Source organism: Oenanthe melanoleuca, chromosome 3 (assembly GCF_029582105.1).
Source record: "Oenanthe melanoleuca isolate GR-GAL-2019-014 chromosome 3, OMel1.0, whole genome shotgun sequence".
In the NCBI taxonomy this organism is placed as follows: Eukaryota; Metazoa; Chordata; class Aves; order Passeriformes; family Muscicapidae; genus Oenanthe; species Oenanthe melanoleuca.
Window position 1 is genome coordinate 17,615,712 of NC_079336.1, and position 144,179 is coordinate 17,759,890.

At 37.3% G+C, this 144,179-nt stretch overlaps 1 protein-coding gene across 2 annotated transcripts; it reads left to right on the forward strand.

The window, feature by feature from the left end:
• Positions 1-10,750: 10,750 nt before the first annotated feature.
• On the forward strand, positions 10,751-92,387 carry PXDN (peroxidasin). Of its 2 annotated transcripts, XM_056487907.1 has the most exons (23): positions 10,751-11,059; positions 35,755-35,826; positions 37,465-37,536; positions 43,856-43,927; positions 51,109-51,180; positions 51,765-51,836; positions 52,349-52,518; positions 53,872-53,989; positions 56,009-56,178; positions 57,104-57,376; positions 58,645-58,761; positions 59,940-60,098; positions 63,005-63,117; positions 64,053-64,209; positions 67,660-67,768; positions 68,194-68,351; positions 72,699-74,202; positions 75,044-75,178; positions 77,517-77,725; positions 85,101-85,221; positions 87,705-87,837; positions 88,732-88,845; positions 89,481-92,387. In XM_056487907.1, exons 1-23 carry the CDS (start codon positions 10,839-10,841, stop codon positions 89,601-89,603), a joined length of 4,464 nt encoding a protein of 1,487 aa, XP_056343882.1. In that variant the 5' UTR covers positions 10,751-10,838; the 3' UTR covers positions 89,604-92,387. The 2 variants fall into 2 exon arrangements, with proteins under 2 accessions (XP_056343882.1, XP_056343883.1); XM_056487908.1 differs by lacking the exons at positions 77,517-77,725; positions 85,101-85,221; positions 87,705-87,837; positions 88,732-88,845; positions 89,481-92,387 and having other exon boundaries at positions 10,792-11,059; positions 72,699-73,970; positions 75,044-75,154.
• The last annotated feature ends 51,792 nt before the right edge of the window (positions 92,388-144,179 follow it).

Below are 144,179 nucleotides of genomic sequence, written 5' to 3' on the forward strand. Positions count from 1 at the left end.
AGCTTTAGATGTGGCTTGCTTTTGATATCTGAAAATAAGAAACTCTTAAGACTGAAAAGTCAAACTGCTTCACTGAAAAAACCTGATATTGTCTCCTAGTGCGCTCTAAACATTAGGGGTGCACACACTGACATTGAGTATATGCCCAAGAAGCAACCAGCTGTACTGTGGGGGTGACTGGTGAAATTTCTTTCTTCACCCCTGAAACCCTCTGTATGTTGGATGACCTGGATTTGTGAGTGCCTGTTACTTTGCTCAAGCACCCATTTTGCATTTGACACTTGAAAGAAAGTATCCCCCTGAAGGATAGATCCTCAGGCCAGGTTATCTTCTTTGTCAGATCTTGTAGCCTCACTGGAGGATTTGCCTTGTTTCTGGCTCTGGTGATGCTTGTCCTGCTATTCCCCTGCCAGTAGCTCTGGGGCTGCTGGCACCAAGTGGTCCCAGAGGCAGCAATACCTGCAGCAGCTCTGGGGAGAGCAGCAGCTGCAGCAGAGACTTCACTGGGGTGACAGCAGCACTAACTTCTTCAGACTTTGCTTTAGAGAACACTTCTAGTTTAGATCCTTTCCTCTGGTTATTTGTTATGAAAGTGAGGCAGAAATTTATATCCAGTCATTACTTATAATTGGAACAATTCAAGCAGCAGTATGGTTTTTCCATTTTTGTGGTGATTATGAGATGGTCGTGGTTAGTTTTAAATTGGTTTGTTACTTCAATTAATATCAGTAAATATGTTAAATTCATTGAGCAGTATGCATCTAGGAAATAATGTGGCTTATAAAGAATGAGCTGACCCTTATAACATATGGAATTGCTTTCATTCAGTTCTTCACTGACCATGGCTTTTATAATGAGAGAACGGAAGTGTGCAAGTCATTACTGGATGTACACATTAAAGAGATGTTAACAAAATGAAAACAGATTTTCAGACAAAGATCATTTTCTTGAAACGTTTTTTCCTAAGGAGATTATTCTCTACATGCATGAAACTGAAGATTTTATTTTTTTCTTGTAACATTAACATGGAAGACTAGTGTGTGCACATGTGCATATATTCCTAAATTGTGAAATGTGCCACTTCACAAAATCTGCAATCATGCCTTGGAGCCCTGAGACTATGCCTAGATGGATGCCCAAGATGTCTGAGCCACATTCATATTTAAGCAGATCATTGTTAACACCCCCATCAACATGTTCAGGCCTAGACAGAAGTAAGGTCTTGTACAGATATGAGTAATATCTTACCTTTATTGCTAAAATGGATATTTCAGCTCTTCTGACTACACATGACACCATACCTATTTACCTCTCGTGCCTATGTTCCCAGATACATATGTAGAGTTGATCTCTGATTAATAATGCTGATACCCTAAAACTTTATGTTACCTAAGAAAAGATGGAGAGCCTTTCTACACTATACCTCTTTGACCAAGAAAGAATTTTATCTTTATTTCACTTACACTTTCAGTAAGCTACAAAAAGAAAAGTTCACAGTAAAATCTAGTTTTGCTGCTCCTCCCAGGAGAATGGCATGGCAACAATAATAGCAGCAAATTTAACCAATTCAAGCCTATTCAGGAGAAACTTCTTTCTATCAGGTGCCAATTTCTCTGATTCTCACTTGCTTAGTTATAAGGTCCTTTACAAAAAAAATTATCTTCTGAAATTCCCTTCCAGTTATTTCACTTTTTGTCATTTGCACCATCTATGATTATCAGAATACATGTGAGGACAATTTCTGAAAATTACTTAAGCTGAATTTCTGTCCCAGGAGGAAGGTCTGGAAGAATAATTCATTCCAGGAGAGAGAAAGGAATTTCTTTTTAAGAAATTGCATTTACTGTAGGACAGCTGACACAAAATACTTAAAACCAGGAGCAAAACGTGGTATGTCTAAAAACAGATATGGCAGTATCAGCGGAACTGCTAAGTTTTTGTAGTCATAACTTCCAAGACTGTGTAATTATAAGCCATTTTGAATTGACTGGCATGAAAAAGGAATCTTTCAGGGTAGGTGGGTAAATAAGCAACAAGCTATAGCAATATTCATGGCAAAGGTTGCACCTCTCCTTGGATGTGCTGACTCAGGTGAGGCTGCTAGCACTGCACAGGAGGTGATCTCACCTGTAGATAGGGACCATGGAACCCATTCATGGTGCATCTTGTCCACACATGATCAGCAGCTGTCTGAACAGAGGTGATCAACACCTTGGGAAGTCATTGTTCTCACATGCTTCCCTTTGAGAATCCTGGATAAACTTTGATTTTTCAAACTGCAATTTGTGTTCTCCCACTATTTCCTAAGGAATCTGGTACACAGTTAAGCACTCATGACAAACAAACCCATAGATAGAAGGTAAAACAAAAATGGTAAATTTAGATGAAACATAGATAAAAGGTAAAACAAAAAAGGTAAAATAAGAAGGTAAAGTATATGTGCCACCTATAATACTATATACTAACATATAGCAGCATATATATTCATAATAATACTCATCTGTTAAATTTTCTGTTTTAAATGTTCCAAGTGTTCTTCCTCCAAATCTCACTGCAATCAACAGAAAGTACGACTTTAATGAGCAGGACTGAAAAATATGGCAAGATCCTGAGCTGGCTTTGAAAATAATCTGCCTAGGAATTATTTTCCAAAAGAAGACCAAAACTATTTTAAACACAGAAGAAGACAGGGTTTTAGCAAAAGATGGAATTTTGTTTTTTAAACAACTAGAAGAGAAATAAAAAGATTTTTCAGGTGTGCTCACGAGTTCCTTGCAAGCATGTCTTTACATCCAAGCTAACCAACAACTTTCTGAGTCATTGGCTAAGCCCTGGTTTATGCCCCCTGGTCCTAGGAGGCTCCTCAAACCCTCTCAGAGGTAACTCCAGCTGCCTGCTCCAAGTCTCACAAACACTGACTGCTCTGGGTCCCTGCATTCGCACCAAGGAACAGCCCTTGTGCTTCTGTGCCACAGGGTTCACCGTCCTTGGTATTTTTCAATAACACAAATTTATAAGAATCGAATAAAATGAAAACCATGACTCCAAAATAGAAGTGGAATTAGGAATCACTCAAACACCTTCTAATGTTTTGATTTTTAATCTAAGACCTAAAAAACTTTTGCATTGAAGAGAAGGGGCAAGGAAAGCATGAAGGCGATGAAAGAAGAAAGTCTGAAATGGAAAAATAATGAGGGTGTCCTTTTAATTCTGATTCCTCTGCAAAAAAGTTACTAATAAATATTTGAAGTATGTTGTTCATGTTGGTCATACAAATCATACAGAGGTCTTTTTATTTTTTCCATTTAAAGGCTAGTATTTCGTACTATAATGCCTGCCAGCTGCTAGCTTCTTCACAGATACCTGTTAAAGAGGACAAGGTCTCTTGTGGTCTGTTTCTCCACAGAATAGGACTTCTTAATTGCACTGGGATTTTCAAATATTTTACTTTTTTGATAAAACAAAACAAAAAAATTAAATTAAAAATCAAACAAACAACCCTGTCTCTTTCACAGTCATTACTACCTAAGAGCTGTTTTGCTGTTGTTCTGCTAGAAAAATGAGAGTGAGAATAGGATGAGAATTAGCAATGAATGAAAAACAAAGAAAACCAGGAAAATCAGCAGGAAGAAATATAAAATCTGCTAATGTTCTACAATTCTTCCCCCAGCTTTTAAGTGATAAGGATAAATAATAGAGCCTTAACTCATATTTTAAAGATATTGCCACTTTCAGCCAGAACTGGATGAGAATATATTTTGCTTTCCACAAGCTATGCAAAAAGAGAGAAAGGAACCAAACCAGCCAAATGTCCATTTTGTGGATGAGATGGGACAAACAGAGTGCAGGCCAGTGGAGCATGTACAGCAAGGATCGTGGAGAATAAGATTATTGTGCAATTGAATAGAATTGTACATTACATTGATTTGCATGCAGAAGGTGCCCATATCCCTACAGGTTTTAGCAGTGGATTTTTTTCTCCATTTGTTTCTTTAGCATACTCTGTTTTCCTTACTCTTATCTAAGTCTTGCATCTGGAATGGCTGTTGTGCTCTCTTGGCAGGTTATTATAAATTCAAGAGCCAACAGGAAAAGAGCATGACTGCAAATATGATATTTTGGACATGATACCTGAGTTACAAATCAAGGCCCCGATTTCACTGCCGTTGTAACTTGGAGTTGGCCTCCTGGAGCAAAGAACATTGTTTTGTTCTGTTCTGTTCTGTTCTGTTCTGTTCTGTTCTGTTCTGTTGTTAGTAGTTATTTGTCTGCATTCCCTCCACTGTCTGGACTGTCTTTCTCTCTAAAATTACTTAATTCTAACCAGAGACTCTGTAACAAACAACAGAACATCAAAGGTGACTAAAGGAGGAAGATCAAATAGCAATTAGTGAATCCGGGGAGCAATTAGAGGACGCTGAAAGTGCCCTTAGGGAGAGAACAGGACTGAGCTGGACCACCCTAGCTGAACACTCTTATTGGCTTTGATCAGCCTGGAAAGTGTGGATGAATTAAGGAAGGTCTGTTGATAGCCTCAACCTCAGACAACCTAGTTGAATACACCTTCTTGCCTCTTGGTGTACCTTGGTATTTCACCCAAAAAATTGAGAAACTACATCTTTCTGTTATATTATTTTTAAACACAAACATCTATATGGAAAAATACAGATTCTTGCATTACTTCTGATTTTCCAGAGACCTTTGTTAAACTATTACTCCAGTCAAACTATGGTAAATTGATTTTGCTCCAGAAAGATTCCTGGAAGCTAAGGTCATGATGAATAAAGACCATTCCTGTCCCAGATTGTGTTGTGTTGGTGAAGTTGCTCATGACTCACCCTTTAAGCTTGAGAGGCATCTTGCCCAAGCTCACCCAGGCTCAGCTATTGTTAACAGTGAGGTGTCATTGCCAAAGGGCAAGTCAGGTGTTGAAAAAACCAGATGATGCCTGGAGGGGATGTCTGAAGACCTCTTGGCCAGTCTCCTGCTGAGGTAAGGGCTATTGTCAGCAATCTCTCATAACAGTCATGGCTTTGTCTAATCAAATCTTGAGAATCTCTGAGAAAGATGATTCCCAGCATTTCCATGTTTTCTGTGCCAGTGCCACACTGCCATCCTAGTAAAAAATACTTTTATACAGTATCTAACCTGAATTTCTCAAACCACAATTTACAACCATTGCACCTATATCACTGCTATTATATCACTGCAAAAAATGCATCTTTATTATATCAATGTTTATATTTTCTCTTCTAAGTGTCAGAGGTTGCTGTTGGATCACAACCTTAACCCAACTTCACCAGATGAAATAAGCCCAGATCCCTCAGTCTAGGCTCACAGGTCATGCACTCAAGCCCATTGGGCATCTTGGTGTTCCTCTTTGTGGCTTTCTGTTATCCCCTCTGATCTGGTGAGGCAGAACAGGATGAGTCCTTCCAGGTAGGACCTCCTGTGCACCAGTTGTGGTGGAAAGTGTCTTCCCTCGATCTGCTGCCTATGTTTCTCCTGATGATGCTCATTTGTTTAAAATTGAGAACAGAAAATATCTACACTGCTCTGGAGAGCTGAACAGCATTTGTTCACCACTGCCTCCAGGACCCTTCCTAGGATTTGGTCCCTCCTGCCAGCCAGGAACAGGGCAGCTAGCCCAGGGCATCAAGCACCTCCTGGGTCAGGAGGACTGGGTCAGGATTCTGACCTGTGGGCTGGGGCTGGGATCAGGGCCATGGGAGGAACCAGTGTTTGGCACAGCCTGGGATGTGTGGGCAGGGCTGTGGGGATGGGGATGGGCTGAAGCCAGGCTGGAAGTGGCAGTGTGTTTAAAACCAGATCAGCTTGCCCTCACAGGGGCTCTGGCCTTCCTCACATCAGCTCTGCTCTTCCCAGACTGTCCCAGCACCCCAAGAGCCAGGCCCTGGGCTCAAGGAGTCCAGGATAACCCAGTACCCAGCCTGGAAGTGGGCACAGTCCCACCGTCTACAGAGAGGGCATTTGGTTTTATTTATGATTGTAAAACATGTGGCTGGTGGCTCTGATTCTCTGAGGCCTCCAGGCACAGCTGCAGAACAAATCATAGCCTGGAGTCTCTTCTGGGTGAGGTATTTCCTCAGTGGAGTCAAGGGATTAAACTAATAACACCCAATTTCCCGCTATGCTGATATTAAGGAAAATTACTCTGTGGGAAACCAGGAGCTCATTGGATCAAGTACATTTTCCTTTGGGAAAGTCTCTTCAGGGGAGATTTCTTATTTTTCTTTATCATCACAGGAAAAACTCTTCCATTTTATGTTGCTCACCATGTTTCTCTGGATTTTAAGTGGATTGCCAAAGCAGGGCTTAATACGATCTTTTTTTCTTTTCTTTTCTTTTCTTTTCTTTTTTTTTTTTTTTTTTTTTTTTTTTTTTTTTTAATTCAGTATTTTTCTTACCATATAGTTTTAAAAACCAGAAGGATAAAACCAGGTTATGCCTCTGTGCTATCTACTTTTTAAGCCTGGCTTCACTAGCCAGTGCAGGTTCATAAGTGTTTTACCACTGCTGTGAGAGTTGTGTGGAATCAAACCAAAGGAATTAGTTCTAATAGATCCTTATTGCACAGTTAGTAAAAAACTAAGTTTATGGTTTATATTCCTAAATATCAGATAAGGGGTAAGCAAGGTCCATTTCCTGCATGTAACAAACTGTTCCTTTGAAAGGGAAGACACATTAAAATGCACTTGCTGAAAGAACAGGAATATGTGGCAAATGTAAATTATGCTGGCTGATTTAAGACACAGAAAGCATCTTTCCTTGAACACATTCACTAGCACCAGGTAGTCTGGTTGAAGAGAAGATTCAAAGATAAGTTGGAAGAAAGCTTTTCCTTTTTTTGTCAGTCATGGGAATTTATTATTGTAAAGAAACTAACAGCACTTGTTCAGGTGTCTGCAAGTCGCCAGGCAAATAAAGTTGCCCATCACATTCCACTGCCAGGCACACTCTTGTTCAAACTTGGAGGGAACATCTGTTATGATGGAACCAGTGAAGGAATAATTTCCTTCTGAAATACATATTATATTCAGCAAAGCAGAATGACAGCTTTTAAAGATATCAGCATTACTATCCCAGCTGAGGGGAAGATGGATTTGTGAGTATGTGGAGACAATGTCCTCAGTCTTTGCTGTGCTAGCAGATATCATAAACCTTCAAATGCCATGATCAGAGAAGTTACATTGCCTCTGACAGATCTGGCTGTGAAGATGCATGAGGTATTTCAAGAACAATTTATCTGAGTATAGCCTAAGCTTTCCTAGATAGTTGAGAAATGTTTATGAACATTATGAAGCATTTATGAATTTAATAATTGCATTTAGCACAGTTGCTGACATGCTACTCCAGCAACTCCATGACATTCACTTTGCATATATAATAGAAATAAAAGGTAAGATTACATGCTTTCAAAACCAGTTTGAGTTTTATTTCCACCTTTAAAAAATTAATCATCACATGTGTTTAATCTTTAGATCCCTTTGCTGGTATATTATCATGAAAACAATTTAAATATAAGTTTTTATGGTGCTTCATTAGAGATTTTGTCAATCTGGTCCTCTTAAGTGTTACTGTTATTATTGACCAAAAAGTTCTAATTAATAAACTAGATCATGATTCAGTGTCTGCTAAAGACAATGCAAAGCATTTTCACTGTCAGGTGTCTAAAGATATGTTGAAATGTCTAGAAGGCCTGATTTTATATCCAAAGATAGAATGTTAATATGAAGATATAAACTAAACTGAAAAGGATTCGAGTATATATTTCTTATACCTGATTTTTTATAAAAACAAAAGATAAAATATTAACTATTTAATCTTTCAGGAAGTTTTTTTAAGTACCTCAGCAGAGCAAAATCTATAAAGCTAAATTACTGGTATGGAACAAAACCAGCAAGTGGCAGTATTTGACAAAAATTGTGAGAGGGATAGGAAACTTTTAAAAGCAAATGGAGATTTACACTATATCTAACAATAAGGTTAATCACTTCTGCAAGAAAGGTAATCACTTCACAAAGAAACATATCTCACTTCCACCATAATTTTTTTTCTTCTTTTTGTTCGGTCGACTCTTGAACTAGAGAAATTGAAAACAGAAGACAAATTTCCCATGGATATTTATATGCAGGGTCAACAAAAATGACCCTGCACATTTTATAAAAATTCTTCTATAAAAACCGGCTAAGAATAGAAACATATATCAAAACCATTTGGAAGTTTTATTTATCAGAAACCTTCCCTGACACCAATTTAGAATACATGCAATGAATATTAAAATCACACAATTATAGAACTGTTTGGGAAAATACCTTTAAGATCACTGAGTCCAACCATAAACGTAACACCTCATTGTTTTGGATTCCACAGGGACTTTTTTTGAAAAAAAGTCAAACTTAAACGACTTATGAGTCATCAATAACATATTAGCCAAGAGCCTGGAAGTCACATGTAACAAAGTAAATGTCAAGAATACTATAGCACATGTTACATCTAAATTGCCGAGGGGCAGTGAGAGTATCTCTGCACTTTTATTCTCTCTATCAGAATGACATGTGTAATAGCACAGATACTTCTGAGGCATAGCACAATAGTCTATCAAGATCCCAAATGCTAAAAATTTTCAGAACAATTTTAATTTCCTAAAGAAAACATAATTTTAACTCTGTACTCTTTTCTGAAAAATAAATCATTATAAAGTACCAAAATAAACAAAGTAAACTGTCATCATATTTTCCTAAATGGTACAAATATCCCAACTTGGTGCTATCTCCATATTACTGTGTTTTATTATTTAATCTCAGATGTTCTGCTGCTTTCAGTACAGGTGCTGCAGGATGACAGATTTACAGCTGGCAAGATGCTCTAATGTGAGTGGCATTTCTGCAACAAAAACTTACTTGTGCCAACATTTGCACTTTGTAGGTCAAAAGTGCCTGAGGGTTTCCTGGGCCAGGAACCAAATTTAATTTTCAGATTAAGACATGCTTATATCCCAACACTGATTACAAATGTGGAGGAGGTGATACACATAGCAGCTGCTGGGTATATTGACATTGAGGTGATGCACTTTTTAACCTACTTATTCTATAAATTCTCTTTTACTTCAGACTGGTATCTGCTGTAAAGCTGATGTGGGCATATATGAGTCTCTGAGCAACTTAGTATGTTGAAATAGAAGACTAAGCTCAGCACTGCAACAGTGTTTAGGAATGCATCCAATTTAGAAGTCTACCTAACTGGTGAGAGTTTTAGGAGTCTCTGACCACCCTAGAAACACAGTAATCATACTGATGGCATGTCAGTAAACCTCCCTTATCTCCAGACACAGACTGAGCCCACAGGCTCCCAGTTAACCACTGGGGTGGTGAAGGATGTTATAAAGGATTCAGAACTACTTTTTAAAGATATAAGCAGTTGTGTTGCTTTAGAGAAGGAGACATAGTGACTCATGAAAAACATAGTCAAAGATAATGAATCATCTCAGTGTATTTTAATTCTGGGCTCATTAGTGATTTCCCACATCACAGCAGGCTTCCAGACTCTGATTTTCTTGATGAGGTATTTGACTTGATGTTAAAAAAGAAAAAAAAAATGTATCCAAAAGTCATTCCCAGACTCATGGACTAAACACAGGTTGTCACAATGAGATTCAGAATAACAAAATCACAGAATGGATAGGGCTGGAAGGCACCACAATGAGTAATCTGTCCAATCTCCCAGCTCAGACAGGGTCGTTCTAGAGCACTCAAAACAGTATTGCATCCAGACATTTATCTACAGTGTGGGACATTCCACAACTTCTCTGAGCAATCTGTTCCATGATTTACTGTAGTTAAGTTTCAGGCAAGAATGACCTCCACATTGTTTCTTGAAGAAAAAGAGATTCAGGCAATGCTGCAGAAGTGCCATGGTTTATTTCTAGGATGGAACTGGGGATGCTGACATCCATCATTTGTAAGAGAATGTGTTGTTAGACATAACATAGTTGTGATCATAATAATTGTCATCATAGAAACGATGCTACAGTGTTCACCTGAGATAGGCAAAGGGTTGGAGATAAGGTATTGATCTGCTTTAGGACTGACTGATATCACATAAGAATAAGAATTTAAGGAAATGTTAGAAATCTCAAAGGCAATCTAGTTTTTTGTTTTCAGGCAAGATTTGTTTTGAGAAAGTGTTAAGATCGTGGGAACTGCGGCTGCAACCATTACTCTTCTACGTGATATTCTAGTGGGTCCTCTTATACCTTCTTGCCTGCGCACCCACCTACCCAAAACCACCCCCAGAAAGTCATTGAGGGCAAATCCAACAGATTGTCCTGGCTCAGAAGGCAAAGTTTCAGGACACACAGGGGGCAGTCCAAGGGTTGTGTGTGTGGGTTTTCAAAGCAGGGCAGAAATGGAAATTGACTTGTTGTTTCCTCCCACAAGGGTTTCTCTTTCCCTGATCTGTTTGTGCTCATTTTTTCTCTATGCTTTCTGTTCTCCTTTCCTCTCCTTACCCCTTCTTTCCCCCGTGCACTCCCCCCATTTTGCCCTCTCTCTCTCCTCTCCGAGGTACAGGCTGCCGTCCCGCTCCGGGGGTGCCCTCGGGCTCTGGGTTCCGACCCGCTGCGTGCGGAGGGCGGCGCGGAGCCCCGCGGGCCGAGCGCCCATCCCCGGGCCGGGCGGGGCGGGCCCGCCGCCGTCCCCTCCTCCGGGATCGCCCCGCCGCCGACCCGAGCGGCAGCCGCGGCCGGCAGCGCAGCGGGCGCGACGCGGATCCGCAGGAGCCGCTCTCCTCTTGCTCCTCTTCCTCGCCCCGCGGCCATGGCCCGGCGCGAAGCGGCGGCCGCCCCCGGGCTCTGCCTGCTGCTGCTGCTGCTGCTGCTCCGCGGCGGGCGGCTCTTCCCCCCCGCGGCCGCGCAGCCGCCGCCGCAGCGCGGGAGCGTCTGGTGCCCCAGCCGCTGCCTCTGCTTCCGCACCACCGTGCGCTGCATGCATCTGATGCTGGAGAGCGTGCCCGCCGTGTCCCCCCAGACCACCATCCTGTGAGTGCCCGGCTCGCAGGGGCTGCGCGGCGGCCCGGGGCAGCCAGGGGGGCGGAGGGAGGGAAGGCGGAGGAGGGGATGGATACCTGGGCTGGAGGCGCTGGGGTGGGTGGCGGCGGAGCCTCGGCTCTTTGTCTGCGGTCGGGGGAGGGGGCCGGACCCGCGGCGGTGGCTCTGCCCGAGGGGCCCGGGCGCCCCTGCGCTGCCCGGGGCTGCGCTCAGCGCCGGTCCCGCTGCCCGCCCGGCCCCGCGCTCCGGCTCCGGGCCTCCTGCCCGGCTCCGGCTCTCCTGCCCGGGGCTCCGGCTCTCCTGCCCGGGGCTCCGGCTCCAGGGTTCCTGCCTGGCTCCAGCTCCTGCCCGGCTCCGGCTCTCCTGCCCGGGGCTCAGGCTCCAGGGTTCCTGCCTGGCTCCTGCTCCTGCCCGGCTCCGGCTCCCCTGCCCGGCTCCGGCTCTGGGGCTCCGGCTCCCCTGCCCGGCTTCAGCTCCTGCCCGGCTCCGGCTCCCCTGCCCGGCTCCGGCTCCCCTGCCCGGCTCCGGCTCCCCTGCCCGGCTCCAGCTCCTGCCCGGCTCCAGCTCCTGCCCGGGGCTCCGGCGCTGTCGCAGCGGGGCCGGTGTTTGGAGCGGTGCCCCCGGTTCTGCGGTGGATGTTCTGATTAGCTTGCGGGCGTTGTGTCCCAGCTTAGTCGTCCCTAGAAGGATTTCAGTACATCCTTAGTATCCTGTTTAAAAGCCTATTCAGGCGGCAGGGGGATCGACAGGAACATAGGTGGCACTTTCTGCTCGATTCTTAGACATGTTGGGGATGTACGGGCAAACCGGGACCCAAACTCTGGGCTTGCTGAAAACTAACCCGGCTCAGATTCCTACAGAGATTTGCGAGCATTAGTTAAGAACCAGGTTTTTAGTTCAGGGACAAATGTGTCGGCTGAAGTGCCCTGCCGTTCCTCTGGTCAGTGTTTTGGGTGGGATTGCATTGGTATGAATTTCAGTATTGACAAGGATTGACATTTAGTTCACGTTGATTTGACTGTAGCAGTTACCTTTCCAGGCACATTGCCCTGCAGTAAAGGCAAAGCTCCAAACGAACATCACACGCTATTTTGTTTCGTGGCGTACTAAGAGGAACGGATTTGTTCCACTGACCTGCTTATATGTTACTTGGGCTCAGAAAGCTCTTGGCACCAGCCCTGCCCTTTCCTTACACACATGCAGCCGAGGAAGCTGAGCAGAGCTTGGCCCTGGGAATTTTCTGCGGGGCCTCCTGTCATAAATTTGTCAGATATTTTCAAAAGGGGTCTATAAAGCCTTGCTGTGTTTCAGCTTCCAAGTGTTATTTAATGTGAAGAGTACAGTCATTTAGCGTTAACTGAGTCCCTCTTTGGCAAGAAGTGCAGGCTTTTGGCAGAATGGGATTAGTCCTGCAGTACTTGTAAACCTTTTAGGGAACAGCACAGGAAGTGGGTGGTTAATGTTTCTTACATTTGAAACAAAGTACATTTACAGAGCACCTTCTGCCTTGAGATTACAGGAAACCGTGTAAAGCTAGTTTTGTGAATCATCTAAATGGGGGGAAAAAAAAAAAAAAACAAAACCAAAAAACCAAACCCCAACACCCCCAACCCAAAAAAAAACAAAACAAAACAAAAAAACCCCAAACAAACAAACAAAAAACAAGCAAGCAAACAAAAAAGCCTTAGTGTGTGAAGTCAAGTCTTAATGCTTGTTTTCATCTTAGAGGTAGAAGGGTCTGCAACAGCAGAAAATATTAGATTAAACCTCGCCAGGGTGGAGCTCCCCTTACGGTGGGTATTTATAATCTTGCAGTGAGTCAGAGGAGAATGTGTGAACAATGCAAGCATTATGCTCGTCTAACCCCACTAATATATCAGGTTGTCTAGTATCCCAAATCTGAATTATCAGTCTGGTATAATGCGAGCTGCCATGCTACAGAAGTCATGCAAAAGAAGTTAAAAATATGCTTTCAGCTGACAAAGAATGGACATTTTCAAAATATGCCTGCGGATGACCAACATTCTTCAAAACCTAGTGGTGACCTTGTTTGTCATCTAGTATGGGTATTATCCTTTCTGGACAACTGACTATTGAACTATTAGAAATAAAATAGGCAGGATTACATCTCTAGATACTCAGTGACTCCTGCTACAGTTCTGCTGAATGGCTGTGAATGGAAAGGAGCTGGGTCAGAAGATAGGCAGTTTGAGTTCTTATACATATATATATGTATTTTCTTTAGTAGTGGTGTTGATAGTTAGATAATTAAAAATAATAAATTAATTTAAAACAATCACCTTCCCCTTTAAAACAAAAATCTAGGAAATCCTGCAGGATTTCCTGTGTATTGCTGATGGGTTAAGTTCATTTCTACTGGCATTGATAAATTCCCTATTCTCATCTGTTTTATTTCTTACTTACAATATAGATTGACTATATAAAGTAATTTTGTAAAAAAATATTGCCTTAAGTTTTTCCTCATTTATAAGTATTTTGCTGAGTACTGGTTCTGAAATATGCCCCATTTAGAAGCTGAGTTGACTTTGCTCTACTTTACAGTTTGTTACATGGATTAAAACAGCATGGGGCCCAGACCAATGGTGCAGCCAAGTGTTTTCCCCCACATATCAAAAATGTCTACTCCTAATCTCAGACTCTCTTTTGAAAACTGTTCATAACATTACTCGTTGCTGACCTTGCCAGTGCTACTTCTGGCTGTACATTTTCTCACTCTCCCTTGCTTCTCCCACTTTCTGGCACTTCCCCTTCCCTGCTGCAGGCTGGGATCCGTGGTTTAGATTGCTTCTGCAGGGTGGATTCTTCCAGCTTTGAAAGAGCTCATAGAGCCTTGCATAAGCATGAGGTTTCACCCAAAATGAGATTGTTACCTGGGCTCTTTATTGGACTAGGGTCAGCATCCCAGTCCTGTGCTGACTTCCCTTGAAAGTGGAGACTCATGTACAAAATGGTTTGAAAAGCTGCTTAATGCTGTAAATACAATCATGGAAATTTCATCTCTGACTAAATATAGAGTGCTTATATGCACAGAAATTGCTGAAATGTATTTATATTAAACCATTTAAACAGTTGAGGAGCCTAAAATTCTGGATATCCCCTCTTGCTGTCTCCTCCTCCCATAATTGTATCCTGGTTTATACTTTTTAGGGGATTTCTGTGTTCTGGAGCAATTTCTGGTATGTGGTGTTGATAATTCTGACAGGAGACCTTTGAATATTGAATCAATATGTTACTATTTGTATCTAAACACAATCCAAATCCAAACTTGTCTACAGGACTAGCTACACACACTCAGACCAATACTGAAATTTGTTCACAGTTTTTCTTGGCAGCAACTCATTGCTCTCTTATTTCTTACTAGCTGTACAAACAAAATTGTATTCACTGCACTTGAGTCTAACAGACTGAACAAGAAAAGAAGCTGATTTTCTGTTAATAGCAGAAAAGGTAAAAATTTGCAAAAATAGCTGTCATGAAAGAAAGTGGACTTGATTTGCACTGAGAATGACATGAAAATTATTGAGGAGAAGATTTAATTTTTAAATAAGTCATTCTGCATTTGCTCTGTGGTTGTTACTTTGGGTCACCTGCATGTCTGCTATGCATACAACACCTTTTCAACATATGAGTGTAATTTTAAATGATAAACCTTTATAGGACTTCTTAAGTTGCAGCCATTCCCTCTGAACAGCTTTTGAAGGCTCTGAAATGAAATTGAAGGCAACAGTCTGTGTTGCTTGTTACTGCTTTAGTTACATTATTCTAACATATGCACAACATTGGGTAGTTTAGGGTGTGTACTTTTTTGTTTACTCATTTATCAATGTATTTTAATTTCTGGTTTGTACTGTACATGTCAAAGGGAAAGGGGGAAGTGTTAGTTGTTTAATTCTATGGTGACTTTCTAGACAGCTGAGTAAGAAGTACGTGCATTGTTTTAATCTCTCAGTAAGAACTTTTGGTGGAATCTAATGCATGTTCATAATGCCAGTGAAAACCATTATTGAGGCTTCTCAAGAGTGTCTGTCATAATACCAGTAAAAAAAACACAACAGTAAATTACACAAATCACAAATCTATTTGGAGAATATATGAATAACTAAAGAGGTAGGGGTGATGGAAATGTAATGATATTTCTCATTTCATTGTTGATTTGTGCTAACATTATACCTCTTAGCAGAGGCATTTAGGAAAATGAAATGGGTGATGTGTATGGAGACTGTCAGTGCAGGAGTCTCTGAGCTGTCATAGCAGAAATCTTATTGCATGCTGTTTGCAGATCTGATATTTGAAATGATGTATTTTTCAGCCAGCAAACAGCCATCCCATTTTCATCTGAAAAATACTAAGCCCTTGTGTTTGATTAGATCTTTGAAATCTTTTTAGAAAAAAATCCAATAGATTAAAATTAAGGCAATATGAAATAAACACACCTCATCACTGTGAAGGGTGAAAGATTGAAGTCTCAAATGTGGACTGTGAGTAAACTTGATAACTTCAAGGATGAACATCAATTTGCATGTAGGAGTTAGTCAAGAGGTAACACACCAGAAGATTTTATTCAAGATGCAGGGATTTGTACATACTTAATGTTAAAGAATGGAGCACAGATACTGAAGATTTATTTGAAGGATTTGAAATCAACTTGATACTGACACAGCTATTGCCACTCCTGGCTGGGCTGCAAACTGCAGTAGGTGCCAGTGATGGTTTGCTTGAATGACACAGAACAGGGAATAAAGCACAAGATTATTTCAATAAAAATTGTCTTACCTCTTCCTTCATAGAAGTTTTTTGAACAAGTAAAGAATTCAATATGAGATTAAAACACCTACATGTAAGTCTCCATATATATATCTGTATTTGGTTTGTGAATTTCCCTTCTAACAAGTAGCAGCTCAGCCAGTACAGTTCACAGTGCCTGGAGCAGAACTCAGCTCACTCAAAAGGGGACACCTTTATTTGAAATAACAATTTCTAACCTCAGTTAGGCCCCTATTGGGGCTGTGTCGTAGCTGCTTGCACTCAGCCTAGGACATCTAAATCAACAGCAGGCACCACTGGTCAGACACCTGAATTAATTGACTACTTTTAGGCAGTTTATTAATTTATTTGTGCCTTCTCCAGCCTAGGAGTGTTGACTAGACTTCTGTTGACAATAAAAGGAGATTAAATGTCTGTATCTAGATGCTGATATTTATTCGTCTAAACTGAAGTTTAAAGTATTTCAGACAAGAATGTTTTCATAGAATTTTCGAAAGGAAGAAACTACTTGCAAAGAGCAGGCAAGGGAGTCATAAGAGATTAAAAAAAACAACTTTCAAAATACTTAAATTGTTTCTAAAAGGAGAGCATTTTCTCACTATTGAGCCCCATCCTGAGTCCCACCCAGAAAATCAAGTGGATATTGCAGGAGATACCAGTCCTCCCCAGAAAGCAGCTGTGGAGGGTGTGCAGGATGTAAAGCCTGCTGAAGCCATTCCAGGCAGTCTGGTTGTGCTGCTGATGGGATGAGCAGGACCAAGGCATGAGTGTGTTAAGGAGACATTTGCAGAGCTTGCAGAATGTGTTTGGTCATTAGCAGGGGGCAGCAGGGCACAGCACTGATAGTGTTTGACATTTACTGGGAGACGAGAGGCAAAGCTGCTGAGGGCTGCAACAGAAAGCCCAGACCAGTCTTCTCTTTGACTCACTGGATTCACTGGTGGGAAGATATTTTTGTCATCTCAGCAGTATGTTAGCCCTCATCAAATTCTTTGCTGAAGAATGGGAAAACATATGGAACAATATCATATCCATCACTGTCACCAAGCAGCTTACTGTATGCTTAACACACTGTCATCAGAGGAATACATTGTCATATATTACAGTGAATAAATACCCTTTCTTGTTTTCATCTTGTTTTACTAAGATGTATTTTTGAGCAGTAAATACTTAACATTTGACTGCTGAAATGATAAGTATGTGTTTATTTACAGAAAGATAGCTTTAATAAGTAAACTCAAACTATTTTGAGTCAAATATCTGTTTTTAGAGGTTAATGGAAAGCACAGCTCATGAACATGTAGAGTATAGAGCAGCATGTAGTTGCTTATACCTATAATAATTTGCAGATATGGATTTTTGGGGATCCATCAAGATCTACACATTGTATGTAGATCTTGATGGATCTCTACATATTGTTTAACCTCTTTTTTTCAACTACTTTAGCTGTTAAGTTGCATTATAACTTTCAGTGGCAAGGAGTACTACACAAACTACATGGTGGAAATTGCTCTCCTCTGTTTGAAGCCTGGAAGTTGCTAACTTCACTTAGTGTTCCCCATTTCTTCTGTTGGGAGAGGCAGTGAGTACTTGATCCCTCTCTATCATTCCAATGCCAGACATGATTTTGTGATCTTTGATCCTAAGTTCTCCATTTGTTTCTTTTTAAAATTGGAGTCTTCTCAGTGAAAGGTTGGTATTAATCTCTCATCATCTGGACTGTTGCTTCCCCACTCTGCTGTGTTTGAGGTGAGGGAATTGTGACTTTGCCCAGTATTTGTATAGACAAATCTGGTATGAGGTTTCATGGACTAATCAAGGGTAGCTTAAGATCTTGTCTGTAAGTAGTAGTGTTCACTTCTAGGCCTGACATTTCATTTGTGAGGTTTGATTTTCTCTATATACATTATTTTGTATTAATACATGCATTAGGTCTGCATTTTAATAGCCATTCATGGACTGTCAACAGGTCTTTTTGCTGTCCTAGGCAGCCTTTATTAAAATAGATGAGTATCATAAGCAAAATTTTGTTCTTGCTGTGGTTCATCTCTCTTCCATTTAGGAAGAAACTGAACAATGCTGAACTTAGCACAGCTCTCTGTGAAACTCTACTGATGACCCTTCCCAACTACAAAACTTCTCATTTACTGCATACATCTCCTCATATGCTCATCTAGACTGTGGGATATTTGCTTTATAGCTGTTTTAAAAGATTGTCTTCTAATTCCCAAAGCTTTGGGAGTTTGGATTGTTGTCAGCACAAGACTTTTTTGTTTGTTCTACTAAAATGTTTTTAGAAAGCTATAAGGATTATACAGCTCAGTGGATTGCTTTGTATTGTTGTCTACATCCCCAGTTCAAAATCTCAGTCTTAAACATTTTTCCAGCTTTCTGATTCTGTTTAACAGAGAGCTTCAGTGTCTCTATTGTTACTCAATTTTCCCAAACAACATGATTAAAAAATAAGTTAAATGAATTTTCAGCATTACTTTGGGGAATTTAGGGGCGTGAGGGACAGTGAATAAGTGCAGCAGAGACAAACATGGGATTACGTATTGGAAAGAGTAGGAAATGGATGCTTGGTCATGAGTAAATATATTCTGTCTCTCCTATTTCCCAAAGGCAGCTGGTGGAAAAACAGCAGGGAGATGCCTGTCCTTACATCATCAGGAGGGTCTGGATCTGAAACTCAGGGAGATGAGTGTCTCACCTAAAACTGTGGTAAACACATGCCTAAGAGAAAAATATGATTAATAAATATTCTAACCTCCTCCACTTTCTGAGTAGCCCCTACTGATTTCTCTCCCAGGTGAGGTCAGTGCTCATTAAGAGGTGACACATGGGGATGTCATTATCCTGCAGAAAACCTTGTCATTTAGGTGTTAAATAAATGTTAGGCTTGTCACATATGCTTATGGATTGCCTTGTAAGTAAGCTAAGTTTAAATTGAAAGGTTGAAAGTCCAGCAGAAAACTTGGAAATATGGCAAGTAAAGAACAGAGCTTGGCATGAAGAGAGAGGAAAACTGCAGAAAGAAACCAACATAATACAATAGAAGAAATCGATATTGCTATTATGACATGAAAAAATAGCAGACAGTTATTTGGGAAATAAATAAAGAAGAAGAGATGTAGTGCATTATGTTTAAAATTGCATATTATTTTGTTTTTTTAATTACAAAATGGCCTTTACAGGAACATTTTACTCTGTGAATGGGTAAAATGAAAAAGCTAGATTAATGTTTTGAGACTCCAATTGTATTATGAACAACTGAAAACCCAATTTTAATCCATCTTGATTCATGTTTTAATATGGTATTTTTTCAATTATTTCTTTTTGGATTCAAATTTCTGAGACTTTCAAAACTTATTGTAGTTTGTTGACAGTATTTTGTGATTAAATATTTTGTACAGTCCAGATCTCATCTTGCAGAACTTACACATAGTTTTGTATAAATGAGTAATCCCCAGGCTTCTGATTATTCCTGGACAGGGACATTTGCTGAGTCTCTTTCCAGCAAACCAAAGTGTTCACATCCTTATAAGATAAGACTTCACTTACAGAAAAGATCCATTTATAAAGGTGACATTTAAAATCTGTATCACACAATCTAAACATTTATAGTTTTTTGTCTTTTTGGTGACATTTATGTATAAAAAGAAGTTAGTATTTTAAATAAAAAAGAAGTTAGTATTTTAAATACTTGTGTATATGTGTGTGTCTGTATGTTTATATATACACATGCTGTACATAATGCATGTATATATACAGATAGATATATATAGGGAAACAACTGAGCTAAAATGTCTTTATCATTTTTTTCCATTTGGATTCAATTAAAAAAAAACCCAAACCAAAACAAAAATAACTTTAAAGGCTTTCTTATTGCAAATGTGGGCAGGGTTTCAAGAGAATCCATAGAGATGGTGCAATGAGAGCTGAATGAGCTGGAACAGAACTCAAATATTTCCTTTTCCTTCCTTTGCTTATCAGGCTGCCAAATTTGATTTCTTTTTGGTATGGAATTATTTCTGCTGCTAATGAGACTCAAGTGATTCTTTTAAACAGAAAATTGAATGTTTACTACAAATAACAAAGGTCTCAAAATCTTGAGAAAGTCACACGAAGGAGAGATTAATGTGGTCTCTCATCTTCATGACATTTTGTTTAATCTGTATTTACAAAGATATGCAAGGATTAGGACATTGAAGAGTTTGTGCAGTGGCTGGCAGAGTTTCTTGAAACCATGTGATAGTTTGTGGAATAAAAAGTGTGAAGTTTTGTGCAATGTACTGTTCTCTCTTCATTTTTTTCTGACTTGTTTTTAAGTTTTACTAAGAAAAACAATGAGCAAATGTGTTTAACTCTAAATTAGTTTTACTGCCTGTGACACTGCTCCCTTTTTTGTTGTGATCTGTTGTTGTAACTTTCAGATTTTTTATTCTCTTTCCAATTGCCACTCCCTGTATCTTTCGGAAACATTTTCTTTCAACATTCTTTCCCCTTAAATCACTTATTACAACATGCTCATTGCCTGGCTGGTCTGAAAAAGGAAAAATATGACTTGGTACACAGCGTTACCTTCACTGATGACTGCTTTTGGTAAACAGGCTGATGACTGCTAACTGTTAAGTTCTTTGCACTGTGTTAGCCAGACTGGATTTAATGGCATTTTATTACCCCTTTTGCTGCTGGTTTCCTCAGCTGCAGAAAAAATAAAGAATAAATGAGTCCTTGAGTCCTTGACTTATCTCTAAGCAGTGTGAGCATCGTGATTGGGACAGCATGAAATTCAGTGCAGATGAATTACTGCCTTGTGGTGGCTTCTATTTAATGATAGATTATCATGATAATCAGATAAAATCAGTCACCAATATTCAAATCTTTATATTGTTGTCTTGTCATGTTTGAATAGAGAGAAGAGAGAACATTTTTTCCCAATATTTCCGAAATATTTTGAAAAATATGTGGGTGAATGAGTGTTCTGGTACACAGACAACTCTAGTGGGCCATTCAAAACTCAAATACAAATAAATGCCACATTACATTGTCTGCCTAGATCAAGTAAAAAGCTAGGGCAGCAGAATGATGGTGTGACATATCTATATTAAAAACTACATAGTCTATCAAAGCAGGATACCTTTTAAGGAATATTTTGTACTCTTTGGGACAATAGCTAATTTGGGTTCAAGAAAGAAGTTTTGGTTTGATGGCATTTTGATAAACTCTCCAAGAAATTTAAGAGATGGTGGTATTTATTTATTTATTACAGACATACACTGAATGAGAAAATTCAGAGCTTTGACTTTGGTAAGGTTCTCAGTCTCTAACAAAAAAGGCCCAGGTAATTGAATTAAAGTGCCAGTAAAAGGAGAGCCTTGTATCAGGCAAAGAAAACAGCAGAGCTGTAAGAGCAGTGAGAGCAATTTGATTTTGTGAGTTGGTGGCTTGCTCTGGCCAGATTCAAGACATTCACTTCCTGGTTTAATTTTATTGCCCTGGGAAAAGCTTAAGTAAATGCAATAGCATCTATGTAGGGGGTAAAATCAATTAAAATGTTTCCTAGTTGGGCTTTTATGTATAGCTAAAGCATGTTAATTTGTGGATTGGAGACTTAGTTGTCAGGCGTGTAAATAATGGCTACCAGACAATTATTAAAGTCAATAAATGCCTTTCTTAGTATGGTAATATTTATAATTTATTTAAACCAATTTTTAAAACTCAGGATATTAAATTTTTTTCTGAGTCCTCTCTCAATAATCTAAATCATTTGAAATTTCTAAAATGTTGATACAAGTTGAAGCATTTTTCTTGATTCAGTAACCAACAATTTTGAAAACTTAGCCAGCAAATTCTCTAATCCTCCATTGTGATATGAGTATTTTCTTGGATGTTTTATACAATGTCAACTTTGTGTACTTTATGGAGTAGATGTTTTCTTTTTGACATCCTTTATTTACTTAAACATTTTGGATGCATCTCGCATGGGAATAATTGAATATAAGATTTGGAAAGAGAAAAAATATGTTAAAAGAGTCTGGGAATCATTAAAGGGTTTCCAACTGAACAATAATTAATTGGCTGAAAGCAAAGTTTGTTTAACAAAACCCAACAAAATAAACCAGCCTTCAATGTTAACCTTTTTAGTGGTCATATCTGTATAGAAGATATATAGATATATATCTATGTAAGATACATAGAAGATATATTCCATTGATAGGTGTAAGATAGATTTGTCTTTTAGAGAAATTTGTGGGATTGCCAAACACCTCAGGGTACATTTTCAGGGGACATTTTCTGGTTTTGATGAAGTTGCAAGGTGAACAACACTTAGATATGAGAGGTAGGCAAGTGACTTGTGTGCTCAGGTGTATTAGGTAGGCCAGTTTTATAACACCATGGTATGTGTTTGTAATTCCTTATTCATCAGAGAAATAAATAAGAACTAGCTGTGGTTCTGTACTCACCATTTAACAATATCAAGTTGAATTCAAACTAGTTTTGTCTTTTCAATTATTGGTAAAATTTTGAATTCCCACAGTAATATCTGTGCTACCCAGATTCCTTAGATGAGGAATTACCTTCATTACCTTTAATATACTTCTTTTTCCCTCTGAATATCCACAAGGAACTGTTGTTTAATAGTGCTGGAATAGAATAAGTACCTGTCTCTCATGTTTTGACAAAATTTGTATCTTGTTTTGTTGGTTGGTTTGTTAAATTACTTTTATATACTTACTGGCTTTTGCAGGCTGACTTCACTTCAGAAACTATCTGTATTTCTCTGAAAGAATATTTCATTTTTCAGTAATCAATCTTCTGGACTTTTGTGTAAACAAAAATTTGTTTTTAAAAGAAGGTTATGATTCAAGTGGAATTAATTTATCTTATTTTATTAACTCTGAATTTTGGAGATAATTGACATGATGACCCATAAAATAAATTGGTTTTAACATGTGGACCCACATGCAAGAAATTTGTGATAGCATCAGAATTTGTAAATCTTGTTGAGTGCCTTTGGGGATTTAAATTTTGGGGTGTGCTTCGTTTTGTTTTGTTTTTTTTTCTTGACTGGTGTCTCTTTCATTATGTAAATCTGTTGGTTTTATCTGCATAGTGATGGAGCTTCAGTGGGCAGAAAATAAAATGTTCATTCTGTTCAGGTTTATCTTTAGCTGTGTGGTTGGGCATGGGAAGGGCTTGTCCCTCCAGAGAATGTGTTTAATCTCTCAGGAGAGATTTCAGCCACAGCAATACTGGAGTAGCACAAGATCTGATGCCTGAGGAAACTTTACCAGTTGAAATTTTTTACTTAAGTGCTGAGTGCTGGGTTTGTGGCTTGCAGTCTTCAGCCTCTTCAGTTCTTGAAGTGTCTTAAGTATTTGTGGAAATCCCAGCCATAAATTGGTGCTTGTATGCCTTTGGATCAGGATATATTTGTACTTCTGACCACTCTTAGAGCAATGATGAAGTTTAACTGTGGGTTCACAGGATTCTTTTGCACTTGAACTTAAAATTTGGTGATTAATATTTCTTGGGAAGAATTTTTTCATAGGCCTTTAGGCCAAATATATGACATAGCAGTCCTCTTAGTCAAGTGGAATACAACTAATTTATACATTTTCAAGTCATGTAGATATGTGTTTTTCAGTAGTAGAAACATTGTAAGAATATTTTATCCAAAGCTGGAAATTAATTGGTAGATATGTCTGCTTATTGAAACTAAGATTGAAAAAAAATATTTGGCTACAGATAGTAACCTTTTTTAAAAACTTAGATTGCATATTAAAAGAAAATAGTAAGTCTAATGTATTTAAGTAGCTAGTCTATTTTGTATATTAATGCTAATGTATACATCTTTTTTTTCCTCCAATTTTCCTTTTTAATTTACAAAACAGAAATTGTACCCCTTTGCACTAAAACAAAAACAAAAAAAAAAAAAAAAAAACAAACAAACAACAACTCAGAAACAGCCTGTGAGGGGTTCTTGGCTTTCTTTTGGCCAGCAGTAGTTGCTCAGTCCTGCCTGTGGTTGTCATTAGTTCTCAGAGTGAGCTGAAAATAAGCCAGGGGAGAACATTGGTTTAACTCGGAATCATTTCCCTGGTTTTGGGATGTCTGAGAGGAGAAGGAGCAGGAGCTGCATCCTGAGCAAACCTGCTGACCTGCCCCTGGGGCATCACCAGACAGGACCTGCCCTCAGAGAACACCATAAAATAAAATACATAAAATACTGGGTCTGTGGCACAGCTTGAAGGGCAGCTTTGGGCAGACAGGGAGCTCTGAGTGTCCCTTCTTGAGAAGAAGCCCCCTTCCACTTTCCTTTCCTGCCAGGCTTGCCAGGGATGTGAGTGCCACCAGCCCCTGCTCTCTGCTTCCCTGGGCCACTGCCAGAGCAGATGTTCTACCTCAGAAATGTCTAAGAGTTTAACTGGCACAAATTCATTTATAATTAATGTCCCCACTATTGAGTCACTATGCTAGGTATTTATTATGTGGGTATTTTAAACCATCTGATATTTCTTAAAGGCAGGTTTGTACTTAATTTAAAATTTTAGAGATAATTCTGGTTTTTTTCATTCTACTTTGGCAAGAGTAATCAAATGCTTGAACTTTATATTTTTTTTTACATACACACTAGGTTGAAAGTGTTGCTTTTTATGTTTGAGCTGAGGAAAGACCCCTTGAGAATCCCCATTTGCTATTTTGTGCTACTGGGCAGCATGGCTGCTCTCCTTGTGGGTCCAAATGGCATTTATATGGCCTGGGTGTGGCTGGTTTGTGTGGGGTAATAAAAGCAAGAATGTAAGTTGAAACGTGTTCAAAGTAGAAAAATCAGATTTAATTCTAACTTTATAATGGCATTACACTGTGAAGACTGAAGAAGGATAGAATTGCCTTCAATTTTATTCAGAAATTTCCTTTTTTGCATTATGATCAACATGGAAATGTGTAAAAACATTTTTCTGTCTGCAGATGTTTCATATGTTTTTCTGGTATCTTCAGTATTGTGTCAATAGGATGGAATAATTACAGAGAGATTCAGAAGAGTGCTTTCTGATTGATTGTTGACTCAATGGTGCCAGTTTTAGAGCTGCTGTGACAAGGTGCATGGCAATGCAAAATAAATGTGATATCCTGAGGCCACAGGAACTTTAAAATACTGACAAACACACAAGACTAGTAAGATTTACTTGGAAATTTCAGCTACATCCATAATTTTCTGCAATCCAGTTTTCCAAAGTATTTTTTTTTAAGATGGCCAATCAATTTAATTTAGAAGAATGTAGAGAATGTAGAGAAAGAAGAAAAATGACCAAGGGAAGAAGTTGTAGGCTAGTATTGCTTAATTCAGTTCTACTTTTGCAATGTAAGGTAAGAGATGATGGGTATTGGTTGAATCAAGCTATGGAATGTAATTAAAATGTATAAAGCATAATGCTTTTATTATTCTCTTGATTCTGTAAGGTAACCTGTTCCTTAATGAGTAGTAACTCCAAAACTGCTTTTTGTTTATAATTTTGATATCTGCATGAGGATGGATATGACATAAGAAGAAAAGGGGAGCAATAACCTGTTCCCAGACATTTCCTTTTCTGAATATCATTAAATTTGGCTCTTTAAGGTTGACTATCTTCTAGGAGCCACTTGCATTACTCTTCATAGGAAGAAAACAACTTGTCCCAAGGGACAGGAACGCCCAGTTGCCTGCCTTGAGGCTGTCTCCCCTCCTGAGGAATGGGGAGATAAATATCAGAAGAGTCCTGAGACTCCTGTTCCTCTTGAGTTTTCTTTGCCAGGGGCAGGAGAAGCTGGAAACAGAGTCAGAAAGTAGCTGACTTATCTGCTCTTGCAGCCTGTTGTTAACCTCAGGAAGCAGAAAATTCCATTCCAAGAGTTGCAGCTGTTTCATTGAGGTGACCTGGGATTTTCCATGAAGTGGAAGGAAGAGCTGTTGCTTTGTCTGAAACCTCAGTATTCTACAAGAAGAACTACCCATATAAATGATATAATTTATAATATATCCATATACCCATACAAATTCTAACACCTCTAAGTCTATTGGAATCTAATATACCTATCACTATTGGAAACAAGTGGGAAGTACAAAAAAGTTGGAAATATATTCCAACAAAATCTGCCTAGTGTAGGGGGAAGAGTGACACAGATTTACAATGAATAAAAGCTTTTGAGTTAAATTTAGATGTTATTTTTAGATGCAGTAATTCCTTCAATTATCCACATCCTTTGGCTTGATGTTGGTCTTGTATTGTAGAACTTCTTTTTGGATTGAAGGAGACAAAATGTGCATTCTTTAGTAAGGTCAGTGGCATTTAAGATGCTGGATGTTATTTATTGGCATAATAAATGTAATACAAGCTCACATGCACTGCATCAATGAGGCTGCCTGCCCTGAGGAAAGAAGTTCCTAAAACTGCAGTGATGGGGAAACCACACTTGCATACTGGCTCATTATTTTATCTGTCCAGTTTGTGCACTCATCCAGAGCCCTGACTCTCACCCGTTTTCAGATGCAAGGTCTTTGGTGCTCAACCTGCACTGATGCTTGCCCAGCATAAGGGGTGCCCAGCTGGGTGCTGATGTGTCAGAGTTAGAAGGGAGCTTAAGGCACTCTGGTAAAACACAGGTGATTATTCTGTGTTGGTTTTCAGCTATAAATATGCACACTAATTGCATCCATTTTCCTGAAAGTAAAGAGAGAAAGAGCTAATCCGCTACAGAACAAAATCAGAGTTGTGAGTATTTTTTCCTACCCGTCCCTATTTAAAGTTGTATGATTTATTTAATTTTAAATCTTTCAAGAATTGCTGAAAAAAAAAATCCATGAACTTCAGTGTTTGTATTATTTAAAGAAAAATGGTCTATTTCTCACTTAAAGGTGTTTGTTTCTGCTGAGCAGAAACTGAAAACAAATATGAAGTTTGGAAAGAGGATGAGACTATCCCATTTTTAACAGTGAATATAGTTTATACTAGAATGACTAGCAAGTCATTAGGTTTTGCTTGATTAATGGTCTTGAATCACAATTTTATGTATTTCTCAAAGGTATGGCTCAGCTCTGACAGCAATAATTTCCTTAAGACAGGAATTTCTCTTTTGTATTACTTATCTTGTGTAAGAGGTCAGGGATGATAATGTTTCTTTCTGGCTCTCAGTTCTTTGCTCTGAGAATATCAGTAATTCATGGGAATAGAGTTTAGAATTAGGCATTCCTGTGAGACAGAGAAGTGCAGAAACAGTATTTTAGTATTTTACAGAATGGTATATGGGAGGAAAATAAGACTAATTTATGATTTATGACTTATGCTATAGCCTAACAGCAGAACTTCTGTGGGCTTTTCACAGTAGGAATTCACAGGACTGCCAACTTTAAAAGCAAACAAAACTAGTGCATTTGTTTCAATGGTCCATGCTAAACCATTAACTAGTCAGCTTCCTATTTTGGTGTCTTCTTTAGCCTGCTATAGAGGAGAAACTTTTTAATTCAAAAGTTCAGCTGAAACTGCATATTCTTAAATATTAAAAAGGAAAACAAGAAAAGATTACATCTCCAACTGTCACTAGTGCTCTAAAATATTTCAGTGTATCACAGCTCTTTACATAGACTGTGCCAACTATTAGTTTGATCCAAGACCTTTACTATCTCAGATTTGTTAGTACAGCAATGTAGTCACAACTGTTCTGCTCTGTTTTATTGGGCATAGCACAAACACAGGACAAAATTTTTGCCCTTTCTCAAGGTTATTTCTGTGAAAAATAATCAGTAATAAAACATATGGCTGTGCTGTCAACAGCCTTTTCATTGTTTGCTTTTAGCAATAGATCCCCCTGAGAGAAATAAAGACAGATTTTGCCTTTTCTTGTAATTTCTCTGACTGCAGAAACAGCAATTGCATCTCTTTGAATTCTATCCATGCTGTTAAAAGGAGGGGGGTTTGGTTGTGTGGGTTTGATTTTGTTTTGGTGTTTTGTTGTGGTTTTTTTTAAGATAGCGTGAGAATTATAAACCATTATAAAATAGAATTTCTAATTTTGAAATAATTTCTGTAGTGGATGAATTTTGGAGGACTTTGAAAGTGGATGAGACAAAGAGCCACAATCTCACCATGATAAAATTTCCATGTATAATTTTTGACAATTAAGCCTACAGATCTAAAACTTTGGACCAGCAAATCCTACTTGAGTCCTTTTAATGGCACTTTTAATGGCTGGTTAGAAATATTGGCAACAAGGGCAGCAAAGGGATCTAAAGACTTAGTAAGACAATACTGTATTGCATTTCATTGAATTAACAATTAAATGTTTTTCTTTCAACTGTAGTGGCAAAATAATTGTTAGTTAAAACAAATCCTTAGCTCTTGGAGAAGTATATATCATAAGTTCTTCAGTCACCAAAGCTGTAGCTGATAAAAGAGTTTTTAAGACATGTGAACTCAAAGTTCCTGTCAACAAATCTTACATGTTTGTGCAAATCAGATATTATTTTAATTAGATAATTGATATATCATCTAGACTTCATTATTTCTATTTTCTGAAGCATGGGTTTATGATCAAATGTTCTTCATCCTGATCACAGATTTCAATATTTTTGTGGTCCAACCATTTTCTTTTGTTACTGAAATTATAGTATGCTGAGTATTATTCACTATGATACCCCCTCACCATGTAAGAATAATGTTTTAATTTCCCATCTCAAAATGCAGTGGCTTTTTTAATATGCTGCATGCTGATGTACAGATAATAAAAATGTCCCAATATAAATTAGAGAAAATTCCATATTGTATGTAATAATTAGCTGGGGAAGATTAATCCAGAAAACGAATTGCCAAGAAAAAGAGAAGAATTATATAAATTTGTTTGTAAACGAAGCTCTAGGGGTAAATCTGAAAAGAAGGCAAAAAGAAAAATTCTTGGTTCCTGTAGTATTCTAGCAAATGTTGCACTGCTAACAGAGATGATTACTGCAAATAGGGTTGGGTTTCATTTTTTTAAAGTGGTGGCTGTGTCTTTGTTTTCTCAAACAAGTGACACATTTTTTTACAGGGCAGTAGTTAAAGCAGCATTAAAGTGCCATTGACATCATCCAGTTACTCCAGTGACTTGATTATATAACCTCCTTTGTGCACTTTTCATGCTCTGCTCTGTTTGAATGTTTTTACTATGCTGATGGCTGTTTTTCATTTCCTGCTGGGATGACCTTGAATAAAAAAAAAAGTAAGAATAAAGTAGACATGAGCAATGTAGTCTAGCTGGCATTTGCAGATCTTTTGTTCTGTATTGAGAAATATAGAAGTTTGGTGTTCAAGATATAGGTTATTTCTGCTGGGTAGTAATTAATCTGCAATGGTTAGAAAAAAATTGTCTTATTTTGTTCTTTTGGATTTAGCAATGGTAAAATCATCTGGGTATGACAATTCCTACCTTATGAACACATTGGAAAAGTGCTAAACATGATGCACTTTACACTATTGATTTAGCTTACATTATTGATTTAGCTTACATTATTGATTTAACCTAATTCATTAGCTTACATTATTGATTTAACCTAATAAATCTAATAGATCTACAAATTTAAGGTTTGTCTATTAAATTGCTCCTTTTTTTTTAAGGAAAATGAGATTAGCTAGTCTGCACCTTTTTTCCAGATTCAGTATCTATCACACAGCAGAAGGAGTTGTTTTTCCATTTTGTCACTTGTTGCCAATGAGCATTTCATTCATTCAATCAGCACTTTACAGATGAATGAGTCCACTGCATTTCACACAAGCATCTTTTTCAGACTATTTATATCCCTCAATATCAGAAAGTTAGGACAATGATAAATAATTTTAAAGGAGCTGGTATTATTTCTGCCACTATCTCCTTTTAATTTGTCAGATTAAAGTAATGAAGATTATATGACCATAGACTTTACAGTCATTTCTAGAGGAAGAGCTTTAGCTTTAAATAGTTTTCACTGGACCTTTTAAAAGCATCTACCTTTGCAGCAGAGGTTGGACATTTGAAAATCTGTCCATTTTAAAAATACTTAAGACTGTAGTGTTCTTTCAGGTTTTTCCATTTTGCTGCCGTGGTGATTTTGCTTAGCTGAGGAAATAGTTAATTCCTGTCTTAAATCAATGCTGAAATACTGGTTAATTACCTTGAAACAAGGTAATGAGATACTTATCTTCACTGCTAATAAAAATCAGGATTTGGTTTCCTTGGTAAATGCTTTAATATTTTGCTTTTAAGTGAAGACTGATAATAAAAGTTATTAATGCATCAGTATGGCATTTGAAACAGATATGACTAAGTTGGTTTCATGCAAATTGCCTTTGTACAAAGCTGACAGATACACAAGTATTTTCAATTTAAAGTATGAAATCAGAGACTAAAAAAAGTGTAGCCCTTTGAAACTTCAGTTTAAATACATTGTTCTAGTTTGAAGTGGTAAATCTGATGCATTTGCTTTATTCTGTATTTACAGATACTGGTTTTGGAGACACTTCTAGGATATGGGATATTTTAAAAATTATTTTTGTTTTACTTCCTCTCCTTTTCATGTAGTGTTCCTTAACATGAATGTGTGAATGTGATCTTTATGATACCTGGGAGCAATATGCTGGTCAGTAGTCCCAAGAACAAATATAACAACTGTAGGTGCAGTTTGGTGTTCAGTTTGTTCTGTTGTTTGTATTTAGTGTTATTCAGCAAAGATAGAGGATATTTTCATTTTTGTACTAGAAAAGCTTTGCAACAAATGCTCAAGAGATTAACAAATTATTAAAGGGATCTTCTGAAATGGGGAAGTCCAGGTGATATGAAATAGTAGGTCTAACTAAAAAGTATGAAATATCTTCATGTTGCAGAGTTGGTTGGTGTCAGTACAGCTAATGAGTGCTTGGTTAGAGCAGCTGTGTGTCCTCCTAAGCCTTAACAGTGAAAACAATAACAAGTTTGTTCTTTAATGTCAGAAGGAAATAGGATCAAAAGTCTAGTTTTGCGTTTATCTTTTTCAGTATTGGGAGAGGTATAAACAGAAAATGAAATTACATGTTGTGCTTAAAATCTTTCTTTTGCACAACTTGTAGTTGTGATACTAGATTTGAAATCTCTTTGTCTCATTTCTGTGACATGCAGAATGAGTTTTTTGTGAATGCCCTGATGTTATGCTTTATATATATACAATATCTCCCAGGATAAATGTTTTTAATTACATCATCACTTAATACTGTGTTTCTATAGCCATATTACAATTGGCTAATTATGTGTATCTATAGAGAGAAATATGTCTATGAAAGAAGAAGTAGCATAACATGCTAAATTTTGGGTTTAATTTTTTAATTGAAGATCTTAATATGTATCATGACAATTTCTTTTCTGACACAGATTAAAATTGAAGAAAATGAAAGCCATTTTTAATATACCCTCTCTAGCAATGGAGGGATCTTGGGGACATCCTCCAAGCCCTAGTAAGTCACAGGATGCCCAGTCCTGAGGCACAGATGAAAAGTACTTGGCTGGGGTGGATCAAGCAGAGGAGAAGCCCTGGTGTCCTTCCTGCTGCTGCTCCAGCAGTTCTTTATAAGGAATTTTCACCTTTGTCCTGCTTAGGATGATACTTTTTGTAATAGCTGCTGATTATTTGAGATCAATAGGTTATCATTGGTGGAGTGATGACTGGGAGTGACCAGTTCTGGTGTTGAGTATCCACAATCTGATCCTCAGGTGGATGCATTTTGAAGTGTGTGATGAGAGCACAAAATATGTTTTTCACAACCTTACTTTAAATCCATTTGACTTAGAATGGTTAATGATTTTTCTGAATTTGATGAAGCAACAGAATCCTTAAAATTCAAGTATATGCAAAAAGGGATCTGAAATTATATTATCAGAATACATGAATTCTAACCTTTTATAAAATGAATGGAATTAAAATCCATACCTTTCTGCCCTGTATATTGATTTGCAATAACTAGGAAAAAAAAATAAAGAAAACTTCACTTTAGACACTTTATATAAAAAGTTACAATTTTATGTTCAGTGCATGGTTTGAACTAAGTAAAAACAATCTCTTCTCTCAAAGATATCCCTGTATTTCAAACAGAGGGGTATGAAACTCCTTTAATTAATTCTTCGTTGAAGTTGGTTGATGTTTAATGTCAATATTGTGCTGTTTGCTGTGTACCCTGTGTGACTGTCATGTTCCAAATATTTATTAGGGTCTTTAGCTTTTATAAAGTGATATTTTGTAAGCTTGCAATGAATTCATATGCCCCAATCAGGATGTTTTAACAGAAAAATCCTCATTACTGCACACTGTCAGTGCAAGCTTTGAAGAATATCCTGCAGTGCCAGGACGTGCCACAGAAGCATTGGATCTTATGGGACAGTAATGTTTTTTAATTTTCATATACTTAAAAATTTTCACTTCATTAAAAGTTAATTTTCAATGCTAAATTGGAAATAGTTAATAATGGGCAGTGTAGGGAGGAGAGGCAAGTGAATGCAGTTAGTTCAAATAAAGAATTTATTAAAAACAGGATTCATTTTCATCCAGACAAAAAGTGTCTGCAGCACATTTCCCATTTGCTTTGTGACAGAAAATGAAACAGATACAAATATTGCATTTATTTATATGCCATACATCTGGGTGGTACAGATCTTCCCAGGCAGCAGCACAAAGGAAGCCTGCAAAGCAAGTGTGTGTGCCCCTGGCTGTGTGCAGGGCCCTGGGAGCACCATTCCGAGGTGCTGGAATGTGAATCCCAAGGGCATCCATCCAGGGGCTGGATGGAGCTCCTGCTCTTGTTCCTGGCCCACGCCTGGCACTCTGCTGAGCGTTTCTGGTCGTGCTCTGTGGATTAGCACAGAGCAGAGCTCCTGAGCCCAGCCAGGAGAGTCACCTGAGAGCATTCCCTGTACTGCCTATCATGGACAGGTTTGGCTTGTGCTATTCAAAATGATGGGCTCAGCTTCTGTGGAAGCCTGTGCACTCAAGTGGATTTTTCAACTTGAATTATGTTGTCTAGCTACAGTTTTAAGAAGTAAATGTTTTCACTTTGAAACACATAGTAATAAAAGAGACAATCTGAATTTGGTGTATTATATTTTTATTTCAAAAATCAAATGCGTGACATTTAACTTTGGATTGCTACATACCCTGAAATTCAATGCCATTGTCACAGGTGTTTGTGTTTCTTTTACTGGCTGTTTCACTGACTATTTAGAGATTAGGAGGGGGAAAATGAGAGTCAATGACTAAGGGGTTTCCCTCAATCTGCTGTTTTAACCTCCTGGGTCACTCTGGCTGGTCAGTGGGGGTCAGGCTCGCCCTGCCCCAAAGCACAGCATCCAGCCAGGATATGTCAGTCTGGGAGAGTGAAATGGGGAGCAGATAAAAGGTGAAGGAGAATTGAATGGGCAGGGAACAGGCTTTTGTGAGTGAAAGTCATGTGGCACTGTTGGGCTGGAACTAGTCAGAAAAAAAGGGTCAAGAAACATCATCATGCTGATTGACCACACATTATTTCAGCAACACAAAATGCCTTTGAAGATCTGCTCCATAGTGGCCTGCTTGTGCTAGCCATACTCATTTTTTGGTGTAACACAGTCCTCATTCCTGCCATTCACTCTCCAAGGGGATGCTTCCAATTGCTTTTGGGATTTTGCTCTGAGCTCTTCTGTTCTCTGAAATCATTCTGTTGTCATAAGCTGGATATGATGTCTGTGCCATGGGGGAATGACATTTTAAACTTGGGTTTGTTTTTGGTTTTGTTTTTTTTCTATGATGGTATGACTGTAGTGACTAAAGATTTTTTGTTTTGTTTTTTTTCTTCTTCTGAATCTGATTTCTGCCAATTCTGTTTGATGCAATCTTTCACATCAATAACTAGTCTTGCATATCTTTTTCACTAGAAGTTGAATGCTTAGTTTACAGAGATATATGAATAGTATATACCACACCCCTTAAACTAATGCATACAATGGATTAATGTATATTATTTTATATCTAAAAAAGAGAGGTTTTTAGGAGCTAAATATTGCTAGTTGTAATGGTAGTTTGACACTTTTGAAAAAAACTCAATATTCAGTATCCATTCATGAATATTGAATTTTTCGCACTTTTGACTATTTTAATCAAAACTAAAATGCTGCATTGGGACACAATAAACTTTTAGATAATGTAGAAAAAGCAAGAAAAGTAAAGTGGTATTTCATGTCCAATGATTCTTCCAGAGGGATCTGCTGTATCTTCTCTCAGTGCAGGATACGACATTCCAGAGTTGTTTAGAATATCTTGGCACCTGAGGTTCAGAGGCAGCATCTCTTCTCATCAGGGATGTATATGTATGATACATAAAACATCTGAGTGATGAGCAAAACATAATGCTGGTAAAGTAGCACTAAAGAAGGTGGTTTTGTAAAGAACAAGTTAGAGCTGTGAAAATTTGTGCTTCTAAATCTGGAAATCCTCAATTTGCTGAGTGTTTGTAAGGGGGCTGTCCAGCAGTCTACGGGCAGTTTAACTACACATCTAAATCAGAGATAGCAGTTTGCATTCCTCATTTATTCCAGTCACTGATCAAGTACTTTGGTGGAGTGTAATGCAGACAGAACCACATCTCATCCTCTCCTTGCAATGAACAGTAGGCCACATCCTAAACCACTTATGTAGAAAAAGTCCTTCTGAGGCCATTATTCCAGAGCTGAATAAACCCTGATGGGTGGATCCATGAGGAATGATGCTTAAGTATGCTCTTTATAAAAGACTTCAGACAACTATACCTCCCATTAGTACAGCCTCAGCCAGTGGGGTTGTATGGGATTAGGATGTTTTGTCTGCTTTTCTGTATTCCCTTTGACCAAATTGCAGAGAGACTTTGTTAACATATTACCTGTTAAAATGCAGAGCATATTTGTTTTAATTGAGACCTGGTGTGGTGCAAAGATTACAGTTGTGTCATGTTTGTGTTGTGCTCATTGAAAGCAATTGGTAAGTGTGTGTCCTAGGGTATGTAATCACAATCTTTCAAATTTTACTTACTTTCCATTTGCTTCCCTTCTGTTTGCTTAGGAGACACTATAAGGTCCTGGTGTCCTTGGTCTTTTGCTGGGGAAGAGGATTATTACTTATTACCCTGCTTCCTTTCCCCCTGGTCCTGTAGTGCTCCTCTCACCTGAGTGCTCTCCCAGGAAGCCCATCCATTTTGCTTATCAGGCACAAAATTATATCCTGATTATTATGGATTCTTATGCATGGCTTTATTGCTGGTTCTGACTAGTTGGTTTTGAGCTGCTGGAATACAATAGCCAGAGATGGAGTCAGGGAGAGCAGGAGGTGGCAGAGGTGGAAGCCCTGCTGCCTGCTCTCAGCAGAAGAGTGGGGTGAGACTGGCACAGCCAAGGTGTTTCTCCACATCCCTGCTCCTCTGCCACCTTGCTCCCTGTCCCTGCTTTCTCTGCAGAACTTTGCTTGAGAAATAGGTTTCCTTTTTCTTGGAGAAGTTCTCATTAAGCTATAGAGCTAACAGGAAACTTAAGGTGGTAGAAACATATAAGAATTTAAGAAAAATTTAAATAAAGAAATATCTAGTTTCAGTCAGCTGGGTTTTCATGTTTTAAAAGCAAGACAACATAGGGCACTTAAGCCTCCTTACTCAGAACTAAAGAATTCAGTAGCTTAAAAGTCTTAACCTGTCTCTTCTTTTTCCTGATATTTTTTCTGATTATTGCAAATGTTTCTGTACCTATTTATTTATAAATAAGCATTTTTGTCCTACGGTATTATTTACAATCACTAAAGACTTGTGCTTATTTCAGTTTTTCATATGAAAAAATATATAACTTTTAAAATAACTTTTTTTTTTTTTTTTTTTTTTTTTTTAATTCTACAGAGACCTAAGATTTAATAGGATTAAAGAAATCCAGCCTGGAGAGTTTAGACGGCTTAAAAACCTGAACACACTGTAAGTTCTTTTTCAACCCTAAGACCCTTTTCCTTTTGACTTAATATGATCTGTTTGATAATGTGTTGTATTTGCTCATTTTTCATGGGTAAGTAGTCTCATAACTTTGAGCTGTAGTATTTACACAGGTGGGAGAAGTGGGGCTTAGGACCAAAATATTTGAAGGCAAAACCAGGTGTATGTCTATCAATATAAAAAGAAAATTATTTGCATTTTAGTATTTTATTAATATATTTAAATTGAATTTCATGAAAAATACGGGGCATTATTGTATGTTTTTTTTTGACATAGTGCTAAATTGCTATGGTGGAATATCACATGATATACCATGGGGTTACAAGATAACTGTTCAAAGGCTCAGATGTGCAAATGTATTGCAGTTAAAAATATTGGAGAAATTCTAATATTCTGAACTTTCCTATTCTAATATGCTTACCAGCACTGGCAGGAGTCAAATGGTTTTGTTCCTACTGAGCTGCCTTTCATGGAGATCTGTGTTATCATATACAATTGTGAAGAGAAGTCTTTCTAAAAGATACTTTACAACCAATAATACAATTAGTATGAGTATTATCATTTTAACTTTGTATATCCTTTATCATTCCTTCAGGCATCACTTTTTAAACAAATCCATTCATGTTTCTCTTCTTTAATATATTAGCAGGCATGAGGAGGAATCAAGATAGACAGTTATTTTTACTTTTAAGTGTACATAATTTATGTGACTGTTTCCCAGGACACAAGTAGTGTATGAACTGAGATGCACTGAGATCACTGAGTAGTGATATCAGTGAGCTTTGGATCACTGCTTATCTGCAGCCACATCACAACAAATATACTGACACATCTTGTACTCTCTGCTCACACTAGAAGAAACAATAGGACTTTAACCAAAATGTGTATTGTCCGAACCTGTGCTGCCAAGATATTCTTAGGAACTGTCCCTATTTCCAGTCTCTTTTGATCATACCTCTGTTTGCAGCTGATCTCCAGTTTTGAATTATAATTTCTGCCAGATATCCAGCTCAAGTTTTAACTGTCCAAATCACTAATCTGATATCCACAAGTCCCAGAAAAAGACAGGATACATTAAGCTTGAATTCCCTTCTCTGTCAAACCAGTGTATGAGGCATGAGTGCAAATCTCTGCATACAGACAGTTGTGCTCCTGTATGATGTAAAGGGCCCAGTACAGCAGATATTGATAAGAAACATCTGAGAAAAAGTCACTTCAATGCACCTGCTAGTGACAAATCTTTGTTTTTATCAATTTCAAACTGATGTGTAGACTTGACACAGGAGGTTTTTTGCCTTCTTCATCTACATCTCAGATACCTGCAAGAAACCACATTATTCCACTTCTGGATGGGTCTTCTTGTTTCTTGTTTGGGGTTTTGTGTGTTTATCTTTGTTGCTGTTTTGATGGGGTTTTTTTATTTTTTAAATTCTGTCTAATTTTGTCAGGCTTTCACCTGCAAGGTAGTGGTTGAGCAGCTCTAAGAACCTAATCTCTTTTTGTCTAACAGTTACTCTTAGGGGGAAAAAGCATTTTCTATTTAAAACTATGTTGCTTTTACACTTTTTTTGCCCCTAGTGTTTCTTTATGTTAAAATAAACAGTTGTTTATTTCTTTTTGTAGGCTTCTAAACAACAATCAAATCAAAAGAATTCCTAGTGGGGCATTTGAGGATCTTGAAAATCTGAAATATCTGTAAGTTAAATGAATATTATTTTCTTCATCATGTGACAGCTTCTTCAGTAGGAAAGTGTTCTAATCTGAGATGGTGATTTCTATCTGATTCACTATACCAGGAGATAACTGCACTGAAAACCTGTGAAATGAATTTATGGGGTGGGGGCAACTGTGATTCTCTAAGTAGTTGCTAATAAAATCCTGTTATCTATTGGCAATACATTCTAAAGGACTTACTAACTGCTTTTTATTATATACAACTTATAATTTAGAAAGGAATACATTGAAAGTTGTAGGAAACCACCTCTTCAATGGTTCACTGAAACCTTCACACAGGTACTTTTTGTCTTTTGAAAAGTGCTTTAAAAGTAGCTAGTCCAAAAGTTGTGTCTGCAGAAGCTTGTATCTTACCTAAGCTTATTAACTGTCCCTAAATTTTTCACTGAATTCATAAGTGAAAAATTCAGTCAAACCCAAAATACTAGAGTATGTATATGATTTGCTGTTAGTTCTAAGTCTTCAGTCAGCCTGTATATTTTAAGCTTAACTTCTCTCTTTTTTAACAAACATATTAAGGGTATTAATTATATGAATAAACAAAAGGCATCAACTGTTTTTTTCGTTTTGTCTGCATAATAGACTAAAGCAGCATAGTAAGTTATGGATTCTCAGTTCTAGATTCTGGAGTTGACCTTATGGAGTGTCATTTAGAAAAGTTTCACTCCATTGTCTTGGAGTATTGATTGCTGGTTACTTGAATGATGTGCAGAAATAAAAGATCACATTGAAATTTCATTGCTTTGGAAACAAATCAGAAGCTGAATTTTCCATACAATTTCCACGAATACAGCCATAAGCCTAAGGAGGTGGGAGCAGGGAGAAAATCCCATAAATTTGTGCAGACACATTAACTGTTTTTCCAAGTTGTTCTTGATTGCATTTCCTGCTCTCATTTTTATGTGTATTTTCTTTCAGTAATGAAATTGTTTAACCTATACACAATAGGAGGGAAAAGAATATTGAACAGACTGTTGCCAATGAATGATTAAAGTCCATGATGATTGTATTTGTTACAAGAAATGTTTGCATGATGGTTGTGGTAGTGTAGTATATAAGGTTTTGCTATGTGATGTTTGCAGAACTTCTCTACATAGTCAGCAACTGTACAAAGATTTTTCTTGATTACTTCTTTGTTTTCACAAGATTGCTTTTGCCTAGCTGTAGTAAACCAGAAATAAAGCTCAACTGTGCAATGTGTTCAGTTCAATGAAAGAGCAAAAACAGAGCTGAACTCTGGTTTGTTTTCATACACATGTAGTAATGGTTCTCAGTATGTATATTGTTAATAGGAAGATCTTTTTATTTTCCTGTTGTTCCCTGGAAAATTTAAATATATAGTTCAGTGTGGTAATTTATTCAACTGCAGAGAGCTCTTTAAAGCTATCCTTTTTAGCAAAGGGGTTTTTTGCCTGTTTCAATGGCTGTGAAAAATGTTTAAATGGTGCAGCTTTAAAATTACAAAATATCTGGTATGATCAGGTTATCAGTACAGAAGACTTAAATCAATACCATTTAGCAGTGAAAATTACAGCTGAGTAACTGAATGCTAACTGTATTCTGTGAAATGAAGGGAACAAAACAAAACATTTCTTTCCAATAGGATCCACTGAAGTAGAAATCAGGTGGGAGAGAGCTCAGAGTATAGTAATATAAAGTAACTCACCTGGAAATATGGAGGTTTCATATCATCTGGTCCTGTGGATATTTGCAAACCTAACTTGTATTGTCATGTTTCATAAAACTAGATCATTGATCCCTGATGTTACTTCTGTTCTTATGACAACTTGTGCTGGATTGCATGTGGTTCTGAAAATGTATAATTCCCTGACTAATTTAAAAAAACCTGTCATTTCTCAGTGGCCCTGGTTTAGTAAAATGTGAGTGTATATAATATAAAATCTATAACAATTAGTAAACATACATATATAAAACTAAGTAAAGCTATTCACAATGATATATTTTATATAAAATATATAAAGTATAACACAGCATATTTTTTAAAGTCTTTGAGAGATTAGAATTCATTCCTGTATGACTGCTGAAAATCAACTTTTTTGTTTTCAAACAAAAATGTCTTCAGCAGGATCTAAACCAGGATTTTCAAATGCTTCTTTGTACTATTCCTTTCTGAAGTTGAGCTTAGAGTTTTGTGAGGAGTATATGTTACCAGAATTATCTGTCTGAAGAACATATTTTGACAAAGAGTAATGTTTTCTCAATTTTCTCTGCACTGGAAGTATTCATCATTGTAAAAGTTGGTCTTTACACCATAAAAAGAAAATTGTGCATGTAATTTTTTAACCTTTTTTAGGATTTTTTTTATTATCTTGTTCTATATGTAATTGAAATTCTGGCAAGTATAAAAAGTTTTGTGTGATTTTGCTGTGTTGTTTGTGGTAATAATTTGATTTTGTATTAATATACTAAAGATTGGAAAGAAAGAAATGTAATTATTGTTGTGAAACTAAGAGGGTGCTTTTTTTCCTTTTTTTTTTTTTCTGCTTCTCTGCTTTTTTATCCATCTCTCTTTACTCTATATACCTTAGTCTTGGCAATAAGGATCTTTAATAAGCTTCCCAACCTTATAATATAGATGCAGGTAAACTTGTGGAAACTTGATAGGATAATTCTTCCTAAGCCTAAAAGTCAACAGTTTCTTGTCCAAGACAGAAGATAGTTGGGAATTGAAGGTAGACACATTATTACCATTTCAACATGTAGAATACTCAAAGATTTAAGAATTAGAAGTGGAAAAAATGAAGGTAAGTTTAAAACAAAAGAATTCAGGAGGAGATAGGGAAAAATAAATAATATAGGTTAGCTATTAAAAAAAGCTTTCTAGATAAAGAGAATATGTGTTAGACATTTACAGATCAATGATCTAGACAATAACATGAAGGAAGTGAAAGAAAACTGGGGAATTAAATTAGTAGTATTACCACAGGCAAATGGTAAATGGTAATTGAGACTGTATGAAGTGTGTCAGTTCCAGAAATGCTAACAGGGAGCATGCAAGTTTTGTTTTGTGTCTGGTGAATGAAGTAATAGTGGTAGATGATGCTTTAGAGGTTGGCCCACATGCTCAGTTTCTGACCTGACCCTTTCAGAATGAGATTAGGTCTCATTTCCTCCTGTGCCTTCTGCCACTCTTGCTGTCTTGGTCATGTTACTTTGTCCTCTGGGCACCTCCAGTGATTCCAGATCTCTTTTCTTTGCAATTCAGGTTGCTGGTTCCTGTGTCTCCTCCATGTTCCACTGTAATCCTGTCTTTGAATGTTTGTTTACTTGTGAGATTTAACTCTACAGTGCCTGTTTTTTTGCCTTTTTTTTTTTTCCTTCCAGTTCCAAACAAATATATGTGAATCTTGCTTTCTTTGAATCACATGATTTTTAATATGGCCCATTAAAAAAAGAAAAAACGACCCCCCACAATAATATCCTCATAGAAATCCAACAGGCTTTTAAATTAAAACTACTTTTTCTCTAAATTTTCTGGTAACTGATTACCTATTTGTTAATTTCCTAAGTATATGACCAGTATCTCTGAAATCTAGGAGCCTTGCTTGCATTTCTGGAAAAAATGCTCTCTCTCTCTTTTTTTTTTTTTTAAACATATCTAAAAATAGGTGTTAGTAATTGTCCAAAAATAATTGAATGTCTTAATAGAATATATCCCTTTTTCATCTTAATCCACTATTTATTCATCTCCTGTAAAATTCTGCAAGAGGGCTTTAAAGTAAATTAAATGATAAATTATATTTTCCCTAATTGTACTAAATTTCTTTTCTGATAATATAATCGAGATAAATTTTGACAACCTTTGTTAAAATTTAGCAGCCTTTACAAAGTTTTACTTCTGTAACACCATATGTGCACAGTACCATTTTAGAGGGACAAATATTTTTTTGTGAGTAATACTTATTTGTACTTTATATTCTATCATGTCTCTCTCCATTCAGCAAATGATATATTTTTCTTTCTGTTAATATCCTCAGTGAAACAGCTACACAATTAAATGGAAGTCTGGTTAACACATTTGTCATAGGACATGTAGCCCTGAGGCTGCTGGGGTTTCTCTGTGGAGGGAGGATATGGTTGACTGAGGTTGGTTGAGTTTCCTGCAGCTGAGGCTTTTCTGGTCAGAATGGAAAAAGCTCTGGTTTAAAGCTGAATCCCAAATAAAGGCTCACTGCAGTGGCTTGGTAAGAACTCCTAAAGGCTGCTCCCTTCCCTGCAGGATGGTGGTAAAAGCCTGCAACATCAATCATTATCCCAGTCTAACTCACCTCTGAGTTTCACTCTCTGCCTTCTTTTGTCTGCAGAGAGTAAATAAAAGTTATATGAATGATTGTGGTAAAACTTTTTAAAAAATCTGATTAATTTGGATTTTTTGAATGAAACTGTTGAAATGCCCACAAGAGATAATTAACTGAGGGTGGTTATAAAAACTGTCTAAGACCACTTTGATTCTCTGCTCTGAACAGAAATTTAGTATTCAGAAATAAGAAGGATTTCCACATTGCCAAGTGGAATTAAGTGTATTAAGAAAGATAAATAACACTTCAGCTGTTCAGTCCTTGAAATTTTCTAAGGAGTGAAAAGGAATGTTTAAAATTCTCACAGCAAAATAAGATAGGAATTGAATATCAAACAGAGAAGAAAATAAAGGAGAGAAAACTGTAATGACTGTGATTCTCAAATGAGCTGGTAAATCTGAACCTAAGCAAATATTTTAATACTCATGAAATATTTTTTCAAATAAAATAAAAAGCAGTTCCAGATATAAAATTACTGTTTCCAAATTATTTTTAAAGTTTTTACAGTAATTTCACATGACAGTAATTTTTTTCTGGTTTTGAAACCTCAAAAATTTTTACTTCCATATTATCTGTTGTTGGAAGAGCTCTGCTTTTTTATTCAGATGCATATCTGCATTAATAAAGCACACAGGAATCTCTGTATATTTATGTGTTGGATTCTGAGCAAGCAGTGCATTGGAAAAGATAATTTAGACTCAAAGGAAGGATAAAGCTCCTTATTGTTCCCCACAATTGTCATTAGTTGAATATCAAATACCTACAACTTCTTTCCTTGTTAGGGCCTATTGTGAAATGTTGCCCATTGTCACATCAGTGTAAAAACTGCCACCACCTCCAGCAGAGACAGTATTTTTTCTGTTGCATCAAAAGGAGTTTACAGTATTTCCAGTAAGTTACCGAAAAATGTAATAATAGAAAACCCAAAACCACTACTAATAAGATGCCTGCTAATAAAGTCATTTGTGGTACAAAGTTTCTTCATCCCCTTTTCATAGAAACCCATGCCTGATTAACTGAGTTTTAAATCATTTGTCAAATAATTGTGAAAAAGTTCTTAACTGCAAACCTGTGCCTATCCTAACACAAAAAGTGACTGACACTGAACCCCCAAAGTATTTTCATTTGCTGCCTTCATGCAGAAACTGTAGTCATCAGCTAAACTGTGTGATTTTTGTCCAATAGCCCCTCACTAAACCATCCTTGCTGCTGAGAGCATGATGAACATGAGCACATACACTCATCCTTCCTGATTTATTTTAATTCCATAAAAAAGGTATAGACAACATATGTGATCATACTGATACTCTGCATGTTTATTCTGTTTATGTTATAGAGTATCAATGGGATCTAATGTCCATCTTCTACACAGTGATAAAACAAATATGCAGTGCTACTTTATGGATGTGATCTCAATATTTTAACTTGTATTTTTTGTGAATATTCCAAAGGTGACACAGTTACAGAAATTTCCAGTTTCCCACTGTTTGCTCTTTAAGTCCAGTAAAAGACTCACTCTATCCTAATTTGAATATTTGTACCAGTATTCAGATGAGATTTTAAAGAAAATAAGAGGCCAGTGGCATCCCTGGTGTGTTCTGGTAAAGGCACTTCTAATGCAATTCTGTCCCATTGAGTTGAATTTATTTTGACTTTTTGTAAATCAATCAAGAAAACAAGGGACAAAAATCCAGTAAGTGATACCATGAGCACTGGGAAGCCCAAGTACATCCAAGTATCAGCCTCAGAGCCTTAAAGGCCCCAGACTTTTACCTTTCCTAATAGATATTTGGGATGAAATCTCAAGGACATAATATTTTTATGTTTTCAGTTTTTGATTTGTATTTTTTTTCCTAATATGTAGTTGAAAAACTGTCTTCATGTGTCAACTTAATTCTTCTTTTCCACCTTCATGTAGCTCTTGTTTGTGTACTAATATTACTGATTGTTTCTTGTTTCAGCTATTTGTACAAGAATGAAATCCAGTCAATTGACAGGCAAGCATTTAAAGGACTTGCCTCTCTAGAACAACTGTAAGTGCCTTTTCTCTTCTGTGCTGTCATCTCCATGGTTCCCCTGCAGAGGAGAAGTGCACGCCTTGATCCTACATCCTACCTGCATGCTCTGCATGTCTGCACTCCCTGGGTTGGGCAGAGAGCCCCATAATCATTTGCATGTGAAAAAAACCACAGTGGATCTCTGTGTCAAATTCCTCATTTCTATGTTTGTCTTTTATTTGTGATTTGCATTCTTGATGTCCCTATACATTGTTACATAGTTTGACAAAGAAGAGTTATTGTGGAAAATGTTGAAAACTAATGTGTATTGCTTAGAGAGAGATTCTGCTTTCATTTCTGCAGGTTTTTATAATATCTCAATTCCTTTGACTGCAGCAGTTACTTTGTTTTATTCAGGATAACTAGAGCTGAATTAGCCTCTGCAAGTTCAACCCAGTTTTGTTATACTGTGAAACAAGAATAGTTTTTTAAACACAACCTTGCTATTATTTATGTGTGTTAAACATTGCCATGTACAGATGTTTAAAAAGTAAGGAAGTTCATTATTTGCCATGTAGATGCTTCAGAATGTCCTCCAGAAAGATCGATTAAAATCATAATTCTTTTCCTGTATAAAGAATAATTTTTACTGAAAAAATGAAGAATGCAGTCCTAAGCATAACAAAACCCAGTTGTATTGGTTCCATTAAGTTCAACTATATTTTGTTTTATAATCACTATAGGAGAGACTATGAATTGCTGGCATGAGTCCAGAGAAGGGCAGTGAAGGGGCTGGAGCACAAATTCTGTGAGGAGCAGCTGAGGGAGTTGTTTAGTTTGGAGAAAAGGAGACTCAGTGGAGACCTTACTTCTCTCTACCACTACCTGCAATGAGATTGTAGTGAGTTGGGGAGTGGTGTCTTCTCCCAGCTAATAAGGGACAGGTTTAGATTGGATATTAGGGAAAAAAATAATGGAAAGGGTGGTAAAGCATTGGAACAGGCTGTTCAGGGAAGCAGTGGAGTCACTTTCTGGAAGTGTTCAAGAAATGACTGGATATTGCACTTTGGAGTCATGGTTTAGTGATGAACATGGTAGTGGTGCTAGGTTGATGGTTAGACTTAAAAATCCTAAACATCTTTTCTAGCCTTAACAATTCTATGACTCTATAATCAGAAATCACTGCTCTACATTCATTGTGATAATGTTTAGAAAAAGGAAAAAGCTGCAAATGTGTAGTTGTTTCACAGTTTGACTACCAAATAACAGTAGTAAACCAATGAGTTTTGTAGTGTATAAGTTGGGGGCTGAATATAAATTTTTAAACTCTTGAAAGGAATCAGTGTATTACAAGTGTTCTGTATGAACCAGCTTCCTTGTTACTGTAAGCCTCTAATGGATATTAGTAGACACAGAATATATATGAAATAAAATGACTCTTCATATGGGTACAAAATCATATATGCTCCTTTTAGATGCCTTTGGAAGGAGGAGCTTCTATGTAAAACAAAAATGTTAATTATAAAAAGTATATAATTATGCAATTTTTCCTTAATGCCTTTCTCTTCCTTCTGCTTTTACTCTAGAAATTATTACTGCACCATATTGACAGCAACTGGTAGGGCTTATTTGCATGCTAATAGCAATACTTAATTTCTGTGTAGAATTTGGGACACTGAGGCCTGCTTATTGAATTACTAATGTTTCCAAAATATTGTTCTTCCCACGCCACAAGCCTCATATGCTGCAAGAGGCAATATTTGTCCTTTTTTCTTGTGTTCTTTTTTGCTGTTGATCTATGTTATAACTGAAAAACATAAATCAGATTGAAATATTAGCACCTTCTGAATGCACTTTTCCACTCTGGGGCAGTTAAGCCTCTCTGCCTATGGTGATACCACAGTGTATCAGCTTAAGTTCAAACTTTTGAGATATCAACATTATTCAGCATGAAGCTGAGATTCAAACTCAGGGCTTGAGTCTCATCTCTAGCTGGGAATTATGGAAATGGAGCCTGGCAGAGTCAGTGCTCCTTGCCTGCCTGTTGTGGCAGCACCTGCAGCTGCTGGGGAAGGGGGGCAGGTGTTCCCCACTCTTCTTCTCTCCTAAACAGAGAGCTTGCCAGGAGGGAAAATGGGAGCACATGGAGCCAGTGCCAGGCACAGAAATAAATGCAGTGGAGAGCACTCTTAGTTTATGGGAGATTTGGCATTTATGCATCTTAGCATAAAAATGTGTTCTGACTCTACTGGGTCTGTTTTATCACATTAGTTTTGGAGAAAAACTGCTGACTAGACAAGAGTTACTCTTGGCAAGAAAATTCCCAAGTGTCCTAATTTCAGTTTTGAACTGTATTGACTAAGTTGATGTTTCTGCATTTGAGGTCTCTGTGGCTTCAAGTTATCAAATACATTTTGCTACTGGTTGTGTTAACTCAGCCAAATGCTGTTCTCAGTACTCAGCAGAGTTCTCAGAAGCAGCCACTGTGGACCACATTTCAGAGAAAGACTTGTTTCACAGCAATTTCTTCTGCTCCACTGAAGCAGAATTCAACTGGTAGCTGCTTTTTAAAAAATATCTGAACAGCAAAGCAAACACATTTTTGATGATTGTTGTTGTTAACAGAAACTAAATGTAGTTAGATTTATGAGGTCTGTTGCATGTATAAGGACAAAACCCCCCAAGTATTTACTGCAGCTGGCAGGCTCCTCCTTAAACCTCTGCAGCAGAATTCTTAGCTGCTGATGTAGTCAAAATAGCTTTTCCTTTGGAAATTTCTGCCAAGGGAATAAGATCTTTGAATCAGATCTTGAAACCATTTGTGCTAGGGTAAATTCTGAAGAGAAATTGTAGTTTTAGATACTTGAACACACTGATCCATACATAACTTTTCATCTGTGGCTGGGCAAGAAGGGAGAGAGCTGATGAAAAGTAGGTGCTTAGTACCAGTTTAGACAGTGTTAAATCTGCAAGACATGTTTGGGTCTGGCAAAGACAGCAGAAAGCTGCAGGAATTTTTTCAGAGCAGCAGGCAGAATGCAGACAGAACACCCAAAAGGCAAGGAGGGCTGCCTCTGTGTGCTCTGTGCCTCTGTGTGCCTGGGCTTGACAGCTGAGACCCACCTGAAATGTCACAAATACCCTGCTTGGGACGTCCTGAGTTTGGATTCCAAGGGCTGCTTCTAAATGGAGTCCATTTCCAGATGTGTTTACACTGCTTTGCTTCCAAATATCTATCATATTTTTGAGATTTCAGCTTATGAGTTGTATAGTTTAGGGACAAAAAGTGTACTCCCCATTATTTAACTAGTGGGATCCCCAAATATTAACTGAATTATTTAAATCTGTTTACGTAATCCTACTTATGCATTTTCTTTTAACTTTCATATAAAATACTAATTTTATTCTTTATAATCTGTTATTAGTTGTGATGTAGTTTATGCACACATATACAAATTTAGGGGGAATCAATAGACAAAGACCTAAACTAACACATAGTTATACAATTTGTTATATTAAGTTTATTTGCCTCGATTCAGTTCTCAGCAATTTTGGAATGTTGCATTTATTTTCTTGTTTTATGCTACAAGTTCCTGATTTTTACATAACTCTGTTAGCAGTTATGCACATTTAACACAGTGCAGTCTGTGTAAAGTTGCTGCTGAAACTATCTATGGGAAAGAACAATGGAAGATAATTAATTAATAAAAAAACAAACAAACCCAAAAGTTTGTTGTGTCTCAGGACAGGAGTCTTGAGAAGTATATGCTTATTATTCTACAATAAGATCAGCTAGGGACAACAAACTGGAAACAGATACTTGTCTAGCCTTATTTTAAAAGTCTTCAGTGAAGATTCCATAAGTATCCTGTTCCAAAATTTTATATCAATACCAAAACATATATTTGAATATTTTTCCTTGTGGTTTAAAGCTGCTACTTGTTATCCCTGAGCAGGGAAAGCTCTTTGATAAATATGGAATATGTATGTGTGTTCATTCTCTTTCAAAAAATCAAAAGAGCAAAGATGCTGTTTAAACATTCAGAACACAGATTATACTCAGCTAATGGGTTAGTAAGTACTTCCCCTGAGATGTGATGATACTATTAGAAAAAGAACAATTGGCATATAATAAAAGTCCTCATCCACAAAAACCACAAAACTAGATAAGATATAATCCTAAATTTAGTGCTGTGAAAAATGCCACTGGAACTGAATTTTACTGTAAATTTTTGTCCTCCAAGATTAATAATAAAGACAATCTATGCCATGCTTATGTGATAAAATCTTATTCTTCCTCTTGAGGTGTTTCATTTGGACTTTTTTTTCCTCTATAAGTATTTCCTTTCCTTCTGTTTAATTCTTGATATTGAGTTTAGAATTAAAAAAGAAAGACATGTAGCTATTCAAAAATTGCTTGCATGCTTTTTCTTTCAATTTTCATTCTGAATGTCTTTTAAATATCTAATTTATTACATGATACTACTATTTTTAGTGTTTTGTAATCTGAACACAAAAGATGCCTATAAAGATATGCCAATGTGAGATTATTTCCTGAATAAGATTACCTTTAAAGTGAATTTTAAATCCAAGAAATTACCATATTAATTAAAATGTTAAAACATACCTTTAGAAAATTTTACTGTGGTACATAGAAGAAAATAATAGATGTGATAAACCTAAGTGATAAAACAGGATTAAAGTGTAGGTCATAATGCCAAGGATTTTTATTCTCTTTATTGTAGACTTAAAATGCAGTGTGGTTTCTGCATCTATTTATTTTGAATTAAAAATTATTTTGGCCAGATATTTAACACCTTGTTCTATTAATAAATTGAGTGATAAGTTCCTCAGGACTTTTTTAGGTCATAATTTAAAGACCTGCAAAATCCAACTACCTTGTGTAGCCCAACTGCTGTGAAGCAGTTGAGAGTATTTTCGTGATTTGATGTTTTTAGGTACTTTAGACAGCATGCTATCTGATGAGGTAAAGTTAGCTGTTATAATGTTCTTCAGCACCTGAATTATTGTTTTTGTATCTGCAATGATGTGAGCTTGTAAACAAGGCAATGTTTATAACAGAAATATTTTTATTTAATTTGTTTGGGAAAACAAGGTGACTTTTCAGGCACATATTGATTACATCTGTAATTCTAATAGTCCTGAATACTAACCAGCCATTATGGGCTGCAGGTTTGAGTTTTTCAATATATACACTACTTAAACTTTCTGAGACAGGTATTCTTTCTTTTTCTCTCTTTCTAATTTTATCCTGATTCGTGGCCCTGAGGAAGGGGTTGTGTGCCTCTTTTGTGTGTGTCTACTTTTACCAATGCCATTTTTTGTTTTAATAAGAGGTGCCTACAAATCTTGCCTTATTAATGCCAAAGAAGTATAAGAGATTAATTTATTTGAAATATAAAGAGATGTGTTTGCAATGTGCTCATGAGGCATGAAAATGCAAGTAGTATTAAGATGGTTAAAAGGAAAATTGCACTACTGCCTGCAAAAGAAGTGGTGTTTATAGTTTTTTGCAAAATGAAAGCTGCTGCAGAGGTAACCAACTATAGTTGTGCCTGGTTTTCCCCTTTGTCCTCTTTCACTGCAGTGATCTCCATCTTGCCTTGCCCCCTCCCAAATGCTGCTGATCCTGGAAGGTGGAGCAGAGCCTCATGGCTGGCTGTGCACTGTCCTTGTCCTGCCAGTCCATCCTCACTGAGGTCTCTCTTCCCTCTGCTGGCAAATCAAATGAACCTCGCAGGAAATACCTGGCTTTGAGATCTCTCTTTTTAATTTAGAAGAAATCAATGTATTTTCAAAGGGGAGATGAAAACGGGCAGTCCCAGCAAGGCGATGCAGTTCTTCCTGCTGACAAGACCATCCTCTGTGCTCAGTACACTCTGTGGGCACGCCTGGCACTGGCAGTAGGCAGCCTTGGCACTGTGCTGGTTTATGGGCTTTCCCTGTGTCCCGTTCAGTGCCCCTGGCACCGCGCGCTGGCTCGTGCTGGTGCTGGGAGGCTGCCAGGCACGAGCCTGGCTTCCCTGCACGCGCCTTCCAGGGCTCCCTGCAATCCTTCCTTGGCTGCAATCACTGCTTCTGCCTGCTTTCCCCTCTGCACAGCCACCAGCTGATCAGCACAGGCAAATCCCCGTGTCCTTGTCCTTTTCATGCTCAGGGACTGATGTTCGGGAGGCACCGAGCTCTGAGTTGTCCTCACTGGTTTTAAATGACAGGCTTTTTTGTTCTCCAGTGATTCCTCTCTATGCACTTTCTCCAGAGGTTCCTGAGTTTGTCAGAGGTCAAATAAGAAACTTAAAGAGTTTTGAATGCATTTGGATATAACCAGGATTCAAAGTCTATAAATCATTTTCACGGTTTCTTGTGCCAGTGTTATCTATTACATCTTGTTTTCTCATCTGTAAGTTTAGGGAGTATCTCCACAAAATAGTCAATGCTGGAATAATCCTGCCTTTGCAGTCTATTTTCACAACAGTTACAGATTAATAGTCTGGTTAATAATCTTATTATATTAACTGTCACAAATTTTACAGCATTAACAGCTGTGTAGATGTATTGTTGTGTAATGTTAATAGCTTGTATAAGCATCAAGAGTGCATCAAACAGCACCAATTGCTAGGAAACCCTTTGACTAAAGTCAAATTATTCAAACTTGTGTTTATATTACAAATTTGGTTTTGAGAGCATTCACAGTTTTAAATGCCAGTGTTCATGGACTAGAGAAGGTCATTTCTTTTGAAGTTTTCACTCACAGAAATTAAAACATTTGCCCACGAAAATGTTATTGTGCTGGAAACTGTGAATGTATTCTAAATAACCTCTAACATTTTTCCTGTAAGAAAATAATAATTCTCTTTTTTCAATAATTTTTTTCAAGCATACATACAATGAACATCAGACTTGGCAAAATAGTGTTCAAAGTGTTATCTCCCAAATCTCCAAAGCAATGTTTGGGGTTTTTTGCCTATGTATGTACACACACACTCTCAATGTAGTGATCTGCAAACCCTTCTTTGATTGTCATGTCTTTTATTTCTCAGATTCAAATCTGAGATTCAGATGGTAACTGAAAAAAGCTGCTACATCACTATGGCCATTTAGATCTGTAAACAGTACGGGAACAATAAATTCTTTAAATATTTCACCAATTAAGAAAATTGTTTCAGTATTTTTCTTTTTGTTTAACATATTTCCAGGTATCTGCACTTTAATCAAATAGAAACGTTGGAACCTGAATCCTTTACTCATCTTCCAAAACTTGAAAGGCTGTAAGTTTGTTTATCTTGGGGTAAGATTCAGAAGACAGCTTGCTTCCCTGTTTGAATTAAATCAAGCATTTGAAACTAAAATATAGTATTTTTATCATTGCCATAGATTGTTTTTAATCCAATTTTTTTTACTGTAACTACTATGTAGTCTTTCCAAGAACACTTTAGTGAGGCTGACCTTAGAGGCATGCAGAAATGAGCATTGCCTGTGGTTTATTTTTCTTTAGCAAAACTATTTCCCAAAGATCTGTGATCAATGTTTAGCCTAAAATAAATGTTATGAATGAATAACTAGGCAATTTATTTAGGACTTTGTTTTTTTTTTTTTTTAATTTCTAACTTCAATGCTTATGAACTCCCTTCCTTGTAGTTACTTATGGCTTCTTTTTCCTCACATGGACATACTCAAGTATACCTTGGAGGCCACTTGAAAAATAACAGATGAGAGTTGCTGAATAGGTTCAATTATTTTTCTTAAATTTTCTTAGATTATATTCTCCCAAAAACCTTTCAGAAGTATGTAAATTAAATGAATGCATCACAAAAATCTGAATTATTACATGCATATTTCTGTGTTTTAACAGGTTTTTACATAACAACAGAATAGCTCATTTGGTTCCTGGAACATTTAGTCACTTAGAATCTATGAAGAGATTGTAAGTAAATTGAACTATTATTGAACTAATGAAATCTTAAATAGCACAATTAGACTGTATTTTCTCTTGCAATATTTATCTTCCTTGCAAATTGCCTTGCCTTTTGTGGTGTAATTGTTTTAAATACTAAATATTTTTTTCAACTGTGCTCCCGTTGTTTATGGGTGTTGATTGAGAACATCGTTTTATATCTATTTTCGTTAGTTACTGACTAAAGTTTATTTCCTATATTGGGATTATTCGTAATCATTGTTTTTTAGACTGAATAATACATATAGCAGTAAAAATAATACACCTCCTTCTAATAAAAACAACCAGAATGCCTATAAGCAAGTAACGATGTTAGTTGCCAGGTTAGCAGGTAACTGGTTAGCACGAAGAACCAAGTATTGCATGTTGGCTGTTGCCTGTATTCACGGATAAAGGCACTGCCCCATTTCCAGAGCTGTGCTGTCCTAGCACAGTGGCTGAGGCGTGCTGACACAGCTGTGGCTGCTCCCTGTCGTGTGCAGGCGCTTGGACTCCAACGCTCTCCACTGCGACTGCGAGGTGCTGTGGCTGGCGGAGCTGCTCAAGGCGTACGCGGAGTCGGGCAACGCCCAGGCAGCCGCCACCTGCGAGTACCCGCGGAGGATCCAGGGAAGATCAGTGGCCACCATAACACCAGAAGAGCTCAACTGTGGTGGGTTTGCCACTTCCTGGTGGCTTATTTATTGCTTAGTGGGTAACATGCACCTCAACTGGATTTTTTCGGGGAATTAGAATTTATTGCTCTGTTTATAATGCTGATGACTTCTTGGTTATTTCTATAAATCTCACTGTGTACCTTCTCTTCTTGTGTCCTTCTGACAGAATTGATTGCTTTTACCCTTTTATAATTTATCTTCAATGAAACAAATGTAATCATGTTTGAAATTTACCCTTGAAGAACTAACAGTGATTATCCTGAAGGAGTTTATTTTTCCCTTCTGTGTTTCAGTTCTGATTATTACAGCATTGTCAGCTAGGGTCTATGGTGTTGCATTAATATTATTTGGTGTCATTTATTCCCTTCTATATGAGGGAAAGGAAGGAAAGAAGCTTTACTGAATTGCTCCTGATGACACAGATCTTGCCTTTAAAATTTTTGTTGAAGTATGAATTGGGGTTGGGCCACTGAATTTTTTTTTTTTACTCAGCTATAATTACAAAGAGTGTCCCCCACAGGCACTGAAATCCTCTGCCACTGAGGATTAATGGACAAGCACTTTTGTAATCCTTCTGTTAGTCTATATTCCTTCACCCTAGGGGGTGCAAAAGCTTGGCCCCATGGGCACCCTGGGACTTGACCCAGCCCTCTTTTGTTCTGAAATCAAAATGTAAATTTCTCATCAAGCTGTGGGCATTAGCCTGCCCACCCTCAAAATGAAGCCAAGGTATAAAACAAGTGAATTGTCCTTTTTGTTATGTGTTGGATATAGCTCTGATCATGAGAACTATGACCATAAGCATCTACAAGGCTCTTGAAAAAGACAGTACAAAGGGAATTTGGTGCAAGAATAATGCACATGGCATCCTCCCAGCTCTTCACACATTTATGGAGCCTGAATATGGAAACTGCAGGAAGCAAGCTGTACAAATTATTCTGTGAGGCACGTTTCAGCACTGATGCTTATCTAGAGGAAGTTATTTTAAATGGCACTTGTGCTTGCTGCTTTAAAGTTTTTCCTTCATAGGCAATTTAAGTCTCTGTTCAAATAAATAAAACAACCGCTTTAGAACCCGATACAAATTTGTACAATCTATTTCCAGTCTGCTGAAAGGTCCTAAGGAACAATGAAGGAGGTCAGAAATCCCTCAATCACTTTTGCACAGGAAAAGTGCATTTAATCCTGATTAAACATATACATATTTTAAGTTGTAACATATACATATTTTGAGTTGCAACATTTGTGAAAAATATTTTTTACAAGATGTGTGGAAATATTTTTATTTACCAGTCTTTAGTAGTTTTAAAATAAGTAAGAGTTCTTTGTATGTTTTATTGTTGATACAGAGAGGCCAAGAATTACATCAGAGCCTCAGGATGTGGACGTTACCTCAGGGAATACAGTGTACTTCACTTGCAGGGCTGAAGGCAATCCTAAACCAGAAATTATCTGGCTTAGAAACAAGTAAGTTTAAAAGAGGAAGAGAGAAACTTGATGTAAGTACATTTGCCTGTGTGCATGTCCATGTCCTGTGTATGGTAATACATGAAATAGTCACAGCAAAAACATGCCATAATTAAAATAAACATATGAAGTAATTATGGCCCATAGCTTTTTTGTTAGTAATTCTAAACATTTAAGAGCTGGTAACTAGAAAGTATTATTACTCTAGTACTATTTGTAAGGTGTTCAGCTGTAGTATACCTGCAAAGCTGCTCACACCTGTAATACTAAATTATTTATGTAAGTACCAGGCAATCCACTGTGGACATGTTGCATGTACAATCTGTGGATCACACATCATTTGCATAAGTTTTGGGGCAGAGCAAAAGATAATTTTTTTAAGGACCCCAGCTGGATACAACTGAAGTTTCAGAGAGCTCTGTCTGGAGCCCTAGCTCCTCAGAGGTAGCTTCACTCCAAGGTGTAACTCTGTCCCAGGAGAGGAGAGACATCTCTTTCCAGCCTCCTCAAACCACTACATGGAGGGCAGGCAAGTCTTTAAATCATAAAATGTAGGATAATTCAGGTTGGAGGAGGTGTCCAGTTCAGCCTTCTGTTCAAAGCAGGATTATACCAGGTTGCTTTATCCAGATGGGTCTTAAAAGCCTCTAAGGGTGGAGATAGCACAAGTTGTCTGGGCAACCTGCTGCATCTCTTTCCCTCACACTTAGAAGATGGGGGAAGGCTCTGTAAAGGATGACTATCTTTCAACAGCCCAAGGGCCAGCCTGCTGCAGAGTGGCTGCTCAGGCTGTGCCCAGAGCCTGGCTCCCTCCAGCTGCACAGCTGAACCAGCCTTGTGCTGGCACATCACCCCCTTAAACTGGTGTCAACTTGCAATGGACACATGAACTGTGAGTTTACCATCAGTGAATCAGACTTTGGCTTCATAATGCTCTCATACAAATGGAGAACCTGACCTGTAACATAAATTCCCTTATAGTTTATATAAGGCATTTTAGTTTGTTAGTTTCTAATGAAATGGCATGGCTTAGAGTTCTATATCTTTCTGCTGATGTCAGTGAGAGCCTCTCGTGCAGCAAAGGTACAGAATTTATGGAGTATGTAAAGAACAGAGCCTTGAACTTGAATGGTATAATTATTTCTTTAAAATTTTCTCTGGCTCATGTATTTATAATACACAAAGAAAATGTATTCAGAATACACATATGAGTTTTAAGAAGAAACTTGAGCTTGGGTGAGGGATTATTGACTCTGGCTCATTTCCTGGCTGCATGAATGAGAGCAAAGTGCTTTGCAAGGTAGCTGAATATGGCAAGGTTTCAGTCAAAAGCCATCAACCTGTTGAGCAGTATGTTGAATAGGCTGGGTTTTCTACATAAGAGGTGTGATCTCATCCCTCCTCAGTGCTTTCTTCATCATGTAGAGAGGGGTGAACTGAGAAACAGTTCCTTTAATAAAACCCCTTAAGACTTCTTAGGTCACATCATGGAAACTCATCCATGACCTAACCTGAAGACCTGACCTTAACTTATATTTAAACCAGTACAAATTAGAATCAATTCCATTAGTGCTCCTTGAACGATCCAGGCAGAGGTTGGCACAAAGATGGTTTTATAGCAACTAACCCCTCTCCTAGTAGAAAGTATCTTGAATATTGGACTTGCATGACATACTTCCAGTGGAAACAGTTTTAATTGTTTTGCCAACTAGAACAGCCTATTAAAGACCAGGTATGTGTATTTGTTCACTGCTTTTTCTCTGTAAGCTTTTCCTTATAAAATTATTTTAACTTTTCAATTTGAAGATGCATTACTTGCATAAGCAAAATAGTTTCATGATTTGTTTTTCCTCTTCTTCTCTTTAGGAGAAAATTTAAAGTTCCATTATTTTTAACTAAGTAAAACATTTTTTCCCCCACGAGTTATTTTGGGCAATTTATCTCCTGGGTTTTATTATTTGTCAGTTTTCTGCATTTGTGATTTAAAGGTTTAACTCTAGCAGATCGTTTTCTTCTCAGTAATGAGCTCAGTATGAAAGAAGATTCCCGTCTAAACTTGCTAGATGATGGCACGTTGATGATTCAGAATACTCAAGAAACAGACCAAGGCATTTACCAATGCATGGCAAAAAATGTGGCTGGAGAAGTGAAAACTCAAGAAGTTACTCTTAGATACTTTGAGTCACCAGGTAAAGAACATTAAGCCTGAATTTTGCATTCAGATACAGAGCTGTTTTGATAATAAGAGTGCTAAAAAATAAAATGCTTTAGTGCTTTGACATGTGGATTTGTTTCACTTGGGCAACTTATTAAGAACTAGATCATGACCCTATAATATCCCTAGAACAAAAATGCAACTCAGCTGGTTAATTAATATATTTATTGTAGTATGCAATTTTGATAATAGTCTCATAGGCTGTAGAAGGGTTTGGAAAGAGGCTTTACATTCCAACATTGCTCAATTGCAGTAACCTTCTCTCTGGATACCAAAAACCACAAGCTGCTGAGCAGGCCACTCGTGGAAGCTTCAGCACACCCTGTGCAGCCATCCTTGCTCAAGAACCTTTTAGCTCTGTCTAGCCAAGGCCTCATGTTTGCAAGGACTAAATTCCTGTCCAGGACTGTAATGTTTTTGAAACACAGACTTTGCTGTGGGAACATTTTGTTTTGACACACAGCATCAGGTAAACTTAAAAATGTCACTGCAAATTACTCATGTACTTGAGAGAAGTTACTTAAAATGTAGCTTAATCAGTTTTGGCTTTTGTGCACTTACAGCAATTTTTAGCCTGTTTGTGTTTTGGGTCTCAGTGTCCATGCCTCTGAAGAGACCTTTATAGAGATCAGCATGGGAAAGCAAAATGTTTGAAAATTGTTTTAATGGGAGTTGAGAAAAAAACATCAGAGCAATTATGAGTTGTTTTTTTTTTTATCTGTTGATGTCTGCAATTAGATTAGACTGAAAGCAAGGCAGAGTTTGCACTGAGATTCGAGGTAGGTTGGAACACAAGCTGTTAAACCCCCCTCCAGGTGTCCCCAGTTGTAGACTGTATTTGTCTAAATTAGATCTGTGCAAGCTCAAAGCTGCATTTAGGCATTGCTGTCTTCTCACAGCCCGGCCGAGTTTTGTGATTCACCCACAAAATACCGAGGTGCTGGTTGGAGAGAGCGTCACCTTGGAGTGCAGTGCCACTGGGCACCCTCAGCCACGAATCACCTGGACCAAAGGCGACAGGACCCCTCTGCCCAATGACCCTCGTGTCACCATAACTCCCTCAGGAGGACTTTATATCCAAAATGTAAAGCAGGAGGACAGTGGCGAGTACACCTGCTTTGCAACTAACAGCATAGATAACATCCATGCCACTGCATACATCATAGTCCAAGGTAAATAATGTTAAACTAGGAGCTTGAAATTGTCTGGGTTTGCCTTTTCTTCTGAGTTGACAGAGCCAAACTGAAAACATAAGAGTTTTTACTTCTAATTGCACTATCCTAGTCCATAGGGAACTTGCTATACATTTCACAGAGTAAGGTATTATATACTATTTCCCTGAAAATTACATTTCATTGATTATTCTCAGAAGTTTAATGTTTTCAAATGTAAACTTCTTCTGTTTTGTTTGCATGGAGGAACCAAGCAGTGTCAAATTTTTGAATGATTAAATATTTTCTGTAACAGGCAGCAATGCTAAAGATTAGAATTTGTGCCTGGAGAACTAGAAACGGAGTTTTGAGTACAGGTCTGTGCCACTTTTCTTTTGCAGACACTTCAGTGAATCTGGAAACATTTTCTGCTGAGTTTGACAGAAACTATCATTCTGCCAGCTGAGGCATTAGCACAGCTTTTCTGCAAAGCAAAAGTTAAAGTACTCTAACTGGTGATGGCAATAATTTTGATCTTGTATGTCAATAGTTTGATTATAAAGTATTTCAGATCAACTATGAAAAGTCTCTTGTATATGTAGATAATTTTTTTTGCAAACACTTTAGTGCTGGAACTTTTGTTTCCATAATACTTCAAGTAGCCTTTAAATTTGTTTGCTTCTGTTCTCATGTTAAAATCCTTAGTTGGCAAACAGTTAAGATTGCAAATGCCTTCTTAATGAGTTCTGAAGCTATACAAAGCAACTTGTTTGTGTGGTTTGTTCATTTATTATTTACCACTGGACAATTGTGTTTTGAGAGCTGAACAAATACTTCTCCCACTGGTAGTGCACAGTGCTGTGCAGAATCTGGCCCATGCTCCACTCATTGCTTTCATGGAAGAAAACAAGCAGTTCAAGAAGGTTTTGATTACATTACATTTTCTTCACAATTCTACTGGGAAGTTTTGAGAGAAAGAGAAGATAGTGTTTTTAATCCAGGGAAGATTCTGTGTTTGATTCTACAAGTCTTACTGTACCTCTTATTTTGGATCTGTGACAGGAGATCCCACATGCCTTCACTGACATCAGGGCCAGGTTGTGAGAGATGTTCCTTTTGCACAAGTGGCTGCCCTAACTCTCTTCTCTCTAGAGGTCACAATATAAAAGAATTCCATTAGCTTCTCTCTTCCCACCTATATGAGCTATTCCAACTTACACAGGAAATAGTATGTAATTTAGTCATGCATTTTTCTTTTATTTTAAATGGCTTTATTTCCTCTTCTGTAGCTCTACCTCAGTTTACTGTCACTCCTCAAGACAAAACTGTGATTGAGGGACAAACTGTTGACTTCCCTTGTGAAGCACAAGGTTATCCCCAGCCTGTTATTGCCTGGACTAAAGGAGGTAAGTGTGTTCCATTCTTACTTTCAAATTACGAGGATAGTTTAGCAGTCACATTGGAATCACTTCTTTATTGATAGGAACTGCATGTATTTTTTGAGATGCTTCAGTCTCTGAAGAAAACAGAATTCATCTATTTCTCCTTAAGCTGGGAAAGGCAAGGTTTCCCATAGAAACCAGCTGCCCAAATATTTTTCATTATTAAGTAAAAAGGAGCCACTAAAATATATGTGTCCAAAATAGATTCCTAATAATAAATGTTTAAGAAATATGCGGCAACTTACATGTAGCAGGATGTATCTCTGCTGTTGTACTGCAGAAGAAATGGAGAATGGCTGTCATTAAGTGGGGATCTGAAATTAGGTGGGATGTGCTCTCTTCAGAAACCAGAACAGTCCAGCCTGTAACTGACATCAATGTACCAGCATCTCTGTCACTTAATGAACATTGACAGGAATAATGGGGTACACTCTTCTGACTGTTTAATCAAGCTATGGCTCTAAAGGCATTTTGAAAAATCCAGCAGGAAGAAATATTGTAGTGGATGTTTATCAGCAAGCAAAAATTCTGGTTGATTCAAGTAAAAACACTCTAGCAGGCTAAATAACTCCTAGGAAATCCTAAATTATGGTACATAAATTTAACAAGCTGTTCATCATTTTGATGCTGATAACATCCCTCTTTCTCCCTCTACTTAGCTTGCTCCAATCAAATGAAATGTCCAGAAAGTGAGGGTAGAGTACAGACACTGATGTGCTTTCATTTTTCTTATATTCCATTTTTTCAGGGCCATGTGTATGTTTCTGTGGATTAACTAGGCCTAGGCAAGTGAAATTGTATCTTACACACATGACAATACTATGACATGAACAATAACATATTGGTGTTTTTATGCCTTCTGATTTTTATGCTTTAGCATGCTCCTTATACTTATTTCTACCACAAACAGAGAAGAGATCAGAATTATGATTGTGTGCATATGTATAATTTGTTTGATTTTCATGTTTATATTCTTTAGAAGTAAAATTTTAAAACTTTTTTTTTTCTTATTTGTTTTGCTTTTAAGAAATATAATACTGTCGAGTGTTTTATCAAATTTAAAACCTTGTGGGTTTCCCTTGTTTCTGAAACAAAGGGACTTTGGTGCTATAAAGAGCAAATGATGATGTTGTGTGTTTCAGGAGGCCAGCTGTCAGTTGACAGGAGACACTTGGTTCTGTCCTCTGGAACGCTGAGGATTTCCAGGGTTGCTCTGCATGACCAGGGGCAGTATGAATGCCAGGCTGTCAACATCATTGGATCCCAGCGAATCGTTGTGTACCTGACTGTGCAGCCTAGAGGTACAGCCCATGCACAGCTGCTGGAAGAAAAAAGAGAAAAAAAAGAGAAATATTTAAGCTTACACTAGAATACACCATGTGTAATTGCTCCTGAGTATATCTCCTTTTAGATCCCAGGTGGTTTCCAAAAAAATAACATGTCTGGATACCTACCAGTATTTGTGAAGGGTATTGTTCCTTTAGAACAGTCTGTCTTCTGGGAAAGAGGTTTATCTGATTTACTTTTTGTTTTTTTTTGGTAAAAAGTAGAGGTTTACTTTGAGGATGACAGTATTCCCATGCTTTGGAAAATATTTTATTTTGTGAAAAGTCTAGTTTCCAATAAGGCACTATGATGTTAGTTTAATGGTGTTAATAACACAATGTTTCATGTCCAGAAGCAGAACACTTTATTTTGCAGAAGCAGAATGAAACTCACAAAGAAAAATCATTTCTTATACTGAAAATAAGCTGACACAAAAGAAAGTCCTAAAACACCAACCCCAAACTTCATTTTTATGGGTTTTTTTTCCAATTAAATTCTAAGTAAGTTATTTCTAGGATAAATTATAATCATGTTACCATTCTTAATTTATATAACTACTTTGATGTTTAACTGAATTCAAGGAGATGAAATATGTAATTCAAAGCATTTCATTTTACTGACCTAATTTAAAACTGTATATTAGTAAAAGAGGCTCAAATGAACTTAGAAGTTTGCCAGAAAAAAATTCTATTGATTTTTCTTAGTTAAGAGTAGTATTAGGAGATGGATTTGTCAAAATTGAGATTATTTTTTTAACCTATATAAAATGTTGATTAAAATTATATAGAACAAGTACCAGTTTAAAAAAGTTTTATAGCTTTCCAGCTGTGTTCATTTTCATTGGACTTGACTAAAGTTTAATAAAACAATTCTTGCAACTCAGGTTGCAAAATTCAGTCACCAAAAGACAGTAAATACAAGACTGAAGGCTGAATATGTAGCCTGAAATTGGAGCTCTCCACAGATTATTTGCAATGTTGTTTTCAATCGTGCAAGAAGAGAATTTTTTTTCTTCTGGGCTTCTAACAAAAGGACTGTTCATCTGAGGAGTGTCTAGTCATGGTCACTGTGGTTTTGTCAGTGTTAGTGAATACAGGTTAATGGTCCAGGTCTGCTTGCTCACATCCACAGAGCCAGACTCTCTTGCCTCCCAGTGCTGGACACCTGCCTCTGGATGCCTTATTTCAACTGGTTTCTGGTCCTTTACAGCCATTTCTGTACAGTTTAACAGTAGGGCCACATTTGGTTGGTAGTGTAAATGACTACAGTGGAGCCAAATACTTCTCTGTAAAGCACAGCCTCTCCCACTCCCCACTAGATATCAGTATTATGCAATCAGTAACATAGCAGTATATCTTACAGCAGAAATAGAATTCTTAATGTCTTCATAATTTTGTATGTGCTTCTCATGATGATAGATGAGTGCCAGGCATCAATCTGGATTTGAAGGAAATTAGAGTTTAAAAAAGACCTTAATTTTATTCATAGTGGATTTAGGTAATAGTGTATTTTGGCCTTAGAATTGAAGGTGATTTTTTGATGTTTTAAGGGCTGAGGCTCATAGGTGAAGAAAAAGACAGAAGAAAAAAAGAAGAAAAATAAAAAAAAAGACAGAAGTTAATGCAATATTCAGTCTCATGACTTTTTACAGATTTAGCTACTAACATAAATATTTTTCAGAGCTCTAAACTAATGGAACTTAAGTGGTTTTGACAACTAGTAGCCTATTATGTTAGAAGTTAAAAGTACTTTAAAATCATCCTGAAGCAGACATCAGGAATAAGGTCATAGAATCATTATGGTTAGAAAAGACCTTTCATCAAGTCCGACTGTCGATGTAGCACTACCACCATGTTCACCATTAAACCATGTCCTTAAGTGCCATATCCACACATTTTCTTAATACTTCCAATCATGGTGACTCTACAACTTCCCTGGACAGTTTGTTCCAGTGCTTGGCAACTCTTTCTATGCAAAATTTTTTCCCTGTATATAATCTGAACCTCCTCTGGTGCATTTTATAGCTGTTTCCTCTTGTCCTGTCACTTGTTACCATCCCTTCTCTGGACATGCTCCAGCCTCTCAGCCTCTCTCTTGTAGTGAGAGACCCAGAATTGAACAGACTCAAGGTGTGGCATCATCAGGGCTGAGTACAGGACAATCCCTGCCCTGCTCCTGCTCCTGCTGGCCACACCATGGCTGATACAGGCCAGGTGCCACTGCCCTTCCTGGCACCTGGGCACACCCTGGCTCGTGTTCAGCTGCTGTCACCAGCACCTCCAGGTCCTTTTCCACTGGGGAGCTTTCCAGACACTCTGTGCCCAGCCTGCAGCCCTGCAGGGGGTTGTTGTGATCCAAGGGCAGGATCTGGCTCCTGGCCTTGTTGTACCTCATACAATTGGCCTCAGCCCATCTATTCAGCCTGTCCAGCTCCCTCTGTGGAGTCTTTCAACTCTCCAGCAGATCAACACTCCCACCCAGCTTGGGATTGTCTATGACCTTGCTTATTAACCTCCTCATCCAGGTTGTTGATGATAATATTAAACAGGGCTGGCCCCAGTCATGAGCCCTGGGGAGCATCACTTGTGACTGGCCACAACTGGGTGTAACTCCATTCACTGTCTCTGGGCCTGACCATCCAGCTGGTTTTTTATCCAGCAAAGAATATACATCCACACCATGGGAAGGTAGTTTCTTCAAGGAGAAAGGAATTTAATCCCTAAAAGAAAGTTATAAGCAACTAAAAGCTTGTAGATAGAATCGTGTAATAGATTAAGACATGTTCAGTAACTGATAAAAACAGAGTGCTGACCTATTTTTTGATCATTTTTTGCACAAGTTGTATTTCATACTTTATCAGTGTATCGTTTGGCTTTTTTAGTGACTCCTGTATTTGCCAGTGTTCCCAGTGACATGACAGTGGAGGTTGGCACAAATGTGCAGATCCCATGTAGTGCTCAAGGAGAGCCAGAGCCAGTCATTACATGGAATAAGGTACTACATATTCACTTATTACAGAAAGGAAATGGCCTTTCCATCTCTTCATAATTAATTATTGAAAGTGCATATTGTCAAATTATTGCTTCCTATGGTGTCTGAAAGCATTACTTGAAGTCCAATCAGTAAGTATTTAATATGGAGCATGTATATAGATACTAAACCTAAATTTTATATAAATAAATATACATATGTAGTTATGCAAATTATTGTGCAGACCAGCTAAAATTCATAATGTATGCCTTAAAAGGTCTGTATTTAGTGACAATTCTGTGTGCATATCCTACTAATATCCACACTTTCAATGATAATATAGATATAAAACAATAAGAAATGCTGTATTTGCTACTGCTAGGTTGACACTAACCAGGATAAGTTTTGGTAACTTTATGGTAACCTCTTTGTGGCTTTGATTTTCATTGATGTAATAATTGCTTTATCAAACTATAGAGTATTAGCAGAGTTACCACTGAATTAATGACTTGCTAATATTGTTATTTAATTTTTCTGATTATGTTCTTTTCTTCAATTAGTATTAGAAATTTACTTTAGTGAACCTTAAATAGGTTCTAAATGAAGAACATGGTGAACTGATATATGTTAAGCTCTTGAGATCTATTTCTGTTGGTTAATTTTGAGAAGAATAAAATATCTATGTTCTCCAGGGGTGCTATCTTATTTTATGTGGTGAAAGCCTATTAAAATACTTTGATTTGTTATAATGAGTACTTTTAGAAGTAAAGAAATACACTGTATGATTTAGAAGTATATTTGATTTTTCTAAATAAGCTTATGTAAATCTGATTGTGAACTTGTTATGCAAAATAGAAATGCAAAATAAAAAAATTAAAGGAGGAGAGGAAAAGATGACAAAAAAATCGGGTACGAAAACGAGTGTGTTTTGAATAAGTAAACTTTGGGCTTTCCTGCAGGATGGAGTGCAGGTAACTGAGAGTGGAAAGTTCCATGTAAGTCCCGAGGGATTTCTCACCATCCGCGACGTGGGCACAGCTGACGAGGGTCGCTATGAGTGCGTTGCCCGCAACACCATAGGATACTCCTCTGTTAGCATGGTGCTCAGTGTGAATGGTAAGACACATGACTGAGGGTGACTTGGGTTATTAATTTTGTCTTAATTGTCTAATTGTGTAAGATGAAAAAATCTGTCAAAGTATAAATTAGTTATTTTATTAATATTTCTATATTTCTCCCATGATTCTTTCTTTCCCTATATTTTAGTGAGATGGTAATGTCATAATAGGAATATCTCTGTATGTTAAACTCCAAAACCAGCTATGCTTTGGGCTCAAGTTAATCTTTCAACTTTCTTCTTGAGATATTATTTAGAGCTTTTAGAATTTGCTAGTCAAATACCCACTCTAATTTTTAGAAATAACTTGACAAAAGTCTTTTGGCATCTTCAAAGGGACACTTCCAGCACTTATTGAAAATTAGGCTGCAACTGTTGCAAAACAGTTCAGGAAAGTCATCCAGACCTTAAGAAGCTAAAAGAGAAAACAGAGAATGAAAAGGAGAATATTTGATCTTGTTCTAATTATTTGAACTTGATAATAGCAAATAATAGTTATCAATTATTACTATGTAATAAATGGCAATTTAAACAGCAAAAAAGTCTGAGGAAATAACTTTGTTACAAAGATTGACCATATTGCTTTTCTGACTTAATGACTAAAACTGCTGATTTTTCAGTTTAATTTTGATGGAAAACAAAAGAAAATGGTATGATTTCTGTCTCTCAGTAGGGAATATAAGACAATATTTTTTGTATCTTCGAGAAAATAGTATAAAACACTGATTTCTTTAATATTTGGAATATTGGTATGAAGATATCTTCAATATATTGGATATTGTTTCCCAGTGTTATTTGGGATGTTCTGTATTTTACTAAATTGATAGAGACATATCAGTGACATTTCTAATGTATTATTTACCATGGTATCAATCACATGGTATCAATAATACTATAATGTTACCTGTCTTAGGTTGCCTTTAGTAGACTTTTGATCTATACCTTCTACTATGAAAAATATTTCTTTAATCTGTAAAGATTATTCAGGAGAGAAAAATTGTAGGGCTAGGATTCATTCAATAATAAATTTCCGTCTACATATATGAAGTCAGCAAGGGAAAGAAGGGTAAGAAAATCAATTAATCTGGCTACTCTGGAGATGCAAAAAAGTGTTTTTGTTTAGGAAAGATGAACTAGTTCTCAAGTAAGAATGCTGCAAAATGAAACCATGAGCTGAAATAAAACCCCAGTGGGAATGAGTTTCGTTCACTTAGTACAGGTGTAAATTGATCATTCTCATATGCTGAAATCAGTAAACTGCAAAACTACTTATTTGCTGATTTGCAGTAAATAATTGTAATGTAATGTCTTCTAAACTGTAACATAAATAAAGCTAAAATTTGTGAAACTACACTTAATTAATCTGAAACTGTAAATTAAAGTTCTCCTTCAGTCTAGTGGGATATGAGGTGCTGCTTTGCTATGGCTGGTTTAAAAACTGATGTCATCAGAGGAACAAGGAGGACAAGTGGACAGCTTATAAGTATTGGTTAATTTATAATGGCACAGCCAGAAATGCCCAAAAACTTCCATGTCATCATTTCTATTAAACAGAGCAATGTTTTATGAATGTTTCTAAACCAAAACACTTTCCTAAGATTGAGACCGAATAAAGGCAAGTGTATAGAAGCTGGGAACAGATTTTTCTGGCTGTGTTGGATAATATTTTAAAGATGCTTTTCTTTACTCATTTTCTTCATCCTTTTCCATTGTTTTGTAAAAGTCATAACCTCTCCCTGCCTAAATTAAAAAGAAAAGTATTGTGGGAGATTCTTACAAGGAGCTTTAACCCCTAACATTTATCAGTCTAAAAAAAGAACTGCTAGCAAAAAACAGTCTAAACAAAAATCAAGTACAGAATAGTTAACATCTGACCAAGGTTTATAATTCAACTCATGTATACCATTAATCAGAAAGATAGCCCTGCAAGTAAACACCAAGTTTACATCTAATGTAGACAGCACTAAGGAAGGTAACCAGCCATTGGATTTTTACAGGCTGCAGTTTTCCACTGTTCAGGTTATTCAAGGCATGCAAACACTCTGAAACAATTAAAATTTAAAATTTAGGCCTGTAAATGACATTTCTTCCTAAAATGGGTAGCTTATCTGATAGTGTTTCTGTATGGCTGCTATTGAAAATGAAGCTGTCGAGCAAGGACAGTTGGTAATTAGGGATCAGGGACTCTTGTCCTCAGGCAGTGTGGAAAGGGTCAGCTGATTTTGGATGCTGGGAATATATTGCCAAAAGCCTGAGACTGGCCTCAGGGCACAGAAAGGGGCTTCATCTGCAGCTATAGAGTTCCAGGGACTGTTTTATTTGATGGTATAGATGGTTAAGTTTGATTAAGTGGGTCTAGACTATGAAACTCATGTAGACACAATTTAAGCTGCCACTTAGGAAGGAATAATGAAAAGTTGCCTAGGGAAAAAAAAAACCCCAAAGTAATGAAAAGCTTTTAAACAACAGTTTTTCTGTCAGATGATTTTGTACATCTGCTGATTTTATTCCAGTGTATTTGCTTTGGACTTTTTCCCTACTTTACCCTTCTTCCTGTGTGACTTCTCCAATCTAAACATACTCTGGAAATTGTTAGCTGTTGCCCCTGGATCTGGTAGTTCTTAGTTTAGACTGAAAGGAAGGTTATTAGTCCTACTTAGTTTGTACAAACATCCAGCTGCAACTAAGCATTGCATAAAAAGACCTATGCATTATTGAATTTCCAGTGTTGTGTGCAGTTGTTAAATAGCGTTTAAGCATGCGAGTTTTAACCTAGTGTTAAAAAGATAGTTTTAAAGTAGGAAGCAAAGTAGTGATCTAAACTGAAAAAATATTTACTGTCCTTTAAAGTTAATCTGTGTTCCTTATTATACTAAGATCAGGAGAAGAACAATGTTAATTTATTTTCATTCAATTATGTGAATTTTGTTCATTATGTGCCTCTTGCAGCGCATTCCTGTAAGCTCTTTAATTTCTTTAATTCAATTCAATACTAATTCAGAACTAGCTGAAATCAAAGGGGAAATCTGCTTTGATTTCCATGGGTATAGGTCTGGCTCTTGATACCAACATCTGAAACCTGATAATACATGAGAAAAATCCCTTAATAATAATTCATTTTTGATTTGATAATCTGCATTTGAAATTGTAGGCCGAATTAAAGGACAGCTAAACACTGTATACATTTCTCTTTATCTTGCTTTTGAGTTATGAGCTAGATGACTTTTAAGCTTAGGTTAACTTCTGTTTTAAATTAATTTTGTTCTACTTTAATATGCCTTGATAGAATTTCAAAATGGTTAAGAATTTTTTATTTGGATGAACTAACATTTAAAGAACAGGGCTTACTTTGTAGAACTGAAATGATGTCGTGTCTAGACTCTGTTTTATGGAGTATCTTTTTGTGTGTGGCCATTTTTGCAATAACATGTGAATTCCTTTTTCTCTAGTTCCTAATGTCAGCCGAAATGGAGATCCCTTTGTACAAACGTCGATTGTGGAAGCAATTGCAACTGTTGACAGAGCAATAAATTCAACACGTACACATCTGTTTGACAGGTATCTCCCTTTTGTTTTTTTTTTAATTGAGAAGACAAAATTAATTTTGTGTATACTAGAAATAATGTGAGATTTATTAAACAAGAAACCATTTTATTACATAAAAGGCATTGCTCGTACTAAAAGTACTAAAAGTTTAACATGTAAGGATTCCTATTGTTTATACACTTCTGCTGAGATCTCTGTCCACTGCAGTAGTTCTGCTGAGATAGTGTGTATTAAAATGCTATTAAATATTTAATTGCTACTAAATATGTATTTTTTATTATTTTATTGAATTCTTTTCTTCTTGGTTTGCCTTCCATTTTGAGATGAGTAACCAAGGTATGTACTAATCACATTGCAGAACACTTACATGATTTATGTAAATTGTTGTTTTGTAACTGTTGTGTACACTTACTGTTTTTTCCCAAATTGTCTATCAGTCGTCCTCGTTCTCCAAATGATTTGCTAGCCTTATTTCGGTACCCAAGGGACCCTTACACTGTTGAGCAAGCAAGAGCTGGGGAAATATTTGAAAGGACCTTACAGCTTATTCAAGATCATGTACAAGATGGTCTAATGGTTGACCTGAATGGAACAAGTCAGTATTCTTTCCTTATTTTTCTGTTTTGACGTGTATTTGCCTTTTTAAGTCATTATACTTCAGGAGATATTAATTTTCTGAGGTTTGGTCCCAGCTACAGAACCATTACATTGCAATCATTAAAGTATTTGACTTTGCAAAACTTTGCCAAATTCTGTCCTTGGTTTGCACATTGTTCACTATATAACTCTGAGCATTTCAAGTGGAGACATGTTAGGTTCTGATTCTTCTGCTGGTCAAACTTAGTATAATGGAAGTGCATAATGTAGTGTAATGTTATGTTTGTTAATTCTTTGTGTTTTATTTTATTAGGACCATTGTCTCATAGCAGAACAGACTTTTCTGTTGTACGTTAAAAATAAGCAGTATTTTGTTCCTGTTACTTTAAGAAAAATTATTTAATATCAGTGTGCCTTGGCAAGGAGAAAGCATGACATAACAAGAAGGATTTGTATGCCTTATAAACCAAAGTTTCTACATGTACCACAATAGTATCCAAAGAATTATTTCCTACTTTATATAAATGATTGTCAAACTGAGGTAATTGCTTTGTTTAACACAGACCTGATGTAATGAGAAATACAGTTCTTGTTACTTTTCGTAACTAGCAAAAAAAAAGTGTGAGGTTTAATTTCTGCCTTTTAGGTATTGGATTCCAGTCAAACTTGTGAAGTCCAGCTGGAGTGCATACAGCTAATGTGTGTAGATATATGTGTGGATAGGCTTGAAACGTGGGATTGAAGCATTTGGAAATAATGATAGAGTTTTAGGAGAGCTTTTGAGACTTGAGACATAGCCAAAAACTACACTGACAATCTAGAGGAAATACTTTTACTCATTATATTCTTTTTGATGTTTATAATTGAGTATTTATTGTAACTTCTGAAAACTTTAGCATTAACCATGAACTACCTAGTAATTATAAGACCAAAGGCAGCAAGCTTTGTGGTGTACTGTCACATTTGCTAGTGAAAGAAGCTTGTTACTCATTATTAGATCTCAGCAGATAATTTGTGATGAATTGTTTGCCACAAAAACTTAGTCAAAATTCTTTGAAGGCTGATGTTTTATAAGAGCCACCCTGTTTGGTTTGGTTCTCTGATTAGACACATATGCAAGATTATTGTATATATATGCTATAAATATATAGTAGTAGCAATATATAAAATGTGATGTGTGAGAGCTGATTGACTAGGATTCATAATAGTGAAACACCTAAGGTTTACCAAAAACAGGCATTAAAGCCTGTGAGTACTAGTTAAGAAAAGCAAAATCAGGCAGCATTCTGTGATACTGTAAATTCTGTTTGCAACCAGATCTTGCTTTTCAGATCTACAGAATCCAAAGAAACCTGGCTTTTAGGGAAACTTGAATAGTAAAATAAATCTGTTTTCATTTGAATTGCCCAATACTCTGAGTTTTAATAGTAATTTTTGGCCTTATTTCATTTTATTTCAAAATGCAGAACCAAATGAAAGGTGTTATTTAGCACTTTTGCATTGGGGACAGTTGAGAAACATGACAATTTCCCAGTCAGAGACTTTTTTTTTGTTGCAAAACCTCTGAATATGCCAAGGAAAGGCTATGGAGCCAAATTCTCCTCCACAGTGCCAGACTGTATAACAAAGGGAATGGCCATTAATGGAGGTTCAGATTAGATGTTAGGAAACAGTTTCTCACCAGAAGACCAGTGCAGCACTGGAACAACTAATGCAGAAAGGTGAAGGAGTCTCAGACTTTGCAGATTTTCAAGACTGCTAGACCAGTTATACAGCTATCAGGTGCTGGAGACAACTCTACTTCAAGCAGGAGCTTGGTCTGGAAGAGGTCCCTTAAAATCAGTATTTCTATGACCCTGTGAAACGTCTTCCTTGCTTTGAAAAAAAAGGTAATATGTGAATTCAGCTAGCCAGCTTCTAAGCACTGGAAATGCCCTGCACCCAGCTATTTAGAGAGCAGAGGCAAAGTTAGTGCCTACAATGTGAGAGTTAATTAAGGACTGGCATCAGAAAGACACAATCCAATCCATCGTCAAGTATTACATCCCACTTGAACTTCTAAAGAGAGAACCTGAGCCCTTTATTTTAAATTAGTACTGAAGGTCATTCCACCCAAAAGATTCACAGTCAAGTTTTTCCCACAACTTGATTGCTGAAGTGGGAGTGGCAATCAGGATAACCACAAATGTTTATTTGAATGAATAATGATCATAAGCAAACAACTTCATAATGAATGTTGATCATTTAAACAGGAGTGGTATTTATAAAGAAGATAGGTTTTCTGCACATAGTTTTAGAATTCAACTGCCCTGGTAGCCAGGATATTTTAAATATGCTATCAATTATACCCTTAAAGTGTGTATTTTTCTGCATTACCCAGTGGCACTTACAGGTTTTGCTCTGTGGTTTGTTTTTTCTTTTTCCTAGTATGGAATATTCCATAAAATAATTTCTGTATGTCTACATGAGTATGTTAGCTTTGTCCAATGCAAGCACTAAATCTCTGATATCTTTGCTGTGACTTGTAAACCATGTGGAGTACTCATAGCCTGAGGCTGAGAAAACTGCTTCCCTGGCTGAGCACAGGTCCTGTCCCAGCTGGGCAACTGTGAGCAGCCCAGTCCCTTTCAAGGCAAAGACAAGGCTGGGCTTTAGGTAGTTTGTTTGCCCTGCATTGTGGAAGTTGGCACAGAGCCAGTTGTGCCTAGCACACATTTATGTGTTGAATTTAGATGAAGACCATTGTCTTTGCAGGCACACTGGGACTGAGCTCAGGACTAAAAGTAACATTTCCCAACTGTGTGCAATTAACCAATGCCAACCTCTTGCAAAACTGCATTCAGTTCATATTTTTGAGTGTTTGCCATCATGCTGGGAACCCCTCAAGCCTGTGGGAGCACAGTACCACTCTACACTCACTCATTTCCTTTTGCCTTTTGCCTTTATATGGCTTGTTTGGTTTTATTCCTGACTGCAAGCTTTGCAGATCAAGATCCATGGTGGTGTATGATGGTTTCTAGTTAGCTAAACGTACATCTATGCTGCCAAATACTCCACCTCCTGGACTTTTTCCTGGATCCTGGAACTTCAGTCATCCACACTCTATATCAGTTAGTCACTCATGTGTGCCTTTTGTCTTGTCCCCACTACTGTGCTTTCGTATGATTTGTGATGTGGTCTTGAACAAGGTGAATTCTTTTCAACTTAAATGAAAAAATGGGGTCCAGGCCACATTCAGCCCAGGGGTACAAAGTAAAGATATTCTAAAGGAAACCTACTCCTGGATACAGTAGGCATGTCTTACTCAGCAGCAAAAATTTCACTTTCTGAGACGTTTCTGCTGGTCTACACAAATTGATAATGTAGATATAGCCAGAAGTTTTCCCCCTAAAATTAAATCCAAATGTTACTAAGTAAAAATCACTTTTACAATGATTCCTAATAGGCAGCAAGCACAAGGCACAGGCTGACTCTTCTACTATTGCAGTCAGCCAACACTCCCAACACTGGGAGGCCTTATGGTCTTCAGTCCTTCCACATGCCATCATACCACAACAGAGATCATGCAGCACGTAACCTTAGTCTGAGGTTCTAAAAACATAATTCTAGTGAATTACAGTATATATTTTGTACGTATTATTTTTCTATGAACTGAGAAAAAAATTCAGGAAAATGATAAGTATGTTTTAGTCCCAGAGGTGATTGGTGTGGATTGCTCAGGAAATCTGTGCCAAATGCTACACAAACTCTAGTTTTCAGTAGAAACTTGTCCAGGGTAATGTGAATATGATTTACTCCACAAAGGTTTTCCTAGAGATCATTCCACGTTTGGCTCTATTGCTGGTGGATATTTAATTTTTTCTTTTTTTTTTTTTTAATTTGCAACTTTCACAGCAAAACAAAATAGTTTTTTTCAGTGAATGAGCAAGTCTCAAAAGCTCAAGTCTTGAAGCCCATTTAAGTGTTCCTGATATTTTTAAAAAATGTTCTATTTGTCTCAATATGAGACTTTTATTTCTGAAAATATCTCTGCTTTCCCAAGTGACCAAGTAAGTAATGAGCTTCTTTTGTGATAATTTTGTAGAAGTTGCACTTCAATTGGCATTTTAGAAAGTTTCCTCCTGACATAGTGGTGGTCAAGTTGTTCAAGTGATCTAATGCTCAAATATTAATATTGTTTTTATTTTTATTATTGTTGCTGTCCTTATCTAAAAATAGAGATGTTTAATCTGGTGGGAAACGTAAAGTAAAATAAAAATAATATAGCATTTCATTTTTTTGAAATGTGGGGGACCGTGAGTCTGTGAATTCTCTGATTGTTTTCTTTCTCTGCTTTCTCTTTCAGGTTATCACTATAATGACCTTGTATCCCCACAGTACTTGAATCTGATAGCCAATCTCTCAGGCTGTACAGCCCATCGACGAGTGAACAACTGCTCGGATATGTGCTTCCACCAGAAGTACAGGACACACGATGGAACCTGCAACAACCTTCAGCATCCCATGTGGGGCGCTTCTCTGACAGCTTTTGAACGTCTGTTGAAGTCGGTCTATGAAAATGGATTTAATTTGCCCCGGGGAATTGAGCCCAGAAGACTCTCGAATGGCTACGCACTCCCAATGCCTCGCTTGGTTTCAACTACTCTGATCGGGACGGAAACCGTGACTCCTGACGATCAGTACACTCACATGCTCATGCAGTGGGGCCAATTTCTTGACCATGACCTTGACCTCACTGTGGCTGCGCTGAGTGAGGCCAGGTTTTCGGATGGTCAGCACTGCAGTTCCGTTTGTACAAATGATCCTCCGTGCTTTTCAATCATGATTCCGCCAAATGATCCCAGAGTTAGAAATGGTGCGCGCTGCATGTTTTTCGTACGCTCCAGCCCAGTGTGTGGAAGCGGCATGACATCTCTGCTGATGAATTCTGTGTACCCACGAGAACAGATCAACCAGCTGACTTCATACATTGATGCGTCCAACGTGTATGGCAGTTCGGACCACGAAGCACTAGAAATCAGAGACTTGGCAAGTCAAAGGGGTCTTCTGAGGCAGGGCATCGTACAGAGATCTGGCAAGCCCCTTCTTCCATTTGCCACTGGCCCACCAACAGAATGTATGAGAGATGAAAATGAGAGCCCAATACCTTGCTTTTTGGCTGGTGATCAGCGCTCTAACGAACAGTTGGGTCTTACCAGCATCCACACTTTGTGGTTTAGAGAACACAACAGAATTGCCACAGAGCTACTGAAGCTCAACCCGCACTGGGACGGTGACACAATATATCATGAAACACGCAAAATTGTTGGTGCAGAAATGCAACACATAACATTTAGCCACTGGCTCCCTAAGATCTTTGGAGAGGTAGGCATGAAGATGCTTGGCGAATATAAGGGTTATGATCCCAGTGTTAATTCTGGCATAACTAATGAGTTTGCAACTGCCGCTTTTAGGTTTGGTCACACACTCATTAATCCTTTTCTGTATCGACTGGATGAAAACTTTGAACCTATTCCACAAGGCCATCTACCTCTTCATAAGGCATTCTTCTCTCCATTTCGGATTGTAAATGAAGGAGGCATTGATCCACTTCTAAGGGGATTTTTTGGTGTTGCTGGTAAGATGCGTGTCCCGTCACAATTACTCAATACAGAATTAACAGAAAGACTCTTCTCCATGGCACGTACTGTGGCTTTAGATCTGGCAGCTATGAATATTCAGAGAGGCAGAGATCATGGAATTCCTCCCTACCATGATTTTAGAGTTTACTGTAATCTTTCTTCAGCTCAGACTTTTGAAGATCTGAAAAATGAAATTAAGAATCCTGAAATCAGGGAGAAACTTAGCAGGTGAGCCTGAGGTGAAGAAAAAGTCAATTATCTAAATGTGCATGCAAAAACCAAATGTCTTATCTAGAAAAAGATACTTGCTAAGAAAGACTTAAAGGGATATTTTAAGAAAATTCCATCAGTACCAGAAAATAGATGTTAACAATTTCTACTTGCAGATAATTTCTCTACATCTCTGTGAAGAATAAGAATATATACAGTAATACATATACTGTATGTGTTCGCTAAATTATTATTATGAAATGCCTAGTTTTGTAAATGCTGTTAAATATGAGTGCTATTTCAGTGTAAGGTCATATTAAATGCCAGCTTCATGCAAGTATATAGATGTTCAACTTCATTAATTCTGTACAATGAAACAAATGTCAATATCGTCCACTGTAGTGTCATGTGGACATCCTTCACTACCAGTAATTGCTTTTTCTTTAGACATTCAGTGTTTGAAATTAAGTCTACATCTACCTGCCACCCCTAGATTATTTGCTCAAAATTAAAGAGAGAATTAGTCTCAGCTCATTAATAGAAAAAGTGTAAAATAGAAACGAGGCACAGGAAAGAGAAGCTACAAAAAAGAAACACTTCTAAGAAATCAGAAGAAAGCTGCTAGGAGAAAAAAAAAGCAAAACTGCAGGTTAGACATGCAGACCTACATGGGATATGCAACCTGCATTGCAGGATTTCTTGCATATACACCCACAGCTTGTTCACAAAAGATGTAGTGCTATCACTACATTTTTTTCCTTTGAGTTATTTGTGTCTCTTGCTCTTAGCTTCACCATGACTGATTAGTATGTAAATATAAAATATTTGTTATTCAGTATTTGTGTTTTTCAATTTATAGGTTGTATGGCTCCCCACTGAACATAGACCTCTTTCCTGCTCTAATGGTGGAAGACTTGGTTCCAGGGAGTCGATTGGGGCCAACTTTGATGTGTCTGTTAACCACACAGTTCAGGCGCATTCGGGATGGAGACAGGTACATTAAAATACCATGGAAACCAAAGTGAATTTTAACTTATGGATGCTTATTAGCAGTTGCAATGTCATGTTTCCAAAACAAATACCATTTTATGGTCATTTATGATTTTAAAATATAACTGAAATTATAAAGAAGACATTTAAAATATTGTTAGAAGCCATGATTCTTTATTAATTCTCTTATTTTTTGTGGTGAATGTCATAGTGACCCCCAGAAACACAACAGCCAACACATGCTGAGTTTCCTTTTGCCAGATATTCAAGTCGTTTATCTTTCTGAAAAAGTGCATGATGCCTCTCTTACTGGTAATTATTTTATTGGTGAAGAAATTGTGGTTGTTACTTAAGCATAGATTGGAACAGTATCACTCTGTATATATTACTCCTATGCATACTACAATACAAGCAGACAGGTTAATCCAAAGAGCACAACTTGATAATTGTTTTTAAATTACTTTAAATTGTTTTTAAATTTCTTTAAATTGTAATTATTTAAAGTAAAAATACTTTAAATATGTGTACATTGTAAGCAATTTCTCATTTTCTGTTTCTCGAATACTTGAAAGAAGAGAACAGCCATTTCTCTTGTCACAGCAGCCGGATCTTCTTTGCACACTTTCAGTACACTTGTTCAGAATCTGAAAAATCAGTATTTCCCTCATTTTAACATAATTTGTGACCTAGAATCCTTTTCATGGCATGGAGACTACATAGACTTAGGCTGATTAATTCAATCCTAATGAAAAGAAAACAGAGGAAGAATTAGGAAGTTAGGTTTGATTCTCTTTATTTAATGTTATTTTCTTGAATAAAGTTATTAAATTGCTCCCTAGGATATTATTTTTGTAGTCAATAACCCAAACCTTTTTCTATGCTGTTTTAAAATAACCCTCAAGCTTTTTTGCATAAAATATGTTTAAGAATAAAGCTGTAAAGCATAATACTTTCATGCCTGGAGGCAGAGAGAAAAAAAGGAGGAGAAATATATGCAGTATGAGCTCCAGGTTACTGGTGACAAATACCTATTTGTGTCACAACAGGATATCTATACTACTTTTTGTTTATATCTGTTTGCATTTTTCCAGCAAAAGCACTTTTTCCTGTTTTGTTCCATTTTGTTTTCTGGTACAACATTTAGAAACTATAGGAAAACATTGAATATTTAGGAAAGGGCATTCTGCTGTCCAAGGAATACAAATATTTGGAAGCGATATGCCAGCAAATAGTAAAATATTATTAGACGTAATGAAAGCAAGCCTTACTTCTTTGAAAAGCCTTTTCAATGGGCAGAGGATCAAAGCTGGTAACACCATTCAAAGCAGATGTGTCTGTGCATGAGCAAGGAGTGATATTTGAAGGGAACCTAACTTCATGTCAAGATGGAAATTTGAGAATCTGATTGTAGTACATGGAAATTCATTGGCTACTGCCCAGTACTTTATGAAAATTTTACACTAAATAGGTAAAATGAAATTTCTTAACCCTTCTTCTAAGTTTACTACTCGTTTTGATTTTTCATAAAGTTTAAAGAGCCTCCTTTTTCTGTTGTTTGAAATAGCTGGGGGAAAAGTAACAATATTGATACAAATATTGGGAGACAAATGTTGTCACAGTGAGCAGTTCCTATGTGTTAGAATGGTGTAAAATGTTTTCAAATTTGGAACAGTAACTTAAGAAATTTTCTTTTCCATGTGAAGCTTGCTTTTTATAGCAATGTATAATTTATATTTGCTATTGATAACAGGCTTTTAGCCTTTATGTGTAAAAAACACTATTTGAAACCACAGTGTTTCCTTCTTGAATATGAATTAACTGAGCATGTATGAGAAAGTCCCTGAATCAGTATAGTCATGAAAATAGTTCAACAGAAAAAAATTATTAACAAAATAAATCCTCTCCCTTATTTTGATAGTAAACTAGATATAGATTAACCATTCTTCTAATCCCAGCAATTTCATCAAAATATTTTCATGGCCATAAGGAAGTCGCCTACAGAAAGAAATTATGGTCATTTAAGTTTCCAACTTAAAACTCTTAAAACTTAGTAGTCTTGTGCCATTTTAGATATCCAGAGATACCCAAGGTATCAAAATGGGACTGGAAGAGAAATCAGATAATATCTTGAAGATGTCATCCCTTTCAGAGTGTCAGCATGACACCAGCTAGTGCTGAAGTGACACCATGAACTAAAATTTTTGCATTTGGATCAGTTCCTTAATACAATTTTAAGCTGGGAACAGGATTTATGAGATAATTAAACACAATATTGAAACATCTTTGAAAAACTGCCTCTTGTTTTTTTCACTAGCAGACTTGTCTTTTCTGTGAGATTACAGGTTGTGGTATGAGAACCCAGGTGTGTTCACGCCTGCTCAGCTCACTCAGATCAAGCAGACATCTCTTGCCAGAGTTTTGTGTGACAATGGTGACAACATAACCAGGGTACAGCATGATGTCTTTAAGGTGGCTGAATTCCCACATGGATATAGTAGCTGTGAAGATATTCCTAAGCTGGACCTCAGGATGTGGCAAGATTGCTGTGAAGGTCTGTACAGAGGTGCATTTGGGGGCAATGAGGTGTGTGCAGTTTGTTAAGTGTCTGTTTTATTTTAAGAAGATATTTTTGGGTTTTGTTAAGATATTACAAATTCTAGTCTGAAGTATAGCCCCTGTTAAGTGGGAAATCATTCCAAATTTTATAATAAATAAACACCATATAACAATAGTATCGATTTGAGCATTGCAAGGTGTATATAATTATTTACTTGTTTTCTTTCTTTTGTGGATACTCTTGTTCATTGCCATCTCTTCCAAAAATTAGGAGCGTGGGGTAATTTGTTTTTCCTGAAAAATAAGCTTTTTTTCTCCCAAAATAGGATTTCTTTAGCTGCATGGAGCACAGGACACTGCTTGGTGGCCTGTATGCTGGCTTCTGTCTCTCAGATTTTCTGCATGGCCTCTCTGCAGCCATCGTCACATCAGAGTCCACTGCAGCTGTAACTTAGTTAGAATCCATTCCCAAGAGATCTTCTGGATCATACAAAATGATTTTCAGTAGCATCATCAACACAATGCTTCAGAGGACAATGGCCTCTCTTTCTTGAGACAAGACTTGACAATCTCTCCTTGACAATGTCGTTTTCATTTTCTTTGGACATGCCCAGGCTGTAAAAGTATATTCAGGAATTTTGAGAACTTTGCTCTTGAACTCTGACTATTGAGAAATTGCTGTCAAACAAATTCCTAGTGTGAAAAGCGTTGCTCTTATTTGAGAGGATAAGGGTAGTGTGGGTTGATATTATTAGAATCTTATCATTCCCCTAATGTATTTCAGTACTAATACCTTGTAGATTTGCTGATGAAAGGTATCCAGATTTGTGTTCTCCATCTTTTCTACTACTGATTCTCTTGAGTTTAGTACTGTTGAGTAGACTATTCAATATTCTGTTGAAAGAAATGTATGAATAAAGAACTGGTGGATTGCATTTTTGGAAGAAGTCACAATCTTCCACTAGTGTCTTGTCCATTTAGCTCTTTTGGTAAGTGATAATTGTCCACAGTGACAAAATTCTTTTGTGATATGGCTCAGAACTTAAGGCAGAAGGTAAAAGTTAAACTGATGGAGGATATCTCCAGTTTGCTGCATTTACAGATACAGTAAATACTGAAGAAGGATTTATAGTGGTGTGACTGTACCATGAGAACAAACTCAGATATCATTAACAATTAAAAAGGTAGATAGAGATTTACTATTCAAAGTTACTGTATAACTTAACTTTTAAGCTGATTACTGTATTGTCTTATCCAGTAAACAAGTTTTCTTTTATATATCTCTCTAAGAAAATTCTTCCATGTGAGACTGTTCAAAATGCCAGTTATCAGTGTGCGACTAATAGAATAAAATGCTTTAAATTTCAATAAGATCTTGTACAGTATTCTAAGATCTTCTACAGTATTCCCCATATAAAATACCTTTCAGGCCTTACTCTAATTTTTACAGCTTTTTTTTAATTGGTATGTTACTTAGGTTTTTCTAAACAATGTTTACCAGGTTTGCCAGTTCCAAATTAATGATAATAGTTTCTAGAACCTAGACATGATTGACACATTGTAATTTTAATACAAAATCTTCCAGCGTGTCTTCAAAAAATGCCCTGACATATGCCAGAAGCATTAGGAGAAAATAAATTATCACTTTTTAAATGCTATACCATAAGTAAAGCACGTTCTTCCAGTTCAGGATAAGTTCACTTTGCCATGGTTCATGAAGCTTGACAGATAGTTTCACAAATACATTTTTATATTGATTTGGAAAAACAGTAAAGCTGTTCTGAGAAATTATGAGTTGATTCTCTAAATGTTGTGTTATCACTGAGCCCTTTAGAACAGATGTTATCTTTGGAAAGCCTTTAGAGTATTATTGTGTTCAACAACCCAGTTTGTATTTTCATTTAAGAAAGTTGCTACAAGAGAGTACCACTGGATGCAGTTTGACACTGCCAAACAAAAGAAAGGGTAAATAATTACTGTTTTGTGAAAGATTGCCTATCTGTATCCCTTTCTCTGAACTCCTGAAGCCTTTCAGGGGTTAATGAAGACAAAGTGAAGTACACATGGCTTGAACTGCCTTCTTGCATGGATGAATGACTGTGATGTTTTCTGTGGGAATCCAGTTTAAGCAACTGACGTAAAAAATTTCTTTCCTTCCATAGCTACTGCTCCTCTAAGGTGGGGCATAACTCAGGAACAGCATTTACTTTGAGCTGAATACATTAAAGGGGTCTGTTTATGAATTTATTATTATTATTATTTATTTAAAAGAAAAAAAAATTAAACCCTTCTCCATGTTTAAAATGCTTCTGATGATTTTAAAATTAAAATTATCCCAAGTTTAAATTTCAGATACGGAATATTGCTCATTGCACTTTATGTATGTTTCATAAGAGATCCATGTGTTCATCTGTATCAGCCTGGCTAAAAAACATCTGGTTTTGTTGTCCTTCCTGTTTTGTTAAAAGTCAAAATACTTTTCCATATAAAAGCTAGAAAAATTTCTTAGTTACAAAAATCTGCCTTGTAGATTTTCTTGAGTAAAGCTTGTATTTACTTTTTACACAGCAAAATATCACTTCTTTTTATAATAAAAAAATCAGATTACCTTTAGATTTCAGTTGGCAAATCATACAACAGAATTACCAGTTCATAATGGCAAAAAGTAGGAGTTCTACTGAAGTGCAGAAGTTTTCTTCTGTTTTCCTTCACTTTCTACCTTTCTTTGTCTTGTCAGAGATGATGAGTAATTGCTGGATTTGCTGCAGCTCTTTATTTGTGCAAAGAGCTTCAGATTTTCCATACAAGAAACTTTTGGTGTTTTATTTCAGGCTCTCTAGTGCAAAAAGTGTATTTTGAATTTGTATTTTTTAAAATAATCAATTTATGCTTTCATGATTACTCAAATGTGAGTCTTTAAAAGTTTCACGGTTTTTGGTTTTTTTTGTTTTGGTTGTTTTTTTTTTTTTATGTTGAAATAAGAATTTCTTTAACCTTTTGTTTTGTGTCAAAACCCATGAGGTTTTCACATGGACCCAGGAGGAAAATGGACAATGACCCTGGAGGAAGTGATTCAGATAAGATGCAAGTCATCCTTATAAGTGTAAACTGATTTAGAAAGATTTTTCTTAACTGTTTCTCAGTTAGGGAACAGCATATCTTCTCTGTCAGATTTTGTTCTTTTTGTTTATTTATCTGTTTAATTCAGGAATACAGCCTTATACAAATTATGATCAAAGATGTTTAAATCCCAGTGAAGTTCATTAGAAGCGTTAAAATACATTCTTAATCTGAATGCTTTTATTCTTGGTCATTCAGTAGATTAGACCTATATTTATGAACTCTTGTATTTTAAGACCAGAGGAACAATTTTGCTGTCTATTGCTTCTCTACTGACAACATTAATCTCTTACTATGCACTTCTCACTATGTTCTTTAATCTTCAATGAGAATACTAAACAGCACTGGGCTAAGCACTAAATTCTGTGGAATACAGTAACATTTTAAAATGTTAGCAGAAATCTCTGTGTGAGACTGGAAGTTCTATTTTGGCAAAAGGTATTGTTCACCAAGAATGCTTCAAAATACCAAAATTATGTGATTTATGCCTGAAAAGGTTTTGTCTTTACACATAACTTGTATGCTTCAGTCAGTCAGTTCATATATTTTTGCATTCTACATTCAAATTATCTTTTTACATTTAAATTTATGTTTAAAAACAGTGTATTTTAGCTTAGTAACAATTCAATCTATGCCAGGCTACTAAAATCAAGTTCCAGGGTGTCTAATTATAAGGATGTCATCCTTTTTATCTTTGAATGGAAGTATGCTTAATATAGCCCAGTGTTTTTGTATGATTACATATTTTACTGAGACAACAACATCTGGACCTCCTAGTTCTGGTAGTAGACTGATCTCTAAGCTGTGAACTTTGAGATCAACTACAGGAAACATCTTTAATCTTAAAATTCCCCATTATATCATCTGTCAGATGACAATCCAAGTTGTTACTTCATCTTCTACATTCTATACCTTTTCCTTTTCAGATGTTTAAGTAATCTTTATACAAAATGTTCTGAGAAGATTACTGTTGGATTTTAGACTATCACATTACATTTTTGGTGCTGTTTAATTTCTGTTAGAAAGTCTTATTCAGCAGAAGAAATTAAGATATGCAGTGCAAGTGAAGGGTTGTTGCCCATTCTGCAGCTATTTTGAGTTAGGGCTTCATTTCACGTGAAAAGTCACTTTCCTATGTTGTGCAATTTTTAAGTAGCTGCTTTGTGAAAACATCTACTCAAAAAAATCTTTTTACATCAGATATTTTCAGTGTTCCTCCACCCTTTTACTGGTCCCACTAGCATGCCTACAAGTTCTTAATACCAATGCTTACAGTAAGAGTAACCTAATTTGCTACAACAAATCTTGGAGAACCAAACTAGTATCAAACAGGTATATGTGCTTTCTTTCAGATTTCCTCAGTTTTTCAAGTTGCTTTGTTTTGTTCTACTATTAAATTAATTCTCCATAGCCTATATTTTGAGGAGTGATTAATGGAGAATTAAGACTGCTCAGTGATTCTCTGTTGGGTTATTATCCAATTTGCATAACAGTTGCATTTTTAAAACCTTGCAGGAAATAGGATTTTCTAAAGATGTGGACATGGCTTCCATATACAAATGGAAATGCCAATTTCTTTATGGCAAGGGTTGTTATACATTGGAACAGGCTGCCCAGGGAGGGGGTGGAGGGGTCATCACCCCTGGAAATGTTCAAGAAATGACTGGCTATGGCATTTAGTGCCATGGTCTAGTTGGCAAGGTGGTGTTTGGTCAAAGACTGGATCTGATAGTATCATGGGTCTCTTCCAACATAAATGATTCTGTGATTCTGTTATTCTCTAAATGGATCAGTTTGACACTGGCACTGCAACAGTAGCTAACTTCTGGAAGAAAAAACTGTCCATAGAGAAAAAAAATTCTTAGGTTGCTTTTAAGCATTCACTTTTTCTACAGAAAATTAATTGGAATGGGTAGAGCTAATCTGGGAACATTTTAGTTTAGCTGGGGAAAAAATACCAGAATTTCATGCTTATTTTTCTTATTTACATCTAAGGTATTCTTCATTAAGAATAAAAGTTTAAAAAAAAATAGAAATAAAAAAATAGAAGAAATTTCTTGATTTAGGCTTTCTGAAATCAGAAGCATTTTGTTCTCCACCTCTTATCAGTGACATTCCTCCCTGTTGTACCTGAAACAGAAACCAAGAACAAGAGCTGTTAATTTGGCAAGTTGACATATTTGAGTTTTAAAAAACACAGAAAGTCAGATCTGTGTACTTAAAGCTGTCACTGAACATGTGGTTCTTATATTTACCACTCTAGGGTGATAAAACCTTCCCAGGATTTCAGACCTTTGTTTCTAAGAAACAACCTAGGAATAAAAAAAATAACCAAAAAACAATGGGCCATTGTGTTATTGTACCCCCCCAAAAAAAATTAACAAAAAGAAAAAGAATCTGTATTATGCAAGATGACCATAACAGTTACTGAACAAAGGAGGATGGCAGAAACCTTTCACATGTTGCTTCCAAGAGAAACTAAAGATTTTGTGACACTTAGGAAAACTTTAAGCAACACATTGCTTTAAGAAAAAAATTCCTTTGAGCAAAATTAGTTCTTCAGGAACCCTTCAGTATGATCCTTTTTCTCACCATACTAAATATAGAAGTGTCTAAGGGTGTTCAAAAATGCCTTCATGCCGAGCTTCTTACAGTCACACTGGTCTGTTCCCATCTGAAAGAGTTTGCTTTCTGAGTGGACAGCAAGTGGGAAACAGTGGAACACACATGAAGAACAAACAATATGTTGGCAGCAAATACCATGTGGTACTTTGGTGGGTACTGTTATTATAGGAGGAAAGTAATGCATTTATTAAAGAATGGGACAAACCGCAAGGAAAGAAAGGGAACAGGGAATTGTGGATAATTTGTGTTCAAAAATGATCTGTAGATATTGGTTTTGATCTGAAATTTTTATTTTTTTTTTTTTGGCAATCATCTTTTTCTTTTTTTGTGTCTTAAATGATATTAAGCCATTAAGACAAACTTAAATTTTTCCTAATATAGAAATTGTAATATTTTAATATATGTAATAGTTCAAAACAATTAGAAGTAGTCTAAGATACCTAATTTTGTGTAATCACAGCAACCCTACATTTGTTTCTCTAGTTGCTCATTTCAGCAGTGTTTATGGACTTGAAACTTTAGCAATAATTTCTGTTAATGCTTCAGGTATTCAATCAAAATTCAAGACAAATACTTTATAAATGTTACTGAGTTTCTGATTTAATTTGTTTTAGTGCAAATTAAGAGAAACATTATGGAAAATTACTCCTTCCTGTGTTCAGTTGCTTTCATGGCTCATTCTGCTAATACCAGACTTAGCTGAGAAATGTCTATGGCATCCTGTATTTAGGCTTTCCCTTTGGTTTTAGCAGACTCTGCTTCTAGCAGCTGATCATGTGGTTTGTTCTTGCTTCAGCTTGGCCCAATTATAACTTTTAGCTTTAAAGCTTCTCTGAACAGAAATGAGAAAACTTCTATTTTCTCATTTTCTCCTCTGTCAAGTGTTGTTGTGGTTTTATTTTGTTTTCCTTTTCTTTTTTAAATGGGACTTTTTCCAGATACTCACTGTGTTTGGAAGGCTAAATAAAGTGAACTGGAAGAAGGATATACTTCACCCTGTCAATACATCCTCTTAGGATCTTAGTAGAAGATTTCTGTCATAGATCATTCTCAGGGTTGAGACTTTTACTCAGTGGTGGAAGGAGTTTTAAGGTCTGGTGATACATTCAGATTCCTCAGATTTGGAAATAAGATTCATCAACCTATGAAGCATGTCTGCAAATTTGGAATTTGATTGAAAATTCCCTTTCAGATGGCAAAAATAAAAAATAATAGTGGCTGGGATAGATGAAGAACCCACAGAGTGGCTTTTCTGTCACTGTTTTTCTTATTATGTAGCTGCCCTGTTTGCCCTGAAAATAAATGAGAGAGGAATTTCACCAAGAGAGTGAAAGTTTCAGAAGTGAAAAGAATAGTTAAGTAGCACTATATGGGTTTGTTAAAATTGTATTTATTCCCTTGTTTCACTTGAAAAAGGTGTTCTGTGGTTAATCTCATTCTCTGCATCTAACTAGCTTAAATGTTCTATCACTGAGATATATTCATCTGCCATCAACCAGTTCCAGAGGAATCAGACTGAATGTATTACTTGCCTTTACCAATTCAGAAAACACTGCAAAACCATATTAATATTGTAACTGCTGAAATAAACTGTAGTTTATGTGAAATTTCTTGTCTGTTTGCAGACTGTAGAACCAGAGGACAATTTAATGCATTTTCATATCACTTTCGGGGGAGACGTTCTCTTGAGTACAGCTTTCAGGAGGACAAGCCTCTGAAGAAAATGAAAATGTCCAAATCAGTGAGGTGAGACTTTTTTTGTTTTTTAAAGAATTATAAAATAAACCCATTTGTTTTCAAAGTGTAATGAAACTGGATGATTTCTTTGCGAGCACATGCCATTTTTTTTCCATTGTCTGCTTTCTCGAGTTTATTATTGATGTGTTTTATTCTGACACTTCTACATATCTACTAACAATAAACCACTTTTTTTCAAGCTCATATTTGTGTAAAACTCTTTGTGAGTAGTATAAGGATAGTACTTTTGTTCTTCCTGCAGTTTTCATGGAAAAAAATCACTAATGAAGTGTAATTTGGGGATTTGAAATGCCACATTCCTAAAGTGCCTGTAGTAACTAAATTAATCTAAATTATTTCATTTCCTACTTGGAGCTTCTAGATTCTCCTGTAGAAATAGGAGGATACCAAGTGCTGATTTCAGTTGCATAAAAATTTGTGATAATGGTAAAGATTGTTTCTGGTACCAAAATACTTCAAGCAGGAACATAGAACAGCAATGCTAACAATATTGTTTATAACACCCTAATCCTCAAAATATAGCAAGGAAGTGAATCACAGTTTCAGTCACAAATTATCAGCTGAACAGGGTCCCTACACTTTCATGGGAATGAAAACTTATGTATGAATCAGTGACATGAAATGAGTTCTGTTCAGACCATTTCTTGTGAAGATCATGGTGAACAAATTTGAGACACTTGAATTGTAGCTCTTTCTATTAGGATGAATTCTTTTGACAAATAAAACTTTCTATTTGAGTGATGATGATGATGATTAAGCACAGAATACCCATTCTGGCAAGGAAAGCATCTAGACAGATACATAAAGAGATAAATGAATTTCAGCAATTTCAAATACTCTGGAGTTGTTATAGTACTTGAAGAAACACCATGATTATATTCCACTTATTTGAGAGGAACCTGTCCCGAAATGAAAGATCCTTTAGGGGTTTAGGATTTTAGACAAGAGAAGACAGCAGCTCTGTATCAGCTGGCTTATAGATAATATGAGAAGGTAGGTTCCTTTGAAGTAATCCTTGAAGAAGGATGTTTTGTCCATCTTGGCAAGTGAACTGCTAGAAAAATTTACAAAACGGCAATTTGCTTTTTAAGGATGCTAGTCCCATGATTCTAAAATTGCAAAAGGGGTTAAATAAAAATGAAAGCAAGAAAAAAATAAACACATCTAAGTACCAGCTTGAATGTGTTTCAGTCCAATTACTAATTAGGAATACAAAATAGTAGATTTACACTACTTCATTTGTGGTATAAATAAAGCTAAAGCAACCTCAGTCATTGAACATTCCCATGAGTTCTCATGCTCAGTGTTGTATTTAAGTTACATTTGTGGCAAGAAGGGTTTTTTCCTCCTTATTTTAGCTTCTCATTTTTAATAACTTGAACAGGTGGGGAAGATTAAATATTTTGTTATACAATAGCAGCTGGTTTACTTGAACTTCGGCATGTTATGTTGTTTAGAGTTCTTTTTCTCTAATTTAGATGAAAAACGATGGGAAACTAAGTAGCTTGAACCTCTGCCAGTAAGTGCTGTTTTAATTTATGCAGGAAGATTATAAATCCTGAGCCCTGATATATGAGAATTTCTTTGCCAGTTCATTCTTTGGGTATCTCTTAGTACTGGAGGTTACATGTTAACAACATAGTAATGCCTGTAATTATTAATGGGCTCAAGAATCTTCAAAAAATTAAATTGATTCAAGGATCTTAATGTAATAACTGACTTAAAAATTAGTGTTAGCCATGCTTTTGAATGCCTGTTTTTTCAAGTTGTACCAGATAATATATTGTTAGCTGCAGACAGCTCCTTTTGTTACTCTCTCTCATCAACAGATTGAATTGATTAACACAATTTAGTGTTATATATCCATTATGAGATATCTGCTGGAAAATACTAAAGAAAAAAGACTTTAGATTTTGTGTACTATAAGCAGTATTGATGCCAAATGTTAGTTAAAAATTTGTTCATATCTAGAAGTACTTCTAGATTTCTTCATTTATTTATGAAACCAAACTTTCTCCTTTTTAAAGTCATATTTCTTAAGATACATGTTTTGCTAACAAGTCTGTAGAGGAAGGATCTATGGTTCAGAATGTGAAGTGGGAATTTCATATTGGAGGGAACACTTTTTAAGACTCTTTCACTTCCATCTGTTTTCGTGTTGGAGTCTCAGGGGTGAATTTAAGGTGATGCTCTGTAGTGTCACTGGTGACAACTTTGTGTGTACCCCTGCATGAAATACAAAATTTTTCTAAGTATAAGAAATTCACTGTTGCTAGTGATACTGACAATAATCTAGAGCTCAGCTGTCCTGAGTCTGTCTTCAGCACCAGCTGGTCTTGTGTGCCATTGTGGTTCTTAGTCCTACATTTGCTGGTTGCTCTTCTTTTACATTTTTGTTAAGTATCCTAAAATACCTATCCAAATAAAAATGAGTTAGATGACCATCCTGACTTGGCATTCGTTTGTTGCAGTTCTGTGAAACAGAGTAAATATTTTCGTAATGCCACAGCCACCTCTAATGAAAATAGAAATGTACCTGCAGTGAATGACTTCAAAGAATTTGTTTTGGAAATGCAAAAAACTATCTCAAGCCTCAGAAATCAGGTGAGATGATATCATGAACTAATTGTAGTCTATCATGTCTAACTGTAGATTTAATTTTTAATGTTTTCCTAACATCTGGCTTATATTTTAATATTTAGACATCCCCTGCAGACAAAACCCACCACATAGTCTCTCAAACAAACACCAACACAGAAGATGATGTGTTATTACTCTTTATTTCTGTGTTCTTTTGAAATCATACTGAAATATTCCACAGCTGGACCCTCTTGACTTTTGAACCTGAAGCATTGTGTAACCATTGTATACTAAACACAGAATTAATCTTTCTCTAAAAACTGATGTGTAGTGTTAATAAAATACTTTTTACCATTTGAAATGTATACAATTTGTGTAAAGCAATGATTAAAATTCAGGCTTCATAAGAAGTAATGTGCCAGACTACAGCTGTAAACAGAGTTAAGATCTAGATCACTTAGAGAAGACTTTACAATGTTTGCAGGTAAACTCTATTCAGCCATAGTAGAATCCCATTTTTAAAATGTACACCATACTGAAATTAGTAAAAAATTCAAGTGAACATTGTTAATTAAAATGATTTTAAAAATCCCTAAAAATTTGCTTCCTTTCCAAAACATTTTTGACAATTAAATTTGTCTTTCTGCACATGAAACATAAAGTTTTTTTCTCTTTTATGCTCTAGCTGAATACTCCAATGGTAGGAACAATGTATTTTCTGTTAGCTTTCCTTTGAAAGACTATCTCCATATGTATTACCTGTTTCTTTTAGCATTATAAAAACTAAGTAGTGAGAAGAAAAACCCAGACAAGTATAAGAAGGCTTATGTAGCATGTATTATAAGAGAAAAAACAGAATACTTTACACAAATAAAAACCTTTTGTGATTCAGTTAGTAACTTTCTTTAATGTTTTCAGATAAAAAAACTTGAATCACGCCTCAGTAATTCTGATTGCACTGATGAAAAGGGTAAATCATATTCCAGCAATGAAACCTGGAAAAGGGACCCTTGTACTGTGTGTGAATGCAAAGTAAGTATATGGAAGTTAATTTTGAGGTAGAACTTAAAATTTTGCTTCTAAAACAACAGTTCCAGTTTTGTGCCTGCTAATTTCTGGGTAATTTTTTTTATGGTTCTTCAGTTCTTTTTTGCAGAAAATTATATTATTCAGATATCCCTGCCCTGGACATTATTTTTTTGATACAGCTGTTATCTAATTTTTTAAAAATATATACCTGTATTTTCATTTATATATAGTTATATGGGTAAATTTAACTGCAAAGTTCTCACTTTTGCAAAAATCCAACCAAATGCATAAAAATCAATAAAAGCTCATCTGACAGTGCTAGATTGTAATTTTCATCTATCGGAGAGAAATTTTTTAAAAGGTAATAAAAAAAAATATCTTGGTGCTTGGTACCCCAGTCCCAGCTGAATGTTAGACAAAAGCAGATATGCTGCTTTTTCAAAAGGTGTGGTAATGCAGAGAGTGCCTTAACCTTCTCAGTGTAAGTTTATAGTGAAACAAACTGTGGAGTTACCATGTAAGTCAGGTTCTTGCAGAGAACGAGCGAGAATATTTTCTGCAATAACATGAAAATGTATTTCTTATTTGGAACATGTGATTAAGTTTGTTTTTGTTCTGTTGTTCTGCTCCTGGCACAGGGTGCTCAGATCACCTGTTTTGTAGAATCCTGCCCGCCCGCTGACTGCGAAACTCCTGTGAAGGCTGAAGGAGATTGCTGCCCAGTCTGCTTACAACAAAATACTAATAAAAAGAAGCCATAAGTCTACTTTTTAAGAGTTTAGGGTGCATACTCCTCAAATCATATCAGTGCCTGCTGATGGCAAAAACAGGTAACTGCAGTCCTAACAGCAAGAAACCAAGATTTACAATATTCTAATGGTGCTGTAACAGTATAACATAATGCATAATTTTATTTTCTGCCCATGAAGGTAAATCACAATGCAAACATTAACAAAAGGGAAAATAGCAAACAGGTCAAAGTTAATTGTGTGTTATACTTCTCAGGTTAGACAAACTCGAACTGGTGCTACTTTGAAAGAACACTGTCGGGTAGTTTTAGGTACCCAAAATGACTGAGTTTAGGATTTACTCTAAAATGAACACTTTGTTTCCTATCTTTACTTATCAACATGTAAAGTTTACTCTCCCTTTCTAGTACCAGTCTGTCTTGAAACTTAACTTTTTGCTGTTATTTAGTAAAATGCCAGGAAAAGGTAAACACGAGGTCACTGTGCCTGAAGCAATGCCATAGCCAGGCCAGTTTCTGCAAACATCAATGCATGGAAATTCTGTTAAATCACACTATCACTGCTGGGCCTGGACCAGCAAGGAAATAAAGAAAGCTTTCAACATCCTTTCCTTAATTTAAGGAGCAAAGTTAACCAACTGTTCAAGGGAATAAAAGCTAGAATTAGTAAGGAAGTATAAATAACTGTAATTGGAAGAAAGCAAAATTATTGTAGATGTAATTGACAGTGTTCCTCATTCTAGGGAAACATGCATGACAGAGTAGCCTTTGATTTTAAAAATTAGCATAATCCTTTTCGTCAAAATATTTGTAATTGCTTGGCAACATTTGTTTGTTTGTTTGTTTCATTTATTTTAAATCTTTGTAATATAACCATCCAGGTCAGTTTGAAAGCATGCTTCTCTTGGTCTCAGATCAGCTCATGTAATTGTATGGCCCTGTTTTGAAAATGTGAAAAGATGTCACATGCCATTTTTTATACAAAGATTCCTACTGATTCCTTGTGCATATTATCAATAGACGTATGTTCCTGATTATATTGTGGCACTGTTGAAAAAAAGAAAAATCAAAATCAAGCAGCATGATTAATTGTGGATTGACTACTTTTTCTGACAAGGTATTTGATTTTATTTTTTTTCCAGTTTCATCTAGTGAATATATATTTTTACCTCAATATTTTTATCATTCATGTTAAAAATGGTCCGTCAATGGACTTTCTCTCCCATTTGAATGTTTAACATTATAGAGTACATGCCTACACTAGCATTTAAAGTTGTGTACTTTTTAGGATGCAAACTGCATATTTTTGACCAGGAATTACATTGAGTGAAGGACAACTATCATACCTCATTTTACAGCTTTTTTTTCTGTTTATTTAGAATTTATTCTTTCCCTGAATACTTAATTTGTTAGAGGTAATTGCCCTGTCATTTAGTCCTGAGTCAGGACTGACTAGAACCAGAGCTAGTTCACTGGTTCACTGACTTCTGAGTTTAAGCATTCAAGTTCAAGGGACACTGATTGGGGTATCAAAGAAATGTGCACAAAATTAAACCTCCATATGTTAAGCATTTCAGATTATGCAAACAGACTGAGTACTTAATTATTGCATGGTAGAGCAAATACCTGTCTAATAACTAACCTAGCACAGCAATATGAAATCCACTATCATATTTTGGCACATAATTTCTCTGATTACTAACATTAATAATTTCTAATTTGATAAACTATTACCATGACACACATTCAAACTTTGGTATAACTTTAAAGCTTACTACAGAAACTTTGTTTCATAGTATGGTAGAAGCAGTATGTACATGTGAGTGCTGTGTTAAAGGTGTGTGGTACACATGGAATTGCAATTTATATTTTTAAGAATATTTTAATTGATTTTATATACAATGTTTTGATTTATGTAATATTCTTTGTTAATACTTCAAGAAATTGTGTGGCGAGCATGCTTGAGTATCATACGGTTCCTAAAGATTGTCATTCCTGTATTTCTTTGATACTCTGTGTTTTGTTGACTTTTCTTTAGAGTCCAAACCACATGTCTCGTCCTGTAATTCCAACTCAGATGGAACTCCCATTGACCTATAGCAGAAATTCCTCAGAGAGGAAGGGTTGCAGAGCTAAACCAAATATAATTTAACTGTCCAAACAGTTAAATAAGGCAGTAATACATCCAGCTGGTTACTACTTGCATTCTTTCTTTTCAATTTTATATTAAATAAACTTTCTCAAGATTTCTGCTTATAGGAGAAGAGAGTTTCCATTTTATACATTATAAAATAGTACCTTATATCTGATTGTTCCTGTTCTCCAGCCTCCAGAGTAAGGTGGGAGGTTTTCTTTGTTGTTCACTGTTTATTCCTATGGTATATAAAATGGGCTTTGGAGTCTGGATATGCTTAAACAAGCATAAAAAAAGTCTGATATTGAGTTATTTTCCACCATCAATCTGTTTATAAACCAAGAAAAACAGGTCTTTATCCACAGTCTAAAATGTAATCAGTCATAGATTGTACTAGTTCAGTTTTATTGCAGTGTCTCTCGAATCAGTATTGATTTTAACATTTCTGAAACAGTGGCCGATGGCTACATGATCATTTCCTCAGTATCCACTGTGAGAATATTGCTGTAATATGATGCAAATTTTACATATTTATTTTCTTTTTTAATGTTACCTAAAGCAAAATCGTCGTTGTTGTTATTTTAATCAGTAAATTTACCAAAGAACTGTTTGCACTGTGTAATGAATGCTTTTCAGTTAAAATAAAATGGCCCACATTTCCAATTTCAAGATTTCTTTTTGTACATGTATTCTTAAATTATTTGCTAAAGTTCCAATGTGTAGGCTTTGCTAAGATTAATGTTACTTATCTTAAGCAGGATTGTCATAATCAAGACTGTTTCTGAGAAGTAAGCAATGGGCTAATGAGTCATGTAGATTCAGTAGTTTATGTAACATTACAACACATGGAATTGAAGTATCTGTTCACTGTTTTCTTCTAGATGATTGGGAAAAGATACCATAGGCTTAGGAAGGATATTTAAAAATACACTTATTTCTTAGCAAAATGCATTTTTTAGGCCTTGGTGCTGAACTTTTTTTTTTTATTTTTAATGGGAATGTCATAACTGTTATTATTCAAATACATACAAATTTAAGGCTCTTCTTACAGTTCCTCATGTCTCCAAACAGATCCAGTCATGACTTTCCAAGCACTTGATTCTAGATTCATTCTTTTTTCACATCATTTCACCAATAGATACTCAGATTCATACAATCTCAACTCAAAATGAGTCTTCAGTGCAAAAGCCTTCTTCTTTACCTCATTTATTCTTTTTGTCCCAGGATATGAATTACTGCTGAACATGTTATGAGTAGCTCTCATCCTTTGGTGAGGTGTTGGGATCTCTAGGACAGTAGGTCAGTTGTTTTGTCAGATTTACTTGAAATTCATATGAAGAATTTTGTGATACAATATCACTGAAATTATTATAATTCTAAGTTATCTTATGGTGATATGGGAGAAGTTAAAGATGGACTCCAAGAGACAAAGTTAAGAATTGTGCTCAGGTTGCTCAGGAATTAATTTCACTTCACTATAGTTTATATGGTTTATAGTTTTTCATAAGGCAAATCTAGAAAAGCAAAACTGCAATAGGTCATTTGTATATTTTCCAGCAGGCTGCTGAAATGTACTGCTGCTCACCCACTATTAGTGTTAATTGCCTAGAAGTTTGCTAACAAACCACAGAGTGTAGACATTTAGAATAAAATGCACTTTTTACTTGCACTGATACTGATATATTTGAGGAAGACTCAGCTACATTTGAAATAAATCAAGTAAATTGACTTTATTTCTTTTAACTGATTACAGCTAAGAATCATTTGCTGCAGTCTTTATAACCTCCCATAGTCATTAACTTTGTTTTGTAAAATAATATTTCTCCTCATATTTTCTTTTGAATCCCCAACTAGTTTCATGCTTTTTTACCTATAGTATATACCAAATCAGTAATCATTGCAGAGAGACCATTAGACATATTGGACTGTTCCATGGTTTTAGTTTGAAAACTAGATTAAGGTATCAAAAGCTGGGAAAATTTAACTAATTTTCTCAAAACATCTGCATTATTTTGTTGTTGTATTGTTCAAATAGTTTAAGTTTGCACACACAGCGTAATAAAATTATAAAATTACCAGTAGAAGAAAAGACTGCCTAATGTCCTCTAATGGTCTCTCATCTACAACATGGGGTTCAGTGAAATATATTTCAGAATTCACTTGACTAATTTTTATTTTGTACAAGAAAAAATAGGATCCAATATGTGAATAAGCTGTGTCAAAAAAGAATACTAATATGAGCATATGCACATACTTCATTCATGCTGGGAGTTTGTCAGACTCCCAGTGGAATGAAGCATTATCCTTATTAAAACTTATGTGAACCAATAAATTGCTAAATGGATAGTAACTCAATACCAAAACTGTCCTGACCAGGTTTGGATTATGATGTACCTAATTTGGAGATTGTTCTGACTCATGTAAAGGCAGCGTTGTCATTTAACAGCGTATTTTAAAGCAGACACACTAAGAGCACCAGACTGTTTTGCAGTTGTCCTGTCTGCTTAGTTCATAGGACCATAGAATCAGCTGAGTTGAAAGGGACCCACAAGGATCCCTGAGTCCATCTCCTGGCCCTCAATTTCCAAGAGTCACACCATGTGCATGGAGCATTGTCCAAATGCTCCTTGAGCTCCGTCAGGCTGGTGCTGTGATCACTTCCCTGGGGAGCTGTTCCAGTGTTCAAACACCCTCTGGTTGAAGAACCTTTTTCTGACACCCAACCTAAACCTCCCCTGACACAGCTTTTTGCCATTTCCTCAAGTCCTGTCTTTGATGATGTAATTACTTTACTTTCCTTTTTTTTTTTTCCACTTAGCCTGCTGTAACATGACAAGGAAACATCTGCACCTCCAGCATACTTTCCCTTTTCTTTTGGGCCTGTTGTATTTGCTGTCCAGCTGGCAATGTTATGAATGGTCCTTTCATGGGGTTAAGCATTACAGCTGCTAACAGATGGAGCAGAGTACAGATCAGATATGTCTAAGTTACAAGAAGATCTGGCTGGCTGTGTTTAGCTCAAAAGCTATGAATTGGATATATGTTCAGATTTGGAAATGGAATAAACAAAACAGCAATTCCTGAAGAAAAGGAATAAACTTAATTGTTGCATTTGATAAAGATGTTTGTGGGGTTTTCTTGATGCCTCCCTCAGTGATCCAACTTTACATTCCCACAAGTCATGTGCTGTTGCTCAGTTGCCAAAACAAATCTCCTTATCTACTTATATCTTTATGAGATGCTGCAAGTGGTGTGCAGCCATTCCAAGGACTGAAATGGCAAAGTGCTTCATGTCTCTTTTCACACAGATAAGTATGAAAAAGGTGTCCAGAGGGAAAAAAAGTAGTCAGGAATTGTCCAGAGAAAATGAAATAAACGTTTTGTTTTGGCAGGGAGAAAAAAAGAAATATTCATCAAGACCTCTGAATTTTTTTCAGACAAATGCAAAAATTCATTAGGAATATAGGAACAGATTATTATTGCAAAGCAACACATATACTAGACTGCAATAGAGAGTCCTGAAGCACTGGGAAGAAATTTCATCATTTATTGAACCAGCTACTATTGGTAGTAAGACAGGCTTTTAGTCCCCTACCTCCACTCTGGCCGTTGACTCTCCTCCAATGAAGATTTATTTTTTTTTCTCTCCTACCTGCTTTCACAGCTAAAGGACTTAAATATGAGCTCAAGACTGAAGGTCAAGTTGTTTATTATTAGAGCAAATCATCAGCCAGACCCAGAATGGCAGGTCCTGGCTGGTGAACAAGGACAAGAGAAGCCTGAATGTGATGCTTCAGAGAAAGATTAAAGAGTCAGCCAGTTAAAAACATTTCCCAGAGGGACATACAGGGCTTCCTGTTCTTTTCCTGTGATTGGGTGATAGATTTGGCACTGTTAATTATGGATTTCATTAACATAAATTTCACACTTTCATGGAATTCTGCTAGGAGACACCAAGCTGGGGGCTTTCTCTTTCTTAAGTCACTCCTTTTGTAGAAAGCCATCTTCTTGCTGCACCTGAGAGGTAAGTATGACAACCTTTATATATAGAGAGCAATTCCAGTTGTTGAAGGAATACTCAAGCTGGTTTAATCAATTATTTTTAGAGAAAGGCTTTGATAGAAAGTCAGGATTTGCACTGTGTAGTAATACACAGTGTAGGTTGTGTTCCTTGTGATAGTCCTGTCTCTCCTTTCCCTTTCAGGTTTCCTGTATTGCAGTTCTTAGATCTGTCTCTAATTTAAATTAGATTAAAACAAGAATAGCCCACACTTGTAAAAGAGCACAAAAATATGGCTGAGGAAACTGTTTATATTAGAAATTTAAAGACTTTGGTCTACATGAAGCTATCACTGTGGTCAGGAATTTTGCATATTTTAGTGCTGGATTTGCACCACTGGAAAATAAAATGCCTTGGCCTGCAGAACAGCCATGGCTGGCAGATGTGAGAACTTCCTAGTGCCTCTGAACTCCACCACAGATCTGGAAAATTACTCAGACACAGATGAAGACCTGAGTTCATTCAAGCCTCAGTGTCTCTGTTGAGACTTACAAGTACCAGTTTGGTGGCCTTTGTGGCACCACTTGTTTACAAGCTGTTGGAAAGGAGTGTGTCTCTATTCTCTGCTGAATTACTGGTTATTATTTGGCTTCTCCACTAGAAACCCTGCAAACCATCTTAGCTGTCTTGTAGAAGCATCTGCACTAGCAGTATTTAACTATTACCACCTTAAAATCCATAATATTTATTATTTGGACTATTTAGAATATTTAGAAAAGTTGCTTGCATGGTATTTTTAATAAATAGTGAATATATAAAAGGCAGAGAATAGAAGAAAATGGAAATGCCACAACAGTTACACATTTATTTTGTAAACCAAATCTTGAGTAGTTGGCTGCTTAGTAATAAGTCCAAACTAGAGTGTAAATTCCAGACTTTCACAGAAAGTGTTATAGTTTTACTTTCACAGGTTCTTGCTAAGCAAACAAGATACTAGTACTAAGTCTGGTCTGAAGAAAGCTGATGGCAGTGTCTGTGCCAGCTCATTTCAGCTGTTTAAAATCATCATCCTAATTTTCCTATGGGATTATGGAAAATGTAAGTACTTACAATTTAAGTTCTTATAAGGTATGATCTTGGAAAAGTGTTGTAGAAGCTGCTTCCCTACTTGGACCATTATTTTTCTGTTTTGTCTTATCTTCAACCAAGCAGGTGGCCTTTTTTCTGTTCTGAAAGCCCATAAAAATCTGTTAACAAGAGATAAGACAGGGCTGGAATCTTCTCTCTGCATGTGCTGTGTCATTGACACTTTATGATCAGTCCTGGGAAAGACTCTTGTTGGGCCAGGATTTCCACCCAGATAAATAATATCCCTGTAGTTCTGGATCTTGTGTGTTAACAGGGAGAAGGAATTTGGTGTCTAAGATGCAAGATCAGGAGATCAGTTTCAGTAATGTTATCTTACTACAGTTCAGTGTGACAGCACTGAACAGTATATTTTAATTAGAAAAAAATCCCATCTCTGTAATGTCCCAGGCTTCTGTGCTAATATTTGTTTGTTTACACAAGTGCCCAGTGCATGTAAACTGAATAAACAGAGAAGTTAGTTGCAGCTCCTGAAAACAGAAGTATCCCAGGAACACCCATCACCAATTTACTTAGAAATCTTCCTTAATAATATTGCCAAGGATAATATGTGACGACAATTTAAGGACAGGATTTCACTAAGTGTATTCCTATACAGGACACCAATAAAATCCTTGGTGATGTTAGCCTAGAAAATATTTAAATTTCTTTTTCTAGGTAGATTTTGTTACACAAAGTCCATCCTTGTGAGTGCTAGCTACAAATGAAATTGGAATCCATGTAAAAACTAACTTTTGTGGTTTGGGCAAGATATCAGGAAATCCTTCACTCTTCAGAGAATGTCTTTGTCTCTCCCAGCAGATTCAGAGAATTCTTCTAGACAGCTTGCCAGACTGTCAGGATGATGGCTGCTATCTCAGATCTCACTTGGCACATTTGGATCTTCAGTGAAGATTCCCAAGGCTTGTTACATCAGTCTTGGCACAGCACACCGAGGAAGCATGCACAGGATCATGACTTACATTAACACATTTCTCTCTTGGGCCCTGCATAAAATCTCTGGCAATCAGGCAGAAAACCCATGCTTCCCTTTTGTCTTGTAAACTTGAGAACCAATTAGTTAAATATCTCTATAGAATACATGAATTTCCAGCTGGAGGCAGGAAGGAAACTTCCACTGAAAATAGTATTCCTTTATTACATGTGTTTTCTTTTAATTATGAAATATTTTATATTTTTATGAGTTGAAATCTTTGTGATTACATATATTTATTTCTAAGATGCATATATTACTTATGCCTATCTTATGACCTCTATAGTCCACATGACTCTTCATTGCATGACACTGGTGACCCTGTACCTAAACAAGGGATCCAAAGTGTTCTGTCAAAGGGGATGGATGTAAGAGAAAACCAGCATTTATGGTCCCATAGGGACTGGTTTCCTAAGGGAGTTAACAGACCTTTTGCCAAGCAACCATCATGAAGTGTCTGAATATGGCAACAATTCACAATTATTTTGAAGGAAATGTTTGGAAAAATGGAAGGAAGGGGTTTTTTGAGGTGGTTTAAATAGAATGCGGTTTTGGGAGGAGAAAAATGTCCATTGAGCTTTGAGCTACCCTATGCAATTCTCCAAAGTGTGGAATAATCCCTGAAGCAAATGGAGGGAATTAATTTGTTCATGGTAAAAATTGCACAAAAATCAGTGCAGGATGCACAAAAAGAAATAGGTACTAAATTGTTAATTTTCAGGATTTGCAGCATATCTAAATACATCATACCTGCTATTATTTTTATGCTGATTTACTCATCATTATCATCATCCAGGAAGTTCTATTCTCTGTGAAAGGAATACCATCATGTAAGAACTATCTGCAGTATTTAAAATTAGTTTTTTAAGTGCTAAGTTGCAATTACTGTGTTAATAGATTGTATACTCCTTTGATAATGATTTTAGCATGACAGAATATAATGGTTTCACCCCATCCAGCAACCAAGCCACATGCAGCCTCTTATCTCCCCACCAATGGGTTTGAGGAGAGAGCTAGAATGATAAAAGCTAGGAAAAAAAGCTAGAAAACTTATGGGTTGAGATAAAGACAATTTAATAGGGAAAGGAAAGCAAAATAAGGAATTAATTCAGTGCTTCCCAGGTTTAGGCAGGTGTTCAGCCATGTCCAGGAGAGCAGGACCTATCACACACAACAATGACTTGGGAAGACAAATGTTCCCTCTTCTTCCTTCCTCCTTCTCCATTTAATGTTTCTATTAATGTTTCTATTCTGTTTCTCTGACCTGAAGGCATCAGAGACCTGAAGTGGAAATGAACTGTTTGGGAGTACTCTGCAATCTGCACAACATATCCTTTTAAAAATATGTTTTACATACGATTGAGCAAAAAAAAAAAAAAAAAAAACCTTTTTAAGAAGCAAAAGTCAGAGTTAGAATTAATTGCCCAAACTAGTATAAGAAAGCAAGAAAATGGTTTTCAACTCTACCAGTCAAACTGTGAGTTAGCCTAAGTAGTTAAATTGAATTTATGAGGAAGTTTTGCTCTTAAACACACTGAAGAGTACACTTGGCTAATGGAGCTGCTCACCTTCCTGTCTCCAGAGTTTATTGGATTCTACACTGATACTATTTGACATCTTGATCATAAAAAATATTCTGGATCAAGGCAGACAGCAACATCTCTTAACTATCGTTTGACTAGATTTGGAATAATTAATTGAAGGCTGGATGGCCTTAAGGGTAAGAAACAGGATGGTTTCATTCTTGAGTAAGCTTTTGGTATGCCTAGGCAATTAATTTGAGCTCTCAATATTTAAGTCTCCTGTCTGTAAGAAAGACATAATAATGCGCAGCCTCTTAAACTCTTTAAAAATCTCTGATGCTCACTGGTGGCCTGTTGTGTCTCAGGGAAAGCTTACTGTTGTTCCTTCTTATGTGTTATTTCCTTTCCTGTTTATTTTTCATTTCAGTGATCTTTTTCTTTATTTCGAATAGGAGTTTGGTCGGTCAACAGAAGACAAATCTACCATGTACAACACCTCCATGGGCTTTTAACTGGAGGGGAAAGCTGAGTCTTAGATGATCTGATAATGACAGAAGTTTTCCAGGTCTGGGAGTGGCTGATAATAGCCTTGTAGAGCCTGTTATTTCCTACCAGCTGCTCTGTGGTGGAGATTTAGGGTTCCCTGTCCTTTCTTCCTTCCTCTCATGTGGATGGAGTTAGGCATGTGTAGAATTAGTGAGACCATACTTGTGCATATCTAATTTCTGTCAGATAGCCTGTGCCCTTAAAAATGAATCACTTGAACATCAGATTATCCATCTGAAACTAAACTGAAGGAAAAATGCTGGCTAATACAATTTGAAAGCAATCAAAGAACATTCCAGAATTTCACTGAACTCCAGTGAACTTGAAATCATCATCAGACGAGGAATACAAAAAAATGTTGTCTCTGCTAGCAGATAGAATTAAGTTTTCATCAGTTTAATGTTCTGAGATATTGGATGAGTCCTAAATTTCATCTTTCATCAGAATGTCTAATTTTTCCAGACAATCTTCATCCTAAATTCATCTGGAAAATATTGTCTTCACATCCTGATGGCATATTTACCTTCCTTAAATTTTCCCAGGCAAGCATGGAATCAGACAATCAGTCAACCTTCTACTTCCTTTAAACACTGGAGTTTCTGCAGCTATGCAAAGTTCAATCATCCTCAATAACAAGTTTGTTTTTTTCCAAGCTCTTTATCAAGATTTCTTGATAAAGATGTAGAAATGTCCCTTTCATAAATGTACCTGATGAAGGATGAGACATGGGCTAATTTCACAGCTGAATGCAAATTCTTCTGACTGAAGATAGGTATATCTTTATAGCATGAATTATATTTTCATTCCCTTCCTCCAAAAGGAATTAGCAGCTTTAATTCTCTTTAAGTTTAATTAGAGATTTCTCTGTAAAAAGCTGAGTATAGGTAGAATTAATCAAAGTATTTCTTAGATATACCCCTACTCTCTGTTAGTCTTTGAATTCCTTTATCTAGTTTGCATGGGTGTTTTTATTTAAAGATTTGTATGATAATCACCAGTGATCTTGTTACCCTGTGGCAAATTTTCTGAATGATCATTAACTGCATGATGTCATAACATAAAAGGTAAAATTGTATTTATATATACTCCTAGTAGGAAGAACAACTTTCTATAGTTATCTAGATGCCATTGACAGAAATTACTGTGTACCATGGTAACACTCAATCAATACAGTATTTCTCCAGTGAGTAGAAATCTCTCTGAAGATAGCTACTTAATGAGAAATATCACTAAAATTATGGCCAGAGAAAGATGTGAAGTATATTAAACTTAATATAATGCACAATGACATTTAGGAGACTAAAAATGAGCTATATGATAAAAGAATATGCTTTACAGTGAGCAACCTACACTAACCCAAAGGGACATATTCCTTTATGTAACTGGGAAAAGGCGTGCTAGTGCTAATTTTCAGCTACTTGATAATACTTAATGTAAAAATCTACTGAGACTTTTATTTTTTTAGTACTTTGACAGTAATTTGATGGCTTGTAAAGTGTCAGAGGAGCAATGCAGCAATGCAGTTTTGCAGATGGAACTCATTATGCTTGAGAGGCTGAGAACAAGGTAGTGCCTAATATGAAATGTTCATGGAATGAAGACAGAAAAAAATCACAGAGTTGAGGACAGCTTTTTCTGAAGGTTAGGCTGTTCTGCATGCAAGTACAGCTGATTGTAGGCCTAGGCAGTGATGCAGACATGCAGCTGACTCCAAGGGATCATGCTGATGAAGCTCTGTACGACAGTAAATGGAGCAATGCCAGGCTTCACACCTGTGAATGAGTTAGAAAGAACCTGCACATTTCCATCTCATTCCAGCTAACATTTTCCAAAAAGTCAGCACAAACAGGCAAATCAGTTTTAAAGAGTGACAATTTTTAGATATCTAAAAACCAATGGACTAGATGATGCCTGGGATAACTGGAAATTATGTGAGCTGCTTGAAGGCTACAGGTCTGTGTAATTTCTACATTAGCTGACAATCCCTGTTTGGACCTAGCCCTGCTGTCACCTCTCTGATGCACCCTTCAGTTTGCCTTCTCTTCTGCATTGGCACCTTGCTTGCTTGCTTGCTTTTTTTTTACCCTTCTTGTATCCTTAACTACTCATCTAAATCCTTCAACTTCCATTGGATTTTCATCCAGATTTGCTTATCTGACTCCCACTTTGCATCCATATTTGGCTTAGTTGGAAAAATAAGCATGTCATCAAGCCCCAGCAGAGCAATTTTGAGTCTAACAAAAGTAGATATTGCCTGTAAACCTGATATCCGGATTATATCCATGATGTAAGGATCACAAATGGCTTACTAAATAATGGACTTCATAAATGCATTATCATTTCAATTAAATGTTCCATAGCATTTCTGAAAAGGCAATAAGAAGTGAACTGTGGTTCAGCATTCTCTGCTGAACTTCACAGACAGACCTAATTCTAGGTCCATGTAAGATGCTGAAAAAACTAGTTGGCACATGATATCATCACCAGATGCTATAGTCATCACCAGAGATATAATTTGATGTATTTCTTATGGTTAGTGGGCCACATTATTCCCCTTTGTCTAAAAGCAATGATACATCTGTTAGGAATTGCACTAGGCCTTTGGGATTTTCAAATGCAGCTATGCAGTTTTGCAGATGTAGCTCATTGTAAATTGTTAGATAATGAAGATTTAGATTTGGGGAGGGGGTGTGAAACGAAAGGAATGTATTCAATTTTTCATTTTCTTAGTATTATAACAATATGTCCTTATATTCTAGCTCACTTAGCAGAGGAGAGGCTTGAAAAAGAAACATTCTATTTCATCTATTTTTTTTCAAGAAGTGCCAACTTCTCTCACAGTGATCCCTTTACACAGCACTTTGCCATGTAAACTTCATAATTTATATTTCAAAGATGAGGTGAACTGTAGTATAAAGAGTTGGTCTTATACAATGGCCAGAACAGAACAAACGAAAGGCATGAATCTTGTTAATGATGCATAAATGTTTGTTAAAAAAATCATACTTTAATCATTGCCATTTGATCTCTGAAATGCAGAGACAAAAGGTAACTTTAGTTAAAATTGATATTCTCTTGGCAATAGCTGCAGATTGTTTTCTTTGAAATTTTAAGAGTTCCCACAAAATGAAAACAATAATTTCAATGAAATATATAGATCTGAAACCTAGTTTGGATATTCCAGTGCATATGTCTTGCAGCTGAATTGTATCATGTAAAGGAGAAGTATATTCAGGGCTGCAAAGCCTGCAAACACTCTCTGGCCAGAGAGTTCTTCCTTTTAGAATACTATCTACCCAAACATTATAAGGATGTCTGGTGAGACAACTGGCCTTTACATGTGCTGCTGAAATGTGTATATCTTGGACAAAACCTCTTGTCTCTGACAAGTGCTTTTGCTTTATATACTATGTCCTCCCTATTCACAGCAGTAGTTAAGAAACACCTTACCTCAGTTACCTAACACTGATGACATTTCAGGACAATTTATGAAAATAATTCAGGCAAAACCTTGTATATCTGAATGGGGGAAAGCTCTGTTTTAGCCTATGAAGACATTTTAAAACACTTCTTTAAAAGTAAGAAGTTTCTCCTTGAGAAATCCTGGGTATTAAAGTGCCACAATAGAGTTGCTTTAAAGGCTTCTCTCTCCTGTCAATATCCAGTATTGGTCTGTAACAGCCCATAGCCTCTGCATACAGGAAGATTTGTTAATTCTTTAAGAACCAATGGCTACACAAGAGCAGCTCCATTTTGAGCCAACTTGGGAATTTCTTGTTATGGATGCCACCATCTCTGAGGCCATGAGACCATACAGGAGCAGAGCAGCAGATGGAGCCTTGCAGCTTAGCAGGGTCTCCTCACATATTCCTGATCCCTGCCTGAGGCTTTGCTCCAGCTGCAAAGTCACTGTTGGCAGATGACACCCAACCATGCAGTCTGCTCCCAGGCCCAGGGCTACACAAAGTTCCTCTTTCCAGCCTAAAGATAAACTGGCCCCTATCTCTCAAAGAAGGGAATGGGGATTCCCACGGATTTTGCCACATTTCATTATCTTGAGGGGAAGAAAAGGAGGACTTCAGCAAATGTTATGGCTGGTGATATTTGTATGTGTGAAATTATTGCCTGGTAATTTCAAGGGCATTTGCAAGAAGCTGAACATCACTCAGTCTGGAGAAATCCATTCTTTGGATTGCCATTTGACCTTGTCCACTTTTTCTTTTTTCAAAGTTATTTTGCTCTCAAAAGTGTAAACTTCAATTGTGTCTTTTCCCCACTAAAATAATTTAGGAACTTAAAGCAACCTTATGAATTTCTTCTAACTCCCGGTAAAACAGCCTAGTTTACACTGAATTTCATTATGGTCTTTTAGGTTTACAGGTCTGAAAAGTACATTCACAAATCCTTCATGTACCCCCAAATCAGGACACTAGGCAAGCTACTGTGTGTTGATTTTAAGCCTTGCAAGCCTTCTGACATTTTTATGTCCTTGACAGAAAGCAGCAATTATACCTTTACTATTTGTTTTGCAGCTGAAAAAAAATCAGAAATATTTTCTCTTTTATTAACCAGACCAGTTTGTGTACACCAGGGAGCCCTTATAAACCAGGTTTTTTCAATATTTTACTTTCTTCCAGGTGGCTGAGGAAAATAATGCATCTGTTCCAAATCTCAGCAGACCCACACATTACAGACATTACCAGAGCCCTAAAACAAACATCTTGTGTAAGGCTGGAAATGTTTCAAGAGTTCCCATGATTATGAATTCATCTGACATTCAGTTGTGAAACATAACTGCTTGGAACAAATTATCTTTCTCAATGAGCTAGCTATACCTAAGTTTTCCTCAGTGTGTAGAAAGGGTAAGAGGGAGTGGGGTGGGCAGATGGGTTGAACAGTGTCCTGGACTGAGCCAAAAAGGGGCAGAGGACATTCCCAGCAGCCCAAGGTCCATCACTGGGAATGAGGTAATGAGTTACCAGCCCCAGGTTTCACTCTTCTCTGGTGGTTTCAGCTGTAGGATCCACTGATTTAAATTGACAATGATACATGAGGAGAGAGCAATTTCTCAATAACTCAAAGCAGATCCCTTCTGCCAGAATTAACTCATTTGCTTACTTTATTGAAGCTATTTATACATGGTTTCATCAGGAAAATCTTCCTTGTGACACACTTCACAGTTTCAAGGAGTTTCTGGGAAATTTCTCTGACCCTGTGGATATTTTAGCTTGTTTCTACTTGGGACATAGCCAATACAATTTTTGTTTTCTGTAATTGGGCATTTTTAAAAGTTGTGAGTTTTTTTAAACACTTTTCAACAATATTTTATCCCCATTTAAAGAACAAAAAATGTTCACCATAACTATTCCGGGCTGTTTTATGGTAACCTCGTTTTCATATGTTAGTTTTTCTTAATTGTTCATCTTTATAGATAGCAAAATTAAAGCATTTTTATCTCTTCAAAAATGTTTATACTTTTAACTGGCTTGCTGTTATTTAGAGACATAATATAGTAAAAAACAGCTGTGCAAAAATATGTGTTGCATTTAGAATTATTTAAAAATGTCACCCCTTGTCAAATACCAGAAATACCAGAAAAATACCATTGCTGATCAGTATAATTTAAAAAAAACTGGGTCTAAGTAGCCTAAATAATACATATCTGAGCAGGAGCAAAATTTATCTGTGAGGAGCAGGACCTGTGGGAAATGCAAGGTACATGAAAAAAAGAGAGAAAACAGGGGAAAGAAAGACAAACAGGGATTTTTCTCTGTAGATGGGCTTGAGTTGTTGATACAACCATGGCATTTTTATGACTTCTTTTTAAAGGTGACTGCCTTAAATTAAGTCCCATAGCTTGAACTGATGCCAGCCTGTCTCTATTTAGAATGTTGCTTGTTTTTTGACTTATGCCTGTTTCCAATTTCTGCTTTATTGTAACCTCTTTTCATATCTTTGTATTTTTTTTTTCCTTATTTATTGTGTTTGTTAGTTCCCCTCCAATTTTTGGCCATGAAGTGTGTTGCAGGGAAGAGCAATGGTCTTCAGTCTGCCTTTGCACAACTTCCTTAAGGCTCTCCCTCAGCATAAGCAGGAGTAAAAAACAGCTCTGCACTTGGATACCTGAACTGGGTGCCCAGTCCAGGATGTTATCAATATTTTCAGTCTTCACAATGGCTGACAGTGGGCTCTGATAATCCAAATATCTTGTTCTTTCTCTTCTTTTGTCATGCTCTGCCAACAGTTTGTTGGAAGTGATAAAATCCAGAGTGACTGGAGAAAAAGTCCAACTTTGTAAACCCAGCAGTTTTTTACTGCTTGATTAATGATGCATTCATGTGATTGAAGTGACATTATTCTTTTCCCCATGACTCTCTAGACCTGGGCACTTTCACTGATTTTTTAAGGTACACTGACAGACCTCATAATGTTAGGAGTGTTTCAAGCAAGAGATGTGTCCTGATAAAGCAGAAAAGAGATAAGAGGGTGAGTGCATGTGTTCTTGCTTTGAAGTTTTGTCCAGCCTGGATCTTGCATCCATCTTCCTCCTGCTGCTGCTGACCTCCTTCTTCCTCAGCCATCACTTTTCTGAGAGAGAAAGGGTGTTAGAAAGTAAATCAATGCAGAAGACAGACAACAATAATGGTAAAAATTTCTGCCTTGTGAGACATAAGAGATGAAAAATATAATTTCTGGATTTGGAAAGTAAATTGGTACATGCTGTTAATGTCCCCTAAATGTAAATTTCTTTACCAGATGGACATGTAGGAATTTGAGGATTACAGGGACATGTGAGGATGATTTGCTTTTATTAGCCACCAGCAGTAATTACTACAGTGGAGACCAGTAAGGCTGATGTAGATTTAGAAAGTGTATTTAACATACATGGTTTTTTAAAATGTTTCATACAGTTTTGATGTAAAATCATGCTATGAACTTCAATTACTGTGCCAGGTGTTCATCTTCCCCAGCTACTTCCTCCAATTCTCTGCTGAAAATTCATGCTCCAGATCCTCTTCCTTTCCCTTGTGTTCCTCAGGAACATTTCCTTCCTGCTCTCTTGAGATCCCAACAGCAAAAACAAGATTACATATCTTCAGTATACCAAACTGATCTCTCATACATTCAACTTTATGAAAATTAGTATTTTTCTCTATGAAAATTCACATAACACTGTGACAAGAAACTCATTGTAGTGAGTTCTGGTGGGAATGCTGCAGATATCTTGTGCTGGTGTTAATAGGTACTTCTGCCCTGGAGTGAGGAAACCCTAACTGTGCCTGGCAGTGGCTTGGATGTGCCTCTAAAGATGACTGATGTTGGGTGCTGAGCAAAATGAGCTGTGGGACTTTGTTCAGAGGGTATCCAACTAGAAACCCTGAAAGAGGAGAGATTAGTCTATGGAAGTCTTGGCAGTAGCAGGGAAATAATAATTACAGGCTGAAAATTGCCTCTGTACCTCAAGCCCAATCATAAAACCACAGAGCCTTGTGCCAGCTCTTTATTGTTCATCCCCTTTGTGATAGTTGGATCTTTGTTTGCACACTTAAAGTTATAATGACAGTGTACATTATTTCTAGGAGGCAGCAGAGTTCTTGCCTTTTCCTGCTCTAGTCAGAAAGGGTCTGTTTTTCTCATAGCATTTCTTTTCCACTTGTCCTCAGAGCAGCTGATTGTTCCTTTGGTTACCATGGGGACTAGAAAGACATTCAGCATATTCATACACAGTATTTTTAGAGGCTGCCTCTAGCCTGCACAATTCCAGTAGCACGACACCATGCTATCTTTATTTATGTAAAACTTTATCTCCTCTCTTAAGGAATTGTGCATTATGAACTCTGGACAAGCTCACAAGAAGCAACAAATAGCACTAGCCATATCATTAGCTGTTTTTTTTTTTCCATTTCTTCATTCTGTTTTTTAAAAGAAACTTAAAATAAAAATGGGGAGGGAGGAAGGGAGGGAGGGAAGTCAATTCAACCCCTTTGAAAACCTCTGTATCCAAAAGCAGAGATTGCCCTTAAGCCAACAAAATTATAATTACTTTTGTCTTACTCTCTTAGACCTAAATGACATACAGATGTAATCAAGACTAGAAAAAGTTAACACAAAGGCCATTTCATTTTTGTTCTGGGACTAATAGAACAAGAATCCTTCCATGTTATTATTCATTAGATCAAAGCTGCATTATGCAGGAACATTGTATTTATGTTCTGAACTCAGATTTCCCTCAGCAAAGGGCTTTAGGCCCAAGCTTTGGTGATTAAATTAAATACTAAAAGTCTGATAAAGCACTTCAATGAAAAAAACAAACAAACTAAACTTGACCCACGGTTCACATTTATTTCTGCCTTATTTTACTGAAAATAAAAGTTGGGGTTTTTTTGTTTTGTTTTGGTTTGGTTTGGTTTGGTTTTTTTTTTTTGGTTTTTTTTTTTTTTTTTTTTTTTTGGTTTTTTTTTTGGTTTTTTTTTTTGGTGTTTTTTTGGTGGTTTTTTTTTTTTTCCCCACAAGTACTCTGGTGGAATACTGTCCTGTTTATTTTTTCAGTGCACCTAATCATTTACATGTGAAGTAATTTTGGATGTTTTGGTGCTAGAGCAGAGCTGCAAGGCACTTTAAACTGTCCTCTGTTTGGCCTGCAAAATTTCACTGATCTAAAACCACTCAGCACTTTAGAGATCCTTGCCCTATCTTTAAAACAATGCCCTCTTTAAGTGGAAGTTCGTTGCAAAATTGTTCTGTGGCTGAACCAGTAAATCCTCTATCCCTAACACTGGGATATTTTCTTGAATGTTTTCCTTACATTTGCTGGGCTTTGGCATTATAAGAAATTGTATCCTTACTCTTTTTGGAAATAAAGGGAAATTGAAAAAGCTCTGGGGAGTCCCAGTTCAAATTTGCCCCTTTCTCTTACATGATTAACTATGTCCCAAACATTCTTAAAAGCTGACCATCCCTGGGCTTTTTTTTTTGTAAAGCTGGCCCTGTTTTACTTCTTCTTTTAAGGTCCTTAGATGATCTGGCCAAGAGAGAAGAAATAAGGCTTTATTTCTGGGCATGGGTCAGAAAACTATAGTAGACCCATCAGAAATCATCTATTTACAGAAAACTTCCCCTAGGAAAGAAACATTTTCTTAGAGCCACTTACAAAAGACATATGGCTGTCTAAAATGCACTGAATGTCCAGCTTTTCCCATGCCATTTCCAAGTTAACAAATTTTAGCTCTGCCCTGCAGAGTTATGCTCTACCCCAGCTACCACAGCCTGTCCTGTTTCTCCTCTCCATTTTAATCTTACAGTACCATTTGCCCCTGAATTGGAATATGCAGCAAGTGTTTGTGTGAAAAACACTCAGCAGGAACCAAGTTGTGTGCTTAATCTGATAAAGCCTCACATCCCTGACTCCCTGAGCTGCTCAGGCTATGAGGTTACGTGAGAATTCATGCATACTTGGATGTGATGGGCTTCTAAAAATAACGAACTCCAATGTACATGCACACTGACAGCAGAAATGCCAGACATTCCTTGCTGCTCCAGGCTTTTCTACTGAAAGTGTGTGCAAATGAAAAAAAAAACCAGTTTGAGGAATGAAACCACCTCCCATTAAGGCAGAACTCTAAGATTTGTTTGCTAATTGTCCATAGATTCTTTGTTTCACATAATTGGCAGCTGTAACCCAAAGTACTGTAGGTCTCCTCCTGCCCTTGGCTATTCTGTCAATTTGACTAACTGTGAAAAAAATCAAAGGGAGGGCTGCAGTCAAAGGAAATTTGCTATTGAAACAAAAGTGGATCTGCTTCCCTGCCAGACTTTCCACGGACAAAAGGGTATTTGTTTTCCCCTTGGTACCCACTGTGGCATGGCTTTCATTAGGAAGTTAGTGGGCCAAGGTTACAGCTGTACAGGACTGCCAGCCAGCTTTTGCAGCCAAATGGTCTAAAGCAATCCATGAGAGCACAGCTGTCTCCCAGCACAATGAAGTGAGGAGCACATGATGAATAGCTGAGTCTGTGTCTGTGGGGGAAGTGGGGAAGGAGAACAGATCACCAAGGATATTGCAGAATGCAAGTAATACAAATTATTCAGAGCATTTGCTGTCAGTGAAATGAGCTATGCATCTGATAGTGCCTGAAAGAACAGATGGATTGAAACTAGTATGTCACATCCAGCTCATCTAATCTCTGGCCAAGGAGGGCGGGGAAACATTTGAATTCCCAGCTTCAACATAATTTCTTTTCTTACGGTTTCCAGTAAAATCCCAAAGCTGGAAAAGCCTGTTTCCCATTTGAGATGCAGCCAAGGGTTTCAAAAAACAACAATTCTCAGGAGATTTCATGAGATTTTTTCCAAAACCACATAATTATTAGAAAATATTTTGGCACGGTTATTTCTGCCATCAACCCAAGAGGTAATTTTGGTAAACTCCAAAAATAAGCCAAGACCAAAAATCTTCTTTCAGCCCACATTTACTAGAAAATATATCATATGTTTTTCTGTTGGTAGAAATTTCTATATTTGAATTCAATAGTAGTGAACAAATCATTGTGTTTTTTGAATTTTATCCATGTTCCTTTGGACTTTAAAATGCTGTGTAGCATCAATTGTTTTCAAGACCAGCTACCCTTAAAATCAGTCTGATGTGTATTAAATCAAGAATATGCCAATTTTTGTTCCTTTGGAGGTTTTCAGAGCCATGAGAGAACTGATAGACCTTGCTAATCCTGCTGAACTTCCACACCCCTTCCTGTAGGGCCAGGAGCTTGGCCACAGCTGCTCTGTCCCTGTCCAAACTGTTTTGTGTCTGCTTGCAGTTATTTCCATCTTCTTTTGCCCCTGATCAGATCCTTGGCATCAGCTGTGGGCCTGGATCTGGGGCTATTGACAGACCCTGCTACCAGCCCATGGTTCTGCCCAATTTGCTCAGCCCTGTAGGACTGCACACATTTGTGAGGGCATGACTTGCCCTGGATCACCCTCACAGCCCTTAGGCAGCAGCTGGCCTTTGCTACTCCCTGCATCAGATTTTTATCAATGGATTTCTTTTTTCTTCTTCTTGTTCTTTTTTTTTTTTTTTTTTTTTTTTAACAGAAGTGCATTTTTTGTGCACAACTCCACAGCCCTATTTGACTCTCAGCTGATAGTTACACTTGGAACCTGCCTTTAAAGAACAGAAATATGGTCAAATTTTGTCATGAAATCAATTGTGCAACTTGCCTCTGTTTCTGACTCAGCTCTTAATGTGGTGTAAACACTCTGTACAAATACAAGCTGATGCATAGTAGAGGGGGAAAAATGTTACAAGATTGGACAGTCCTCAGTGTTTGGCAGTAGCTTCATATTTTCTGAGAGCCTTCTTGCCAAAAGCCTAGCTCATGAGGGTGAGCTAAGCAGTAGTGATGGATGAACTGGCTGCATGCACCCTGGTTCTGATACATTTGAATGGGAAAAATAAATAAATAGTGGCCAAACAACTTTAGTACCAGAAATGGCCTTGAGTCTTTATGTCCTTCTTCTTCTGTTTGTCACTATTAAAGCCAGAAAAGATTAAGTCATGCCAAGTTTTCTTTCCTCAGCCCTATCCGGATTACCCAGTCCTAATTCCTTCAACATTTATGGGACATGTTTTTAAGACCTTCAGTCATTCTTGTTGCTTGTCTGGACTGACCCACATTCTTCTTGATCTGCACTGCCTAAAAATGGACATGGTGCTTCCCCTGAGGGCATGCTACTGACAAGTTACTTCACATGTTTTGCAAATAAAACTATTGTTTATCCATCCCAATATGGTGTGCTCTGGTTTTTTGCAGCCTAACACTGAATAACTTTCAACTCATGGCTTGCCATAATTTAGAGACCATTTTCTATAGTGCCAGAGATCATAATTATTCAGCCTGTCATTATACAGCTGATGACCCTTACCTACAGAACTTTACATTCTTTCCTGATGAATTGCACTGTATTCTTCCCTGGACAATATATCTAATATTGCTCAGTGATTCTGTTGAAAGCCTATTTTTAGAACCAATCTTGTTAGCAGAAGGTGGCTACAGCCACTGTCACTGATGCCAGATTATCATCAGGTAATGCTTGCAGTGCCAGTTCTGTCACTCCACTTTAGAGTAGCCCAGACACTGATGGCATGAAAGACACCTCCTCTTACATGTTTGGGGTTATGCATCTTCAGGCATTATCAGCACTTAAACTTCCACTGCAGGCAATGAAAATATGGTTCAGTGTGACTTACAAATATTTGAGGATTATTTGCTTAATCAGCCATCAGTAGAGTGATTCCTGGGTGTCATTTGAGATGCCCCAGCCTGGCAGCAGAACGACAGAAGCCATACAGGATCTTGGGGACATTTGGGCCCTACTGGATGGCCAGGTATCAAAAAGGAGATGCTTTCAAAAGGGCCTTTTAAATGGTACTGGATCCCTCTGATACGTAGAATCTACCCCTATGCAATTAATATGCAGTTAATCTCCAGAAGTCACTTCCGACCAACTCTAGTTATTCTGTGATTTTGTGATGGTCAGTGAAAGAAATGGCAAATGCCACGAGTTGTAGCAAGAGCAATTCCAGCTGGATATGGGGATAAAACTTTCATTGTGACATTGGTTAAGCACTGGAGAAGAAAAGCTATGGGATCTTGATCCTTGAAACATGAAACTCAGCTTGACAAGGCCCTGAACACCCTGACCTGGCTTGGTAGCTGGCCCTGAGACAGGGGTTGGACTAGACAGACTCCAGAGATACCTACCAACCAAACTTTTTTTATTCTAAGCAGCATGCAGTGTTACTGTAATGTCTTTACTATTGCATTCGCATCACATTTAATTAGGCAATAAAGACAGAAGAAAAAAGAGAATGGTAGGAAATAATTGAAGCTATTTGGTTTCTTTAATGGAGAAAAAAACAAAAGTCCATGGCAACAACTGCCATTTAGTTAATTCAGCACCCTTAATTAAAATGAATAGCATTTTATATCAAGCCTCTTTATCAAGTTTATGGTGTATTTATTCCTTACATGACACTTCATTACTGTCAGCCATGACCCGAGAAACTTGACAGATGGAGAAAGAACAGCAGTTCACTGGCAGAACTGGAAACAGAATGTGCTCTTCCAGTGTTCAAAGCTTTAGACAATTTTGCCTGTTTCCTGTTGGGAGAGCTCTTTTTTGAACTGCTATTTTAATGGATAGTCAAAACTAAGTGAATGCTGTGCATGTTCACACTTGGACAAAAATATGTCCAGCTTGCTAGGTCATGTTAGAGAGCACTTCACCAGCAAGGATCTCTGCTGACGTAACTTCTAATTTATTTGTCTAAAATTACATTAATGTAATCTGAGTCCCCATGTTCCAGTGAATTCCTGAACAGAGTAAAAGGAAATCATACATGGACTCTGTTTTTGCTCCCAAGATCCCAGCATAAAATAGAAATGGGAAGAAATAGCCACCATAGGAAAAAGCTCTTCTGTTCCAGCTGTTCTATTATGACAGCTTGAGCCCCTGAATGTTTTGTCTCCTGTTGAGCTACCCCTTTTCCAGTCTTGTTTTCTCCAGCCTGACAGCCAATTTACTGGCTCCCTATTCAATTCTGTCTTCCTTCAGACTTTTTCACTGCCTGTTTTATAACATTGCTATCCTTTCTGCATTCATTTTTGGGTCATGGTGGCGTGGACTCTTGGCAGGTCATTGTAATTAATCACGTGCATGAATCAAATCTGCTTTGCCTCTGAGGAAAACATACAGCAGGATTCCAGTTTTCCTGGAATATTTTACTGTTTGAGCTTTGGTGTTTTCTCCATAAGTTTTGACAGGACAGGATATCTTACTATTTGACTCTGCTTTTTCATTTGGCAGTCACACAAATAAACCCAAAAGTCAGGCACTATTGCTTTACTTGCAAAGTTTGTATGATTTATCTGCATGTATTTTTTTCTCCTGTTGACTGAATGGATTTCTTGCAATTGAGTTTCTTACTTAGATGCATAAATCAATTTGTTTCCCACCTTTTTATATATGCATTCATTTGTACAGTCATACTTGACAAAAGATCATAATAAACAAAGGGCATGACTCTGGCAAATTCACTGTATTAGGATTGTAAGTAATTGTAGGAAATGCTTGCAAAGAATGCTGCTAATGGTGAAAGCAATAAAAGACGTTAATTATTGTCAGAGAAGTATGTGTGTATTTCTGTCCAGCAGTGGTTGGAACCAGATGTTTCAGCTTGGTGTAACAGGCTGCTGTGGCAGATACTACTATGGGGAAGTTCCTTCTCCTTCAGCAGCTGGAAGCTAGTTCATACCTAAAACCTGAGGATTTACATATAAAAGAAAAGTTATGTGAATATTTTCTATCCTCTGGATAGTTTTACTATCCATACAAAAGTCCAATACCTTGAAAAACAGCTAAGCTATTTGGCTTCAGTAATGTCATGTTTGAATCTTGTAAAATGTGTTCACTCTTCAGAACCCCTAAAACATATGGGAATATCTTCACAAAATTCCTGCAGAAATGAAATAAAACAAAACACAGAGTTTAGAGCAGATAGAAATTCCCCTACAATTGTGAGCTGGAATGGAAGAAGATCTGGGTTTTTCAGTTTAGCAGACAGTAAATGAATGGCATTGGACCAAATATAATCTTGTTAAACAAAAGTAGTTAACATCAGTCTCTAAAGGAAATAACTTGTTTTAATCCCGATATCAAACTCCCTCTTACATCAATAACAGCTGCAAATGATTGTCCATGGTAGTAGAAGTCTGCAGGTGTTTCCAAGACTTCTTGGAAAACTACAAAAAATATGCACTGTGGATATGTAAATCTTAGTTGTTCTAACAACATTGATCATAGAACCAGTTTATGAGTGCAGAGTCCACTAATCACACATAGAAAAATCTAGGCATTTGTGGAGGAAAACAGAAAAAAAAAACAGCTAATAAAATATTGTACTTTGCTGAATAGTGTTTCAGCTGTGGAGCTCTGCTAATTTTGAATATGATCCATTTCACCTAAAACATCTAATAATAATTTAAATAGTGATATAAAAGATCCAGTTTACAGTTTGGATGAAGCCACTCTGCTTTAGTGGGATAAAACCATTTATTATTAATGGCACAAACTATTTCACACCTGTTGCCTCAGTGCCAAAAGTGGTTCCTAAGCATTTTTAACTTTGTACTATAGCTGTAGTCCTAAGGTCCCTTCCTTCCTGAGTAAGAATTTGAATGCCTAAAATTAATCTGTATTTCAGACAGGAATCTTAACAGTCTTAACTTTAAGATGTCCCAAAATTATGGGCATCAATATTAACTAGGCACATTCTAACACAGCTCAAGAGTTTCCAAAACCCTTTAACAGATATTTTTCATTCCATTCATCTGCAGAAGGGCTGTTCTGACTTCTGACTTACTTCTGTGCTCAGCATTTTGCCTTCAAATGAGAATGAAGTCAAGGAGCTTCCATCCAGCTACTCCCTATTTGTGTGCTTAAAGATTTCTCTTTTGAACAAAATTGAGCCAAGAATTAAAATCTCTTTGCTGCTGGAATTCTCTAATCATTATTCAGTTAGTCCAAAGAAAAAAAGCCCACTGTACACATGGTCTTATGAAGAAAAAGCCAAGGGTAGGCTGCATCCTTGCTCAGTGTACTTCTAAAGACAAATGTCTTATTCAGAGCCTCAAGTGGGAGGTGGATTTTATTTATGACTGGAGCTGTAGAAAGTGATTTGCTGGGCAGAATGGCTGTTCCTTTTCTGGTTTATGGCAGTGTCTCCATCCTCTAAACAGGCAAATCAGGCACTGATTTTAGACAGTCATAGTTCATGTTCACAAATATTTAGGTGTTATTCAGGTTAGCTGCCTTCAAGTCATTAAATGCTTATTTCATATCTATGAAATGTGAGACTTTATCTGGAAAAAGTGCTGCCTAGGCCATTCTAAGCTTGAAAGACAATATAAAAAATTACAGGTTTCAAGTCTTTTTCATGCTGTCCTTTAGAAAACTGCTAGATTTGTTTTGCAGTGCTGGGAACTTACAAAGCCAGGTGAAAAAAAAAACAAAACAAAACAGCAGAAGACATTAAAAAGACTGAGAAAGATTCAAGACCTACTCTGAACTAAACCTATTTATTTTTACAAGGGCCATGTTATACCTAATAAAACTGTCTACAGGAAACTTCTCAGGATCACAATATGAAAATTGGGCAGAAAACTGCCGTTTATAGTACAAGTGTAATTAAGCCCAAAATGCAGCTTGAAAATAGTCATAAAAAGTGACTTTGCTCCGGGAACAGTTAAAACTCATGGCCAAAAATCTGAAAGGACGCTCACTGGCTCAGAATCTGAGACACTAATTGTGAATCTATCTTTATTTGGTCTGTCACAAAAGGCTGTGTGTTTACAAGGCAACTGTGCACCTGGGACTGCTCTGTGGCACTGAGGCCAAGGGGCAGAGAAGAGAATCCATTACCATCTTAGGTGCCAAAACAAGTTGTACATCTTTAAGATCAGCTCCTAGATTGCATTAGCATTCAGGCCATACCTGGAAATTGTTTGATAGAGCACTTGCTGGCCCAGGAAAAATAGTGCCAGGGAATGTTTTAAGAGTTTAACATATTCAAGTTCAGCGCCCAGGAATGTTCCCTGGCAGTGCTTGATTTATTAACACAGAAGTAGCCAAAAGCCTTTTGTTTTAGACACTTAAAATTACACTTGAGACACCACTAACAAAAGATGATCTCTATAGAAAATTAAAGTACTCTCTGGAGAAAAAAACACAAAGGATTTGTGAAGGTGATGGATGAGGGGATATGAGGGGCAATTAAAAATACAAATTTTTGGATAAATCACTGAAAAAATCAAAAGTGATTAATCTTACCTGATTTTAAAATTCCAATACAAACAATGGCGCTGGTTTTTAAAACAATCATTCTGATGGTGTCATGACTGTCCATTCTGAAGCATTACTGTGATTTTTCCCCCATTCAATTAATATTGTCTATATTTTCTAGAATCTTCTCTATCATTTTATGGATGTACCATTTATATAGAATAATAGACCTATTCAACTTTAACCTTAATGTATTATTCTTTCTCATTGTCCTTATTCTTGTTGTGTTTTAATGTTTTATACACTTTTCCTTCCAATTTTCCAACTTCTAATTTATATATTTTTAGTGTTATTTTTCTGAATCTTCAAGATATCACTCTAGTTTTAGAGCTGCCTTCTTATTTTATTTACTGGGGTTTTTTGTTTGTTTGCTTGTTTGTTTCTAGGCTTATTACCTTTTGGACATGAAGCAAAATTCCCACAATTGATTTCTAACTGACATATGATTTTTCTGCTTAAATTCTTTCTGCTAGCTGACTTGGCTCATAATTCTTTTGAGTTCTGGGAAATGTCTCCTTTCAAAGCACTAATTATGTATATTACTGCTTTGGAATTTATTGTGCTCCGTGTAGCAAGACTGATCAAACTGAGATTTTGTACTTATACTGTCATCAATTTTTGCTTACACAACAAATTCAACTTGATCTCTCACAATGGGATTTCAACTTCTTGCAGATGCATTCATATAGAATATGAATTTCAAACTTTAAGTACTCTCAGTATCACATTCTTGTATTTCATTCATATTGCCTTCACTTTATAAGAGATTTCTTTTCCTTAGTCATTGGGCTGATGTTTACACTGCTGATCATTCTGAGTGAATCAAAGATTTTTGAAAACACAACAAGCAGTATTTTCATCTTTTAGTCTATCTTCTACAGCATTGATTCTTAAAACTTCAAAATTATTTTTGGTCTAAAAAATAATTTCCCAGACAATGATTTACATATCATTTATGTAATACTGAGTTTAAGGCTCTAATAATTGATTAAATTTATTTCATTGAATGAATTATTTAATTTCATATCAAAGATATTTATTCCAACTCCAGGTAGGGAAGAAAACAGGATCTAGATCACAGTTGATATTCTACTTGCCATAAGAATGAATTTGGAAAGAGGATTTTTTATTTCGAGATTGTATATTTAAAGTTGAGTAACTGTTGAATTATTTGGGCTTCCTTCTTATATGGCGTAGAGCTCAGCTCTGCTTCTGTAATTTTTCATTTGCCTTTAAAATTTTCCTACTTCCCAATTGTGTTGGTTTCATGTGCTGGGGATTCGCCTCAGGGCAGGCTCCATGAGGCTGGGGAGTGGGAGGGGCTCTCCCGTCTCTGGGAGCTTCCCCTGTGAGCTGCTGGCACCAATCAGAGAGCTGATTTGGTAATGGACAGCTCGGGAAACCAATCAAAAGTTATTTCACTTTCACAAACCACATTGGATTCAGTTAATTGCTCTCTTTTTTTCGGCTTCTGGCTCCCAGGAGGTGCGGGGGGCCCGGCCTGGCCGCATGGTCCCGGCCCCTGCCCCCCCTCCCCGACCGCATGGCTCTGGGCAGCCCCATGCGGCTGGGCTTGACTCTCCACGTGGCGTGGCCGAGCTGGGGGGATCAGGGAGCCACCAAAGGCTCTCCCTTCCCCCATCCCCTCCTCATTCTGAGAGAAGAAGCCTCCAGCTCCCCATGTGGTTTCTTCACGATCTGGATACAATTGTAACTTCTTTATGCCTGGATAAGATCCTCGATCTCTTGAGCTCCCCCGAATGAAAAGAAATGAAGCATGGAGACTACAGAGGTCAGCGGAATAAAGATAAAGGTCCTGATGGGAAGAGATTGAAAAGATGCAAACTGATAAGTAGATGAAAACCTTTTTTGTAGGCTAAGGGGATTGGGACTTCACTAAAATTCCTTTAAACTGTGAAATATACTTGGGGAGGTTTTGGAAGAAGACTTTTTGCCTCGGGGAAATGGAGGTCTCTGTTTTGGGACTGGAATATGATCAGAGACATTTGATAGAGAAGGAGATGAAGAGAATTCTGTTTTTCAGCAGCCTGCCTTTAAAAGTGGTACCCCATATGTGCAACATAACCCATTGCACAGCTCTGGAAGGACTGTAAAAAAATGAGAGGAGAATCATAATCTGCAATATTTTCCCGGGCGGATGTGGATTGTGAAGGTGAAGACACCCCCTAAACCATAACTAAAAAAAAGGGACTTTTCTCTCTTAAGTGAACTGAACTGATTATTTGGGTGGGTAACTGACTGAATTGTTCTCTGTATGTTGTTGGTAAGAAATGAGGAGGGAATAATCTAGGAATCTTCTGAATTTTTTTTGTGTGTTATTAATAAATTTCTTCTTGTACCTTTTTAAGTTTCGAGCCTGCCTTGGCTCTACTCCTGGGTCCTGTCTCTAAAAGAAATTAAATATTTTAAGGTTGGCAAACCCAAGTCACACCGTGACACCAATCTTTTATTTATATGCACTGTTGTTAAGTGCTATTGATGTGAATGTATCCACATATTTTTTTTCTGTTGTGTCATCTATATTCTAAAAGATGTGTGAAAACAGATGGAGTTATTTTTTACCTATAAGTTATAGCTGACAGCACAGAGGAATCTAAATGAACGCTCCTGCACAATCTGATGTTTACAATTTTTTTTGGCAGCATGTTGCAGTAAGTAATAAGAAGATGAGTGTTACCACATGCATTGTCCATCACCATAGAAATTATTGGCTAAGTTCAGATAAAATGGATGTTCTCTAATCTGGGGTAGCAATCACAGGCTATATGATATTTGAAACTACTTCTAAGGAAGAAATTAAAACCTTATCTGAAGAATTTCTCTGCCAAATAAGGGCAAGTAGAATAAATTTTCAGCAAGCTGAAAGAGAAAAAAATTGCATGTCATTCCTTGGGTGAGGAAACAAGGGTTGTGTGGAAAAAAAGAAGTAAGTACTATTGTTTCTATAAGCTTAGTGGAGCAATCCTCAAGAATCTTTCTATTTTAATTGCATTTCTTTTCTTGATTAAAAATGGTACTTTTTACAGTTTTGGTTCAATTTTTATTTTTTTCCTAGAGGACCAGCAGCATTGCTGCTTGTACATTATAAATATAAGATCCTATTCTGTAAATACCAAGATGCTGAAAGAACTTAAAAATCCCAGGTGTTTCTGATGGAATATAACTTGCAGGAAGAGAATGTCATAAGCAATCCAATTTGGAAGTGTTCCATAAAGAGGAACAGGAGTAGAGTGTGCCAGAAAACAGTGCTGTAGGAATTTTATTTAGATATTTAGAAAAATGAAACTATAAACTAATTGTGATGTATATTCATAGCCAAACCAGGAGAAATTAAGTTAATAGGTATGTTCTTTTAGTATATAAAGCTGGCTGTGCCCTGCAAAGCCTCAGACTGTGGTCTATAATTCTCTCCCTAATGGCTGCTGAATTGCTATTAATTCTTTGCAAATCTTTTTTGGTGTAAAGACTCAAGATGTTCAGTCTTGAAAAAGGCTCAGGCTTCAAAGCACAGTTTGTCTTTCCCTCTCTCACATATTCCAACAAGACTTTTTTTTTTTTTTTTTTACTAAACAATGGGAAATACCTTTCTCACTGTGAGATTTACTGCTCCTTACAAGTATCTGACAGTTAACCTTGGCAGTCATTTAATTGCAAGAGGATGCAAGTTCTGAAAGTTCTGGGGCTCTGTTCATCTGGCAGCTAAAGGATTCCAGCAAAGCCTCCTTGGCCTCAGTCTGAGAGTATGGAAGCTTTAATTGTTCATGTGCATACCTTAAATCAAAAGGAGCCTGAAGGTTAAGGGGCATTTCCCAGTACATCTGCCTCAGAGGATATATATATTGGAGAGTTTATCTGTTCCTGTGACTATTTCACAGCATTTTAGTTGTCAAAAATCTATTGTACTCATTTGCATTCATTGAATAATTGCACTGTATGGCTATTAATGCATGTTGGCAGTTTTTCCTATTCATTATCTTTCTCAAAATTCTAAGTCACATGGCATAACAGTATGACTTCTTAGTATAATTTCAAATTATTTGCAAAAACTTTACAAACTGATGCACACTGATGTCATTGGGGGTATTTCCATTCCATAACAGGCTGTAAATCAGACACATTCTGGTAAATATAACATTTTCAAGAAATATTGTTGAAAATTGTTAAGAGCATGCAAACCAATCTCAATGTGTGGCAATAAGCTTTGTAATATCATAAATATGCAAAAGGAGTCACCCAATTATAATCCCACAGAAATAAGTGTGAAATTTTAAATTTCTTTCTTATCAGGAATTTTAATATCCTAACTTTTTTACCTTTTCATTTAGTAAGTCACTTCTTTTTCCATCATTTGCTCAGGAATTTTATACAGACAAGCTTACTGTGGTACTATAATGATGCTGTCCAGCCATGAATGCCCTTGTATTCACAAACACTTGTAACCAGGGAAACAGTTCTCCAGGGACAGTCCATCCCAAATCCAGTAGAGACATGTACACCTTGCATAGGTAAAATAACATTCTGTGAAAAGTAGCAGCTGTGCCAGCTTTGTGCACAGTAGCAACCTAAGTAGGAATAACACTTGGAGAATCCCCAGATAAAGCTCTATAATAGTTTTAAAGTTTCCCTAGTTCTTAATTTGACTTTGTCTAATGTGAACCTTAGCATAACCCTCATTGGATGCCATGTGGTTTTGCTTGTGCAAACAGCTGCATTCAGGAATGCTACACTTGTGTGAAGTGGTGGCTTTCCCATCTCTGTGGTGTATCAGATCCAATGACAGGAGAATAAGCTGAAAAATCCATTTATGCATTCTTGGACATGAGGACTGAAGAACTAGAACATTGTAACCAGGTCCTTACATCAATATTTGCAGTGAGGTAAAGTTTGTGCCAGCTGGAGATCCAAATCATATATTTTAAATATTGGATTTCTGCTAGTTTTTGTGACTTTAAGTTTTAAAATGCATTCTCTCTATGCAGGTCTAGCAGAGATAACATTAAGGAACTATGAAGGATAAAGGGCTATATTATTTGTAAGAATTGCTTCCCAAGACAGACTCTTAATCTTGTCAGAAAATCACAAGTTTGGATCAGGAGAAAAGCAGAAATCAACCTGATAATAGGCCAATACTAACTGGACAATTTTGACAATTCCTGGCCTTGAGATTTTGCATAGTTGCATTACTGTTACATTAGCTGTAAATCAACATGTGAATACAGTAAATAGTTAATTAGAAAAAACCCTTGTAATTTGTAAAAGCAGTAGTTTTATTTCTTTCCCCTCATACTGAAGAAACACCATTTAAAAGCAGTTGTCACAAAATCATAATAAACTGAAACAAATATACCTGCATATTTTCAGATTCTTGACCATGTGCTATTTTTCTTCTTACCTGCTTGATACCAGAAATTTTGTTGAATCACTGCTATTGGGATTTAAAATAAAAAAAATTATTGAGAAGAAGGGAGCATACTATTTACATCAACAAAATTACACTCTTGGTATTTGCCATAACAAGATGTTCCTTCTTAAACTGGAAGGTGACAAATATCTTCAAAATATCAGAAGAGAAGCTGTGAAGCATGTATTTCTTCTGGCATTATACAATATTGTTATAATGGATGAAAAGTTAAAATATTTTGGGATAAGCTTTAGATGAGTAAAATTCAAATTAGAAAGAATCTCACTGAAATAATACATAGATGAAATTAGTAGCCATCCCTTGAATTTATTTATGGCTATGCTAGTCTGAAAAGTCTTTTTATGTTTAATGATAAAATAGAGTTTACACCTATTGAATTGGGCTTGCATTTCTTCTGGTTTTTACAGAGTAATAATTCGTGGCCTTTTTTTATTTTTTCAATAAAAAGATTTCCATGGAGAATACTTTTCAAATCTATTCTGAATATTTGCTGCCAGAATGGCTTAGTTCCAAAAGTTTTGCAAATGTATGTTTTTAAGTGTTGCCAGAATTAATTCTGAAGTCTTCTGTTAGTAATATTGATTCAGTGCAGAGAAAACCATCAAAAGTTTTAGCACTTTTCCTCCTGTATACCTTACTTTATTAGAGGATGATATATTATTAGATCCTCAGTCAGCATAAATCAATCTAGTACAACCATGAGGATTTTTGCCAGCTCTGATCTAGTGTCTAGTCAATCCTTGGCCTGTTTACTAAAACAACAGATAAGTTTGCCAAGTTGGACATACTAGCTTAATTTGAATGCTTCTGCTTCAACTATGAGAAAATATGAGAAAAGTTGGCCTATATTATCAATCAAAAATGTATTGTTTGATGACACAGGTAAAGTATCTACCTCTGCCCTACCCTTAAAGTCATTACATTGCCCCTTCTCTTATACTTGGTGAGGTTTCTTTTCACCAAGTTCATACAGATTCAGATAGCAGTCTGTCATTGTTTGTTCTGGATCTTGACCCAGCTTCTACAGAAGTCAAGGGCAAACTCCCACCAGCTGCTGAGACAGATCAGTCATCAAAGGCAAAAAAAAATCCCTGGAGTACTAGTTCTTCACAGGGATGTGCAGAAGGAGATGATCACACAGCAACAGCAGTCATTATGTAGAAGGGAAATTTTTCTGGGGATAAAACATTCAGGATGTTTATTAGAGCTTTTGTCATGTTATGTTCTGGAATTAGCATGCTTTTCTATTGCAGAAAATTATCTGGCTTTTTGCCAGGTAGGATTTTTGTTCCCATCTCCACTATCTTTCAATTTCCCTGGAACCATTTGTTACTCCAGACTGTGCGTGAATATTTTTCTGTTTTTCCAATACATTTGTTTGTATTTATTAAAATATAAAAAAATCCAGGTAACAGAAATGAAACAGAAAGCATTATGAAATTTGTATATGATCTTTCAAATCTTTTTCCCACCAGCTTTGAAGGTATTCCTCAGTAGAATTACACTGAATGTATGTCATCGTTGGCCTCAGCAGTTGAAAGGAAATTTAGGTAAGCCCCAGAATTTAGCTTTCACCAAATAGGTGCCACAAAATCCACGTGTCTTAAAGTATAAAAGGATTTTTTTCATTTTCAGAAGAAGTTACCTGTTGGGTAGACACTTAGTCAAGAAACTAAGGAAATTCCCAGAAGAGTGCTCCAGACACCTTTTCAAAGATTGAAGACTGAGAGAGGGAAAGTTTAAGAGTAAAAGATTTTTCCATACTTCCTATTTAAGTAGAAGATCCTTACTTCACTTTTCCAACTTGTCTTTCATGATTTCATATTTACACCTCACTTTCCTCATCTTTTATTTCTTCTCTGAGACTGCTGTGGCCAGCATCACAATTCCTGACAATGTGCTGGCACAAGATAATATTTGTATTAGCAGTGTTGCTAAAGGATTTGGAAAGATTTGTCCTATAATACCAGTACTGGATACTCAGGCATCCAGACTGTGTAAACTGATGGTCAGTCCCACCAGTGTAAAGATTAAATGCATTGTAACTGGTGAGTGAGTGTTGTCTGCCTTTGCTAAGGTTGGAAGCTGTGCCACATAAGATGCTCTATTTTTATTCTAGGGTATATAGAACACTAAAATATTAATGACACACTATTAAATAGAAAGATATCAGACATCTTATTATTAAGAATGTACCCAAGATGGGGATTTTTGCTTGTTTATTATCCTAGCAACAACATTTGGTTTTCTGTTTTTCTCTTTCTTAGTTGTAAAAGTTATTCAACTTAGAGGAATGCATGTTTATTGTCCACATATTCTTACAACCATGCATTTCTAGTAAGTGTTGGGACCTCACATATTTATCACACAATGATTATTCCCCATACTTTGTGGACAGATGTTTGTCTCTAGAGTAGAATTTTGCCACTTAGTCTAGTATTTTCTTTCTCCTTTTGCTCTGGGTATCAAATAAAGGTAATTCTTTCATCTTGTGCTGTGGAACTACTCCCTATTAGAGAGCTCTTTATTAAAAGATATTTTTCTCCTCATTCGCTTGAAATCCTTCTCACAATAATTGATGTGACTCCATTTATTTCAACATAGTCCACTGGCTAAAAGGTGTTGCAGTAGGATCTTTCTTGAAAGTAGATCTGGTCTTTTCACAGCCAGTCAGAAATTGGTAACAGATATACCACAAATCTTCATTTGGACTTTGCTGGTTTAGGACTGCACAGTAGATAATAGTATTATTGAGGGGTTTTTTTTTGCTGTTTTAATTTTCACGTTTATCCTTATAGTAATTTTGTTTCAAGCAAAACCGTTTCATATTTTTCAATATTTATCCTAGAAACAGAATACAACATAGCATCCTGAATGAAAAAGTTGATTTCTGTCTGAGACATAAAAGATTTGGTTATAATCACTTTGCAATCATTCTGGACCATAAACTTAAAAAGGTAGCCAATTCATTGTTTCTATTTGGAATAATGAAGACAAAATAGGATGAGAAGATTTATTATTTAGATGCTTCTTTTCTGAAACCAATAGTTTTCATGAACGTGGGAGACTTGCTGGGGCTTGATTCACGTGTATTTTGTCAGAAAGTCTCATGGTTTGAGGATAATCTCATTTCACACGGTTTGGGAGGAGGGCAATTTTTAAGTGCAGTCAGTAAAATGACATTAACTACAGTGAATACACATATGCAAACAAACACAAAGTCCTGTGTGAACTGATCCTCAGCTTCCTGTGGGAATGACATCTTCAATGGATTATATTTGAGCTCGCTGAGAATCAGCTGGGATGACAGCTGAGCTGGAAGCTTTGCCAGAGTTCTGGCTGCCGTCTGGGTTTGTATGTTTGTGATACCTACACTTGCATGTGCTGTCTGGGGTAGAGACAGTAAATTCGGTGTGATGGACTATTGTAAAAGGAGCCTGATGTGACTCCTCTGAGCATCTGTAACATTATTTGAATAGAATAGAACAGAACCATTAAGGTTGGAAAAGACCAAGATCATAAAGTCCAACCTCTGTTTAAGCACTACCATGCCAAGTAAACTATAGAAGTGAGTGCCACATCCAGTTGTTTCTGGATTTCTCTTCGAGGGATGGTGCCTCCCCAGCTTCCATGGGCAGCCCTTTCCAGTGCTTACCCACCCTTTCAGTGAAGAAACTCTTCCTGATGTCCAACCTGAATGTCCCCTGACACATCCAAGCCATGGGCTGACAGCTTCTCCAGGAGAATACTGTAAGAGACAGTCACAAAGGCTTTACTGAAGTCCAGGCAGACATCCACAGCCTTTCCCTCATCCACTAGATGAGTCACCCTGTCCTAAAAGGAGAGCAGATGGATCATGCAGGTCCTGCCTTTCCTAAATCCATCCTGGATGGGCCTGATCCCTTGGTTGTCTTGTTGTGCCATGTGATTGCACTTAAGATAAACTGTTCCATAATCATATGTTAGGATGATTCCTGAAATGTGATCTCTATTTATGAACTGTTTTACGGCTCAATGAGTTTTTTATTTCAGTTGATAGTACTGGTTATTTTTCACACCTTATGCTTAATTTATTTCTTGATAGCAAGGTAATTTCTGAAAAGTAAAAACTCATTAAGAGTAGAAATTGGATGCACAGAATGGAATTAGTAAATTATGTATATGGGCAACATAATACAAAGCCCTGAGCAGAGATCTGGCTCTACCTTGATGGCCTTTCTGTCTGTGAATGTGTACTTAGAATTGCATTACCTTTCTTCATCATATATGTAGGGGAGCTATGTGACCACATTAAAATGCTAACATTTTTGGCAAAAGCAATGAGAGTGATGTGAATCCATAGCTTCTTCAAAATTACAGCCACTAAGTAACGCTGTTAGGGTCTTGTAGAAGTGATTTTTTGGTGTGAAAATTATAGCAGTGATATAACCTACATTTCAAGAAGAAAAGAAAAAAAACCAGTTAGGAATAAGAAGGCTTTTATGATTATCCTCTTCATAGCCCTTGGCTGAATTTGCTCCAATATGTCAATATCTCTCTGGTTCTGAGTGTTTCAGAGCTGTACCCATTAGTCCAGCTGGGTCTTACCAGTGCTGAAAAGAGGGGAAGGATCACCTTCCTGATCCTGCTGACAGCACTCTGCCTAGTACAGGAGGCTATTTGCCTTTGCTATGATGTCCCTTTGCTAGCTCATGGTCAGCTTCATATCACCAGGACCCTTGGGACCTTCTCTGCTTTCCAGCTTGTTGTCCCCATCTTGTGCTGTTCCAGTGAGAGAGCACAGGGAGCAGTCGTGGTTTTAGTCACCCTCAGAGAAGCTGGTTTCACACACAGCTCAAGGCAATGGCTTTCCAACTCAGTCAGCCTCACTGCATTTGTAAAACTGACTGTTGTGAATATCCTCCCCTGCAGCCTGTAGAGTATTTTTAACTATTCCATCATACCCTTATAAAATGAACAGTGATTTATGAGTAGCAGGCTCTGTCTGAATAAGAGTTAATCTGTAAAGGAATCTAAAGAGCAGAGACTTGATAGAAGTGCTAAAGTAAAGCAGCTTTATAAGAGCTGTGATACACGTTCTTACTCCCTTTCACTGAAGTTACATTGTCTTGAAACTATCATTATTTGTGTGGGAATAAAGGACTTTTGGACAGTATCCTGGTTTGGAGGACAGGTGTCTGCTGAGAAAGGCAGAAGACTCTCTTTGAATGTAAACCTCCTCCCTCTGAATTATTATAATGTTGAAATTAAGGGGCTCTCAGGCAAAGATATGGGAATTAGGAATAACAGTTCTTTACCAGGAAAATTAAAATAGAAATACAGTATTACAAAGAACAAACCCAAAACACTGACAGAGTCAGAATACAACCTGACACCCTGTCAGTCAGGGTGGTGGTAGCAGTCCCATTAAATGGTGGCTGCATCCTCCTGCAGTGGCAGATGTGCTTCAGTTGGAGCAGTGCTCCTGTAGAAGGTGCAGTTTTCCTCTGAAGGTCCAGGGATAACGTGGGAAGGTCCAGTTTTCCTCTGGAATCCAGTGGAAAAGGCTGCTTTGATGTACCAAATCTCAGTTTTTATCTAGGTAGGAAAGGCTTGGCTCCTCCCTCTGGCTGGGGCATCTCCCAGTGGGATAATGCAATTTTATCAGTCATACAGTGGGACTGAATGGGCCAGCAGCAGATAATATCTCCTGGAGGGAGGATGGGTTGTGGAAAAGATAAAGGTCACTGCCTCACCTGGTTTTAAAGATGGCCCATTAGCAGATAATATGTGCCATGGAGATAAGGGTCACTGCCCCACCCGGCTTCAACAGATGGTGATAGAGCACACATTTCTGGCCACATCCTGTATTGCAAAACAAGACAGACAGTAAATTAATGTGATTATGCAGAAGCTGATTTATTGTTTACTTTAAACTTTACTTATAGATTTTAAAACTGCTGTTCACGTGATCACACATTTTTTGACTCTCCCTTGTCCACGTGCCCTGCACGAGCCTTGCAGGTATGATGACTGGTTGGAGTCTTGAGTATTACCATCCACCTTTATTTTGGGTTTTCTAATCTTGGTATTTTGTTTTTTAGCTTCTTTTCTCCCAATTTAGCACAATTTATGTTTTAGTAGCCTTGAAGAGTTCCAGAAAGTTTGATAGACTGAAGAAAAACACTTAAAAATGGCTTATCCAGTGCACTTATTATAAACAATGGTCTAAACTAAGAAATATGTAAGAAAACAGCTAAATTTGTAGAAAAACATCTAAATATAGTTTAGCTGGTGCACTTGATACAGTTTATGGCCTAGACTGTTCAGATACATTGCTACACTTTTGACTTGCCAATGCAACATTTAATATGTAATTAAAAGTAATTAACTTAAAGGCTTGTTTTTAAACCTAATATCTAGGAACTATCTTCTTTCAATTTATTTCTAGCTAAGGCTTAATGGTGGGACAAATCTTTGCAGACTTGGAATATTTTCCATTCTTGTTTGAATGTGCTAGTCCGTTAATGCTCAATAACTCCTTCAGGCCTGAACAGGAAGGATAATTTTTTTTGACATTGTGCAACTGCTATAATTCCATGGTTTCTCTTCAATCCTATGGTTGCTTGACTCATATGATTTGTAGATATATTGAAGAATATATTCACTGTATCCTGCCATTATAAAGAATCATCAGAAGTCATTGCTAATGGATAGCTTGCCAGCTGGGGAATGATTTCATATAAATCAGTCTCAAATGAAGTTCATTAGAGTGGACTGAACAGTATGAATGCTAACAGCTGTCAATTTTAAAACAATAATTTATGCTAAAATCTCCAGAGCATAAAAGAGAACAGAATAGCTTGACAGTATAAAATGTTGTGTGTGAAGAATATGTTCCTTCTAAATTATTTTTGGCTTTTTATGCTTTGTGCATTGAATCATTGACACTTCATTTATGTGTATTCTCTTTGAATAACCTGAGAAAGTGAGGGCCAAATAGAAAACTTTTTAATGGTCTTGTTGATTTGGTTTAGGAATAAGTTTCGTGATATACTTCATATGCTACTCAAACTCAAGTTGTATGTCATAATTTAGCAACATTTTACAATCTGCATTTCATTCAGTGCCCTTTTAATCTTGGCTGAGTATGCATTTTATATATAGTGCATATCGAGTATACAAACTCTGGACATATTATGCAATCTCAAGGAACCTCATATATGGCAAAAATTATCTAAAGTCTTCTTTTAATTAAATAAATTAATTGGTTTATTTGAAGGCTTGTAGGCATGGGACTGTATCTACTGTTACAATCCAAAAAATATTAAGAAGCTGTTTTATAAACAGGGCTTGGCTAAATGCAGCAACAAAATCTGTCTTTAGTTGGAACAATAACTTGGATTGGACACAAGAGTAGCCCCTTTTGTTACCGTGAAAGGAAGAAGCTTTGGGATGAGCAGCTCTGTAAAACTTCTGTGTGACACATTTGAAAAAAATGATTAAGGATGTTATGTAAACACTGTGTCTTAGTGCTTTGCAGAGGGAGGAGCTCTCTGCTCCCATCTTTCGGCGACCAGCAGGAAATCTGCTGGTTTTATCTACACATTATGTTTTATCCAGAGATATATCTGGCTGGGGAATCTGATTCTTCTGGCTGGATAGATCTTGCATATGAAAAGATCTGAATAATCCTGAGCTCTTTTCACTGACAGAATAAGACCTGAATGCTGACTGCAAAATCTTTGCAGTATGTACTTTTAAAAGTAAGTTCCACTGCAGGAATGTAAGGAGAAATGAGGGTTCCTTCTTCAGGTACAGATTCCTCTTGAGAAGAAGCCTCTGTGTACACAGGATATTTGTACCACCTTTCATAAACATAAATTGCATTAGTTTTGCTTTCATGTGTGCAGTTTTTTATTCATTACTAGAAATGTAATCTAAACATGTTCTAATGTATCTAATGTACTAATCCATCTCTTCCTTACAGATCATTTAGGACATTATTCACTCAAAATAGAAAAAAAGTATCTTAAATATGCTCCAGTACACTGTAGATATAATGCTTTGGGGGGTTTTGTACTGAAATTACTGTAATTAATGGTATTTCTACTACAATACATATAATATCTGGAACAAAATTCTTGCAAATCAGTAAACACTCTTTTATAGACGGTGTTTCATCTGCAGCCAGTGTACAGGAAAAAAAATTCTGTATACAGAGGCTTTGTTCTTCAGACATGGAACTGGACAAAATGTTTCTCCATAGTTTAGCCACTTGACATGTGTGAATAAATTCTCCTTTTGCTCTCAGAGCATCTTTCTCAAACTCTCTGTCTCTCATAAGTTCTGTCTTCATGTCCCTGTGTATAGTACTATCATTATCTGAAGTAAAGAAATAAAACAAGATCTAACTCCCATTAGACTGCAGTGAAACTGAAGTAAGGGAAAGATAAATTAGGCCCTGATTATTTAAAGTGCAGCTGTGATGGAAATGAGGCAGGAAGGAGAAATGTGGGAGGATGAGTAACAAAACCAGAGAAGTGTGTGGAAACCACTGAATTTTCTCAGGGGCATTCTCTGCCCCATAACACAACATGTTTGGTAACTTTGCAAACCTCCAACATAGTAACACAAAATCTTTCTCTCTCTCTCTGTCCCACTATAGCCAGTATTGATTTCACCAATTTACCACTGACCTTCTTGCAAGAATCTTAGTGTATCATTTGAGATAGTAAATATAGATATCTGAAATGTCTGGCAAAAAATCTTTAACCCATATCTAAGATGTCTGGCAGGAGATTCAGTTCTTCTAAATAGTTAAGCCTGGGGCAAACTGCTATGGTTTCTGGGCTAAATTTTCTTTCAGGAAAGGAAACTATACAATTTGCTTAATCCTTTGAGCTCTGAAGCAGGGAATTTTCTTTGTTCTCACAGGATGTTTCTCAGCAAACAAATGTATTTATAGTAAATAGAGTTAAATACAATATTTGATTTAATTTGACTCATTGATAAGTGGATGAAATACATAAACAATAAAAGGAATGTCTTCAAAATTTTCCCAGCTTAATAATATTCATTTTTTAAAAGCAATGTACCTCCACTTTCAGAAAAAAAACCTCTAAATTTTTCAAGTCAATTCCAAAATACTAAGAGGAAAAAAAAGAATCTCAGTATTTAGATAAGAAATATGGATGAAGAATTCAAAAAGTTCTAGCTATAAGATGCAACAAAGTTACAAGCTAAACTCCTCAATTTTATCTGTACTCAATTTGCTTGCATATTTGTAGTCACACTTCAAAGGAGTGTCAATGAAAATTCTAGTTTAGGACATGGTGACTGGTAAATGAAAAAAGATAGTGAATTAAAACAAACACAAAAGTTTCCCTGGACATGATTTAGTTTTGTAAAGAAATAAAATTCAGTTTATATTTAGTCACAAAACTTTTTCGCAGGCTAGCATCTTGGGAGCAAGTGTAGGCAGTGACTCTAGAAACTATTTGGGCAATATTGTGTCCATATGTGCTTTCCACATATAAATGAAGTCCAGAAATTAAGATTTTGAATTCCATTTAAGACCCCATTTATGAGATAATTACCCCATTTAAGATAAGACCTATAGTCTCAAAGCCTGATGCTCAAACTTCAGTTCTTCAGGTGAAGATTTGCTGAGGGCTGATAGTTGTGAATCAAAGCTTTCCTGTGCCAGTGTAAAATTCCAGCATGAACACAAATGAGCAGCATGGTGACAGCAGCACAGCACAGAAATGTGAGCAGGAGTGTTATGTTACTGCATGGTGACCAAACTCTGCCTGCAGGGACATGCCATAGATACCAACAGCTGCCAGTGGGGGTGTGGTGGTGTTGGGGGTTGAGTGTTTCTCCTATTGCTGTGTCAATTTAAAGAATTTTTCCCATTGTCATTCCAATGGAGCTGCTGGTTACACCGCGGATCTTTGCGGGCTCTGGACAAAAGGGGTAGGTGGGATTGGCTTGGAGAGGGGCTCTTGTGCTTCCGGCGGGGACTCGTGTTTCCGGGGGTGGGGAGGAGGATCCTCTCGGTCTTGGAGCCACGCGGCCAAAAGGCAGGAGAGCCAGACCCTCTGCCATCACCTGCCCTGCATCTGCCCTGCTCCAGCCTCCAGTCTCTGCGGACACAGCTGACCACCAGAACCCAAAGGTGAGCGAGGAGCTGCCCGCTCCAGCCGCTCCCCCCTGAGACCGGCGCGGCCGCAGCCGCCCCTTCCTGCCTCCGCTCCTGCCGAGAGAGAGCGTGCTCACAGCTAAAGAAAGGACTGGAACTGAGTAATCAGTTCTGTTTTGTTAGTAATTTTAACAACTGCTGTTGTTTCTGCTGGTACAGTTAGATATATTAGTAAAAGAGCTGTTATTCCTATCCCCTTATCTCTGCCTCAGAGTCCTTGATTCAAACGTTTATAATATTTGTGGGGGGGGGGAGTGGAATTCGGGTCTCTGTTTCAAAGGAAAATTTCTGCCTTTCTTGGCAGACATCTGTCCTTCAAACCAGGACAGATTTTGGCGCCCAACGTAGGGCAGGTACCTGTTTCTATTGTTGGGATGACGGGGGGATCACAGGAATACACTTTGCTGGAAACTGAGATTAGCCTGACAGGGAAGGGATGGCAGAAACATCCTATTGTAACTGGCCCAGGGGCACCACGTATTCTAGGCATAGACTTCCTCAGGAATGGCTACTACAAAGACCCAAAGGGGTTCAGGTGGGCTTTTGGAATAGCTGCTGTAGCAACAGAGAGCATTAAGCAGTTGAACACTTTGCCTGGACTATCAGAAAACCCATCTGCAATGGGGCTCCTGAAAGTGACAGAGCAACAGGTACCAATTGCCACCATGACAGTGCACCGCCGGCAGTACCGGACAAATCGAGATGCTGTGATCCCCATCCACAAGATGATCCGTGAGCTGGAGAGCCAAGGGGTGGTCAGCAAAGCCCACTCACCCTTCAACAGCCCCATCTGGCCTGTGCGCAAATCTGACGGAGAATGGAGACTAACTGTGGACTATCGTGCCTTGAATGAAGTGACTCCACCGCTGAGCGCTGCCGTGCTGGACATGCTGGAGCTGCAGTACGAGCTGGAGTCCAAGGCAGCAAGGTGGTATGCCACCATTGACATTGCCAATGTGTTTTTCTCCATTCCTTTGGCAGCAGAGTGCAGACCTCAGTTTGCTTTCACCTGGAGGGGCGTGCAGTACACCTGGAACCGACTGCCCCAGGGGTGGAAACACAGCCCAACCATCTGCCACGGACTGATCCAGGCTGCACTGGAAAAGGGTGAGGCTCCAGAACATTTGCAGTACATCGATGACATCATTGTGTGGGGGAACACGGCAGTGGAGGTATTTGAGAAGGGAGAGAACATCATCCAGATTTTGCTGGGAGCTGGTTTTGCCATTAAAAAGAGCAAAGTCAAAGGACCTGCCCGAGAGATCCAGTTCCTGGGAGTGAAGTGGCAAGATGGACGGCGCCAGATCCCCACTGAGGTCATCAATAAGATCACTGCAATGTCTCCACCAACAAGCAAGAAGGAAACACAAGCTTTCCTAGGTGCCATAGGCTTTTGGAGAATGCACATCCCTGAGTACAGCCAGATTGTGAGCTCTCTCTACCTAGTCACCCGCAAGAAGAATGATTTCCACTGGGGCCCTGAGCAGCAGCAAGCCTTCGCCCAGATCAAGCAGGAGATCGCTCATGCAGTGGCCCTTGGCCCCGTCAGGACGGGACCAGAGGTAAAGAATGGGCTCTACTCTGCAGCCAGGAACCATGGTCTGTCCTGGAGCCTTTGGCAGAAGGTGCCTGGTGAGACCCGAGGCCGACCCCTGGGGTTCTGGAGCAGAAGTTACAAAGGATCTGAAGCCAATTACACTCCCACAGAGAAGGAAATCCTGGCTGCCTATGAAGGAGTTCAAGCTGCCTCAGAGGTGATTGGCACGGAAGCACAGCTTCTCCTGGCACCCCGACTGCCAGTGCTGGGGTGGATGTTCAAAGGAAAGGTTCCCTCTACCCACCACGCCACCGATGCCACATGGAGCAAGTGGATTGCCCTCATCACGCAGCGCGCCTGTATTGGCAACCCGAATCGCCCTGGGATTTTGGAGATAATTACAAACTGGCCAGAAGGTGAAGATTTTGGTCTCACTGACGAAGAGGAGCAGAAACAGGTGACCCGGGCTGAAGAAGCCCCACCATACAACCAACTGCCAGCAGATGAAAAATGCTACGCCCTTTTCACCGACGGTTCCTGTCGCATTGTGGGGATGAACCGGAAGTGGAAAGCAGCCGTATGGAGCCCCACACGACAGGTTGCACAAGCTACAGAAGGAGAAGGTGGATCAAGTCAACTTGCTGAGCTCAAAGCTGTTCAGCTGGCCTTGGACATTGCTGAGAGAAATGGCCAAAGCTCTACCCTTACACTGACTCCTGGATGGTAGCCAATGCTCTGTGGGGGTGGCTGGAGAGGTGGAAAAAGGCTGATTGGCAATGTAGAGGAAAACCAATCTGGGCTGCTGATGAGTGGAAAAACATTGCCACTCGGGTAGAGAAGCTACCCGTGAAAGTCCGTCATGTGGATGCTCATGTTCCCAAGAGTCGGGCTAATGAAGAACACCGGCATAATGAGCAGGTAGATCAGGCTGCACAGATAGAGGTCTCAAAGATAGACTTAGATTGGGAACACAAGGGAGAATTGTTCCTAGCTCGATGGGCCCACGATGCCTCAGGTCATCAGGGCAGAGATGCCACCTACAAGTGGGCACGAGACCGAGGGGTGGATCTAACCATGGACAGCATCTCCCAGGTTATCCATGACTGTGACACGTGCGCTGCCATCAAGCAAGCCAAGCGGGTGAAGCCCCTCTGGTATGGGGGGCGGTGGTCCAAGTACAAGTACGGAGAGGCCTGGCAGATTGACTATGTCACACTGCCTCAGACCCGCCAAGGCAAGCGCTACGTGCTGACCATGGTGGAAGCCACCACCGGGTGGTTGGAGACCTACCTTGTGCCTCATGCCACTGCTCGGAACACCATCTTGGGCCTGGAAAAACAAGTCTCTGGAGGCATGGTACCCCTGAGAGAATTGAGTCAGACAACAGGACTCATTTCAAAAATAGCCTTATAAGCACCTGGTCTAGAGAACATGGCATTGAGTGGGTGTATCATATTCCCTACCATGCACCAGCAGCTGGGAAAGTCGAACGGTGCAATGGCCTGCTTAAAACCACCTTAAAGGCACTTGGTGGGGGGACTTTCAAAAACTGGGAGATCAATCTACCAAAGGCCACATGGTTAGTGAATACCCGAGGTTCCACTAACCGAGTAGGCCCTGCCCAATCTGAGCCCCTGGGAACAGCAGATGGAGATAAGGTCCCTGTGGTACACCTGAGAGGCATGTTAGGAAAACCTGTTTGGGTGAACTCTCCCTCCAGCAAAGACAATCCTGTTCGTGGGGTGGTTTTCGCTCAAGGACCAGGTTGCACTTGGTGGGTGATGCAAAAGGATGGACAGACCCAATGCATACTCCAAGGAGACCTTGTTCTAGGGTGAACTATCTATGATACTGTGCCTGTAACTGCATGTATGTATATAATATAAAAGTTTTAATTTGCTGTAGCATGTTGGCATGAAAAAATTTGGGGTGGATAATGTTGGGGGTTGAGTGTTTCTCCTATTGCTGTGTCAATTTAAAGAATTTTTCCCATTGTCATTCCAATGGAGCTTCCGGTTACACCGCGGATCTTTGTGGGCTCTGGACAAAAGGGGTAGGTGGGATTGGCTTGGAGAGGGGCTCTCGTGCTTCCGGAGGGGACTTGTGTTTCCGGGGGCGGGGAGGAGGATCCTCTCGGTCTTGGAGCCACGCGGCTGAACGCAGGAGAGCCAGACCCTCTGCCATCACCTGCCCTGCATCTGCCCTGCTCCAGCCTCCAGTCTCTGCGGACACAGCTGACCACCAGAACCCAAAGGTGAGCGAGGAGCTGCCCGCTCCAGCCGCTCCCCCCTGAGACGGGCACGGCCGCAGCCGCCCCTTCCCGCCTCCGCTCCTGCCGAGAGAGAGCGTGCTCACAGCTAAAGAAAGGACTGGAACTGAGTAATCTGTTCTGTTCTGTTAGTAATTTTAACAACTGCTGTTGTTTCTGCTGGTACAGTTAGATATATTAGTAAAAGAGCTGTTATTCCTATCCCCTTATCTCTGCCTCAGAGTCCTTGATTCAAACATTTATAATATTTGGCGGGGGGGAGTGGAATTCGGGTCTCTGTTTCAAAGGAAAATTTCTGCCTTTCTTGGCAGACATCTGTCCTTCAAACCAGGACAGGTGGCCACATGCCACTGCTGAGACCTTCCTTTATTTTATACCTTGGCATAATGGCATGAAATTTCATTGTCCACTGGTAATCAAAATCCACACAGGCATATGCACGTGTTCTGTAAATGGATGTGACTTGTGTTTGAAGGCACTGCAATTAACACAGCTAGTTCTTATATTTCCCCCTTAGCTATAAGCTCTTTTATTTAAACTCTCCTCTTTTACTCCCTCAAACTTAATTCTTTAATTTTAGCAATTTTAATTCATTAATTTAAGGAATTATAAAATAAAACATATTTATAAAAATTAGCATTGTTCTTAGGCTTTCAAAATGGGCATGTTGGGCAGAAGTATGTTCTCCAGGGAGACTCAACACCAGCAAATATTATATTCTGCTTTTAATGCAAAATCATATGCCTTCTGAAGAAAGGGCTGGCTTATTTGCTTAGCTGTACTGTCTTTCCTTTAAGTTCCCTGCTTGAAATCAGGAGATCCTTAGAAAGACTGCAATAATCATAGCATGAGTAGACTGATAATGTCAGCAAAAGGAAGCTTCCAATTATGTATTAAATACAGGAATCAACAGCTGTTCTCCCACTTTTTCTCCTTACATTCTTCTGGAGAAACAGGGAGGTAACTAATCACCCTGCCTGGAAGTTACTGCAGTGCAGTCCCTTAGCCACGTGCATTCCTCGAGGAGTGAGCTCTGAACTACTGGAAGGTGCTCCTGTACAGGCTGCAATAAGGCAATTGTCAGCTCATGTGTCTCAGCATTACTCTTCATCATAAAAAAATCAGAAGAAATGCAGAATAATGACTGGTGAATTATTGGCCTGGTACCTATTGAATGGTACATTTCTCTTCACTGCATATATTTAAATCTGGCTGGTTATAACCAATGTAGCATCCTTGCAAACACAATGCTGACACAGTCTTTATTAAGGAAATTATGTAAAGCATATATCTGAATTTACTCAGTCATTGTATCTTGTTTTGTAAAAGAAATATTTGATTTAGACTGTGTGATTACACCAGCACAGGAATACATGTCGAGCTTTAATCTATTTGAGTATTTAACTTTAATTTACTTAATGTGATATACACAGAAAATATGAAGTAATCTTGATACTGTTACATACAAGTTGTGGTTTGGAGAGCTGCCATACCTAAACAGAATTCATAAACACAAAATAAAAAGGGTTCAACATTTCAGTTGTAACAGAAAGGTTCACAAAGGAAGGGCTTGCACTGGGTACAGCTGCATGATGAAATCATGAGGATTACTTTAGGCTGGATGCTGGCTCATCAGTGCTCAGAAAGGCACTTAGAAAGTTTTGCCTTAATGAATAGGATAGGAATGAATAGGAATGCTGAGGAACAGAATAACAATTAGCAGTTAGCAAACTAGACATTGCTGGAACATTATTGAGACACTTCTTGGGCCAATTTGTTTCAGGAACAAAGTTCATTCCTCAGAGCACTGAGTACACACATCACTGACTCTGTGAAGTAGAGAAACTTTGTTAGACTTCTCCAAGGAAATGCTCTGGAGCAATCCTTATACACTGATATATTTCCCTGGAAAATGCCAAGTGTTAGAACAAAATGGAAAAGGCTAGAATATCTCGAAAAGGAAGGGAAATAATATCATCAGTCTTTGATAATGGGAGTAAGAAAATTGAATAAAAATGGATTTTAAAGAAAAAAATGATTAATTTAAAAAGAATCATTACACTGACATGCATTTTAGCATGTAAAATCTTTATTGTACCTAACTAAAAACAAACATTGAAATTTCACTACTATTTCTGATATATATAGTAACTACTGTTGCAAAGGAAAAGATGAATTTTTTTCATTAGATTGAATTTTGAAAAATCAGTAAGACAAGCTTCTAAAACAGACACATCTGCCCCAGACATATAGCCACAGGAATATTTACATCCCTAAAGAGTAACTTAGCAAAAGTAGGGACACCAATTCCTTTACATTTAGTGAGGTACAGCTTTGCCCTGTCACACAGAGCACTCACTGCCAGCAGTCGAGGGGCTGGCAGGAGGGAGAGTTCTGCTGTGGTCTGGAAGCTCTGATGATGATGGACATAGGGCAGGGCAGTGTGGCAAAAGCACTAGGATTCCATTTGTCAGACAGAGGTGCAATATACATCATCTCTATATTACAGTTTGCAATGCATTCTTCTTTCACTGCTCATTCTCCTTCCTGTTGTCCATTAAAGATATTTCATCTTTTTGCTCAGACTAGTCAGGCTCAGTTCATTATCATAAATGAAGAAAATCAACATTTTTACAGTTGGATAGGATTCACCCTGTGAATGCCCATGCTGTGGTTCATAGCCACAGCCCTTCATCGATGGCAAACAGAACCCAGGGCTCTGTGATGAGCTTGGATATACACTTGTACCTTGCAGGTATCCAAAGCTACATGAAATGGCTCCTGCCAAGGTTGTCCTTTGTGAACAGACAACTCTTACATGTTTTGTGCCATGTTTTTCTGCAGTGAAGGGTTAGCAGCTAAGGGATGTTTAATAATGTCTGCTTCAAAATGCTTTTCATAGTGGAGGATATGTAATAGCAGCCACAGTACCTACAGTGAGTGCCAAGTCTTCCCTTCCCATCAATGGTTAGTTAAGTCAGCACAGCATTTCTTCAAACTAACAAGAAGCTTATGAATATCCCTACAAATAACACAAGCTCAGCTTTTAGCAGGAATGACATTGCTAATTGAGTGCAGATGGTTTAGGTTGCTGATCAGCTAAATAATCAGATAAGTAAGAGTGACCTGATGTAAAGGAAATTACAACACCAGCATAGAGAAAATTGTTGTTGTTCCTATGTAAATTAATCTACTGTAATGCACTCTGCTGGGTATGTGTATTTAGTCACAGCTGGCTAAAGGATAGAGTCATTCCAGACCATTCAGCTCAGGTACTGTTTCTAACTGCTGCTTATCTGGCATGTAGATGAGAACTGTAAAAACCTCAAAATATCTTCTTCTCTTTTCTCCCTCTCTTTCCTTTCTTTCCTTTTCCTTCCTTCCTTCCTTCCTTCCTTCCTTCCTTCCTTCCTTCCTTCCTTCCTTCCTTCCTTCCTTCCTTCCTTCCTTCCTTCCTTCCTTCCTTCCTTCCTTCCTTCCTTCCTTCCTTCCTTCCTTCCTTCCTTTCCCTCTCTGTCTTTCCATGAAGTGTCATCTTTATCTGCCATTTCACTAATTCATTGAACATACCTCAAATGTATTGCTTGAATATTCATAGCTAATAATAAAGTTTAAACAGGTATTAATACAGTTGCCCAGTTTCAACACAAGGAAATTCAGAGGAAAAATGTAATAGCTCACTGCCAGTAGGTCCCATAAGAATAATTAAAATAATTCATTTGTGCCCAGGTCCTTAATACCAACAGTTACACTGAATTATTATAGATGGAATATAACAGGCTCAATAGTTAAACCCAAACATGGCTTGAATGACAACTTTGTTTTCACTGTTGTTGCTGGTCTGAGTGAACTGAAGTGTGCTGGGATCATCCTACTGGTTACAAGACAAAAGCCAAACTTAGAGTCAGTCTTGCAGTCTTCCTGTGTTCCTCTGAGCTCACATGCCAGCTAGCAGACTCCTCCACTAAAAAGGGTTTAATTTTCTCCAATATGGGGTGATGCTCCTGGCCATTTTTTTGGATCTCTCATCTACCTTTCTATACGAGTATTACAAAAGCTGAGAAGAAATTATTTCTCATCTCATTTCATCTTTTTGTTTTCTTTAGACTTTTTCTCGCTGTGCTATATCAAGCAGAAAGACTGATTAGGCTTATTGCTTGACAACTGGTTGCATACATAGCCTATAAGGGCAAATGCCTGCTTGCTTATGGGCAAAGACCTGGCTATGTGGGCAAATGCTGGGCTGTCTGGCTCTCCAAAGATGGACCTCAGCTGCTCAATGAACCCCAGAATCCCTTCCCTCAGTTCCACTTTGCTTCTGATAAAATGTGACTCTGTGGGTGGGGTTCACTGTCCATAAGGAGGATGTCTACATGGTAAATGTTCATATTAGTCATTGAGGTGCCTTTCATCTTGGGTAAAATTCATCATATATCCAGCTCATCCTGGAATAGATATCCACAAGTCAGGAATGTGCCTTTATATGCTTCTCTCTCTCCATTGACAATCTCCCTAGCCCTTAGGGAGAGACTTGGGGGATATCTGTCTATATTTAAAGACTAATGATATTAATGTGCTGTTTATAACACCCTTCATATCTTCCCTGACCAGAATCAAGAAGAATGTCTGTCCAAGGCTCCTCTCAGTAGAAAGATATGGAGGTCTATTGTACCATGAAGGTTTCCAACTTAACATTTCAACTTCTAGATTTTGGTGTTTCCTAAAAATACCTGTAGTGTTTTAAGTGCTCCTGTCATGTAGCAACAGACAACAATATAGAAATTACTTGTCAGGAATGACAAACATAAGGTAAAAAATAAAAAGAAAATTCCTAATTTCATATAAAAACTAACATTGAGTGCTGCCTAATAACATGAATATATGAGTTGTTATTTATTTTCCTCCTTCATTCCACTTATCTGAAATGGTATACTCCAGGATTTTTATCTAATTTTTATCTTGAAGGCAGTTGAAACAGCTTCTCCGGATGTTATTAAATAACCAAAGCATGCTGTAATCAAATGGTCTAATTCCTTGAAAAGAAAAATAATTTCCTGTACCTTATTTACATATCTCTAATTTTTTATAAAGCTTACAAAAGCGACTTACGACAATGGCAGCTTAAGCTGTTTTCCCACTTAACAACAAATAGTTCAAATTCTCTGCTGGTATTAGCCCCATTCACTCACTTCCTCCAGAGAATCCTGGAGGAACAAATTGGAGTACACGTGTGTTTGTCACTTTGTAGTGTAAGGATTTAGTTATCCCACAGGAAGAGTATAGGATGCTGGGTGGAAAACAGACACAGCCCTTGCTTCTTCGAGTACAGAGACAAATAAATGCATCTCTTTTAAAAGAACTAGTTGTGTGTTTACTTTCTTAAAAGCTAGCAGGATGCACAGGCCTTTAATTGGATAATGTAAGTTCTGCATGTCCCATTATAAGGACAGCTTCCTTTATATATTCTCAAGCTGTAACTTGTATCAATAAGCAATCTAACATTTAAAACTAGTGGTCTCAAAACATTTACAGACTTAGTTCAAATCATGTAGTCAATATTAAATTCATTTTCAAATAGATAAAATTTAAGAGAGCTATTTAATTTCTTTGCTTCTCCTCCACTGTAGGTGCAGTTTTTGTCCCTATCACAGAATAGTATAAATCTAAGAAAATATAAACCAGACCATAGAATAAAAGCACATGTAAATCACTGTTCAGCTGACATAGCAACTCAGCCTGAAACTTATTCATTTGCAGCTGGATACTAGCAAGCAACATGAAGTTTACAGTGCAGTAGGCACAGTGATATTAAAAGATTTCTACACTTTATAGCTGTGCATGTACACAGCCAGCTTAAAGATTTATTTCACTGTTCTGTGTGTGAACATGTAATCTCAAGTCTTGACCTCCAGAATAACACAGAAGAGAGGAGAAGAAAACAAAGGGAGAAAAGAAATTCTGGAAAAAGTCCTTGTTTATTTCTCAAGGGGACACAGGGCAGTTTTTAGCCTAACACTGGAATATGAAATGTGAGAAGGTCTTTCCTCTTTCACCCTATGCATCATTAAAGGCCAAATCCAGTTAGCCTTTTCTCAACATTTATTCCCTTGAGCTCCTCAGAAATTAGTTCTGTGATATCCTATTTCAAGAATTTCCCATTTGTTTAAAGGATGCCTCATTAATGTTAGATGAAGTCCTGCAATAACTTCATAACTCAGTTGACATGTCCTAGGACTTAATTTACCCTGTTTTGTTGCAGCAAAATAACATGCAGATGGTTTATCATGAGCAATCACTCCCAGTTCACTTCCCTGACCTGTGTCCTGTGACATTAACAAACCTCAAGTGCATTAACATTTGAGAGCTTTCATCTCAGCAGTCACATAATCTCAGGGAAAGACTTCATGAAAACCAGTTCATACAATGAATAAACTTTCTCATTAATGTTCTTTAATGATCAGAAAGATGATGAAGAAAAAAATATGTAGAAATAATTAATAATAATGGTTTAAATTTATAAAGCACTTTAATTCTCAGTATTCCAAAGTATGTTAAAAACATGCTGATTAGAAGTGTTTGTATGTGGTGTTGCAGAAAAACAAAAATATCACTGAAAAAGAATTTTGAATAATTGCCAGATTATGTAGTGCACTAACCTTTTAATTAATCCTTTTAAAATTTCCACTAAAATATTATTATGACTGATTCTCCTAAACATGGCCAAAAAAGCCCAGGCATCAAATTGGGCCTCAGCTAATATAGCATTACTGAAAATGGGGACTCAGAAATGCCATAAAGTAGTGATTTTTTTTTTTTTTTGACATAGGCATGGTGCAAATTATAAAGCCATTTTCCCTTTCCTTTTCTTGCATTTCCAGGATTCTTCACTGGACATGCTTCATTTTGTCCTGAAAAATAAAGGAATCTTCTCATTCACCTCTTCACCTTGACAGGTAATAAGCAAAGTTTTTAATGAAAAGCTGCCTTGCAGAATTTATGGGAAACCTGGATCTTTGTAAAGACAATTTTCCACAAGAGACAGATCATACAGTTTTCATCTCTCTGCAAAGGCCAGTAACATAAATGCCACACCAGAGAAAACGACAACCTTTGACAGGAACATCCAGCATCATGGTACAGAGCAGATAGTGTGAAAACAGCCTACAAGGACTAATGGCTACATCACCACAGACCAGAAAATCAATTATCCTGAAGAAATAATCCATTTCTTCTCAGGAAAATATCTACCTTCAGTCCTACCCTACAGCTGAAAATTGCCAGTCACTTCAGCAGACACTGAAAAGGATGTAATTCATATTTAGGACTATATGTTTATGTAAGTGACAAAGCTGAATTCCTGATGTATGTTGTTCCTTTTTGCACTGCAGAGCCAACAAAGCTCGAGAGGGAATTAGATAGGAGGCAGGCTTGTGCTTCATCAGCAGATCTGTCTCCTCCCTTCTGATTGCAGTTTCCTTATGGCTGATGATGATTATGAGCCAGGAAAAAATCACAGCTGTTGTTCCAAAAAACCCTTTTAGACTTGTGTAAATCCAATACCACATCACTGGCAAGTCAATTAACATGAAATGATCTGATGCTGATTTTTCAGCTTTATTTTTTAGTGGCTATAAAACATTCAAGAATAAGGATCTACACTATTATGTCTACAGACAGAAATAGATAGAATCCCAGTTACATCCTCTGCATCAGAAACAGGAAGAAAATATTTCAGCTTCCACCATTTTAATTTGTTAAGTTTTTAGAAATATTGATAAGGATACAAAATACTCCCTGAGAGCATAGAAGGGGAGGGGTTGCTTTTCATATGCACAGTTTCTGTTCATAAGATCTCAAATTTGCAAATTATCTTTTTTATTTAACTTTACACAAAATTACTGATGTTAAATTGAATATATTGCTTTCCAACATAGTA

What these genes read in the sequence shown, in the direction of transcription:
- PXDN (XM_056487907.1), top strand. Translation starts at nt 10,839, where the DNA reads ATGGCCCGGCGCGAAGCGGCGGCCGCCCCCGGGCTCTGCCTGCTGCTG. An exon ending in TCCCCCCAGACCACCATCCT is followed by an intron (nt 11,060 to 35,754) that starts GTGAGTGCCCGG and finishes TTAATTCTACAG; the next exon opens with AGACCTAAGATTTAATAGGA. An exon ending in CATGGTGCTCAGTGTGAATG is followed by an intron (nt 64,210 to 67,659) that starts GTAAGACACATG and finishes CTTTTTCTCTAG; the next exon opens with TTCCTAATGTCAGCCGAAAT.